At 39.5% G+C, this 137,066-nt stretch overlaps 1 protein-coding gene across 3 annotated transcripts; it reads right to left on the minus strand.

Annotated features, from left to right (window-relative positions):
* Positions 1-10,071: 10,071 nt before the first annotated feature.
* LOC137278511 (extracellular sulfatase Sulf-1-like) lies at positions 10,072-114,152 on the minus strand. Of its 3 annotated transcripts, XM_067810876.1 has the most exons (19): positions 114,060-114,127; positions 64,036-64,084; positions 51,670-52,162; positions 48,709-48,934; positions 47,515-47,610; positions 45,320-45,470; positions 44,325-44,500; positions 43,185-43,313; positions 42,792-42,857; positions 41,838-42,006; positions 41,300-41,471; positions 40,535-40,627; positions 38,079-38,233; positions 34,982-35,115; positions 34,438-34,604; positions 28,304-28,408; positions 25,252-25,394; positions 20,807-20,918; positions 10,072-16,845 (listed from the first exon to the last, which is right to left on the minus strand). In XM_067810876.1, the coding sequence occupies exons 3-19, from the start codon at positions 52,088-52,090 to the stop codon at positions 16,685-16,687; spliced, it is 2,676 nt and encodes an 891-aa protein (XP_067666977.1). In that variant the 5' UTR covers positions 52,091-52,162; positions 64,036-64,084; positions 114,060-114,127; the 3' UTR covers positions 10,072-16,684. The 3 variants fall into 3 exon arrangements, with proteins under 3 accessions (XP_067666977.1, XP_067666976.1, XP_067666978.1); XM_067810875.1 differs by lacking the exon at positions 64,036-64,084 and having other exon boundaries at positions 114,060-114,128; XM_067810877.1 differs by lacking the exons at positions 28,304-28,408; positions 64,036-64,084 and having other exon boundaries at positions 114,060-114,152.
* Between the last annotated feature and the right edge of the window lie 22,914 nt (positions 114,153-137,066).

Here is a 137,066-nt window from a genome sequence, read left to right on the forward strand (position 1 = left end):
TCTGCCCTTCAGTTTGTGGTGTTTCGGGCCTTCAGTTTGCAATGTTTCGTCCTTCAGCTTGCAGTGTTTCGGAACTTCTGTTTGCAGCTATTTGGGCCTTAGGTCTGCAGTGTTTGGAACCTTTTCTTTATATTACTTCAGTTTGCAGTGTTTCGGACAGACAGACAGACAGACGGGACGACAGATAGCATAGTAAAGCCTCACCTCACAAGCGCACAATAACAATACACTATACAAGTACAATAAAACAGTGATCCAACCTTTCTTGGGTACGAGAGACTATTGGCTAAAATTATATACACATAATATTTATGCCCATATACACAGACGTTCAGTTTGCAGCTCTGCAGTGTTTCGGACCTTCAGTTATGCAGTGTTTCGGACCTTCAGTTCTGCAGTGTGCTTCGGACCTTCAATTCTGCAGTGTTTCGGCGACTTTTCAGTTATATTTGGATCAAATCAAATATTTAGGTATGTACTTTCTGGCCTGGCAGTTTATACAAATCAGGCTTTCAATACTGTGATTATCATTATAGCCCGCCGAGTATAACAACGTGGTTCTGGAGTATCAGTGAGCCCTTTGGCTAAACAGTGGCCTAATATAAGTGCTCCTTCCTGGCCAGACTGCAGCGACTTACAGCCGCCATGATAAAGGTGAACTATGAATATCATTCCTTAAGCATTAACACAGCAGTGTACCCAATCACAGATGATCCTAAATGATCAAAGATTAGCGCCATACGCCTTCTAGGTGAGATTTTTATAAGCGATAATCCCATAATCCCGACAGGTCCAGTTGTGTCCCCGAATGTTCATGAGATTAGCTCCACCGAACAAGGTTTTTAACCCAACTTGGTGTAAGCTTACGTGGAACAGCTGCTTGCGGGGCTAGACTACCTACACAGTCTAGTCAAGTGGCGCTCTCTTATATCAGGAAAGCTAGTCTTTCAAAAGTAGCACCTTACCGATACATCAGAATACTCGACAAACGGGACCACTTACAGCAACTGACTGCAAACGACCACCACACACTTTATTAAAGAGAGTTTTCTTTCTGAAATGAAATACGTGCTTTCTTAAAATTCACTCCATAACCACTATTTTCCTATCCATGATAACAGGAGGAAAGTAATGCACCGCGATGGAATATATAACCTTTGTTTAAAAAAGAGAGATATTAAGTTGGATATTTCACTTGTTCAAATGCGTTCAATATTTGAACAAAAAACGCGTCAGTATACTTCATCCAGCTCTTTAAAAATCAAGTCTCCTTAAAATATGCAACCTGCCTAATGCAAATATACTCTCAAGATTTCTGAGTCTATCAAAAAATATTTTTTTAATCACACCCAACTTGTTTATATCCATGCAGTCGACTTCTTGCATCTGATTCGTGTTAAAAAAGCATCTGTGTATGTATTAATATAAGGTAAGAGACAGTGTGTTGTTGGACACAGTGTAGCAAACAGCCAGACTCCTGACAGTCCAGTCTAGTGGCGAATGATGTTGTTCCAGACAGAATCCTGACAGTCCAGTCTAGTGGCGTATGGTGTTGTTCCAGACAGAATCATGACAGTCCAGTCTAGTGGCGTATGGTGTTGTTCCAGACATAATCCTGAGAGTCCAGTCTAGTGGCGTATGGTGTTGTTCCAGACATAATCCTGACAGTCCAGTCTAGTGGCGTATGGTGTTGTTCCAGACAGAATCATGACAGTCCAGTCTAGTGGCGTATGGTGTTGTTCCCGACAGAATCATGATAGTCCAGTCTAGTGGCGTATGGTGTTGTTCCAGACATAATCCTGAGAGTCCAGTCTAGTGGCGTATGGTGTTGTTCCGGACATAATCCTGAGAGTCCAGTCTAGTGGCGTATGGTGTTGTTCCGGACATAATCCTGAGAGTCCAGTCTAGTGGCGTATGGTGTTGTTCCAGACAGAATCATGATAGTCCAGTCTAGTGGCGTATGGTGTTGTTCCGGACATAATCCTGACAGTCCAGTCTAGTGGCGTATGGTGTTGTTCCGGACATAATCCTGACAGTCCAGTCCAGTGGCGTATGGTGTTGTTCCAGACAGAATCCTGACAGTCCAGTCTAGTGGCGTATGGTGCTGTTCCAGACATAATCCTGACAGTCCAGTCTAGTGGCGTATGGTGCTGTTCCGGACATAATCCTGACAGTCCAGTCCAGTGGCGTATGGTGTTGTTCCAGACAGAATCCTGACAGTCTATTGTCGTACGGTGTTCCTCTAGAATCTCGCACAGTCCAGTATAATTTCGTGTCGTGCAACAAGCATCATGCACTGTCTAGTGTGCTGATGGTGTCTCGTGCTCGCATTGTCAGGGGAAATACGTGATGATTAGAGTTGCTGGTGCATGCCCCATCCCTTTGGTTCAGAAGTTTATTAAATGACCAAACTCTCGTGAAAACAGGTGAAAATGAATCATGCATATCCCTTTCTCAAAAACCTACATCCGACCCTGTTGGTTAAGTTGTTTTTAGAAATTCAAACGCAAAAGACAAGTTCATTTTCATTTGACTTGTTCGAGCATTCTAACGCCGTTATCAATCAAGTCATCATCATCATCATCATCATCATCATCATCATCATCATTATATTGTGCTTCATCCTTATTTTATTTTGGCAACAGCAACACTGATGTTTTCACGTCATCATTCTTCACTTCATTGTATTGTCATGACCGGTCATAGAGTGTACCTACTTACATCGTAGCCGATGAGGCTGTTAGATAACAGCCGTATGTTGCAGGCAGTCAAGCGAATGGAAAACCGATTGACAGAAACCCCTTCAGGCCAAGTGGCTGCGTTTAGACGATCACCTCACAAGATCGCTGATTATCTCCCTTAGTTCTAAACAGACGCCAGGTGCGTCAATCCGATTATGAAAATAACTACATATGTGTTTTTACTTGACGCTTGTCATTAATACTCTCGGTGTTACGGGTGTCTAAAACGCCATATCCACAGCGTTGCGTCTTCGTTTGTCGCCAAAATCATTTTGTCGCTGATTTACCAGAACATTGTTCCATTGAACAAGACTGAAAAGAAAAATGTTTCTTTTTTGACAGAGATCAAATAAATGTTGTAAAGAAGCAGCAATATCAAACTATTAAAAGGCAGGTGATTATTTATGTTTAATCGAACCTGACTGGACCTTAGTAAAGTTGTCACATCATATGGGTTTTTGTGGTTGTTGTTTTTGTTTGTTTGTTGTTGTTGTTGTTGTTTGTTTGGGGTTTTGGGGGGAGGGGGGGTATTTTGGGGTTTTTTTTGTTTCGTTGGTTTTTTTGCGGGGGTGGGGGTGTTTGCTGGCATTGCGCCACATCGATCGAAGTATTCAGTTCACAGGTATTCAGACGTTTTTCTCTGTACATTCGAGAGCCAAAGAACATCCCATTACATTACATCCAAATGCCGGGTGTGATTTTCCCCCAGGGTTTATCGCTACCATTTCGCAGTCGGTCTCAAGTTGTCACCTATAACATTTAAACCAGTTGCACGGACACATGTACATCTGTTAATATCCGCATGATTACATCTGCCGACAACTAACAAGATATGTTTGTAGTTTGTCGCACTGGGGCGTTATTGTACACAAGTGGCTGTCAACACAAGCGAGGTGATTACCCCATCTACATGAGCGTCCTACGGGAGGGGTGTGACATTGTGAAACACAGCACACCCTCACCAGGTCAATTAACTTAATTGTCTCTTACCTGTGCAGCAGGCGGTCTTAAGACCTTGAAGAACATTCGTAGTTGAAGATGCAAAATTATGATCATTTATGTTTGGTTTTGAGGTGGGTATTTAGTTTGTCACATATATTTCACCCGATCTACTGTGCAACAAACATTCATTTCTAAAACACAACTGGAGATTTAATCAGTATACTTGTTACATTTGAGATGTTGTAAATGATTGTAGGTTCCAGTCTCCATTATTTACAGCTGTACAGCTGTAATGGTGACGGTTACAGAGTAGGAAAGTGTAATGATTGCTGCAAATTATATATAAAAAAATAGTCGCAAATTGTGATAAAAATGTAAATTGTAGCAACTATATTGACCATATTTACACTAGTAAATGCGACATGAAACAAACAGAATTGAAATCAACTCTTTTTTTCCAGAAGAACTTTCTTAGGGTTGTGAAAACGGTTTTGTCGTTTCTGATTACAAAATCGTTTGTTGAGCACATATATCACGAAGTCATTCTCTAGTAGATGCGATACACGTATGTCCATGCCTCGAATTTAAGATGTTAGCGGAAATATGCGAGTGGTAAAATGGGGTATTTCCGTTAAGTAAGATCTTTGGCAAATTTCGACTTCTTAATTTCGGCGGACCTGACGTGTTCTGTTGAATACACAATGTATGCAATTTACATAGCGGTTCAAAACATCACCTTGTCTGTGACATTTGACTGAATAGTTTACAGCAAACATTTATTAACCCTAAAAATATCTTAAATGTTCCAAAGAATGATCTGGTGAACTCACTCACTCACTCACTCACTCACTGAGAGATACTGAATCTTGTATATTGTGACTTACATCAACATGAAAGAAAGGGAGCCATGTGTTCATGTGTTCATGTGTTCATGCATTATATCATATATCATACGTTCGCCTTGTTCATATGATTCAAAATAGCTTAAGAAAACTTATACCTTTACTAAAGACTGATGCTTAGTCTCTGAATATACATAATTTTCATAGTGACAAACAAACCCATTTGAAATTAGATGGGCCGCGGGGAGACCTACACTTGCTTCATTTAGGGCTCTAGCATTGTTGAGAGGGCTAGGCAGGGTATTCGTTTCCTTCTCCTCAGGTGGATGTTTCATGTTTTATCTTGTCCTGCACTGAATCTATAGATCGATGGTATAATGGTTAACGCGTTCTGTGGTCACACCGAAGATTTGAGTTCGATTCCCTACATTGTTGCAATCATACACATATGTTCATGCTTGGCTATGTTAACGTGTAACGATTGTATATAGTGATTACCTTTAGAATACGAGACACAAGCGTGAACCCAGGAGTAAACCTTTGTTATGGAAGGACAATGATAAAATCAGACCAGGCTCCCGTGGGCCAGACTACCTGCATAATTGCTTGCGATTGACGACAAAACATGATGGTCAATTTCAACACGCGCCGGACACGCGCCCGTTACAATAACAGTGATTTAAACTGACCAAATCGATAAGCCAAACAACCCATGGGATGTTTTCACATTGCCGCCATTTCCATGCTTTTATGTCTTACGTAAGACAATGTAACTTCGTAAGAGGTATTTGGCAATCTGTGACTTCATCACAAGTCGATCAATATCCTACCATCTAACACAGGTCTTCATCAAGACGGCTCAGGGAATGATTGTCTCGTCGAAAGTTAAGAGCATGTTTTCGTTGGAAATTAAACGAATCAGTTTGATCTTCTTATAGTTGAACGGTATTAAAAGAAATCAACTAATCGACAGATGGTCTTGCGCGGAACGCTTGTATACAGATACTGAGCGCTAAAACAACATACCTACCCGATAGCGAATACGGCATTTTTTTCTACGTGCGTTGTCACAAATACAAATTGGTTAGGGTTTTAATTCGAGTCGGATTAGCCACGAAATTAAGATACGCATCTGTCTCCATGGCGTCAGTTGATTTACCAGTGATTACAGTAATGATACCGAGTAACTCACACCATGAAATGACTTTGTTGGAAGCAATCGTAACTGTGACAACAGCAGTTTGCATACAACACAGATCATAAAACCAGTTCCAAGCATGACTTCCCTCATGGGCATTTTAAAAGTTGAGTTTATAAAGAATGATGGCAATTTTTATGGATATACAACTTATTTTAAGGCGATGTTTTGAGAGAGATTCTATGTCATTGCCAAGCAAATGATACTAGGAAAACAAATAGAGAGAATATATACATTAGTTGCTATCACAGCAGACTGAGGATGAAATATTGATCAAGTCTTTGAATGTCATTTAGAAGTGTAAATACATAAGAATGAAGATTTTATGGATATCAACTTCTTTATGAGAGAACACAACGTTTCGGAGTTAATGCTTACTCCTTCACCTGATGAAGGAGTAAGCATTAACTCCGAAACGTTGTGTTCTCTCATAAAGAAGTTGATATCCATAAAATCTTCATTCTTATGAAATATTGATATTTGGTGTAGTAATATATAATTACCAGAAATTCGCAGAAACTGACGAAGACCCAAAGAGGAATTATAGTAAATGGATGCGATTGGTTGAAGACACTTTCACCACTTTGGACTTGTACATTGATAGATATAGTAGCAGAATCACACTTGAAATTACTGATTCGGTCGAGATTCAAAAATCCTTAATCAACGACATATTTCAAATTACGTCCGTACCATCGAGCATCTTTGGGCGACTGACAAAGTTTTACGAAAGACCCTGTCAGTGTTTGATGTTTGATATGTACGAGGTTAAAATCGCCAGTATAAGTTCTCGGTATGTATAGCAATAATTTAGTTGGTATCGAGATCCGCTGACAAGCTGTACAGAAGGTTATATAATGTTTAAAACTGACTCGGAATAACAACTGTTGAAATGCAGGTGTCAGGTTACAACAGTAGAAATGGCATAACGTACTTGGCACAGGAAATGAAAATCATTATCTGTTATTTACCCATTTTTCAACCAAAAAGAAACCATACTCTGACCACCTATACAAAAACATAGGTATGCAATTTACTCCGCATTTCACACAGCGACTAGTACAGCGTTTAATGTGAGTAAAATATGTCAGCGCTTTTAGATTAATTGAGGTACATGTGCTCTTTTCGCCAAATTAGCTGTATTTTCAGCAAATTGACGGGACACAGTCACTGGCCTCTGTAGTTGTATTGTATTGCACTATAGGCAATAAGAGATGGCACCCAGTAGGGGCGTGACGTTCATTTCGCTCTCCTGCGGTGCCAACGACACTGGCTCCATCGCCCGGCGCGTGCTAGAGTTACATCACCCACGTCAGCAAACATTGACATTGTGTATCATTAATTGAGTGTTTGTAGAATTTGGGTAAATAGCACTACGGTATGAAATCTGACAGCTTCCGCTGGTCTCGGTCAGAGATAACTGAGTTACGGTGGTGTTAATGACGTTGTCGAAACGGCCGCCATGCTGGTTGATATGTACTGATGGCCGCTGACAGGTGACGAGGAAGATGCGGCTCTACGACTGCAACCTAGGGTTGATCACTTACTCGAGACCTCGTCTTACACTCCAAATGATGTACACGTGAACGTTCATATTCATTTATGGAAAAATATTCTCGGCAATCAAAATTTCATTTCGTCCACATGTGTATGTACTTATTTCCTGATGAATTTTAATCTGAGAGAATGGAAAGAAAAAAACACACACCTTTCTTTGTTCCTTAACACCTACCTAAAACTCATTTGTAAGTTAACTGGTAGTCATCTGGTAGTCAACTAGTTTCACAGTACCCGAACCGCTTTATTTTCACGGGCCCAGCTTTCGGCAATGAAGCACTGATTGAAGCAAGTCTAGACTTCCAAAGGTTATCTGGATCTCCCATCGCTGGGACTCCTTGTTAAATTAATGGAAATTATCTGTTTTAGCCTAGTTAACTGGTGACGCACATATTGTTAAACGTCATGGTTGCGGAGGTATTGCAGACTTTTTTGGTGTAAAATTATATGAATTGCTGGCTAAAAAGTGATAACAAGAGGTGTTTACCCAAAGGGTAAGCATCTGTACCCGTCGCACCTGTTTCACTCAGTCATTTGGCATAAAAGGTAATATTTAGTTTCCTAAAACTCCCCACAACAGAACACCGGGTATCCGAAAGCGCCATGGATACAATTGACTATTTAAAAAGGACACTGACACTCTTGATTCTGTTTTTGCAGAACCAAAATAAGGAGTCACAATTGGTCACAAATAGATAGCGGAGCGGATCAAGAGAAACCTCCTCAATGATATGTAAGTTAGCATTCTTTTGTATTATAGAAACACATTGCTTTAACACCCAACAGACCTGCCTTAGTCTAATCAAACAAGAGCTTCCCAAACTTCTTATGGCAGAGACGTGGAGACGGTTTACGCATTTTCCACATCATTGGAAAGACGTTTGTCCCTCTTTCGACTAGTAGCACAACTGACCATCCTTTGCATGTGTTTATGACCGATGGAGGAGGATACGCCCATCTTTTTTTGTGAACACATTGGGATTAGCATTCTCTGGAAAATATTCACTTGGAAACATTTGCAACATTTTCAGTATTGTCACAACGAAGATACACCAACATGACCTGTACATCTTGTATCCACATGAGTAGTTTGGACGTATACACATTGTTGTATAGGTACGGAAATGAGCAGCATTAACGTCTGTTTCACTGCGGTCGACGTACGTAACCGGTTCACCCTCCCTGATATATTTGAATGTGGAAGGTAGAATCAGAATCAAAACAGCAGAATCATTACGTTACAAATTGAAACGTTTCGTTATTTTCTCTGTTCTAAGCCTGCACGGTATTACCGGTATATCGCAATACGCTTTTCAAGCTATATGTCTTGCAATATTATTTCCGAGAACCGGTATATTGAGTATACATATACATTTTTTGGCGTGGGTATCTTTATGTTTCGAATTGCAATTTGATTCACAACAAATATTTCCTTCGTTAGTCAATGATACAACGGCAGAAAGTAGAATCCCTGACTATGCAACTTTATCTTGAGACTGCTGTTATCAGAACTATAAGATATATGTTTAGGAACTTGTAATGTAGAAAATAGGATCAACATGGACAAATAGTGTCACTTACTGTCAAAGACTTAAGTTCCCTGTATATCGCAATACGGGTGCCTGAACTGCAATATATCGCAATACGGGTGCCTGAACTGCAATATATCGCAATACGGGTGTCTGAACTGCAATATATCGCAATACGGGTGCCTGAATTGCAATATATCGCTATACGGGTGCCTGAACTGCAATATATCGCAATGTGGGTGCCTGATTCGCAACATATTGCAATACAATCTGTCAATATATAGCCCTACTCTATTCTCTAAGATGGAGTGAGGTTGGGTAGCCTAGTAGTTAACGCGTTCGCTTGTCACGCCTAAGATCCGGGTTCAATTCCAAACATGGATACTGTGTGTGAAGCACATTTCTAATGCTCCCATCCCCAGCCCGCCGTGATATTGTTGGAATATTGCTATATCGCTAAAACGGCGTATGCTCAACTCACTGTAAGCTACATTCTGACAGTGCTTGTCCAGAGCTTGTACAACTGCAAATTCAGCATCAGACTTTAGCATGACGTTATGTTGCATGTTGGATGTACCCAGTTCCCCAACTATAAACTGTTGCTATAAGGAATCAGCTTTTGAAAATAAACTGCCACAGTAGTTCCCGAACCCCAAAACCACTCGCACACAAACCCCACGATTTGTTCTTGCATTAGGTTGGATTGTCATTTACATTTTGATAATTCACTGGAAGATCTCAAATTGGTATTTTGCGCCATTAGTATTGTGATAAATGAAATTCAAAACGACAGTAAGTAGTACATAGAAACACTCCCTACACACGCTTCATGTGTCGTCAATCATCTTATACGTAGATATTGACAATTTTAAAGGGGTCGAACTCAGCAACAGGTAGACCATATGTTCAATAATTAAGTCTGTGACTTTGGATGAGGTTTCATCATATTCATGTGAGTGTGTCCGCTTCCTAGCATTAAGACTGTTTTCGCTTCCTGCAGTCTCCAAATTAGCAGGGAGTCATTTGCAAAGCAGCTTCTAGCAATATTCCAGCAACATCACAAGAGGGGACACCTGAAATGGGTTTCATTCACTTCCGGGTAGGATAGCCTTTTAGATACATTTCAGCTCTCCATGAAAATTGAAACTGTTGTGATTGTTTCAGCCTATTTTCAAGTACAATGGCATATCTGAATATTTCCTTCTTAAAATTGGGTGATGCATTTCAAATGATGATGGAAACCACACAACACATAATAAATGTTCAAAAAGATTTATTTCAGATATTTTCTCTTCACATGGCAAAAAAGCTTTTTGATAAAAATATCTCAGAACAGAAAAAATATATATAATCTAAAATGACATATAATATTCAGTTTACAAATAAAAACAGAACAAGTTACACATTGCTTGAGAGTTAACTCCTGTTTCAGACAAACATACTGCAAGAAGAGTTGGTCACTTAAACACCACTTATACCAAACCAAAACATAGTAGTATTTTTACTTTTACTAACATATTTTATTTCTTTAAAAGATAAGCCTTTATCAAAATTTGGATGACTGAAGAAAAAAAATGAAACACTGCAATGTTGCTTTGATAAACGATATGTTCATTTCAGAAAGACAAGATATAGTTTGGAAATCAGCAATACCAGCAGTTAGAATTGATAATATCTACCTCCAGTATATAATGTGACTGTATACTGGCAGTATCTTGTGACCTCTTACATCTATACTTAATAACATTAAGTTCATGACAAGAACCCCATACATTTTTTCATATTCGTAAATGATTACATTAACATCAGTTTTGCATCTGATCAGTCAAACACTGCCATTAATTGTAGATATTTCCATCCCAAGTTATCAGAGCAATGTCAAGCTAGTATACTAAATCATCACCGTGCTACAGGTTCTGCCATATGTTCTCCACACACAGTCACTCAATACACTACAAGTCTACAGAAATTGTTTGAATATGGAAAACTGTATAATCATACAGGGTCTACAAATACTGCCAGGGAGTACAATTCCTTACAAAAGGCCTAACATTAACATACCTCGGAGGCTAAGAGAGTACCATGGGTCACAGGGGCCTAGATGTATCTTGTACTATAAAGGCACCATTCCTCATAGACTTCCACAAGGATCATAAGTGACAGAGGGTCAAGATGTGCCATCCCAGGAGACAGGTCTCCCACAATTCTGCCTAGCATGAATAGTAGAGCAAATTTTGTATGCAGTAAGATTTTTACCCAAGGTTGAAAAGACAGACATACAGTGTAAAACCTGAGGAAATGTTGACATTTTGATTTAGAGCAAAACATATTTATTACCATGTGTTATGTCACAGATGCATCCTAAATTCCAAATACTCAACATTTAATTATCACTTCAGAAAGCTTTCTTGCTCAAGGAACTATCACATAGAAACATATTACAATAATTTACATAGAGAAAATGGACATAAATCACCAAAAACAATAGCGTCAATACAACATGATATATTCTGTTCTTGTAGTACCTAACGAAAATGATACACTTCAATTGGAAGATGCTCATTATGCATGTAATATTCTGGCACACTCTGATACCCACATGCCTAGGGGTTTCTTTCTTATCAAACAGAGTTTTCTCATCAGTCTCCTACAAAATACAATGCCAGACACTTCTCAGAAAACATTTTCTTTAAACCCAGGTTTTACAGTGAAACAGCAAGTTTAGATTAACTGTGCCTTGCAACTGTATTTAGTAATATAACTGCGTAAAGGACAATCTGAAGGGATATGTATGCAACCACGTTTAGTTTTACGCAGGTTTTAGCAATATTCCAGCAATATCACATCAGGGGACACCAGAAATGGGCTTCAAACATTATACCCATGTGGGGAATCGAACCCAGTCTTCTGCATGACGAGTGAACATTAACACTAGGCTACCCTGCCAGAGATCTCTACTTCTGTGACGCCACTAAGTAGGTGGTGTATGACAGACACGTTAAGGGTGAAACAGGATTCTAACACACCAAAAAAGGCTTTAGACAAGCCATAAATGTGCCACAATATTGACAATGTCGGTACCTACATGGCACTAGTACACATTCCTCCCAATCCATCACTGATATTCTCCTTCCTACATGACTTAATGTCTGTACCTACATGGCACTAGTACACATTCCTCCCAATCCATCACTGATATTCCCCTTTCTACATGACTTAATGTCTGTACCTACATGGCACTAGTACACATTCCTCCCAATCCATCGCTGATATTCTCCTTTCTACATGACTTTAATAAAAGTGAACTATAAAACGTAATACTAGTTATACTGAAACAAAGCCACATAGGAAAATTCAAGTATTCCTTTAATATTTTCCAGATTTCATCATCAGGTTTCAATAGTGCCATGGGAGATATGAGAATGTATACTGGACAAAATAAGTTAGGGACATATGTTAATTTTAAACTTATGAATAATGATCTATTTATTCATTGACATGTTGATGAAAGAGCAATAATAAAACCACCAATATCCCTAAAATATTTTGGCCAGTATATAAAGGAATACTGCCATGAAGAGGAATTGCCTTGTTTGTCCTGCTCAGCAAATGGACACCTTACCCACTCCTACAGACAGAGAAAATGTTCAAAATGTTATCTACAACAGATGTGACAAAGGTGTACAGACACGACACATAATATCAAAACTACCATACATGAATATACACACAGACTATCACCAGCCACAGATAGAAAAAAGACATGATGGTGATATGTAGTCCAGACAACTAGGGGTTGGACATTTTCCTCTAGCCACTTGCCAAGCCAAACGTTCACCAACGTCAGATTCTTTGTATTGCATGATTTACACAAATACATACTGTGTGAAATGTCTTGGGTCCTGGGTGCTGTTATACAAAACAATCTTAGCACTAAGGTGGCCATAACTCCCATACCTTATCATAGACTTAAGGTTGTCTTAGCACTCAGATTGTTTTGTACAACAGCACCCTGTTCTGTGAAGAATCTCAGTAGAAAGATAACCTTAATGCCCATAGTTGTATCTTGACTTTCAATAAATTAAAAGTATTTCTTTTTGCAGATGAGTAAACTGGGTAGAAAAGGTATGTCATCAGATTTTCCAATATACTAGTGATCTGAATATGTAAATCTTAAATGTTAACAAACTCCATGTACGTGGCTTTCAAAAAGCAGGATAGGATCACCATATTTCTTCCTTACATTGATAAGAATTAAGTCAAGCAATGATGTTCCATTCAGTCAGATGACCTCAGTGTATATGTATCCTAACAACATTAAAGTTAGTATCCAGCAGTAATATGCCTTCTCCGTCTGAAGATGTGGCTGGACTGAGCTCACACATCCTTCAGAAACAAAAAGACTACATATAGACCAAAAAATGACTGACATCAGCTAACTACAACAGCAGTATTGTGTTGAATACATTGTCCAGTGTTTACCGAAGAGTAGCCAGCATTAATGAGCTGATGCACTGTCCACTGGCTGGCTACACCTAGAACAAAATGAACTGTATCTGTAATCCTACTAGTCTTAGAACCCTTGGACAAAGCAACAGACAATGAACAATGCCACACACATCAAAGGCTTGTGGGAGCACACTAACTGCTTGATCACCATTCTAGAAGTTGAATCAATAATGAACTATACAACTTAATGAATAACGTATTTATTACATCCAGCAATGTTTCACGGTAGATTCTTACTGAATTATCAAGTTAAGTTACCTTGATAATGATATAAGAATCTACATAGAGATTTTAAGCTTGATAGCAGTGTAAGAATCAAAACTTCAATGCCACAAAAAGTTGTTATCCGTCTGGTTGTATGTTTCATTACGGAGCACACAAGGTTTTCTATTCAACCATCATCAGGGCTTGTTGTTAATGGGGATCATTTCCTTGATTTCGTGTACTGGCAGACTGTAAGAAATACAAACATATAAACATAGTGTTACAAGGCTGACAAAATATCTACAACATGTGCACATACATGACTTCAACAGTGCCTAACCAAAGCAGCAAAAACACTTGATGGCAGTAGAAAGTGTAAATATACAACGTAATTTATCACTGAATTGACACAGGCCTCATATATTCTACTTCCTATTTATGTTCTACCCATTATTGACATCAGTTATACATATCAGGCACGACATGACACTACAAATAAGATAAGTTGTCAGGCGATGGCTAAATGTAAGGGCAGTCAGGAGGTATATTTTCAGGTGGGACAAGTCTTTTGAAAGTCAGAAAGTAAAATTATGATTACTGTATTTTGTTCACTGAGTCTGGGAATCATTGATCCAAACACAGAGTCCCAATGTTGACTGGACTGCATGTAAATCCTCAAACCATCACTGATTCAGTCACAGAATCCGAATGTTTTTTGGATTGTGCATAAATCCTCGAAAAAAACTTCATTAAATCAGAGACATATTGGTCTCACTTTTACACAAATGCTAGACACAAGCTATACAGGTGTTTAATTATCTTAACATTACAATATTTCCCACTTTGTGCATATAAGAACATGGCAGCAACCCCTTTTCATCGTCAAATAAACATTTACAATAAAACAATTTCCAAAACTCTCTAATCAACACAGGCACAGAGATGCCAACTCCAAAGTGTTGCAAATAGCACTTTCAACATTAAAAATGGGTAGTTTGACCATAAAATTAGTAGTCAACTAAATAATCAAAATGATGATGAACTCTGAGAAAAATGATATGATATCAATGAAGAGTGAAGCTTTAATTTCACACACCTCCCACAGCAGGATTCCAAATTACTAGTATTTCATTAACATTTCTTCTTGGCGCTTCTTTTTTGCTTTCACACAACTCTTTACTTTTTCAAGTACCTGTTTAGGATAAGCCTTGCTTTTGTCACATGCAGCTTAAGCTAAGACTTGACATTTTTGTACCATTACAAAGGAAAGGACCTCAACACTCAAATTGGGTCTGAATTCAGTGTGATTCTGACTACAGTGAAGACACTTTCACTGTCACTGTTTGAATGTGGTATCGTCAGTGTACATTTCTGCACACTAAGATTCTTGTACTTGAGTTTGCCCTCCTCATCTTGTAACTGTTCTATCAGTGACCACTGAACATCGCTTCTGTCAGCAGTGGTAATTTCATCACTTAATTTGTCAACTTGAAATATTCTGAATTCTAATTCCTGGATATCTGAGCAAGACACATTGGAGTTTGTGTCAAACAGATGAGAAAACATGCTAGCAAAATACATCAGTGAATCAAAAGATGCAGTTTTCCTCAATGTAAATGTCTGCAACTTGAGCATGAAGAAGCATGTCATAAGACAATGGGAATTTCTTCATGTACTGGCAGGCAGAGCTGTAAAATCCCCTTCCACTCCTGAAAAAGGCATGTTCTTCATGCAGTTTCATCTTGTGAGACGTCATCTGTTCTTGAAGATACTGCCTGGCCTCTGAGCCTACAACAGCTTCCTCTCTTTTCCACAGATTCTTTCTTTCAGGCAAAATCAATGTCAGTTAAACTCTTTGTTTTGGAAATTATATCTGGTTTCAAAAACCTGATGCACAATTCACTAGGTAGTCCATGCAACTTCCTTCTCAAGTGATGAATGCAAAGAGCATCATTTTGTAGGAATTTGTTAAGATTGTAAAGACAATCAAAACTGAATCAAGTTTATTTCTACAAGCCCTAAAGCCAATGAAGCACATACATTGGGTTCCTATGATCAAAATGATGGAACGGTGAAACTGAAACCAGTTAAATTTGCAAGCCATAAAGGACAATGAAACACATACATTGGTTTCCTATGATCAAACTGAAAGAACGGTGAAACTGAAACCAGTTAAATCTGCAACCTGTAAAGGACAATGAAACACCTAAACCAGTCCCATATAATCGTCCAAATGAAACGGTCATTCCGTGGGAACTAAGTGTGTCAAATCGCACAGGTACTGAAATTAGCTTTGCTATAATTACATTTGTTACCTGCAATCATTCCAGTTCAAATATGCCATTAAATTTGATGAATGGAAGGTATGTGAAGTCCGAAAATGTTTTTCATCATTGAAAATACAATGTATATGTTTTCGACAATTCAGTATATATCTGAACTTAAATGAATTTTCTTCAGATTTCGTTGGATTTCTAGTGGAACTGTATTGCTGTAGTCTGAAGTTAAAATTCGTAGCGACTACAATAAATTGTAGAGGTTGGCATCTCTGCACACATGTTTAAAACAGTATTGGTTTCAACTCATTTCTCAATTTACTTCTTCAACCATGTATTTGACAACTATGCAATAACCTCCCATATATGCCTGCCAATGAATAAATCAAACAGAACACGAGCAAAACGGAATCCATGCTTGTATAGTCTGACAGCTGTGAGGGCTAATAGTACATTCAGATAAAATGATATCTTGTGTCAATATATATATACACAGTTTTCATTACAAAAATGCAAACATATCATATCACATACATGGCAGCAAATAAATTCATATGTTTTTGTTTTTTTGATTAAATTTAAATTACAGTAAAAGAATATTTTAAACTGCAAGAACGCTGCCCTTGCAGAAATGGCTAAGCTCAGGTTCCTGGGTGGGACAATGTCAATCACATGGCATGACGATGCATTGAAAGGTTTGTCTGGAGTTCATCCACAATGTAACAAGTTCACACTTTCCAGCAAATGCAGCTACTGGGATGATGGGTATTGTGAAATTGTTATTACACTCCATCATTTTTGTTTATTGGATACAAGCACCACTGCATTTGTCAACTGACATACAGACAGGAGTTCACTTGATCTTGTGCATAAGACAAAATAGCAGTTAGGCGTCCAAGTAAGCGTCTCTGCGTCTAGATGACACCTGCAGCACATCGCTCCTGATGCTGCTCCGAAGCCTCTGTCTGGTTGACTGGTCCGGCTTCTGGCTTGTTGTGTCTCCATCGCCAGAGCCCCACATCTCGTGAGCCTTCCCGTCACTACCGCCTACAATACAAACACCAAGACATACTTAACTGAACCGCGACATGGAAAAACTAACACAAGTGAAACATTAATATGTCAACATGAAAATGTTCAGTTGAAAAATACCCTGGTATCATGCATAGAATATTTACACTGACATGTTTATTTACATAAATTTGCATGTCATGGTTTTGTTCAAGGAAAACTGCACTTGAAGTTGACACCCAGGTTTAAATATATTAGATTAAAAGTTCTCTGTTAGAAGAGACGAAGCTTAGTCTATTAGTTAACAAAGTTCTATTAACACAGTAAAGGCCCTTATACTACAGGACAGATTACAACATCACATGTACAGTAGCTAGAATTTGTGTAACATGCATCCACTTGTAAACAAACAGCACATTGGTGGCACAGCTGGGGCGCACTGTAGCAGGGCATGTAGGACCAGGACACGGGGCATGAATCACAATGCTGATGCCAAGAAAGCATGAATACGGTTCAGCATGAGACAAAAGCAAATGACTACCTTTTTCAAATTTACCAGTTCAAAGCCTTTAACTCATCCAATATCTATCTACTGGCTCAGGTGACACTGCTACAAAGATGCATACATCAGGATGTATAATAGAGCCTTATGTGGCCATGTATGCCTATCACTATATATCCCTTCAACCCTATAGCTCTGCAATATACACCACTATATATCCCAACAGAAATTTTCATATCCCTGTATGATCTCTTTATCACTGCTATTGTCAGTCAACATCAATCAGTATCTCACTTCCTAGCTTGCTAATCCATCACTCTCAGTTTCTTGGTGGTAAACGTTTCAGATATAATCACGATAATACAAACAATCAGAAAGCATATGGTGTATGGAACACAACACATGATCATGATGTCCCCAGAATATAAGCATGATGCTGATGTCAATGCATATCCCTTCAGGTAAAGCAAGATGTCTTGCAACATAATCACATCAGCTCGTATCCTTCAAGATAAGCAAGAGATCAACTTGTATCCTTACAACACAGGCAATCAGCTCATATCCTTGCAAGATATGCATGATGTCGGTGTACATCCTTGCAACATAAGCGTGTCAGCTTGTGTTCTTGCAACATAAGCCAGACGTTCTTGCAACAGAAGTCTATCAGCTCGTATCCTTGCAACATAAGCATATCAGCTCATATCCTTGCAACATAAGCATATCAGCTTCTATTCTTCGAACATAAGGATATCAGCTCACATCCTTGCCACATATGCATATTAGCTTGGATCCTTTCAATAGAAGCAAATCAACTTGAATCCTTGCGACATATGCATATCAGCTTGTATTCTTGCAACATAAGCATATCAGCTCATATCCTTGCAAAAAGCATATCAGCTCAAATCCTTGCAACAAAAGCATATTATGTCGTATCCTTGTAACATATGCATATCAGCTTGGATCCTTTCAACATAAGCATATCAGCTCGTATCCTTGCAACATAAGCATATCAGCTCAAATCCTTGCAACATAAGCATATCAGCTTGGATCCTTGCAACAGAAGCATATCAGCTGGGATCCTTGCAACATAAGCATATCAGCTTGTATCCTTGCAACATAAGCATATCAGCTCATATCCTTGCAACATTAGCAATTCAAATCATATCCACGCAACATAAGCATATCAGCTCACATCCTTGCAAGGAATCTGTTTGCATCCTTGCAATATAAACAAGGAATTAGTTTGCATCCTTGCAACATAAGCAAAATGTCATTATTAACACTTAAGCACCTCACATCCTTGCAAAACAAACATATTGTGGGCTCAATGTGTAATTCATCAATTCTTATCTTAGTGAACTATGCAATGTGTCTGTTATTATGTTATTATCCATTTATAGTTTGCACATTGAGATCACAGCTCCCTGAAGCATATTTAACTAGCTAAACATGGTGCTGCCTATGACTAGAGTCACACACACACAACACAAAGCAGCCAGAACTGGGTGTCAAGGTCAAAGGAAAGCAACCAATGAAAATGGTGTATGACAATTACAACGTTTGCACACTGTAATCAGTTGTCAGTGTATTGGTGTTGCCACGATATATCCGGTTAAGTCGTTTCCGTTGATTAAAACCTGTAATGCACATAGTAACATTCATCAGTCTCTTGTCAGGGGTGATCTCTCACAAGCACATCATAGTGCACACAGTTTTTCCATGAATACCATGTGAATTGTTTGTCTGAAAATAATTCATTGTACATTTGAAAAAAAGCAACATGGCTCTGTAGCTCACCTGCAGTTTTCTGCAAACATTAGCTTATTAAGGTCGTAATGAAACAGGGAAAAGAACTGAACAGTGGTGACAGCATACAAGATCTCATCCAGCATGTGGTATTCCATGGCATATAAATTAAATGAAATTTCTGGGAGATTAGACCCTTTGAGTGAGAGTATTGTTTCATGCTGCAGGATTTACACCAGAAATGGGCTTCACACATTGTACCTATGTGTGGATACAAACCCGGGTCTTCAGCATAACAAACGAGCACTCTAACCACTAGGCTACCCCATGGCCCTATGAAAACTGACAACGTAATGGGATGAAACACATAGACAACATGCTGCTACATATGTCCATCTGAACCATGAGCACAGGTGAGCTGTAACTAACTATACTGTTACAAATGGCAAGTTATGCGGATAAAAAAAAAAATATCCCTCACTAATTGAGAGAATACATCTGGAAATTAAGACATAATATCAGAAAGGATCACAGAAAAACAATGATATATTTTGGATTAATATCTGGATATGTCAGTATTCAAAAAAGGGAACTATCCATCCAGAATTATATCCACACAAAACTGGCAGCTATGTCGGTGTGTTGTATATACAGTTTACAGGTCATAGCAGACTGCCTACTTCTGATGCTGGGTATATACAAGTTATATCAGACTGCCTACTTCTGGTATGTTGTACATACTGATTATATCAGACTGCCTACTTCTGATGTGTTGTATATATCAAACTGCCTACTTCTGGTGTGTTGTATATACAAGTTATATCAGACTGCCTACTTCTGGTGTGTTGTATATACAGTTTACAGGTCATAGCAGACTGCCTACGTCTGATGCTGGGTATATACAGGTTATATCAGACTGCCTACTTCTGGTATGTTGTACATACTGATTATATCAGACTGCCTACTTCTGATGTGTTGTATATATCAAACTGCCTACTTCTGGTGTGTTGTATATACAGTTTACAGGTCATAGTAGACTGCCTACTTCTGGTGTGTTGTACATACTGAATATATCAGACTGCCTACTTCTGATGCTGGGTATATACAGGTTATATCAGACTGCCTACTTCTGGTATGTTGTACATACTGATTATATCAGACTGCCTACTTCTGATGTGTTGTATATATCAGACTGCCTACTTCTGATGTGTTGTATATATCAGACTGCCTACTTCTGGTGTGTTGCATATACAAGTTATATCAGACTGCCTACTTCTGGTGTGTTCTATATACAGTTTACAGGTCATAGTAGACTGCCTACTTCTGGTGTGTTGTACATACTGAATATATCAGACTGCCTACTTCTGATGCTGGGTATATACAGGTTATATATGGCTGCCTACATCTGGTATGTTGTACATACAGATTATATCAGACTACCTATTTCTAATGTTGTCTATATACAGGTTATATCAGGCTGCCTACTTCAGATGTCTTGTGTATATAGGTTTTATCAGGCTACATCAGGGTGAATACGTTCTTGCTATTCGGATATGTTACATTTACATGTTACAAACCTTTATAAACTGTGACATAAATGTTATATTGGGCTGCTTTCCTTCCTAGTATTGGATGTGTAGTACATACAGATTATGTTGAGCAAAACAAAAAATGTGTATCTAAAGAGACAGGACTTTGTACATTGAATTCCACACAAGCCTTCATAGACTGCTTAAGATGGTATCTCACCTCTGCGACTGCGGCTGTCACAATTTCGACCAGAACATGATTTCAGCTGCTTCAGGTCTTCATGGAGTTGCTGCAGTACACCAAAGTTCAGTTTTGCCACAGAGTTTTCAAGCTGAAAGAATCAGAAGCTTGGTAAGCATTGTCTTGCAATTCATTAATAGTACATCAGTTTTACATCTCTGCTTGTAACATCTCTGGTCTAGCTGGGCTTACCAGAAATAGGCTTCAAACATTGTGCATGTATACTGCATGACTAATAGACACAAATAGCTATCCCAATAACAGTGCTCCTCTGTACTGGCAAACAAGGACAAGTTGAGCACTGACCAGACAACTGACCAGTACTAGCATGGATGAGTGCCGCCTACTGGAGCTTGCCACTGTGAGCGAAGAGGCCCCAGGTTGTCTGCGATTAAGTGCAGATGCTACGCCAACCTTTTGCGTGCTATGAGCAAGACATGTGCAGCTATGCACGGAATCAAGTTCATCATGCACTAGCCTACATCTGCTCTCCCTTTAACAACCCAAATGGGTTTGCTCCTTGTTACAATGGGCCGTGATGCTACTGTTTGGCTGCTGCTCTGATGCAACTGATGCTAGAGTACTTGGGTTTTTTTATTTTTAAATTTTTACTACAGCCAACAAATTTCCATTTTAACATTGATGAGTGAGCTATTTGTCTCTTTTTTTTCCACACAGAAAATTATTAAATCCAATCATCAAACAAAACATACATAGACATCTTGAATAGCATGTGTTACTTGTCATGATATATTACAATATGATCCAAACGGCTGTAAGGTACATATATCAACTAATTAGTGCACTACGGTGGGATGCAAACGGCTGTAAGGTACATATATCAACTAATTAGTGCACTATGGTGGGATGCAAATGGCTGTAAGGTACATATATCAACTAATTAGTGCACTATGGTGGGACGCAAACAGCTGTAAGGTACATATATCAACTAATTAGTGCACTATGGTGGGATGCAAACGGCTGTAAGGTACATATATCAACTAATTAGTGCACTATGGTGGGACGCAAACAGCTGTAAGGTACATATATCAACTAATTAGTGCACTATGGTGGGATGCAAACGGCTGTAAGGTACATATATCAACTAATTAGTGCACTATGGTGGGATGCAAACGGCTGTAAGGTACATATATCAACTAATTAGTGCACTATGGTGGGATGCAAATGGCTGTAAGGTACATATATCAACTAATTAGTGCACTATGGTGGGACGCAAACAGCTGTAAGGTACATATATCAACTAATTAGTGCACTATGGTGGGATGCAAACGGCTGTAAGGTACATATATCAACTAATTAGTGCACTATGGTGGGACGCAAACAGCTGTAAGGTACATATATCAACTAATTAGTGCACTATGGTGGGATGCAAACGGCTGTCAGGTACATATATCAACTAATTAGTGCACTATGGTGGGATCCAAACGGCTGTAAGGTACATTTATCAACTAATTAGTGCACTATGGTGGGATCCAAATCAGGACACCAAAGTAAAGACATCACTCCCTGCATGCTAGATTGGTCAATATTGTGATAGCAAACATATGTTCTCAGCTAGATTTTGTACTAGTTACACATAATTCATCCAAACTGAATAGGATTAGTGTGACATATGGCCATATACTATAAGTAGATTATTGTGTGATGTTGTTGTATACTGCTTAATATGGGAACGTTTAACAGTATGAGATCATATTGTTGTTTACTGTTTAATAATGGACTAGTATGTGATAACATTGGCACATACCACCTAAACGTAGACTTGTATGTGATCATATTGTTGTTTACTGTTTAATAATGGACTAGTATGTGATAACATTGGCACATACCACCTAAACGTAGACTTGTATGTGATCATATTGTTGTTTACTGTTTAATAATGGACTAGTATGTGATAACATTGGCACATACCACCTAAAAGTAGACTTGTATGTGATCATATTGTTGTTTACTGTTTAATAATGGACTAGTATGTGATAACATTGGCACATACCACCTAAACGTAGACTTGTATGTGATCATATTGTTGTTTACTGTTTAATAATGGACTAGTATGTGATAACATTGGCACACACCACCTAAACGTAGACTTGTATGTGATCATATTGTTGTTTACTGTTTAATAATGGACTAGTATGTGATAACATTGGCACATACCACCTAAACGTAGACTTGTATGTGATCATATTGTTGTTTACTGTTTAATAATGGACTAGTATGTGACAACATTGGCACATACCACCTAAACGTAGACTTGTATGTGATCATATTGTTGTTTACTGTTTAATAATGGACTAGTATGTGATAACATTGGCACATACCACCTAAACGTAGACTTGTATGTGATCATATTGTTGTTTACTGTTTAATAATGGACTAGTATGTGATAACATTGGCACATACTATCTAAAAGTAGACTTGTATGTGATCATATTGTTGTTTACTGTTTAATAATGGACTAGTATGTGACAACATTGGCACATACCACCTAAACGTAGACTTGTATGTGATCATATTGTTGTTTACTGTTTAATAATGGACTAGTATGTGATAACATTGGCACATACTATCTAAAAGTAGACTTGTATGTGATCATATTGTTGTTTACTGTTTAATAATGGACTAGTATGTGATAACATTGGCACATACCACCTAAAAGTAGACTTGTATGTGATCATATCGTTGTATACTGTTTAACAGTGGACTAGTATGTGACAACATTGGCACATACCACCTAAACATAGACTTGTATGTGATCATATTGTTGTTTACTGTTTAATAATGGACTAGTATGTGATAACATTGGCACATACCACCTAAACGTAGACTTGTATGTGATCATATTGTTGTTTACTGTTTAATAATGGACTAGTATGTGATAACATTGGCACATACCACCTAAACGTAGACTTGTATGTGATCATATTGTTGTTTACTGTTTAATAATGGACTAGTATGTGATAACATTGGCACATACCACCTAAACGTAGACTTGTATGTGATCATATTGTTGTTTACTGTTTAATAATGGACTAGTATGTGACAACATTGGCACATACTACCTAAACGTAGACTTGTATGTGATCATATTGTTGTTTACTGTTTAATAATGGACTAGTATGTGATAACATTGGCACATACCACCTAAAAGTAGAATTGTATGTGATCATATTGTTGTTTACTGTTTAATAATGGACTAGTATGTGATAACATTGGCACATACCACCTAAACGTAGACTTGTATGTGATCATATTGTTGTTTACTGTTTAATAATGGACTCGTATGTGATAACATTGGCACATACCACCTAAACGTAGACTTGTATGTGATCATATTGTTGTTTACTGTTTAATAATGGACTAGTATGTGACAACATTGGCACATACCACCTAAACGTAGACTTGTATGTGATCATATTGTTGTTTACTGTTTAATAATGGACTAGTATGTGATAACATTGGCACATACTATCTAAAAGTAGACTTGTATGTGATCATATTGTTGTTTACTGTTTAATAATGGACTAGTATGTGATAACATTGGCACATACCACCTAAACGTAGACTTGTATGTGATCATATTGTTGTTTACTGTTTAATAATGGACTAGTATGTGATAACATTGGCACATACTATCTAAAAGTAGACTTGTATGTGATCATATTGTTGTTTACTGTTTAATAATGGACTAGTATGTGACAACATTGGCACATACCACCTAAAAGTAGACTTGTATGTGATCATATCGTTGTATACTGTTTAACAGTGGACTAGTATGTGACAACATTGGCACATACCACCTAAACGTAGACTTGTATGTGATCATATTGTTGTTTACTGTTTAATAATGGACTAGTATGTGATAACATTGGCACATACCACCTAAACGTAGACTTGTATGTGATCATATTGTTGTTTACTGTTTAATAATGGACTAGTATGTGATAACATTGGCACATACCACCTAAAAGTAGACTTGTATATGATCATATCGTTGTATACTGTTTAACAGTGGTCTAGTATGTGATAACATTGGCACATACCACCTAAAAGTAGACTTGTATGTGATCATATCGTTGTACACTGTTTAACATTGGTCTAGTATGTGATAACATTGGCACATATCCCCTAAAAGTAGACTTGTATGTGATCATATCGTTGTATACTGTTTAACAGTGGACTAGTATGTGACAACATTGGCACATACCACTTAAACGTAGATTAGCATGTGATTACATTGTTGTATACTGTTTAACAGTGGACCAGTATGTGATTATATTGTTGTATACTGTTTAACAATGGACCAGTATGAGAAATCTTTCCAGATGACGCTGTTCACAATTTAAGGCAACCCAAAAGCAAATATTCCCTTGTATAATGAAAAGAGGAAAACCTCCACTCACCTGATGTGGATCCTTGTTGAAATCATAGAAACTGAAGAAGCGTGTGATGAACTCACAGTAGAGGAAGTTGTGAGTTATGTTGACAGTGCGGAGACACCAGTAGGTGTTGTTGTTGGCGTTGGGGCAAAAGCAGAAAGGACCCACTGTAACACAGACTCAACACTTGACAAAACGTCAGCAGCATCATCTACTTCATACACTGTTTACAAGTCTTCACTAAGCCATGTTAATGGGATATTCAGGATATGGTATATATCTACAACTTAATATTGTCTTCTACTACTAGTCTACATTACACCTTGAATAATGGAATGTTTAGCACGTGATATATTCAAGTACTGATTACTGATAAATCAAACCTCTCTGACAAACGAGTTGTGTTCTCTGTAAATGATTATCATGAATTAACTCTTTGTCACTTTTTATTTCTTAAATGTTAGCAAATCTGAGTTTGTACTCCAGTAGCGTGAGTGGAATTTTTAATGTGTATCAATTACTGAAACAATTTTCCTGATGCTAAAGAACAAAATTTCATGGGATTCATGCAGCTCAGCAATATTCCAGCTATAATGCATCCAGAAATATATGAACCAGACAATCCAGTGACTGGAGTTTTCAGTAATGATCCATGTCACTTGGGTATAATGACATGCCATTGACCAAATCACCAAGTGCGACCACCTGATCCATTAAATCGTCTCTGACAACCAGTTCAGTCTTTTGGGGAGCAATTCCAACTGGAATTCTCATGGGGACCTCTACCTGAAGCCAGACAACTGACATTCCGCAGGATAGCCCCAACCATGAGCCCCAACCCTAACCATTTAACAAATGACACTTAAAATAATTTGAAGTCTGATCATTGTAAGTAGAATGTACTCATAAATCTTTATAGTTTGCACTCCTAATGTCAGACCAGTCACCCGTTTCATACATTCTTAATTATACAGATTGTCATTTCTTACACAAGGCCATAATATCATATAAAATGATTAAAACACTTGCTAAATATATAAAACCTGAAAACAAAACAATTTGTTTTAGTCAACAGATTTGTCATCAATGCTTTACAGATGAAATGCGTGAAAAAAGTGAAGCTTCTAAGAAAAGATAAATGAAAACAAAAATTAAAGTGAATATGAAAAAAAGCTGTTACATAAAAGCTCACTTGAAGGACAGTGCTCATTGAAATAAAGGGTGCAAAAAAGCATTTACAAAAGATAATTAGCAGCATCCATAAAATGTGTCCTTATGTGAATGACCAAATACAGAATTTAAAAAAAAAGGAACATACTAAAGTATTTGTAAACTACACCATGGGGTTGTATGTGTTAAAGTACGTTATTATCGGGACTGAACATGTTTAGACATATCTACCTTATCTAGGCATCAGTGACATGTTAATAAACCATTCCTGTTCTTTTAAGCAGAGAGATGTAACAGTACTTAGTGCAACAGTCTTGGACACATGACCTGGTCAGACAGGTGCACAAACCATCTAAAAGCAAGTGTAACGTAACATGGAGGTAAGTGCAACATGGCCATCTGACAGAAAGTGTAACATGGCCACCTGACAGTAAGTGCAACTTGACCATCCAATGGCAAGTGCAACATATCTCATAATGGTAAATCCTACATGACAGTCTGACCTCAATTGGACATGGCCACCTGACAGTAAGTGCAACTTGACCATCCAATGGCAAGTGCAACATGACTCATAATGGTAAATCCTACATGACAGTCTGACCTCAATTGGACATGGCCACCTGACAGTAAGTGCAACTTGACCATCCAATGGCAAGTGCAACATGACTCATAATGGTAAATCCTACATGACAGTCTGACCTCAATTGGACATGGCCACCTGACAGTAAGTGCAACTTGACCATCCAGTGGCAAGTGCAACATGACTCATAATGGTAAATCCTACATGACAGTCTGACCTCAATTGGACATGGCCACCTGACAGTAAGTGCAACTTGACCATCCAATGGCAAGTGCAACATGACTCATAATGGTAAATCCTACATGACAGTCTGACCTCAATTGGACATGGCCACCTGACAGTAAGTGCAACTTGACCATCCAATGGCAAGTGCAACATGACTCATAATGGTAAATCCTACATGACAGTCTGACCTCAATTGGACATGGCCACCTGACAGTAAGTGCAACTTGACCATCCAATGGCAAGTGCAACATATCTCATAATGGTAAATCCTACATGACAGTCTGACCTCAATTGGACATGGCCACCTGACAGTAAGTGCAACTTGACCATCCAGTGGCAAGTGCAACATGACTCATAATGGTAAATCCTACATGACAGTCTGACCTCAATTGGACGTGGCCACCTGACAGTAAGAGAAACACGTCCATCTGATGGTAAGTGCAACACGGTCATCTGATGGTAAGTGCAACACAGCCACTTGACAGCAGTACGATGAGGCCATATAACTATGTGCAGCATTGCCACATGATGGTAAGTGAAACATGGACATCTGGCAGTATAATCAACAGGATCATCTGATGGTATGTGCAACATGGTCACCTGTCAGTAAGTGCAACATGGCCATCTGTAAGTAGGTATACATGGCCATCTGCTGTTAAATGCAACATGGCCATCTGATGGTACATAAAACATGGTCATCTGATGGTAAGTGCAACATGACTATCAGACAGTAAGTCAACATTTGGACAAGGTGGAAAAGCTATACATGAGGCCTGCTATGGTTTATCTGTAATCATCTTCACAGTGAAAGCATTAAAGCATTTATTTAACTGTCACATCACCGTGTGACATCTGCCACACATCTCCATCAACCAGGATACCAAGCACTTACTAACATAATCCGCTTGCATATCCACGTTTAAACTTAATAATTCATAGCATCAAACTGTGTTGACACACAATATCCTAAGTTTGCAAACATTAAACATAGGTACTAAAAAAATGAAAATAAACTCATAATGCCAAATCTCTCCAAATCTGCAATATTCTACAATATTCCAGACACATTAGTTTGAAGATATGATGTTGGCAATGTCTTACATTTCCAGAATGGTGCTGTTTTCCAATGATGAGTGTCCATCAACGTACACTCCATTCCTTCTTTTCTACAGGTTTCGTGATTAAAGCGTTTCCGATTGCGCTGAGCTATGGAGAGAATTTAATGAAGAAAGATTCTCCTTGGCTAGAATAATATTTTCATGTAAAAATGTTTTAAACAGTGCACAGGGAGGAATGTCATACATGCACAAATCAGACTTGAGGATATAAATGAAAATGAGGGTATAGAAAAATGACGCCAAGGCATTCAAGGACAGAACAATGTATCAATGAAACCTGTATCTTGATGACATGACTGAAAATGCTTACGCAATGAGAACATCCTTGACCAGAAAAGTAATCACGATGATTGTCAATCTCACACACAATATTCTAAGTACTTTCATTTGTATGTAAAACAGTAAATGATAACAAATATACGAGCAGGAAAAAGAAACTGAATTTATGCACTTTAATCTACTAGATGCTGGATCTATTCTAACTGTACCAGATTTTCTCTGAAGACTTAATCAATACTGAAGTTCAGAGTAGCTGAAATTTGAAGTAATAATGTTTCTGCTTCTATATCTCATATTCAGTAGCAGAAAACAATGTTTAGTTGATATTTCTGAATGGAATTGACACAGTGTATGAAATAAAGCCTGTCTTACAACATGAAATGATCTAGATTTCTCATGGGCAGTCTAAATTTGCAGCTAGCCAGCCTGATTGTCTGGTAAAATTCATAGATGTTCCATGTATCTGGGACAATTCACCATATTTTGATGTCTGGTTAAATCCTTTTTGGGCTGGTAACATTTTGAAGGCTGGGTTTTGGGCTTATTTCATGTACTGATACAGGAGTACTTCAACATGGGGTTTGCCATGTGCAAGAATGACTGAAGTGATAAGCTAAGTATTAATGCAAACCTCCAAGATACCATTAACTAACATGTATTGTACATATGTTATGAACAGTTACTTGTTCCCGCTTGTACATTCACAGAACAATGTGAAGATATAATGGACATGATGCATAGCAAGGCTTCATTCCTGGCATCCTAAACATGAATATATCTGCTCTAATGTGGCACTGTCATTCTATCCTAGGCAGCTAAAGCCTCTGCTGTAGGTAATGGGGAACACACCATAGCATATGCTGTCAAAAGACCTGCTGGTAAACTCATGTACTATCATTACACCTGCTAGTGTAATCATATGCTGTCATTAGACCTGCTAGTGGACTCGGCTGTTATTAGACTTGCTAGTGGACTCATAGGCTATCTTTAGAACTGGTAATGAATTTGTAGGCTGTCATTAGACCTGCTAGTGTACTCGTAGGCTGTCATTAGACATGCTAGTGGACTTGTAGGCTGTCATGAGACCTGCTAGTGTACTCGTGGGCTGTCATTAGACCTGCTAGTGGACTTGTAGGCTGTCATTAGACCTGTTTGTTGATTCATATGTATTTGGAGAATTATTGATTCTACATGTTCATTGACCAAGTAAAACGTCTTCACAAACCTGTGACATTAATAACATACAACAAACAATACCAGCTTATCAGATATCTCCATTTTCTTGATCAATGCTTGGACCCATTCACTACCCTTTTATTTGTCATGTGCAGTTTTCATTCATCTTATCTTCATTTCAGCATAGAATTTGTCTCTATCACAAAGGACAGTTGAAATTATATATATGCAGACATTTACATTTTCTTAAATGTTTTTCAAATGTCCAGAGAAATGAATCCCTTTGCAACTGCCAAAAGTAACATCCTCTACCCAAAAGACACTGAGGCAAACATATTCTTGAACTTTTCTAGCTTTACAATACTACACCCATGTCTCAAATACTCAGACGAAAAAGGGATAATCATACACGTATGCAAAAAATGTGATAACAGACATGATAATTGCCATATGAATCGTATTTCCACTTCTGCTAGACATTGTTTTTTGACGGATCAATGAAAATTACAGAGTGTACCTCCCTATAAACTAAACGCGAACACCCAGCTGTCCTCACGCCATTGTCACAGTTGGTTTGGTCTACAGATTAGTTCAACAAGACTCCACCCAAATTAGTCTGTTAGCAGTGAAAACGTACCAATGAAAAGTGAAATACATCAGTACATTTTCACTGCAAACAGACCATAACATACATGACATGAATGAAACATTTAATAACATGACTGAAACAGTTCAGATAGAAGTCCCTAACTATTCATACCAGACTGAGTAAATTTCCATGGTGATGACATAATACCTGTCTTTCACGTTGAACACCAGGTGAAAAGAATGCAAAACAAATATGTCAAGCACAGGAACTTTCCTTATAAGGGAAAACGAAAGTGGTACTTAGAACAGTCGGCATTCAGACATTTAATTCTTTATCTAATCAAAGACAAGAACTGTCAGGATGGGAATGAATATATATGAACCTCATAACAGCTTTGCAAGACTGGTCACATGAAAAATTTAAATCTAGACTAATTACAGAGTTGTCCTGAAACAATTTTCAGATTTCTGGATGAATTTGGATATTTTGTTTCAGGCAAATATCATCCTTCAGGCCAGGTTGCTGGATATCTGGAGTCTGGATTAGTGGGGTTCCACTCTAACATGTTTGAAAGGCTTTCCAAGTGTCGTATCATTCAAGTAGGTAAAGGGAGTGCACAGGTCCAGGGCACTTAAAACAGAATGGAGATACATGTGTATAGCCTATTACTTAATCAAAGATAAGAACTGTCAGGATTGGAATAAAGAAATATGAACACATGACTTGATTGATTATTGCCCTGGACATCCACCCATATACCCCAGAACCTAGTCTAAATGTGTGGACACTTGATCCCATGACCTGAACTGACAATTCGGCATTCAACTACATGCCATCTAGCAAGCATGTTCCAGTACTATAGGAAATACAGAGAGGCTGCCATGTTCCAGCAGGAAATACTCTATCATGTCAAATCCTGGAATCTACTTTTATTATTCATTCTACCAAACACTGAAACACAATGATGACTGAAAGCCAGAATGATGAAAATATAATATGGTGTTATTAACGGTGTTCGAAGTAGCTGCTTCCTCCTTGTCCCATGAATGTAAGGTGGACTAAAGACCTGTCAATCACTTTATCCAGTCTGCTTGACAACAGTTTTCTCACATTGGCTGATTTACCAGGTTAAATATTACCTCAGGAAATATGGAGCTGAGTTGCATTCTGATGAGTTGAGCTCAGTTTTCAAAAAACTACTTTCATGCAGGTGAACTACTATCCAAATTTATAATCTCTAGAATTGTAAATTAGTTGTGACAAAAACATGTCCTAAGCCTTCAAGAGCCTGGAAGACATATGTGTCCCATGAATGGCTCCAGGTTAGAAAAGAGGGATAGTTACATGAAGGAGTTATTTCGAACATTGGCTAGGAATGCACAAGGGGGATCATTTCATGACTGAGGTCACCAGGTGCAGATGCCAGGTACACATGCTACATACAAAATGAAAAATTTGAACAGATCCTTAGATACATGTTTATCAGGAGATATTAAAATAATGTCAGTTTATCAAGAATTAGTGATTATGGTACAACAATCAATATGTACAGTAAATGCTGCTTTCCTTCTGTCAGCAATATTTCATCTACATGACACTGGTCTGTAAATATTTAAATCTTTCATAGTAACTTAGACATTACTCAATGCATCTCGGTCACTGCATCTCAGTCACTGATGCTTGTGTCCGGCCACCAGCTAGATGATAGCACTAAGGTCTGTAGCTCACCTTCCTGTGTATGTCATTACAGCTAGATAAACTGGCATTGTGTGTGTGTGTGTGTGTAAGTGTGTGTGTGTGTGTGTGTGTGTGTGTGTGTGTGTGTGTGTGTGTGTGTGTGTGTGTGTGTGTGTGTCTGTCTGTCTGTCTGTCTGTCTCTGTATGTTGCAGATATATATCAATGAAAGTAGGAACCTAGAGCATGTGTCTCACTAGTGTGAATATGGCCTCTTACTTCAGTCAGCTGTTCTAAACAAGATTCTGCAAAATATACCATACTGCTTGAATGTACTGTTTATACAGGAACTGATGTATTTTTTATATAAATGTAACAATGACAAAACAACTACGGTCATGAGCACAATAAATAATGAAACATCACTCCAAAATGCAGCTGTTCATATGCACAATCTTTTAACATGCTTTTCAACAATTTGATGCATAATCCATGTGCAGTTCACCTGCGCAAGTTTAACGGCTAGGTCCTCCAAGTTAGTGGATAAATTCATCTTCTATGTGAACCACACACACACACACACACCACACAGTGTGAGTGTTTTAAGGAGTCTTAACGTTTCATGGGTAGTTCAAATTAAGTCCTGCCAAGCCAGGCATCTGAACAAACTGTGGCAATCAGTTCCTTTGGACATCAGTGAATGAGTGAGTTTAGTTTTATGCCACACAAAGCAATATTCCAGCTATATGGCGACAGTCTGTAAATAATCGAGTCTGGACCAGACAATCGAGTGATCAACAGCATGAGCATCAGTCTGGATAAGATGACGTGAACCAAATCGAGCAAATCTGACCACCTAATTCCTGTCTTTTACAAGCAGAGGCTGCTGAAGACCGATTCTAACCTGGTCTATTGGAACCCAGTCAGTGTCAGATGGAAAAAAAAGACAACTTCAGTGAAACAAATTTTCAAAATTAATTAGACTTCAGCTTCTTATTTCCCTTTCCTTTCATGGAGATATTTCAATATTCACCTCATGGCCTTGCTTCTGTTCGAAGGTGTAAATGTATGGTGGTCAACGGACAACACACAACAGATATGATGTAGTCATGACACTTTCTGTGTATGCTCTTTGTAGTTTGATTTAGTCATGCTCTTGACAAACTGGTACCAGTTATCTCTTACACACAAGAAGGCATTGCCAGGTGCTCTTTTGAAGTAACAAATTTGACATGAACTAAAATTATCATACAAGCCAATGTGTCCTATAATTTTCACTACTGAATGAATGTCATAAATCTTGTATTCCTTGACCAAGAAAGTGGTTAACACATGAATTCTTTTGAGTTCCAAAAATTGAGTATAGGACACAAGCAAGCGAAATAATTTCTGTACACAATTATTTTTGGTTTCCTTCAGAAAATGCAGAGATTTTGGCTGCCTTCCTGGAAAACCAAAACTGTTGAATGATGCCAGCAATCTTCCGTATTCTGACTTAATGTCAAAAGTAAGATTCACAATAACTGACGTCAACCAAGCCATTCACAACAAACATTACATTGGTTCATGTTAAGTGACAGCTGATCTAGTGCAGGTAATAAGGCATCAGTTAGCAGGTGTTAGTGTAATCCATGCAGGACTATGTTGTTAGCTTAGAACAATGTACTAACAAAATCAAGTCCAGACTATGACACTGACATCCTGATGAGTCAGAGGGTAATGGCACATATCATTTCTTTAGTTTCTTCAATGATCCTTATCATTGGGAAAACAGTATAGCTTGAAGTAATTATACCACACAAAACAAATCATTCATTAAGTAGTCACTATGAAACAACTTCAGCTCAAATTCCAGTATTCAGTGGATCTCAACAAAATCTAATCAAAGTCCAACATTGTTGAGCTGAAAGGATTTTCACAAATGCGTCTACACAAGCACAAAAATGACTTGATAAAGAATACTGGTACACAGGGAACCAGCTTACACTTCAAGACAATGATAAGTATGATACAATATGGCCTGACTTTGCATAATGTTCTCCCCCTAGAATGATAAAAAACGAGCCAACAAGTATGCCTTAATTGCTAGTGCAAGGCCTTCTTTAGACTTCAGAGTGAATTCATAGGATTTGTGTAGGTATTGTTTGAAAAACAGTTTTGAGAAGTGACCAAATGAATACTTTCATATGTCCTGGTTGCTGATTTACTGATCACTAAATAGTTCTTTGAAATATAAGTGATGCTCAGTTTCATTCTGTACTAACTGCTATTGAACTGTGTGGTGAATTGGAAAATGATTGCAGTCAAGTGCCTGCAGACAAAGGGAGGTTACTCTCATGCCAACACCCCCTGACTCATGAAGATGGATCATGCAGAAGTGACGTGTTCTGTAACTCACAAGTCCACTTTGGGGGTGTCTGCCAGTGGTTATTGTCATGGGTGAAGCACTTCATGTTGGGGGAGTTACAGTTCACATTCTTCTTCCTCTTCCTCTGGCGCTTTCGTTTCTTCAGCTTCTTCCAGGAACGGTCATCTTTCTGATTAAATCGTCCTGAAGTCTTGGAACTACAACAATCCAAACAAGTTGACCACAGGGAAAGATTTCACCTCCAATTGCTGCTCCTAATATAATGCTATTTGTTAATAACCCAATACGCAGCTTTTTAAAGTTTTTCTCAACAGCTTGACAGAAGACTTGCTTGACTGTATACTACAAAATCAAAAACCCTGTATAAGCACAAAATCAAATGTTTGTGGTTTTGTGTATTATTCAAAGCTGAACTCCCAAATTCCAGCCAGATGATAACTGCCTTAGCCAAATGGGCTTCACACACTGTACCCATGAGGAGAATCGAACTCTGAATACAAACATTAAGATTTTGTGGATCTTTTGTAACCTACAATCGCAATGATAGTAACAATTATATACATGAGTGGCCAACCTTGATATGACGCCATCCTCACAGTCACAGTCTTCCTCCATATTGATGGTCTCCGACAGCAGAGGGCCACTCATGTTCAGGTCAAACATATTCAGGTCATCAGGGCGCTGCTGCTTCAGGTGGCGACGGATCTCCTGAAATAGACAAGACAGTATTGGTCATTTAGTTATCTTGACCTGACTTCAGACTTCTAGGTTTACACAGGCAGTACCTTTCAAATGGCTAATCACAGCCCTCATTTCAGCATGTGACACACCTGAAACCACTTACGGAATAACAGCTTGGTAGAAAAATAATTTAGTAAAATATCACTTATCTTTGAATAATATACTAGTTCAAATTCACTTCTACTTTCCAAAGCCAGACACTGGTAAGTCTAAAGTATCATTTGTGTACGTAACCAAATTGGATAAACAAATATTTTCTGGGGGCTTATAGTTACAACTTGGTGAGAACCACAATGATCATTATAGGTTGAGGCAAGATTTTAATAAGTTTTGTGTGGGATTCATACTGCATTCATACACCAATGCACACTGCCCCACACACTCAGCCACATGTCCACAGCCACATGCACACAACCACATGCATACAGAACATAGTTACATGCACACAGCAATGCACACAGTCATGTGCATACACCAATGCACAAAGTCACATGCATACAACAATGCACAGTCACATGCACACAGCCCCATGCACACAGGCACATGCATACAACAATGCACAGTCACATGCACACAGCCCCATGCACACAGGCACATGCATACAACAATGCACAGTCACATGCACACAGCCCCATGCACACAGTCACATGCATACAACAATGCACAGTCACATGCATACAACAATGCACAGTCACATGCACACAGCCACATGCATACAACAATGCACAGTCACAAGCACACAGCACCATGCACACAGCCACATGCACACAGCCACATGGACACAGTCACATGCATACATTAGGTTCCCATAAAGGAAGTAGAGCCATCCTTTGAAGGTTCAGTTCTTCTCTACAGGTTTCTTTCATTGACAACAACACTAGAATCTATGTCCAAAGATCACACATACAGAATATAGAGCTGTATATCCCTACAAATAGTCCTCATTCTTCTTCACTACAATGCAGTATTATCACGTCACACATTCATACAGATGCAAAAAGGGACAGGCTTTTAGTCAGACACTGAAAGGATCGAGATGTCATGTTCTCCACTGTCCTCCAACACCAAATACACCATCCTCACTGATTTCTACCATGTTTTCTTCATATCTAATGCCATGCATTCAACATCAACTTTCAACATCATAGTAACAAAATCCTATTACATCCTATCGTTCCTCACGTCGTAAAGAAGTTACTTTCTATGAGTAGGAGCTTCCACTGAAAACACAGATTTTTCAATCAGGAGTGGTTCTCATGATATAAAATACCTCACTGTCAAACTAAAATAAAGTATGTTAGCCATTTCATGTCAAAATACAACAGTTGGTCAGTGTCTTTGTACCCTTGATCCCCCTCTGTAGATTAATTCTTAGCACACAGAATCACACATGATTCATCACAGTGTTACTTTGGTAAGAACTGGTGATGTTGCAATAAATTAACATGAAAATATGAGCATCCAGTTTAGTACAGTGAGAAACAGAAGGATCAAATTAATGATGCCAAGTTGATGTATGTGACTTGGAATGACTTGGTATTTGATGCGGTTGTGACATGAGAGGCATATGAACAAAGATCATAACATATCTCAGACGATGTCACAGTTCAGAATGGCTGCAGATCTCATGCATGACGACATCATCAGCCATGCATGACAAAAGCCAGCACTGCCTGCAAAGCATGACAAATTGGCAGAATGACAACCAACTAACATGGCCTGCAATGCATAACAAACAGCCATCTTGATCCGCCATACATGACAGACAGCCACCACGACATGCCATGCATGACATTCAGCCACCAGTACATGTCATGCATGACACACAGCTACCACAAGATGCCATGCATGGCAGTCACCATGACATGTCATGCATGACACAGCCACCATGACATGCCATGCATGACACAGTCACCACAAAATGCCATGCATGGCAGATAGTCACCATGACATGCCACACAGCCACCATGACATGCGATGCATGGCAGACAGCCACCATCACATGTCATGCATGACATACAGCCATCATGCCATGCCATGCATGACATACAGCCACCATGCCATGCCATGCATGACACACAGCCACCATGACATACCATGCATGACATACAGCCACCATGACATGCCATGCATGACACACAGCCATCATGACATGCCATGCATGACACACAGCCTTCATGACATGCCATGATTGACACACAGCCACCATGACATGCCATGCATGACATACAGCCATCATGACATGCCATGATTGACACACAGCCATCATGACATGCCATAATGACACACAGCCAGAAGACCTGCTCTGCAGACAAGTGGCAACATGTAGTAAGCACTGCCCCACCTGTGGGGAGATCTGCCTTCCTACCTGCAGGTGTCGGCGAATGGCCTGAAATAAACATCATGCCATTTGCATGTGAGATTATCTGCATGATCCATATTTCTTGGTATTAGAAAGAAAAGTATTCTACTTTTATGCAAGATCAGTACTGCATATCTGCCAATATAGGTAGGTTGCAAAGCTGTACTGGGCAGAGAAAGTATAAAGATTTCTTAGGCAAAGATATGTCAGGAACAGCATGCTTAGTTAACTCATCCTGTATCTCCTACCTCAACCTGATACATCTACCCTTGCTCACCTACAATGTTCCACGACTTACCCCTAGTTTTTGATACCTCACTCTGAATCTATACTACCACAACATAAAACTACCCTATCTCACCATGAATCTAACCTACATTACTCTGAACCTTCCCTTCCTCACCATTAATCTACCCCATGTCACCCTGAATCTAACCTACATTACTCTGAAACCTCACCTTTGATTTTTCTACCCTCACCCTTCAATCATCTTCTCCTACCTTTTTCCTAACTCTCTGGCTGATGTTAAGGCCCTTCTTGGCACATCCTGAGGTCCATCTCAACTCACCCTGAGATCTTCTAATGCCTTGCGGTATTCCTTGATCATCTCTTCAATCTTCTCCTTGTGGTCTTGCAATGCCCCAGGATTCTGGTACAGCTCCTGGTCACAAGATATTGTGCCATTGTCCAACATGCGGCATCGGCGGTCAAACAGTTCAAAACCTGAACATGCAAACATTTGATAAATATTGATGATAGACAAGAAAAGGGGTTTGATGATGTGCAATCAACCAAGTCGTCTGGCCTCTGAAATCAGGAAAGCTAGCTGGTGAAGAGACTACTTGATCTAGATAAATTCTCAATGATTCAAGACATTACTATGTCTCAGTACTGCTTAGCAATGATTCAAGATATCAGTAAATCAGTAAAATTTTGCAGTGTACTGTACATTGTAACAGTGCTGCAAGATATCAGTGGGCTAAAGTACAGCTTAGCAAAGACTAAAGATATCAATTTTTTTTTAACCTGAACTGTAGCAAAAGTTCAAAACATCAGTATATGCAAATAAGTTTACAGAAAGGTTCAAGGTATAAACACTTTTTCTTCACAGCAAAGTTCATTACAACTTTGAAATGATACCTTCATCTGCACAGTGTGTTAGTGTGGTCTACAGGACCCCTGACACCTTCATCTGGACAAATAGGGTGTTTATGTGGTCTAGAGGACACCTGACACCTTAATCTGGACAAATGGGGTGTTCAAGTAGTTTAGAGAACACCTAACACCTTCAGCTGGGAAAATGGGTATTCATGTGGTCTAAAGGATACCTGTAACTTGACAAATGTGGTGTTCATGTGATCTAGAGGACACCTAACACCTTCATCTGGACAAAGGGTGTTTTTGTGGTCTAGAGGACACCTGACACCTTCATCTGGGCAAATGGGGTGTTCATGTGCTCTCGAGAACACCCAAATCCTTCACCTGGGCAAATGGGGTGTTCATTGGTCTAGAGCACACCTGACACCTTCACCTGGACAAATGGGGTGTTCATTGGTCTAGAGCACACCTGACACCTTCACCTGGACAAATGGGGTGTTCATTGGTCTAGAGCACACCTGACACCTTCACCTGGACAAATGGGGTGTTCATTGGTCTAGAGCACACCTGACACCTTCACCTGGGCAAATGGGGTGTTCATTGGTCTAGAGCACACCTGACACCTTCATCTGGGCAAATGGGGTGTTCATTGGTCTAGAGCACACCTGACACCTTCATCTGGACAAATAGGGTGTTTATGTGGTCTAGAGGACACCTGACACCTTAATCTGGACAAATGGGGTGTTCAAGTAGTTTAGAGAACACCTAACACCTTCAGCTGGGAAAATGGGTATTCATGTGGTCTAAAGGATACCTGTAACTTGACAAATGTGGTGTTCATGTGATCTAGAGGACACCTAACACCTTCATCTGGACAAAGGGTGTTTTTGTGGTCTAGAGGACACCTGACACCTTCATCTGGGCAAATGGGGTGTTCATGTGCTCTCGAGAACACCCAAATCCTTCACCTGGGCAAATGGGGTGTTCATTGGTCTAGAGCACACCTGACACCTTCACCTGGACAAATGGGGTGTTCATTGGTCTAGAGCACACCTGACACCTTCACCTGGACAAATGGGGTGTTCATTGGTCTAGAGCACACCTGACACCTTCACCTGGACAAATGGGGTGTTCATTGGTCTAGAGCACACCTGACACCTTCACCTGGGCAAATGGGGTGTTCATTGGTCTAGAGCACACCTGACACCTTCATCTGGGCAAATGGGGTGTTCATTGGTCTAGAGCACACCTGACACCTTCATCTGGGCAAATGGGGTGTTCATTGGTCTAGAGCACACCTGACACCTTCACCTGGACAAATGGGGTGTTCATTGGTCTAGAGCACACCTGACACCTTCACCTGGACAAATGGGGTGTTCATTGGTCTAGAGCACACCTGACACCTTCACCTGGGCAAATGGGGTGTTCATTGGTCTAGAGCACACCTGACACCTTCATCTGGGCAAATGGGGTGTTCATTGGTCTAGAGCACACCTGACACCTTCATCTGGGCAAATGGGGTGTTCATTGGTCTAGAGCACACCTGACACCTTCATCTGGGCAAATGGGGTGTTCATTGGTCTAGAGCACACCTGACACCTTCACCTGGACAAAGGGGATGTTTGTGTGGTCTAAAGGGCACCTGACACCTTCATCTGGGCAAATGGTTTGTTTGAGTGGTTTAGAGGACACCTGGCACCTTCACAAATGGGGTGTTCATGTAGTTTAGAGGACACCTTCACCTGGACATATGGGGTGTTCATGTGGTCTAGAGAACACCTAACACTTTAGATTGGGCAAATGGGGTATTTGTGTGGCCTAAAGGATACCTTTAACTTGACAAATGTAGTGTTCATATGGTCTGGAGGACCCCTGACACCTGTATCTGAACAAAGTGAGTATTTGGATGGTCTAACAGACACCCACCTATTGTACTCTGAAGATCAACAGCTGGGGAATTGTTCATGGTATAGAAGTCAGACAGAGATCTTTTGGACCGCAGGAACTTTGGACGGTATGCTGCAATGAAAAACATTTGACAGGAAAGTACAGTATGCATCTGTATCGCATTAAATGGAAGAGTAAGATCAAAGCAGCTGATAAATATTAAACCATCAAGTTTTCTTAACACTCGTACATAACATACACTGTTGTGTAGACATTACTAAATTGCTCACTAAAAAGGAAATAGGCTCACACAAATATGCAGTCCTCGCAAGTATGTTTCCAGTTGTTCTTACCCATCAAATACATTAATTCATATAACTTCTATCTATATTTTTAAATACAATGTTTCAAATATATGCATGGCAATATGCAAACTGGCATGGGCATGTATAAAATCCAGCAAGTTGATTGAGGTTCAAGTTCAATTACCTATGAAAGGATTAGAAAGGATACATATAAAGTTAACGTTCAATGCCTGTAGATGAAACCCTGACTCAGATACCGAGGTTTTCATACTTTGGGAGAAATTGAATCCACAAACATTTTTCTCTGATGACCATGACCTTGGGCTTTTTCAGAGCTCATCATTTTTTTTCTTGAGCTCACCAAAATGATACCCCACCATCATTTGGAATAACAATCATTAATATCACAAACATTTGTGTAGAAAAACTTTGTTGCAATTAGCAGAGGCAGCCAGATTCCAACATAATCTTAGAGCAGCTTGATGCCCCTCTTACTTACGTTTATTAAGATGTGCTTTGAGGAACCTGCGCTGATTCTTTCTCTCTTGCTTCATCTTCTTCTTCCGGCCGGCACAATTACACCCGAATGCCTGGTCGCTCTGAACCTGGTTCTCACCACGACACTTGTGTTTCCGCGGAATTCCACTTGGGGTCTGTTCACAGTACCATTTCTGTAACAGCACATATTTAGATGTGATACAAATATGTTTGTTGTATGCAGCATCAGTATCCAAATAGTCTTTAGCTGTATGAACAGACAGTCATTTGTGAAACCTTGCAAGCAGAAAAGATCGCTTTAATTGCCCTTGGTCCTTCCATAACACATCGCATATTTTCAGTATCATTGTTTATCACAATGAATTCAAAGTGACCACATAGATTACAATTTTTGTTACCTGGCCAAGCAAAATCTGTATCTTTAGGATGAAAGGATGATTTGAAAGATCTGGTAGATTCTACAAATGTTTTGAAACACAAATTCATTTGAACCAGACAATATATTGCTTCACATCTTCAGCAATCGTACTCAACCTGACCTGATTGGCTTTACACGGCTGCTGGAAGTCTGGCTTAGAACAGTCTCGCAGTTTACGTAGACGGCCATTCAGATAGTAATGGTACTGTTCCTTGTCCTTCGTGTATCCGGACCAGAAGTCCTTCTTTTCCTCACGGATCAACATCGACATCTGCTTCTTTGTCACCTTCCTGGAACATCAATACCAACTACAACCAGGTCGAGTAAGTGAGTGAGTGGGTACAGTTTAGCATCACTTTTTTCAACATTCCAGCAGTATCACACTGAGGAACACCCAGCACCAAACTACAGTTATCATTGTGTATAATCCTCACAAAATTCCTTCATTTTAGACATACATTTCTGTCTGGACTGATCACACATCAATTCTTCAGATTTTCTAAATTTCCTCTTTTGGTGCCAGTATATCAAACATTCCGAACAATAAAGACTTGATACACTGACTACTGCTAGATGGCGGTGAGGATTGTGGGCGAGGGACAAAAGGTGACTTAGAGTAGGTGGATGAGGGGGCAAGAGTGTTGGAGCAGGTGGATGGTGGAAGCAACACGTGGGCTGGAGCACATGGGTGGTTGAAACAATAGGTGCGGTGGAGCAGGTGGGTGAGGGGAGCAATAGATGAGGCAGAGCAGGTGAGTGATGGAGGCAACATGTGGGGTGGAGAAGGTGAGTGAGGGGGAAATAGACTGGGGTGTAGCAGGTGAGTGGTGGGGTGGAGGAGGTGGGTGAGGGTGAAATATGTCAGGTGAAGAGGTTGGCATCCCAGTCCCAGGTTGTGTACAATTTTAAAAACACACATACTGTCCAAGCACTCGGGGCATTAATCACCATCAACACAGTACATGATGTGCTTGGAGCAGGTGCATTGCTTGGAAAAATAAATGTCCTAAAACCTATATAACAGACTGACCACTTGGTGGTGTAACATACTTCCAGTAGCGCTTGGTTTACTTACCCCCTTTCTATAAGGATGGTGTCTCTCCATGGTCTCTTCATGGGAACAAATCCTCCATTCATGTCCCTACAGAGACAAGCATAACATTTCTGACAAATTTAAAGTTCAACATGAAACAGACAAATGTAGTAAAATTATCAAGCTACAAATGGGAAAACATCTTGATTTGAAACACTTTATGAAGGTAAAGAGAGCTGTTTACACTGACACAATGTATATTTCATTGTATGATGATGAAACATGCCAATTTTAATCAACTACCATATTTAAAGGATTAATTCTAGGGGTAACATAAATGAAGAGCACAAGAAATCTTGCCTTAACAAGAGTTAAGACTACATGGGATCTGCGAAATTATTTGTGTAAGTTGGCAGTAGCAATGTTTACACCTACAGATGCTGATCTTTGGCCAGCTTGAGAAGTCGAAGCATGGACCGACCATCCATCTGCTCCGGTTGTTCGACCCCTGCCATGTCCAGGATTGTCGGGGCCAGATCCACAGTAGCTACAGGATTGTTGATCCTGAATACAGAAAACAGAATTCTCACTGCAGATCTTCTTAACCACCTTGAGATAATTGTTTCTTGTGCATGTTAGCCAACAAGTGAAACTTGTTCTAAAACATAACTGATGTAACAACGAGATAACTCGTAGTGCCAAATTCAGAGAACTGATACTACAAGCACACTTGTGGTGTCAATCAACATGTTAATGCTATGTAATCAAAATTCTATCTTATTGGCTGGTACAGTCTTGGAGAAGAGTGCATCATATTTCGCCTGGTTCACATTCCAATGTACCAACACTAATCCCTGGATTCACCTCAAAGGCTCTTGTGATCGCAAATTACCTGCCCTAAATTTTCATTGCATTCCACTAATTGAACATGGGCATACAGGAAAGGGTAAGGGAGGTAACTCATATTAGCTCAAAACCAATTTCAAAAACAGTTTTAATGGACATGAACACATTCTTTCTACCAAAAATATTTTTTCTCTTGTGCGTGTCCTCTGCTTTCAATGTCGAATTTCTCAGAATCTCTTTATAACCGATGAAATGTAGTTGATACTGCTAACCTACACCGAGGCTGACTTGCCTTCTGATAAATATGTTAGACCTGGTTGAGTAGCCAGTCACGTTAGTGAAAGGAAATCCAGGATGGCTGCTCTAAGATTACATGGGTCAAAATGGACCCATGGTTTGGAGATTTACCAAAGCTGACCTCTGGGGCTACACAGGATGGTGTTTTAAATAATGTGCTTTCCATGAATGAGAGATTTGGGTTTAATGAATTTTCTCAGCAACATAATGGTAGAGGACACCAGAAATTAACCTCACACATTGTACCCATATGGGGAATCAACCCCACGCATTTTGCATGACGAGTGAATGCTTCAGATCAATTCAAAAGCCAAAATTATGGTTACTAGTATCTGAATTTAGAGTGAAAATAGCATCATTTTCGGCTCCTAACCACTGTGCCAAAATTGTGTGTGGAATTCTGATAAGAGAGAGTCTCAGTGGACAACATACACTGTCCTTGGCGAAATACCAGGTCCTCTCATCAGCATGGGGATCCGGATGTCAAAGTCGTATGGCATGGCCTTGCCCTTGACAAGCCCATACTGTCCCAGATGGTAGCCGTGGTCAGAAGTGTAGATGATGTAGGTGTTGTCTAGCTCTCCAAGCATCTTCAGCTCATTGTAAACCTGTTGAAAATAATGAAAACCTTAAAAATTTCATCCTCAAACCATCAACAATAAAAAATGTTCCCTTCATTCGTTATGCATTACTGATGAACAGGAAAGGGACTATATAAACATCTCTTATGTACGAATGAGGTGGAGAGGTTCGAAGAGAATTGATCAGCTCTTAATTAAAAAACAGTATCAGTAGTGAACTGATTTGTCTGTATGAATTTACTGAGCATGATTTTACTCCACTTCTATCAATACTGTAACACAGTCAACACTTGACAATGCTTCATTATTCAGAAGATCTCCGTAACATGAAGTAATAATAAATGTTTCTGTGGATTTACTTTATTCAAATGACATAATGCTAAAAATAAGCATCCAGTAAAATTCCAAATATGTGTCTTTGAAATTCAGTCTGAGGAAACTTAGAAACAGTGAGTGAGTTAGTGAGTGGATTTAGTTTTATGCTGTTCTTATTAGTATTCCAGGAATATCATGGTGGGGGACACCAGACTTGGGCTTCACATATTATGCCCATGTGAGGAATGGAACCCGTGTCTTCAGCGTGACGAGCAAACGCTTCAACCACTAAGCAACCTCACCACACAGGAAGGATATAGGTCCAAGGTACTTTAATAAAAAATGATATGATACAGTCAGCGAATGAAATGGATCGTCAGTTTTTGTGACAGGATTCAGGGTTTTTCAGATAAAGTTCCTAAATGAAAATATATTACTATGAGCTTATGTTTGAAAATTTATCCTTGAAAATCAATGTTCCTAAACTGATATTTTTGTAACTTCATGTTTTCCAACGGCTACTTTGATCACCTTCTCCACAAGGTCATCAACAGACTGCAACGTCTGTAGCCGCTTCCTCTGCAGCATGTCGGTAAAGTGGCGATAGAGCGGTGTCATGGACGCTGTGTACTGCAGCAACCATTGTTTGTCAGGGTTCGGAGCAAAGTTCCAGCTTGGTGTTCTGTTAAAAACAAGACCCATATCAAATTGGCCATAAGCTCAGCATCTTGTAGGACAGATAGCATTGTACATGTCTGTGTGTGATTACCTTATCAGCTAAAGCCTGCAGCTATTCTCCCAACAAATGAATATATCTATCCAAGTCTGAGTGCACAATCTTAAGCTAAGATAGCCATACATTCTGAGCTGTTTCTGCACAGTAAATAACGATATTTACTGTAATCTATCTGTCTTTTGCACAAAACACACTAATATACCAAAACTACTGAGTCAGCTCATGATGAAGCAGACTTTTTGGCCACTCTTGGCAATATTTCAGCAGCATCACAACTTGAATTCCTTTTAGAAAGCTGTCAAATGTCACCTATGTTATATTTAGGATGAAAGCAGGAATGGGATTTACCAACTGTTCTCATGAGAGATTCAAACTTGGATCTTTGGGGGTGATACGCTTACACTTCACCCTCTAGGCTACATCTTGGTCTGTTATCAGAAAACTACTGAACCGAAACTACTACGAAAGATTCCAGGATTCTGAAGACAGGTACTAAGGCTGTATCCATGCATCCATAGTACAGGGGTTCAATAATATTTTGAAAAGCCACTTGCCACAGGGCAAGTGAATTCAAGAAAGTAACTTGTCCTGACTAATTTTCCCGCTAGCCCTGATTTATGACACAATGCATCATGTTAATGATTACTGGACTATTTATCGAAGAGTGATAATTTCACTCTCTACTATATTATTAGTGCTAACATTAATAGCTTCATTATGGGTAGATATGAAACGAAATCAATTTTATTGCAGTTTGAAACCGTAAGTGGAAATTATCTATTATTCCACAGACAAGTAAGATATCAATATTTGTTTGTCTGAAATGAAAACTGACTTGGGCGTTGGGCATTTGGATTTTTGAACCACTGATAGTATGTGTGACTATCCATAGTTTAACAAATGACATCTGTTGATAAATGTGCAGCCCAAAATACAAAATGCAGGAAGTATGTTTCACTGTTTGGGTGCTGACAGCTTCATTGAGTTTATGTTTTAACTGTTTACTTGATCAAGTTTATTAAAAAGAAATCTACGCAACTTCAATTTATTTGTACTGAGTAAAAACTATACATACATTTGGGAAATAACTTAAAATGAAAAAAGTGTTTGCCACTAATGTGGCAATGTCCCCTGCCGCTAAAGAAGATCATGATATTTATAACAAATTCACTGCTTTTTACTTTTTGGTCACACGTACACAAGATGCTTGAAATGACTGGAATCTGCATCATCATCCAATGTAGGCTGTCGACAAAATTGAAGACACTGGATATAAAAGTTCACGAGATATTGCAATAACAAGAGTTTAAAAAGTGGTGAAAAAAAGTTGCGGTGATCTTGAAAACAAGGTTAAGGTTACCAAAATCAACTGGTGTCTGTGTAATCCAACAATGTAGGGTGTTACCAAATTTGAAGACATTCTGCACAATTCATGAGATATCGCATTGTCATGGGGACCTTGAAAATAAGGTTAAGGTCACCCAAATCAACTGGTGTCTGTGTAATCCCCCAGTGTAGGTTGTCACCAAATTTGAAGACATTGCATCAGATATCGCGTTAACGAGAGTTTGGAAAGTGGTCTAAGCGTCCTAGTGAAATCGCTGCAGGGGACATCAATTCAAGGAGAAAAAAATTATTGCAACAGTATTGCATTAGTTGAGTATCGCTATTGCAATAGTTGTTTCCCCCTCAATAGTAACCACAAATGGGCAGATGCTTGGACCATTGGACTAACCCACCCCAATTTAAGCTGCCATGTGGCTTCTGGCATTCATTTGGTGATGTACTAATTTTCTGGTTTATGTACCTTCACCAGAAATAGTCTAAAGTTCTCACTATGCCTAAAAAAAGAAGCACCATAATCCACACAGTACTCCCTGTTACCAAGATGCTGCCAACAACTTGGGATAACGGGGAGTTGATCTATTAGGTGCTTGCACATAACATATTGAGTAAGAAACACATTGTAGGAAATGTGGAGAGTCTCTACCTGTGGTCTGTGTTGTTTTTGAACATGTGTTGATACTGTGGGGCAGCATCTTCAGGTCCGTGAGGGGCTGGCACACTCAACACCATCAGCACTGGCCTGCAACGTCAAAAACATTGGATACACAGGATGTACAGCAGCTGATGGGAGATGACTCTTCTGTACTTGTGTCGGTCTGGGACATTGGTTCTACATGTGCTGGAATTACTTTGTTATTGCCTGTAGATACCGAGGGGATGTTGCTTAAGGCAAGCATCACGTCCATCTGGTCTCATGTGTGCTTGCAGCAATCATCATGTGTAACTGTCTAGCCAGTGTTTAAGGCAAACATTGTGTGTAAGTGCCTTGCGTGTGCTTAAATCAACCATTGAGTTTATGTGTTGTGTGTGTGCTGAAAGGAACCATTGTGTCTAAGTGTCTCGTGTATGCTTAAGGCAACCATCAGTGTAAGTGTCTCGCCTGTGCTTAAAGCAACCATTGGTGTTAGTGTCTTGCATGTGCTCAAGGCAACCATTGGGTGTCTTTTGTGTGTGTGCAATGTGGACATTCAGGACAAGGCTGACAGGGAGATTTCACCATGGGTCTCACATATTTCAGAAAAGGGATCTGAACCCACAGCTGCTGCATACTGAGCCAGTAACCCACTGCCCCACTTCACAATTAGACAATTAGGTGACCTGAATATGTAGTGCAGACATACAGCTTTATGTTTGCACAGTTGGTAAACTGCACTCAGTGCGTGAGAACTTTTAATACTTTTTCTCTCCGATCAAAGATGATGTGCTGTAGAGTCGTTACCTGACAGCTGGCTATTTACTAGCAATATTCTCTTAAATTTGGCATTAATTCTTGTGTAAATAGAAATAATAAGAACAAACTGAAAAGTATAATATATCATTCAAGAAAGTAGCAGATACTGGATTTACAAGAGTGATAAAATGCAAATGATGAAGCGAATGAGGAAACAGATGATAAAGAGAAATAAGGAAATATTGTGACACATTATTCCATTCCTTTGGAAATGCTTCATCTGTATTGATATATATTACCTTTTCTCATATGCATTGGATAGTGGTATGCTCACAAAATGGAACATTCCCTACTTATATTGGGAATGGTACATATCTCTGCAAATGTAAACAAAATTATGCTTTATATAAACAAGTTCAGTTCCAAACAACTGCCTGAATCACTTACCTGGTTGGATAATACTGTTTGCTTTGTTTAAGGAATGTTACACTGTCATTGGCTATGAGATCTGTTAGATAATCACTGTAATAATTGTCTTGATGTTTGATTTTCCTCCCATTGAAGTTGATTGAATAATTGTAGTAGCGGGAATTCCGAATGAGTCCGACCCATTCTCTCCAGCCTGGTGGTATGTATGTTCCGTTGTACTCATTTAAATACTTTCCAAAATACCCTGAAACAGAAATCACGCTATAACTGTCAAACCCAAACATGACACAAAATTTATGCGATGATGATTTTTATGGAGAAGCATGTACAATGTGAATGACCCTGCCAAATATATGCACAAGGCAAGTAACTCATCTTGCATGTCACATACAAAATCAACTCCTCCCCATTTCCTCAAATTTTAAATTTTTAAACTATCAAACACTTTTAAGCATAAAATTGCTCCCCCTCTACAACACATCAGTACAAATTCTCTCTCTCTCTCTCGCTCGCACGCACTCACGCACGCACGCACAGAAGCTCCCCAAAACAAAATGGATGACACTCAGTCACCCTCTTCTCTAAAATCACTATTTGTATCTAGACAGTTCTAATGACTAGCAGCTTTGAAGAAATGACTTCTATTTCACAGCCAAAGCTGGATTTCAAATCACATTTTACATTAATGCCTTAAAAGTAAAGTAAAGACACAGCCTTAGAATGACTGTGAATGTCAGAGAATAGGCAGGAAATAGAAGAAACACCACCCTTACAAACAAAATAATGACTCTTTCCAATTCACCAGCCAACTAGCGTGTGGATTCCAAGAGAAGACCTGTTCTAGCATTCCATGGGACAGGAACATCGACTGAATAAACTTCTACTTCATCATTGCTCATCTCATATATTGGTTTTGTCAAATAACATGCACTGAAGTTTGCTGCATGTAATGCCAAAATGTAAATCAGATAACAAGAGTAATTGCATGGAGAGAAAAATTGTTAATCAAATTAATAGCATCTTCTAGTTATTTAAAAAAATCTACTCTTGAATCGCCATCAGCTTCCTAAGGAAACAAAAAGAACCAGGGTTCAATGACAATCTATCAATAAGACATAAAAATCAATGCAAATGTAATAACATTAGAACATTGCATTTTTAAAAGCTCCTGTTAACTAAAAGGCAATTTGTTCATTTTCCTTAAAAATTCCAGCAATATTGTAGCATTACATCATAGCCAGGGACACATGGTATGGGGAGTCAAACACTTTAAACTGTGACCAGTTGGACCATTAATGTCCCACTATCTTCTTGCCTTTCTAGCCGATAGGTCTCAAAGTGTCTGAGGACCATCAGATTCTTTAAAAGTAACTATAGATAATCTGTCATAAATGAAAGAAGAGGTTTTTAACTTTTATTACTTTATAAACAAATAATAGGTTGAAAAAAAAGTAATACTGTCTAAGAATTCTCACAGCAGTTCTATCCAAAAATTAAAGGTAGAAGCATGTCAGTTAGTGCTGTTTTACTCTCTAGTGAGTCCATCCAAATTTTAGCAGGTGGTAAATATCCAGGTCTTGACCTGGAATCCAATGGTTGACAGCATTGTCTATACCATAACCACAACATTCTTCCCTGGACACACCACTGAAACAACACTTCAAACTGGGAAATGAGCAAGCCCTGAAGTAGACTCAATAAAATGCCTTACACAATTTTCAGAAGTATTCTAGCAATATCATGGTGACAGAGGCTAGAAGAAGTTTCCCATATTGCACGCACATTGAGAACTGAACCCTTTGGCAAGCATGGTGAGTAGTCAAGGCATGGGCCATGCAATCCACTCAGTAGTGTGGTGATTCCTTATCCTGCTATGAACAGAGGTCCCAAGCACCCTCAGTTTGCAACAAGAGATAACTAAATGGATGTGGTTGGTTGATGTACTTGATGTAGCTGATATCATCAACTACAAGTGAGTGGTCTGTAAATAAACGTGTCTGGACAATCCAGTGATCAACAGCATAAGAATCGATCTCCACAAATGGGAACCAAGTTCAGGGAACAGAGTCCCCTTTTATGGAAAGCATGGGTTGCTGAAGGCCTATTCCACGCAGGACCTTCACTGGTCTCATCAACTACAACTGTGCAGACTGATGCTCAATGAAAGGATTGACTGGTCCTGACTCAGCTACTTACTTAACACTTCAAATAGCAGGAATATTGTGCAGAACAAAAAACTATAGTCCCAATATTTTGTTCAAATTACAATTGACAGGCTGTGACAAATGGTAACTGTCAAATTCACCACCAAGTGAATGTTTTATCTGTATGGACACTTATTTTTAACAGTAAACGGTCTAGTTTACCATGGCAGCATCTCAATACGTGTACAAAGTCTACATCCCCCAATTTACAGCTGGCTACTGATTGAAAAAGGAAGTCAAGCCGAGCCTGCAACAGAATGAAAGCCATTTGGTAAGGACATGTAGTCCTGTGATTAACAACAGCTGGAACTGTAGAACTCATGTACTTCAACAGGGACTACTTGGAGCAAAATATTTTTGTTCAGAGGTTGATCCCAACTTTGGTCAGGTGACAATATGCAATAAAAAACCATAAAGTATACATTTTATAGAGCCTGAAGCTCTCTGATATTGTGACTCTTGTACAATCCAGCAGGACAGGCTTCCATTACCAAACCCTTGACTGCACAAACCATACAGATTAGACGCCAATAGTGCATTCTGCTTCCAATGTAAATGGCGGCATTTCTGTTGTCTGTTGTGTATGGTTACATGGTTTGTGGATAGTGAGTATTAACCTTTGTTCTGTGACAGACAGAAAACCTGCACCAGTGCTATATCAGCATATATATCTTTTCACAAGAACAAAGGGAAAGGGGAAACATTTTTTATCGCAGTGAAGTACAAGAACAAGTTCTCCATTTTATTTTTACATAAACTTGAGAAGAGAACTCACCTGTTCGATAGCCTCTGTCATTAAGGTAGGTAGCAAACGTCCTTGTTTCATGAGTCTGTTGCCATTGTATAGAGGAACAGTTGTCATTGTTCGTATACACATTATGATTGTGTGTGTACATGCCTGTCAATATAGAACTCCGTGAAGGGCAACACATGGGTGTCGATGAAAATGAATAATTAAAAAATGCACCTTGATTTCGTATCAGCCGATTTAATTTCGGCATGACATCTAGTGATCCTAATAACAGGTCCTGATCGTCTGTAAGCACAATAACTATATTAGGCTTTTCGCTTTTGTTTCGCCGATGTCTTGGAGTCCTGTAATATGCTTTGTGTTTTTCATGAAAGCGGTTGTTGGCTTCCGCTAGTGTATAGAACACTATGAGTGTTAGTCCAAAGTTGACAAGATTTGCCCTCATGGTGATTGGTCAGTTGGTGCACTCAGCAGACGTCAAGTGATGTCTGGATATGCTGTTTTCATAGTCACAAACCTGAAACAGAACCGCAAAGTCTGTGAGGTCAGCCAATAAAATTATCACATAGCTCAAAGAATACTACCTCAAAACTTGGCCAATAAACCTGTACTTTGACAGTCTTCAGATAAATAGTCTCTCATCTCATTTAAGGCCCCCTCCATGTGGGCAAGGCAGGAAAGCTTACACCTCCTTACTTCTTTTCAATAATCAAACATCAACTATGATGCTGGTAATTGAAGAGATGAGTGGAACGACACACAGGAAAGAAGTTCCGCATTTGTCGGAACTATTTCCTTACATTCAACTAGTTTTGCTCATTAATTGCTTACTTAATTAGTTAACATGGCAGAAGTTCATAACTCAAATTCAGCACTTCCAAACCAGCCCAAACAAAACATTCATTAGCTCTACAGAATTTGAGAAATATCTGTGAAATGTTGTGTTTTTTAAGTAGGAACTTGGTGCTTTCTAAAATCAAAACCAGGGACAGTGACAGACATGCAGTTATACTTTCGATTCTATTCTCCATACAACTAAAATTTTCAAGTTGGCTTTTATTGCATGAAATTCATCATAAACTGCTCGAGTTGGAGTCAGATTTAGACTCTGGTTGTGTGGACATAATTTAAACAGGTATTCAAATATAGCATCAAAATAGTGATACTTGTTATCAAAATCAAAACTAAGATGTCAGACTAGAATTTTGGTGAATCAAAACGAATCGTTGCAGTCCTACTAGAAACAAGCACAGCAGCTCGCTAGTGAACAGACTGAATGTCAATTTCAGCTCCTGAAGTAACAGAAATATCAAACTACAAATAAGAAATACATTCAGCTCTGCAGTGGACTATCTATGAGTCAATACTAATACATTGTAAATACGTCTGAATTAAGCATATACTCATTACACACATGTCAATATATATCCAATTTTGTATTGATTAAAAAAGTGAAATGAATTATGCATCAGTAGTGAATATATGATTGGAATAAATGAAGGATCCACTTCACAGGCTTTAAACATATGGCATATATCCAAAGACATAAATACAAGTGTGATATATGATATATCATAACAAAAATTATCATTTCAGACATTTAACAACTGACAATGTCAGATCCTCCATGTTTAACATAGAAAGCATAAACATTAATCAACTGTGGCCAAATGAACAGAATAATGTAATACAATAAAAATTGGTTCATTACCCATGAACAACAAAAGGCCATTATCTGATATTTAAGAGTTCTGGGCCCGCTTGCACAGAGCAATCTTAGTTACAATCAATCTTAGGCCCCTACAATCAACTTTACAATCACCATACAATTGCCCTAATCCACATGCACAAAGACGATCTTAAGACAGCACGGATTTAAGATCGCGATCTTAGCTAAGATCGAACTCTTCAACGTTGGAGGTAGAAATTTCTTAAACTCGACTCCTGTCTACAGTTGTCTTCAAGTGCGCATAGTATGCAGCGCAAATAAAACGTGGAACTCGTTACTGCACGCAAATGACACCCCTTCCTTAATCGCACCTTGCAGATTTTTCATGAAAACAAAAACAAAACCCCCCAAAACCCCAACCCACAAATCTTTGAAGGAAATGATAACGTTGAAGAAGAAAGCGATAACGTGGAAGGTAACATGTATAATCACTCGTACCTCAGGGGTTATTCTCTAATTTTTCTACATTCTAATTTTTTATGAACTAGACATGATACTGCAACCACAGAAATATCATGTTTTATGCAAGTATTGAAATACAAACAAATACGTTAACAAATTGGGTCTTGAGTTATTGACCTAATAATCATGAAATTAAAAGATAGCACATAAATAAAATTTCCTTATGACATAATGCCTAAATGTACCATGATTTGTCAGTGGCTGTCAGTTGACCATAGTTTGGCATCTTGTAGGTGTTATTTGGAGTAAAATCCCAAATATATCCCACAAGCATTAAATTTGTAAAGATATGAAAGTGTGACATGACTGTGGGAGTGTTGTGGAAAATTCATAGCTGGGAAATATGAAAACGACACTTATTTTGCGTGTGTTGTATGTGTTGTTGAATGCTCATCCACAGTATATTAATTACTTTATGATATTTTGTTGATAATTATTTTTTCGTTTTGTTAAAAAAACGTTTTATGCAAATTTCACATACCCCAGCAAGTGTATTTTTCCCGTTTGAAGAATACTTATTTAAAATGCATAGTTTACAACTCTTGTCTCTCGTCAGATTCAATTTTTACAACTAGAAAAAACATAATTCTGCACGTTATCCAACTGTAGATTATTTCAATGATAAACTAAGACAAAATCATTAACCGAAAAGAAACACGTGGAGATCTGTTCTGTCACAACAGAACATGCATTGTATTTAGGCATGGCAGATTTTACAGCGACGGCATAATCTGCAAAGGGAAACCACTCCCATCTTGCGTAAAAACTAAAATTAGCTGCCCTTGAGTTATTGAAAAGGTCATGGCCACTGCTAATCACATGCAGACACCTTTCGTTACTATCCTTTCCTTGTTTATCAAAAAGGTATGGTGTCCATACTTTTTCCAACACTGAATCGGGTGAGAATTGTACTCAATGATATCGACTCGATAATGATGTTGTTTACTGCCTCAAATAACGGTATTTCAAACGTTAAATCGATGTTGCATTCTCCGTGTTGTTGAAGTGTCGAGGCGAATCATACAGTTTTATGCAATATAAAAGCAATCCCCAAACGCAAAGCTAATTATTTGCGTGAAACTGACAACAACTTGAACGCCATTTTGCTACTGACTACAATGATCTTAGCTCCTTACAATTGGTTCCGACCAATTATAAGTTTTGATTGTAACTAACAATGATCTTAGCCTGCAATCGCTTTGTGCAAGTGGATGGCGATTGTAGCCGAAGCCTAAGATCGCGATCTTAAGGATTTACAATAATTGTAGCTCTAAGATCGTTTTGTGCAAGTGGGCCCTGGACTCTTAATCCAATACATGTGTACTCATTAACAAAACAGCAGTTCTCTGTAGCACTGCTTCTACAACATCAGTGTGCTTAAAGGACAGCATGTAGTACAGCTGGATCATCATGGCCAGCGTGACAAGATGTGGCATGCAGAGTGTGCTCAACTGGAGTTTAACATCATGAGGCACTTATAGAGTTCTCTACAACATTACAATTCTATACTGACCTTTGTATGTATGTGAGTATGTGTGAGAGAAAGAATGTGATTGTGAAAGAAAGTGTGAGAGAAAGAGTATGTGTGAGAGAAGGTATATATGTGTGAGTGTGAGAGAGAAAGTGTCTGTGAGAGAGTGCATGATAGTGTGAGAGAGAAAGAGTTTGTGAGTGAGTGAGTGAGTGTGAGTTCAATTTACTGTAACATCAGCAACAGTTCAGACGTATTGTGATGAGAACAATTACTAGATACACATGGATATTAATGGTAAATTATGAAAACCTGTCAACAAAAGACAGTAAAACAACTAGATTATCATAGTGAGAGAAAGAGCAGGAGAGAGAGAATGTGAGCGAGTGAGAGTGAGTGAGTGAGTGAGTCTGTGCATGTGCATGTGCATGGACGTAAGCAAGTGTGTGAGAGGCAATCCAAGCTGGAAATGGTCTTCCTGAACCAGGGATTGTTGAAAGAGGCCACTAACAAGATCTGGTGGTCAGGTTTGTTGACTTAGTTGATACATGTAACAATATCCCACCTGCACAGATTGACACTAAAGATCACAAAAGATTTTCTGGTCCAGATTCCATTTTTACAGACCTCCATCATATAGCAGTAATATTGCTGACTGTCACATTTACCAACAAAGTGTTTCAACCCTCCTGTCCTATCGCTTTTCCAGCAAGTTCACAGCAGGGGATGCTGAGAGTGAGCTCCACAAGTTGTACTGGAGATATACTTTTTGATCTCTTCAGATCCTGAAAGAGATACTACACACTACATGACATCTACTCAATATTGGGTTACCAAAACCTCCACCACAAATCGCTGTCTTGATAAATCTCACCACGCTTGCACCTTTCAGAGCACGATTGTTTTGTGAGGTAGATCCCATGGGTGTTTCCCAATTTCTCTAATCTAGAGCTTTAAGTGAAAGTTCCTAATTCTGACACGTTGATGTGAGCAGCACCACATGATAGGTCCAAGAAGCTGTATACTCCAAGGGACTGGTACATACACTTGTTATAGGTTCACCATAAACCACAACCCGAGAATGTCTTACATAACATTAACATCTGCCTAGAATCACGAACAGCCTCCTAAACACATAATAAATGTACTTATTAGCATCATAGTTACTTTTTATGACAGTAAAGTGGAATCATCTGATAAATCACAGATAAACCCACACTGTTTAACATTCAGGGACCATCTCAACTCAGCAGCTACCTACAACTATGTCTGCAACAAATCAGATCGTATCTAAGGAAGGAGATCTATGCCAGCCTCCATATCACCCCCTGCAACACAACACAGAGACTCCTGACTGAAATAAAGAAACTACATTAAAATTGAAAAGGAGCCTGAGAGAGAGAAACGATTATGACACTACATAAAGTTATGGTTGGGCAGACTCAAAAGATAACACGACTAAGGGTCTGTGCATCTACAGTGTGAAAGATCTCCTTGTTCAAAGAGCCTATATTAGTTTCTCTAACAGCAGTATAAATGATCTCCTTGACCAGAGAGCCAACACTGTTTTCTCCAACCGCAGTGTCAAGTTTCTTCTTGTCCGGAGAGCCAATATTGGTGTCCACTATAGCAGTGTGAAGAATCTAACTGACCAGAGAGCCATGTTGTTTTCTCCAACAGCAGCATGAAGGATCTCTTTGACTAGAGAACCAGTACTAGTTTCCAGTACAGCATTGTGAAGGATCTCCTTGACCAGACAGCCAATACTGGTTTCTCAAGCACTAATGTGAAGGATTTCCTTGACCAGAAAGCCAATACTGGTCTCCAATACATCAGTGTGAAGGATGTCCTTGACCAGACAGTTAATACTGGTTTCCACTAAAGCAGTGTGAAGGATTTCCTCGTACAGAGAGAGTATATTGGTTTCAACTACAGCAGTGTCAAGGGTTTCCTCGTACAGAGAGCCAATATTGGTTTCCACGACAAAAGTGTGAAGGATTCCCTCATACAGAGAAGAGAGCTGGTACAGGCCACTACAACACATGTTCATCAATAACATGGATCTCTTGTCCAAGAGATCTGATTATCTTCTGAGCCAAGTTTGGGTTTGTTGCAGACTTAAGCTTCCAAGAAAATGATTCAATAATATTTCCAGTATTTTTAAATAAAACAATGAAGCAGTCCCTGTGAAAGATTCTCATTCCGAGAAACACGAGAGCTATCACCTTATTATGACATGCATGTTATAAGAACAGAATCAGTAAACTTCCATGGACATATCACTGAGTACAGACTTGGATCAACGTTAGGTTTGTTGCTGCTGGCCATGTATGGAGCCCATCTGGTGCTGCCACCAGCGCCACCATTCACTCATACCATACCACCACAAGGCTGTTAGAAAACTGCTTTATCACCACGTTAATTGCTACTTAAATATTTGTTGTGAGACAGTCGATAAATACATCAATTACATGTTTAAGTTACAACACACTCCAGCCATGGAAGAATGCGTTCAAAGATTCAAGATGAAGATCAGGTTCATGGGCCATTATGCCTGAGATTGATAACATTATTATCTATTTCGTTACCAGTCTCCAACAGGCACTTACAAACAAGAGGAATAGATAAAGAAAAGCAGTAAACGTTAGCGTTTTGTACTGAGTACACATGCACTGGAGCCACAGGAGAACATAACTTTTAAAAAAATTCACAACGGATTTCAAAGATGGACACAACATACACATGTTACAAACCTAAGATGGATAGAAAGAATATGTTCTGTGGTGACAGAAATATAGTACAGCACTGCAGTTTGAATTATCACATCTATCAGCACAAACATGAATGATTAAATATGTAAGAGTAACTCTTTGGTCTGTTAAGGGATAAATGATATCAATTCAATATTTCAAATTGTTCAGACTGATCTGGTCCAATTTTCTCCACTCAGTAATTAGGATGCTCTGAAAAGATTGGCAATGCTGCCTGACCAAGACTCAGGTTCATGGTGAATGGCTCACTTTCATAGCTGAGATTCAATAAATTGTTTGTAAACCTCCAGTATATCACCCACCAACTGATCTGATCATCCACTAACTGGTTCCATCTCACATCAACTAGTTCCATAACACCCCAAAATATGGTTTCAAACCCATCAACAGGTTCCATACCTGGACAAGTTCTTTAATCAACCAACATGTTCCATTATTAAGCAACAAGTTCCGTAACGAAACAAAAGGTTCCATACCCAACCAACAGGTCCCATACCCAACCAACAGGTCCCATACCCAACCAACAGCTTCCACGACCATCCAACAAGTTCCACAATTAACCAACAAGTTCCACACCCAACCAACAGGTTCCATACCCAGCCAACAAGTTCAATATCCAATCCATATGTTTCACAACCAACCAACAAGGTCAATAACCATGATAACCGACCAAAAAATTTCAAAATCAAACGGCAGGCTCACCTACATATCCCATACCAACATGTTGTTCAATCCAATAAAAGGCTCGATAAATAAAGTGGGTTTTGAAAGTGATCAAGCAGCTCAAAAGAATTTCAGTGGAATTTGTCAACCTGAATGTTGCAATTCTTCATTATCAAGAGAAAAGTCTCACATACCAGTCAAGAACACCACTGTACTGAATATTTGGATGTCCCAAATTATCAGATAGCGCATCAGGATATTGTACGTAATGAAATAACACTTCAAAACATATACTATACCAACAATTAAGACATTACATAGCCTTCTTACTCACAAGAGTCATCAGAAGATGACATATCCCCCTGGCCCCTACATGTTTGAAAGGACAAATAATCTGAGAGTTACTCATTGTTTTTTTAGACTAAGTTTGAAATGTTTTCATGGAATTCATGAAAATTATAAATGCCATATATCTGTAACCAGCAAAGTCACAATTTCAAGATGTCTCTCATATATCTGCCAAAATCTGTTGAAAGATATGAAATGGTTTTCGAGTTGTGCTCTGGGAACGAGGCCTATCCTTCCATTTTGAGACTATGTCTGAAACATTTCCATGGAAACCAAGAAATTAATAAATCACAAGAACCTGTAAATACCAAAAGGCACCACTTTAGGTTCAGATTGATATATCTACCAAGTTTAGCAGAAAAACATTGAACGGTTTTTGAGTTCTGCTCCAGAAACGAAGCCCATCCCTCCATTTTGAGACTATGTCTGAAACATTTCCATGGAAACCAAGAAATTAATAAATCACAAAAACCTGTAAATACCAAAAGGCACCACTTCAGCTTCTGACTGATATATCTACCAAGTTTAGCAGAAAAATATTGTGCCTAATTATTGGTATATCCCTCGGTCTCGGTCAGGAAATACCAACATTTAGGCACTCGTGTTGTAAACATAGTATGACATGGGCAGTCATATAATATCTATAATATCCTATATGTATATCAAAGTTGGATTACAGCCTACATCAGTGGAACACAACAAGCACCAAACAGAAACTGCCAAGTAATTGGTTTACGTAATTTTTAAATGCAATAAAATTTCCCCAAACATAGACATCCCCAAACCTCACAATTCTCAACAGTAAGGCAGTTGTCACTTCATTTCTCATTTCTCAATAAACAGCTGACAACAGATATTTCAGTAAAATAATGACCCCTTAAATTTCACTCTCACCCAAGATCAATGTCATTGCTCTAAGCCCACATGGATATCTCAAGAAACAATAAAGCAGATCAGAAATAGAGCAATGAAACACTATCACTTTAAAGAGAAAGGATAGATGTCTCTCCACTTCTGTTTAAAACCTTTTTCACATTAAAAAAAATCAAGAAGATCAAATGAAGCGCACCAACTAAAACCAGCATCACAAACACAAAAGAGGTCAGACTGAAATACTAATCTGATCATAAACCTGCAGAAATACGAGACAAAAACAAACAAATGGCTGATGAAATCTCAAAAGATCACTATGAGATAAAAAGAAATAAAATAGGAGATATATGTTCGCAAGTAAGGGTGAAAAGTCACAAAAAGCCAGGCTGGAAAAATAGGAGAGAATTATAACAATCTCCCTTAACCTATTCCTGAAACAGATGGGCAAACACTCGGTAAATAATCACAGAGTAATAGTAGATAAGCCTTACATTTCACAGAGAGACCAGCTCAGTCAACACACAGTGAGCTCTCTTGATAACTTGCAGAGTGATGAATGAATGAAGATCCTCACAAATAAATAAGGGTAGGGCACTGCTGTTAGAGGTGTTCTTGTGGTCTAGGAGGCTGCAGAGGGTTTGGATTACTTACCAATTGATGACATGTACATACTCCTCTGTGTACAAATAGACAGTGGTGAAGTCTGTCTGACAGACTGTGTGTTAATGTAATGAATATGACAGAATGTGTGCCGGCAACTGCTCTCTTCCTCAGTTCATGACATCTGTATTTTGGATTATGTACTCTGTTTAACCCCCCTGCTCATTTCAATGTTATTACTCTTTCAAAAGGTTTCTGAGCTTTGATGGTTAGGATTCTTGATGTTCATTTATGTTTTAGTAAGCATTGCAAAATGGCTGACTGAGGATCGCCGCGAGATAATCGTATGACTGATAACTGCAGCTTGCTGTGATGTAACTGTAGTGATAACTACTTGTTGCACTGATATAATTGTAATATTAACCGCAGGATTGTATGATGTAAATGTTATTATTAACAGCAGGCTGCTATCATAGATACAGATATACCACTAACAACTATTGGCTGCTTAGATATAAATGCAGGCTGTTTTGATGTAACTTTATTAATGGTAAGTGCAAGCAGTTGTGATAACTGATCATCAGTGTCATTATATTGCCTTTCTTAACACCCTTTCCTAAAATCTGTAGATGCTCAACTGAGGTATAGTTAAAGTTGATCAAATACCATGTTAATGTTCAGGACAAAAATCCTGCTGGTGATTTAGAGAGGTAAAAGCCTACAGCAAAGATCTAGTTAAGTGATCAAGGAGAGAAACTGAATTAGATTATAAGTAGAGAAGAATGCCTGATATACTGCATGGATAACTTTCTTAAAAATTGGAAAATGAAAATCTAATAGAAGTTTCTCAGCAATTTCATGACTGATGTCATTACTACACAAGCAAAGCTTTGAAGCAGTTATCTTGATGTTAGTTCCAGTACTCCATCTGGTTCACAAATTCATTGATTAGTTCCAAACTTTATGTTTGATACTGGTACTCAGAAACACTTGAAAAAGCAGGGAGGGAATGATTCTAAATCAAGGGAAGTCTGAGATTCAAACCTTCTGATCTTTATACTGTTCTGGAAAACATCTCAATAGAGATGCTGTGCGACCTTTGCCATCTATATTCAGCTCTATCAAGTCCAGATTTAAATAGTGATGTAAGAATATATATGTTTTTAAAATAAAACTTATTTGATCTTGTCACTATATGGCTGGAATAATGCCTACATGGCGTAAAGCCCAACTCAAACTCTACCAGTTCACCAAAAAATTGGAGCAAAAGACATTGGGCTCATCAGCTCACAAGAAAATGGAGTAAAAGATACATGGCTGACCAGCTCACAAGAAAATGGAGTAAAAGATACAAGGCTGACCAGCTCACAAGAAAATGGAGTAAAAGATACAAGGCTGACCAGCTCACAAGAAAATAGAGTAAAAGATACAAGGCTGACCAACTCACAAGAAAATAGAGTAAAAGATACAAGGCTGACCAGCTCACAAGAAAAGAGAGTAAAAGATATTATTATTATTATTATTATTATTATTATTATTATTATTAATTATTATAAGTGTTCTTGTATAGCGCACAAATCAAACTGCAAGGCAATTTCTCTAGGTGCTAGGTATTTTTTCCCTCGATCACCGGATGTCAATCTCAATAGCACATCGTATTTCAATCTCAACTCCCTGGGGAGTATACAACTCTTGCTGCCACTAGGCGCACCCAGTTTATTGTGGCTCTCTCATCCTAACGAGGTACCCATTTGACAGCTGGGTGGACTGGGACACATAGTCACAGCACTTTGTCCAAGTTTACTGCACGTTGCTGTACCCGCAACTAGGTGTATGCACGTGTTCATGTGGCCACCATCTGGTCATATACCAACAGATTCGTGGGTTCTTTTAAGTGCACAGGATTGTGTACTGTACACTAGGGGTTGTGACAACACTGAAAGAGTCTGCACACAAAGTTGACTCCAAGGTTTTTACACCCGGTCACAGGTGGGCTCGATCCCGAAACCTCAACCTCGCTGGATCACTAGCCTGGCGCCTTAGCCAGCTCGCCCACCATGCCCCATATACAAGGCTGACCAGCTCACAAGAAAATGGAGTAAAATACACAACGCTTCCATACATTCTACCAACACAAAATATTCAAACTACCTACTCTTAAAATTCATCATGAGATACAAATAAGTGAAAATACACATTATTTCAGAATGTTGTTTCTGTGGTGTAAGGTTCTGAAAACAATCAATTTGAAAGGAAAGGGAATTAAATAAGAAGTTTCTTACATCTGAATATCTACTACAAGACATAAACAAGTTTCCTGATGCTGTAGGACTGAGCATTAATCAAAGGGACAGTCCTCCAAAGGTGCAGGTGGCCTTGTTCTGCTCAATTCAAGTTCTAATCAGTCTAACTCTTGATTGTTTCATTTCAACAGATTTGTGGAATGAAGTCATCAGAAACAGCTTTCACCTCTATACTGCACCAAGGAAAACAGATATGTAGACCATCTTCCCCATATAAAGGATGAGGCAAGGATGTGGACACTCCACTGCACTGATAAAATACAATAGCGGAGATGACCAGACAAGGAATGGACACTCTCTGCTGCAGCAAGATATCCAGACCAGGATGTGAGGATGAAGACTTCATTTTCATCAAGGAATTTTGACAAACATGATGACAGACTTACTCTTTAACTAAACAATACATCACTAGTACCAAAATAACAGCCTACAAGAAGATCTATATACAGATGAATGAGCTACGTTTTACGCCACCTTTAGCAATATTCCAGCAATATCATGGTAGGGGACACCAGAAATGGGCCTTCGCACATTGTACCCATGTGGGGGAATCAAACCCAGGTCCTAGGTATGATAACCAAATGCTGTAACAACTAGACTACCCTAGCATCCCTAAATACAGATGAGCTGGAACAATACAGAAGAGTATACATGTATTCTCTTTCATGGATGTCCAAGAGCGATCACCCTACATCTTCCCCACCAACATCAACACAGCTATGTCAAGAGATGATGGGAACACAGCTAAAGTGAATGTGTTTTGAACATTCATGATGGTGCTAACACCACATAGATTCTACATGGCCCTATAATGAGGACCATACACTAAACTATAACCAAGGCTGTATCAGTGCTAGTCAGTGTTCAGGCAGTTTGAAAATATATTGCCATACCATTTCTGAAGTATATATTAATCACTTCCACAGTGTGGGAATGCAAGATTAACTCTGAAAGAAGCTTCTGGAAAGTCTGAAACACACCTTCTTGGCAAAGCTCAGCACTTGCTGACTATGTAATCTGTAGCTGCATGTTAAAAAACCCCAAATGTTTGATAAACTTGGAACTGTGAAAAGTTAATTAATCCAAATTTCCTATGAGACAGGGCAGTAAAGTTAGACACAAAAAGAGCTCCAAACTTGTTTATGCTGCGTTCACAGCCTTCTTAGTTACCTGATCCAAGTCTCCCTGTTCCACACCGCTAGACACACCTGTCAATCACCTGTCAATCAAACGCAGAAAGTTGCAACTGGGACCTGTCATTAGCGCTCTACATTATTTATGTTGCAACATTCAATTAGCAATGTCAGGCCATCAGCAACTATGTTTAGCATTTAACCAGCACACCTTTTTCAAAGTGGTAAAGAAATTAGGAGTTAATATGCTTAATTCTAATTAGCCTTGTGACCTCAAATAAACAATATTAGTTTAAGGGAAATTATTACAATTAATTATAGCGAGAGAGAAGAGTGGTACAGCCCTTACTCAGCATGCTCTCAACCATCTACGTTCTCAGTTAGGCAAGAAGAAAAACAAATATGTTTTACATAACGGTAGCTTAAAGTCCAAACTTTGCCTTAAAGCGTTTCCCTTTTCCAAGACTGTAAATCTTGTTAAAATGACTTGAAAAATTCAAATTATGAAATTGTCTTTTCATTTTGCCAACAAACTGATAAGATATTACAGACACACACAAAATGTTCTAAGGAAAGACAGTAAATTACTTGCATTATGGCTTCAAAGAAGATAATTACAAAGAAGGCTTAAGTGTTGGCAAGGAATACTAACTGGCAATCTGTTACCCAGACTCCCAATTTTGGTTGAAACATATTTTTATTTATGAAAATGAATTGGGATTGGTGTACAAGCATTACTGTTGATTTTTACACAGCATATAATACTACATGAGAAAGAAGATGCAACATCACCAATACTGACTACTGGATAAATACAACATTCCTAAATATATATAAGTATATATACTTTACATCAAACACAACTATTCTCTAAGTAGTCATCATTATTTGTGAGTTACAGTTGTGTGTGTCTCACAAGCCATTGTAGAAATCAGTTTGAAGTTCTTCTAAGCAAAATGGTGAACTATTGTATTCTTTATGTTTTGCAAACTGGAATTCAAATCTGAATATTTTTTAAAACTTCCTGAGTGTGGGAAGGATGGTGAATATATTTTACTTATATTTCAATATGAATTGTGATGTGTGTTACGTGATGTATGACTAGCTATATAGTGATGTATTACACTGAGATCATCACTTGAAGCACCTTTTATGCTGATATGAGTTTTTGGATTTTTTTCCAAGTAAACACTAAACTCATGAGACTCATGAAGGTCCCGGGGTAGAATAGGCCTTCAGCAACCCAGGTTTGCCATAAAAGGCGACTATGCTTGTTGTAAGAGGAGATTAACGGAATCGGGTGGTCAGACTCGCTGACTTGGTAGACACATGTCATTGGTTCCTGATTGCACAGATCGATGTTCATGTTGTTGACTGCTGGATAGTCTGGTTCAGGCACGATTATTTACAGACCGCCTCCATTTAGCTGCAATATTGCTGAGTGTGGCGTAAAACTAAACTCATTCACTCACTAAACTCAGGAAAACAACATATTGTTTACAATACTCTGAGACACCTTCTCAGGAATTTCTAGTGGAAGCTGGTGCTGTGATATTGTTATTGCCATAAAACCAGGATACATCAGCTATCATTTTGATTTGACACAGGGTACATGGGAAACAAGTGTCCTACAGTCGCAGCCCCCATGTTGTGGGGTAAACTTTCAGTTGAACTGAAAATTGCAAAATCAAGGGAAACACACCAGAAAAAAAATTTAACCACACCAGACAATATTTTGGCTATGAATCCTCAACCCCACCATAATTGTCAACTTAGATCACTGTTTTTTAGCATTGTGTAATCTTTCTGTAAATCGCCACTGAGCAGGCAATAACCCAAGCATTAGGTGCTATAGTCAAATCAATCTCATTCATTCAAACGTGAAGTGATTGAGAGTGGTTATATCAGCAGCACTGGTGGCCATTGGTCTTACTTTCAGAAAGTAGTCAATACCTGGCTCATTATCAACTTTCCTCAAATACTATTCTCATAAGTCAGATAACCCGCTACAGTTAAAAGTGACCTTAAACAAAATTTCAGTCACTCAAAACAAACAAAATGGTATGACTGCACACATGATTTCACTCCTGGTTTGTCAATGTCCCACAATGCCTGCTACAACATGTCAATATCGTAATTAGCTTCACATTATAAACATTTATTTCATCCTGCAAACAAGACTTCATGAAAGATGCAATTTTAATGTGATCCCAACACTGTGGGAGTCCATCTGCCCACTGATGATGACTATGCTCACTACCACCCAGAGCTTGGGCTATACAGCCCTCAACAAGCATAATGAACTGGAGTTTGTTACTTGGGTGTACTTCCTGGGAGAGTTTACAGAGCTCTGAGAGCTTCCTCCTGATGCCAGGGTGTACACTGACACTCCTCATCTGTACAACAGGAGTTGGCCTGCCAGTCCTCATTGAACCAACACTGAATCACTCAGACTTGGTTTGACAAGCCTCTAGATCTACATATTAGTCTCTTCTGACTTTCACTTTCATTCTGCAATTTTATTAGGCCAGACCTAGAAAATCTAAAGGCAAGAGGGAAAAAAAATAATGAAAAAAATCACCAGTCAATGCAAAAACCCTCATGAGTTCCATATTAACTCTTCTGGTTTAGGATGTTATTTTTAAGCAGGGAAAATTATATTTTTACTTTTTACTTATTCTTGAAATAATATGATCAGTGGATCTGTAAAACATGTCTTGTGGAAATATATGTTTTATAAACTTAGATAATCTGGGACTAATATTGCAAAATGTTATTCTAGTAGAGTAGTACTAAGACTGCTAGAGCAAGGTTTTATTCACAGCCTTAGCCCTTCTTAATCCTATCAATGCTATCGTCGAACCCATTCGACAGGAGTGCAGGATAATGACATCTCCAAATAAAACTTGCAATAATTATTCAACGAGTCGGATTTACGTGTCATATGAATTATGTATGGAATGTACTAATTCTCACCTTTTTAAATATGTAATGTTCAATACGTTTATATACCTTAAAACGAAACGCCCGCGAATTAAAAATGAGATCGCCAAATTTCTCGGCACGCAGTCGAAAATAACGGCCATTGTTGACTTCCAGCGCACCACGCCGTGTGGTACCCAGTCTAATATTTTCTTCATAATGAAATATTTTTTCAGTTGTCCCTTCTTTAGTGACGCACTGAGTGTTTGAAATCACCCACCCTCTTATTAGCGCCTTATGCTGAAATTAATTCAGCAGGCTAAAGGTTAAAGACCTAGATGAACCTTTTTCTATTTGATATGAAGGTATCTTATTCAAAAACAAATAATGACAAATATATAATGTTCAAATGGAGTCAAGAATTATGCTTAATTTCAGAGCCAAAGCAAAGCATGCATGACTTGTTGGATAATCAGAGAATATCAAACTATACCCCGTGTAACACCATATTTATGAAATTGTGAAACTTTTCACTCATTAGATACCAATCACAATTCACAAGTTTCATAAATATGGTGTTACACAGGACATAATTTAGCATTTTGTTTATTACTCACCCAGCATTACCAAAACTATATCGAGCAAAGTACTTCTTACCTAAGAATTCAATGTGTGTGGTGACACTCTGTTTTGCGCGAGTGAATCAAGGTCTAATACCATTGTGACAGAGGTAACAGCATTGTGCATCATAACTGTAACACTTTTAGATGTCATACATATGGCATCACATGATGTTATTACACAATGTGTAATAACTTTGTAAAATTATCAAACAGTGTTATCTTCAACAGATGTATTATACTAAATACTACATCATTTAGGGTCTGAGAGACTGATTATATAAGAACTTACTCAAGAAAAGCCAACATGATGAAAGGTACGGTGTCCTGGCAATTAGCAAGTTCAGATAGGTCAACTGTAATAAGAATGTGAGTGTTCTATAGAAAGAAAACAATCCACTGTTCATTTCATATCAAACATTCTAAGATGCTTTTTTAAAAGATCCAATTGCGCAGATCAATGCTCATGTTGCTGATCACTGGATTCTCTGGTCCTGACTCGAATATTTACAGACTGCCGACACACAGCTGGAATATTGCTTAGTGTGGCGTAAAACTAAACTCACTCACTCACTCATTTTAAAAGATCAAAGGTACTGACAGTGCAGGCGATAAGTACTTTTTTGGCACGACGTCACACTGTATTGACGTCTGCTCCCTAGTCATCAAACACACCCATCATGATGCAACCCGTTTCTTAGTTTGCAGTTTCTTCACTCGGCTAACATCACTGGTGGAAACATTGCCTTGTTGTTTTTCAACAAATATAAAACATCCCAGTTCCACTCACAATTAAATAATGTTTATATTCTCACAATCCATCTGTGAATTATCATGTGACTAGTCAGTTTCAACTGGATGTTCTGATCTAAACTTGGACATGGAATGCAACATTCATATGGTTTACGTTAATCATATATGTCATTAAACTACATGTGTCACTATAGGTAGATATACTATTATCTAGAGCCTTGTCCATGTAGACTAAAACATAGCATGCCTACTTTGTCTAGTACCAAGATCACCATGGGTTCACATTACATCAGCACATGGTCAAATGCAACGATTTGTTGCTAGCATATAAAATTATGTTAACTTTGATACCGCATAAACAGATTCAGAAGTGTATGATTTAAACATCTAAATCTCGAGCAATTACCAAAGTTAACTTGCCAGTGGGTGGTTAGAAAAGCCACATTTTTCACAGGAAATAGAGATTTTCACCAGTTAATGACTACATGTATCTACTGACCTGTGCTGGAGATTCTTGTGGCCACCTTATGCTTTCAGATGATACTGTGGGATAAAACTGCACTCATCAGCTGACAAATGTCATCATAGACTCACATCAACTCCATTTATCCACAAATCCACTTCATGCACAAGAAAAACCCCACATTTTGTGGAGGCGCCACCAAGAAGACCTCTCCCTTTCAACCTGCATACAAGATGTCTCTGAAGAAGAGGACACCTTCAGCTCAGTGTCTGTGTCCAGCTGTCAATCAGGATTACTCTCAAGACTCTGAAGCTGATATTCCACTCAACTTAACCAAGAAATTCTATTAGAACCTAACCAGTGCACAAATAGAGTAATTAATTTATCCCTGACTCTTGATGCCAGCACATCATGAAGCCTGTACATGTCATGCTGTCCATGCTTAGCAACTGGAGGTCACTGAACCCATCTTGTCATGCCTAGGTCAAGGAGCAGAGGATATAAAGAGATTGCCTCTTGATACAGAGATTATTGCAACTATAAACAGGCTGCCAGTGCTGGGTCAGCTTCCTCTCACAGGCAACACCGCATGATGAATGAACAATACAATATGACTTGTTCCAGAACGATCCAGCTGGCTGTCATGGACTTCAACCATAGGTTGTTCAAGGGTTGTATGTATGTGAGTGAAGGAGTTCTAAACTGGTAAGAGCATCTATACCAGCACCCCTAACACAGCCAGGGAAACCAAGACACGGCTTAATAACATTGTATAAAAGGTACCCATGCAGTGAACTGAATATAGGATTTCTTCTCCAAGGGCCAACCCAAGACACCCATGAAGGTCCTGGGGTAGAATAGGCCTTCAGCAACCCAGGCTGTATACACTATTCAACAGAGTGAGTGAGTAAGTTGAGTTTTATCCCACTTTTAACAATATTCCAGCAACATCACAGCAGGGGTCACCAGAAATGGGACTCACACATTGTACCCACTTGGAGAATCAAACCCATATCTTTGATGTGATTAGTGAACGCTTTAACCACTAGCCTACCTCACTACCCCCACTCAAAATACTTTAAGGACAATGAAATTCTTTCTCATTATTACAGTCACTACTATTACTATTAGTCACAGTTTCTGACAGAGTAGCTATAGTAACATTAGAGAGCAATGTATTATACCCATAAGGTGACCATTAGAAAAGTTTAAGTACCAAATAGTCCAGGGGTGGATATCGCCAGAAATGTGTTACTCCTACAATGGAATTCTGAAGGGTTAACACTGCATTGGACACTATCAATGGAGTTTTATCACTCTGTCAGGTTGACATGTGAAGAAAGGTGGAAAAGTTCCAGGCCTTGTCGAAACCCATTAACACTATCATTCAAACTGGGATTCAAACTCAAAATCTAAGGTTTTCAGGTCTGTCCAGATAATTGTGGTTACCAAGACAGCTTGGCCACCCATACCCGCCTGAAGGAACAATTCTTTTGCACCAAATTTCATTATATTACATAAACATGGAGACTTTAAATGCTCAAGGAGCATTATTAAAGGCAAGACGAACAATCCATATCATCTGTGTATGACAATATGTATCACAAAATGATTGGGAGAATCCTACTACCTTGTTCCCTGTTGAGATCATTCATAAAGATGGATATGAAGAGGACCTTATCACCACTGTAATGGTGGACCTGACACAGAGTGAGGTGGTTTACCTCTTCCAAACACACACAAGGTTAATTGTGAAAAAAACTGATTAACAATACTGGAACTCTTAACTGAGTGAGTTTAGTTTTACGCTGCTCTCATCAATATTTCAGCCATAGGGCAGCAGTCTATAAAGAATCCAGTCTAGTGATCAACAGTGCGAGGATCAATCTGTGTCAATGGCAACCGATGACATATGTCAACCAAGTCAGCAAGCCTAACCACCCTATCCTGTCAGTCCCCCTTACAACAAACTTTGGTTACTGTAGGCCAATATTCTAAAACACACCTTAACGGGTACCCTTTCGAAAAAGCAACCTCAGTACTTGGAGTTTGTTATAGATGCTTATTGTACAGCACTCGATACAAGACCCATGGTAATATTCTATAAAGTTGCCTTGTAGTCGGTGTTACAATCTGAACGCTGAGATCATTTGGAAGAGGGCCTAGAAGGAGGTGGTTGGTGAGGAGGGCATGCTGGGAGAAAAAGGCAGCAGCTGTCCATGAGCACCAGGCACCAGCTAGAACTTGGATATACATCAGTCGCACTTGAGTTGCACTTGAACTGACTGGCAACCTGCTCCTTCATCCCAATCCCTCAGACCAAGCTATCCATCCCATCGCCATTGTCAATCAGAGAACATACAGTGACACATTGTGAAGGTAAATGATCTGGTACCCTTCAAATATTGATGAACAAACTCCAAACAATATCCTGTCTAAAGCCTCAATGGTACATTTCAGGAGACGCATTCTTAAAGTACTCTCCCAGAAAATGGACAGAATGTGGATTAGCACTGTCTGGACAATGAAGGTTGCATCCTACCCTGTGGTGAACAAAGAACACGGTTGGGGACAATAAAGTAGAATCCCAAATGAGATTGTTCTTAACTACACTCATACCAACTTGATGACTTTAAATCTCATGTTTCATGTTTAGGAGAACCCTCACTTGCTGCAACACTCACCCTTCCCTTCTTTGATGTATTCGAGTTGTGGACTTTGTCACTTGTGAAAGGATAGTACTGAGTGCATTATGGTGAGAAACCTCATCCCAGGAGACCTGTTTTTCAAGTTGCAATATAGCTTAGGAAAAAGTGAAAAACAAAATGCCCAGTTTTACAGGTCATGTTGCCAAGCAATCCTTGCCTTTTTATTACTGTATAACATGTACACTCAGTTTATTACTGTATAACATACATACTGTTTATTACTGTTTAACATACATACTCAGTATATGACTGTTTATCAGTATAATACTGTACAACATGCATCCTCAGTATATTACTGTATCACATACATATTCAGTATATCACTGTATCACATACATACTCAGTATATGACTGTTTAACATACATACACGTAACTCAGTATATTACTGTTTAACATACATACTCAGTATATGACTGTTTATCAGTATAATACTGTACAACATGCATCCTCAGTATATTACTGTATCACATACATATTCAGTATATCACTGTATCACATACATACTCAGTATATGACTGTTTAACATACATACACGTAACTCAGTATATTACTGTTTAACATACATACTCAGTATAATACTGTATCACATACATACTCAGTATATTACTGTATCACATACATACTCAGTATATTACTGTATCACATACATGCTCAGCATATGACTGTTTAACATACATACTCAGTATATTACTGTATCACATACATACTCAGTATATTACTGTATCACATACATACTCAGTATATTACTGTATCACATACATGCTCAGCATATGACTGTTTAACATACATACTCAGTATATTACTGTATCACATACATACTCAGTATATGACTGTTTAACATACATACTCAGTATATTACTGTATCATATATATACTCAGTTTATTACTGTACAACATGCATCCTCAGTTTCCTGGGATCTGCATTGTTCCTAGGTACGAAACTGATAACATGCCTGTCTTTTTAAACAAATCATTCAAATAATTCCTTGCTCACAGTGGACTATCTTGATACATGACAGTTATAATGGATGGTGTCTCATGAAGGCATCACTGCAGAAACATATCTCCATTGTTTGATGACATCTGTGACACAATGACAGGGTATGACTTCTGAACATGCTTACTTTCTGATCTTATCCACATTCTAAGCAAATCTACCTTTTCAGTTGGGTCTACCTTCCAAAAATATCTACCTTCTGAACAGATATAAAGATATTGTGAAAATCTATGTATTTTCTAAACAGGTCCTTTCTGTCAAGTTAACATTCAGACCTAGCGTCTGTTATTCCATCCTTTTCTCCATAAAGCACATGCATGACACTGACTCCATAGCCAAGTCATGTTTCACAGAGTTACATCGTCAACACACACCTACTTTCAGGGTGACTGGTCTGCCTATGTTATGTAAGCTCTGAAGTATGGGAATGACTGGGTCATATTCGGCATGTTTGTAAACACAGTCATCACTGACATTTGTTGTGAGAGCTCCGAGTCCAAACCCTACACACATAAAACACGACTACTTGCACAACAGTCTACATTTTTAATGAAGCAAGTCACAGTTGGTAATGTCAACCTGTGGGAGAAAGTTTCATCCTCAAATGCAGCAAGTGAAGCGTGAACTTAGATAAGTCACGGATGGCTACTCACGCTAATAGCCCAAGTTATTATCACAAGACATTAATGCCTTCCATGCTGGGAGAAAATAACCCTGCTGGTACTAATCAGCTTCATTAGTGCAATACATTCCACAAGGCTCTCCATCAGCAGTCAGTGGTATGAAGCCAAGCCATTTCCATCTTGCAAGTTTCTATTTCTTCCTTTCTTCCCAAACATTCAACCAGTCTGTTTTTACAGCAAAATGTGGGGGGATATTTATCACTTACATATTTTCATACCCCATAAGACAAGAATGGTACATTACGATACTATTCCGCCCCTCCCTACAAGAAACACACACTCTTCTCTGTTGGACAAAGAACATTGACAGCAGCAGTGTGGGAGATAATTATCACATGCTATTTTCCCATGACATATCCTATACATATATTCATGTGGAGTGTTGTGACAAGGACAGCAGTTCATTAACTCACGTCATAGTGAGTAGACATTCATCATGGTTTCTAACTAATGTAGTGTCAGTATGACAGTGGTGCAATGATATACTGCTTTCCTACTACAAGTTCTATGTGCACTCTCCCCCCACCCCCACCCCCCCGAACACAAACATTTTTCCACAAAACATATTATGACTACTAACATTTTTCCACAAAAAATATTATGACTACTTTCATTTAGAACTTAGTTCTTGTAATGTAATTTGTAATCATGTTATTAGTTTTATGTATGAGGTACGTTTAGGTTTATGAGGGTAAATGAGTCCATTGCTTGATACAGACATGAGATGATTCACTTGAGTAGGTGATTGAAACATGGATTTGTTAGGTTGCCAGGGAAAGATCTTGAGTAGAGGATAATAAGACATTAAAACTGTCATGGCTGATTATATTTTGTCCTTTTCAGTTATCAGCATGGCTGTTGAGGTATGTTGATTCGCTTTAGCTGAGATGGAGGTGTTGGTGACATGGATGAACCGGGTCAATGATACTTGTGTGACGTGGGTAAGGGAGTGCACGGCTGGGTATGAGCATGGATGAATGAAACATAGGTTATATTAGCGATTACACTTTCTCCATGAAATACAGATTCTAGTACTTCTGCTGGGTTGAGTCCCATATAGGATTTGAACCCAAGAGTCAGGCACCTAATCGCCAACACAAAGTCAGCTGCCTAACCTATCCAGCCATAACGCCTTCCACAAGGAAGTGTAATCCCAAATATTGTGTAATCATGGGTGAATGGATTGGTGATTGGTGATTTGTGATTGGTGATAACGCATGGATGAGTGTATGGACATGTGGGTAAGTTGTGTGTGCTGGGGGTGGGGGTGGTGGTGGGGGTGACTAAGATGGAAAGAGCGCTTGTGAGGATAGTTACGTGAGGAATCGTGTGAAGGCCTGAGAGGGTTGGTATATCTTGAATTGTGTTGGGCCGCTGATCAGGAATTATGACTGGTGGGGTGAACATGAAACAGTATTTAATGTGATTAAAATGATGACATTCTGTAACTTCAGACATCACATCTTGAAGAGGATCATCAGTCCTTGACATATATCACCTGTCTGCAGTTGCCACAAACACTGATACACCTTTAAGTTGTATGTATTCAGTACACTAAGCAGACATGTTAATTAAAATACACTGCATTTTTTCACTGGCTGGCAGAATCCTAGACAGAGAATATTTTCAACTCTTGTCACTTTTGACAGGCCCTGTGACATCACATCCACCTTCCTCACACTTCATGTGATGTTATCACAGTGATGCACAACAACAAACAGGATACATACACCAGTCCCATTGTCATGTACTGAATGAACTCCATCGACAGACATCAGCATATCTGCATGAGTGTTATGTGTCAGTACAGACGCCACATTGTGAAGGGAAGGGGCATATAAGAAGTGACATAATTAAACGGTCTGAAACTCATCATCATTCTCCTCTGCTCGACTGTTACTAAGGGTTGTTATACCATTTTTTGCAATTTAACAGCATGAGTGAGTGAGTGACTGAGCGAGCGGTTTTATTTTAGTCAGGGCACTGCTTATACGTAAATGAGCCAGTGGGTCACAGATCAATGGTAGAAAGCATGAGCGATGATCCAAGTCATCAGAGATCGACCACACCCAATTAACTGAGGCCTGCATTGTGAGCACCTGATCCTAATTAGTTCCTTGTTGCGACTTTGGGTACCTCTATGACCCATTCAGTCCCCGAATCCCTTTGGCCACATCAGAATGACATAAGATGAAGGATTTCCCCATGGGTCAAGAGGGGGTGAAACAGTGATTATTGAGTTTATTTTGAACTAATCCTCAAGGTTTAGATCAAGATATACCCTGAGAAGCACAAAGCTCAGAAGGAATCACAAGTAATTGACTTGTTATAACGACCAGGATATTATTTTGACCTACACAGATCCAAGTCAGGAAGACCCCGGCTTGTGTGTTGGAAAACTTGCAGGAAAAGGAAGGTCCTGTAAAGTAATAATACAGCACTGTGCACAAAAACATAAGGTTAAATAATTGTTTGGATTAAAGGAAAATTATATTCCTTTTAAAGAATTTGGTACCACAAATGTTACTGTGTCCCTTGGGATGCAATGTATATTTTTCAGCATCTATTACATACATGCATGTACACCTGACCATCAGTAGATGAAAACCTGACCAATTCAAGTTTTGACCCCTGAACAAAGAATATAATAGTTCAGATCTTTAAAGAAACACAAAACTTCACTTACAAGTTTAAATGAAAATTGTGGTAATTTTGATACAGGACAGGCATGGGCAATGTCTGATCTAAAACACGGTGGGGGCAGTGTCTGATCTAAAACACGGTGGGGGCAGTGTCTGATCTAAAACACGGTGGGGGCAGTGTCTGATCTAAAACATGGTGGGGGCAGTGTCTGATCTAAAACATGGTGGGGGCAGTGTCTGATCTAAAACATGGTGGGGGCAGTGTCTGATCTAAAACATGGTGGGGGCAGTGTCTGATCTAAAACATGGTGGGGGCAGTGTCTGATCTAAAACATGGTGGGGGCAGTGTCTGATCTAAAACACGGTGGGGGCAGTGTCTGATCTAAAACACGGTGGGGGCAATGTCTGATCTAAAACACGGTGGGGGCAATGTCTGATCTAAAACACGGTGGGGGCAATGTCTGATCTAAAACATGGTGGGGGCAGTGTCTGATCTAAAACACGGTGGGGGCAGTGTCTGATCTAAAACATGGTGGGGGCAGTGTCTGATCTAAAACACGGTGGGGGCAATGTCTGATCTAAAACACGGTGGGGGCAGTGTCTGATCTAAAACATGGTGGGGGCAGTGTCTGATCTAAAACACGGTGGGGGCAATGTCTGATCTAAAACACGGTGGGGGCAATGTCTGATCTAAAACATGGTGGGGGCAGTGTCTGATCTAAAACACGGTGGGGGCAATGTCTGATCTAAAACACGGTGGGGGCAGTGTCTGATCTAAAACACGGTGGGGGCAATGTCTGATCTAAAACACGGTGGGGGCAATGTCTGATCTAAAACACGGTGGGGGCAGTGTCTGATCTAAAACACGGTGGGGGCAATGTCTGATCTAAAACACGGTGGGGGCAGTGTCTGATCTAAAACACGGTGGGGGCAATGTCTGATCTAAAACACGGTGGGGGCAATGTCTGATCTAAAACACGGTGGGGGCAATGTCTGATCTAAAACACGGTGGGGGCAATGTCTGATCTAAAACACGGTGGGGGCAATGTCTGATCTAAAACACGGTGGGGGCAGTGTCTGATCTTAGACAAAGTATGTCAGTGTCTGATCTAGAATAAGCTGGAAGCAGTGTCTGATCTAGTACAAGGAGGGGGCATTGTCTGATCTAGGACAAGGTGGGGACAGTGTCTGATCTAAGACAAGGTGGGGTCAGTGTCTGAGGTAGTACAAGGTGGGGACAGTGTCTGATCTATGACAAGATGGGGTCAGTGTTTGATCTAGTACAAGGTAGGGGCAATGTCTGATGTAGGACAGTGTCTGGCAAATCACATGGTAGAGGTAGTGTTACACAGAATCTGAAATTGACATGGCCAAGGCAACATCACACATTTGACATGAGGAACTGTCTGACATATTAATTGTCTTAATTCAAGTGACAACCTCTTTTTCATAACTGGGTCATGTCCTATATGTGTGCCATATGAAGCTGTAGATCCATCTTATGATAAATCACTAACAACCATCATACATAATATACAAAACAAAATGTCACCTTTTTTATACAGTTTTCTCATCAATCAAACCAATACTCACTCCCAAAAGTCATGTTCCTGTGGTTCCAGGATTGGGAACTTGGAGGCAGCCCTGTGAAACAGGAATACCACCTGGACAGGCCTAGGAAGTTGTTCGCTTTCTTTTTCTACACTGACTTAGTTTTTTCCCCTTGCAATCTGTTCTGCTGTTGCTACAAAGTGACAGGTGACATTTACCACTTAACCCCTACATCTGGGGGCTGTCTCAAAACATGTAACACCAATACAGCCAACAAGCAAGTAGTTTGTCAATGGCTTCTCTGATACACACAGCATTAGTTTACAGGTAACTAGTATATCTGGTTACATATAATACACAAGAGCAGTTGTTATGCATTTCTGATTCCATGCTCACTTTTAGAAAAATGACTGAAAATGATGCATATGTCACACCTGTGAGTGAATGAGTTTAGTTTGAGACTGCACTCAGCAATATTCTAGCTATATGACTGCAGTCCATAAGTAATTTAGTCTTGAAATGAAAAGCTAGTGATCAGCAGTATGAGCATCTATCTGATCCATTGGGTGATGACATGTTTCAACCAAGTCAACAAGCTTCACCATCTGATTTTGTTAGCCGCCTCTTCCGATAAGCATGAGCTACTGAAGGTCAATCCTAAGTCGGATCTTCACACTGATGTTGACAACCTTGAGACAGATGTTTAACTTTCTGTACTATTCACAAAGTACACTTTTCCTGCTAAGTTACATGTGTCGTCAGGATAAGATGAAGCATGCAGCATTTTTAACCTCTGCATGCATACAAAGCCGACTGATGTTGAACTATGCAAAATACTCACTTTGGTTACTTTAAACAACTGCTTTTTAAGACCGTTTTCAACATAAGAGCTCTTCATCAGAGACTAAAACATCAGCATCAACAGCTGACATTAACAACTATCTTCATCAAATGTTTTCCAGATCTGATTAACAGAACCTCATACAACAGACTTCAATAGCTGATTCAACAACTGTCTTCCACAACTGACAGAACCTCTAACAACAGGCTTCAACACCCGATTCAACAACTCTCTTCCACAACTGACAGAACCTAAAACAGGCTTCAACACCTGATTCAACAACTCTCTTCCACAACTGACAGAACCTAAAACAACAGGCTTCAACACCTGATTCAACAACTCTCTTCCACAACTGACAGAACCTCCAACAACAGGCTTCAACACCTGATTCAACAACTGTCTTCAAAACCCTTGAAAATCTGCTTTCATCTGCCTAACCACTGCATTCCACAAAAGGACACCCTGGATTACCCGACAATATAAGACTTGACAAAACATGGTGGAAGTATTTCCAACACAATATAAGCTGATAGGCTGGGTTATCAATGAATCCTGTAGAACCAACCTAGTGTCATTAGGTCATCTTATTTGGATGAAAGCAAGACAGATGATGACTGGGGAAGAAGTCATGGAAAAAATACTGGATAAATACACATTATAAAACATCCTGTTCTCCGCTTATTTACTTTGTTTTTACTCTATTTACTAAATACTATTTCACTTTCATCTTCAGTGACAAAAACATCCTGTTCTCCAGTTATTTGGAAAATCTAATTTCAAAACTGTTATAAAACATCCTGGTCTCCATTTACTTTGTGTATGCTGTATTCTATAAATGCTACTTCACATTCATCTTCAAGTAATAAAATCATCCTGTTCTCCAGTTATTTGCAAAAACTATTTCGCCTTAAACTTAATCAAAATAAAATACGCTCAGAGAAATGATTGAATTCATTGATAATGCAGATGAAGGTGTCATGATCTGTTCATTTAGACATGTATTATACTTGAGTAATACATTAGATTTATAAGTTAGGTTCATATGTGGTCCAGAGAAATGTATGCAGTGATGCTGATGATAATACTGTTATGGTTACATATTATCAATGCCAATTCTTTTTGAGTTTATGACATTTTTCCTGACTCTTTCACTATGAATTTCTTGTCTTACAATAGAATAGAAGCATGGCTTCCTCCATGACACCTTTAATATTTTACTGTGTCTGGAATGTGTGCTAAAAGCAGTACTTGCTTCAATACTCTTTCAATCAGAAAAGTGAACAGTTTAGTGACGCTTTGCTGAATAAAGAACCCAGTAAGCACTTGTACTGCAATGAACTGACGACAATCACCTAAGCAACAATAAAGAACTAAATCAGATCATGCACTGATCTAGCAACAATCATCTATCCAGAGAGAAAATCAAATTTTGCTTAATCTTATTTGCCAACTTCACGAGATGTAAAATTAGCTAGTTCGTGCAGAATCTTGCATCGACAGAAGCACACAGCCCAATAAAAGTCTCATCTCTCATGCAGAGGTAATTATCTTATTTGACAGACAGGAATATTGAGGGTAACTAGATCAACCAAACAGGACATTCTATCTGGTCAATTTCTAACTCCTTCTCTGTATTTACTGTAATAATATCCTCATTACTATAAGCTGTAAATCTTTTAATGTCAAAATTGTTCTGTGTTTCCTGGAACAACAATCTCATGGTTCAGCTCACCCTGACTCCAGATAATATTATCCGACATTGGAGCGCAGTAAATAGAAGATAGTTATGTGGAATGCATGTTTAACCCATTGACTGTCATTGAGGAATCCCCGGGTAAAGGTTGATACTAGTCCACATGGCACGTCAGAAAGCGGGTTAACTCTGTACCTGCTGAAGGTGGTGTGTTCACCTGAGTGAACAGCCAACGATCTCTGGCCCAGCTAACCCCATCAGAACAAAGGTTTTTGTTTCAGAAATAGGAAACCTCCCTAAAGAGGGTTTACCTTACAGAATAGTTATTGGTATCATTTTCTCATGTATTGAAAAGGCTCTGTTTAATCTAAAGTTGAACCGTTAGTTATCCCTCATAAATGAAAAGATGAAATATATGATAGTGTTAGTGCTGTGCCTCTAAAAGTCAAGAAGACATTAATTCTTGTACTATGATTTTTAAGAACAAGCGAATTATACTAGGTAAGGTGTTGACAAAAGAACTTCTTTGAGGAGACAGCAATAATACTCCAGATGTGGGTACTGATATCTCAGGACGTCTGCTACATGGATTACTGTAGCTATATTGGGGAGACTGAAGTGTCATCACACCTGGATGTTTACTGCCAGAGTGTGGCAAAAAGTGGAGTCATCTGATAGGTGACAACCTTACCTTGTCAGCTGGCAGGTATGGCTAACATCATGGGTCATGTGGACAAGGCATCTGACTTTGATCATGATTCAGATCCCAGCATGGATCTCTACACTGGCACCAGGTGTGGGGTTATAGATATTGACTAATGACTGGTATAGTTGTAGGAATGGGCTAGCTGACCAAGGTTCCTTGGTTCCAAGAATACCACAAAAAGTGAGTCATCCCATCACACACTGCATGGATGTTGTCTTGGTCTTCATAAGCTGGCACAGTTCCTGCATTACCTTTCCTGTTAAGATGACTCCTTCATCAGAATGTATTCTTTGGAGGACCATAATGGATGCTAAGTTATTGTTTCCCTGACATGTTCTTGGTTAGGTAAACTTGGGTGTAGTGAGTAAAATGATCAATCACAACCAAGACATGTTCTGTTCCCTCTTTGGATGGCTCTAAGGAAAGAGAGTCCATGCACACCAGTTCAAGAGGCTCTGTAAGTGAGCTTTTTTCTTTCACAAACAGCAATCACAATTCTGTAGATGTATCTCTACATCATATGTTATCCCTAGTCATTGAATCTGTCTCACAGAATCTATAATGTCCGACCTATTGAAGTGTGACCAACATTGTCATGGAAACTCAGTGCTGCAGTTCTTACTTGAGAAGGCAGAACTCATTAGAAGGCATCTGACTTTGAATCAGAAGGTTCGTGGTTTGAATCCCAAAGAACTTGGACATTCTATGGCCACTACGTCAGTCAGATGGCACTATTATCAATCCAGGATGATTGTAGTCACATAAGCCACACTGTAAGTTTCACACCTTGGCTATTTTCCCATACTGGTTATACTAGTGTTATCACCTATGCAATATTCTAGCCATATCAGTCTGACTAATGGTAGATTCATGGATTAAGCCATATTGGGCACACACTAGTTTTCACACCTTGGCTATTTTCCCATATTGGTCAGGCTAGTGTTATCGACCATGTAACATTTTAGTCATATCAGTACAACCAATGATATAGCCATTGATTAATACAGTCATATTGGACACAATGAACTGCCTTCAAAACTGGATTCAGACATCAGGAAATATTGCAGTATCCAACCAAAAGCTGACACACAACCTTTTTATCAAATTCTAATTCAAATGCATCAAGTAACAGTAATTTGTCTGGCTACAGCTGAGATCTCTGCTGCTGAAATCCATTGTGTTTATGAGCTCCCCCATTAGTACCAGCTATTCATATATATATGTGACACTGAAGACCTTCTGTCCCCTGGTGCCCACATCAGGCCAGGAAGGGTTAACTAATCAGTCAAATACAATACACCCTTTTTGTATAAATATATTATCCTATACCTGACAGTATCACCCCAGTCATCAGATAGATTAACCATCGTAAATTTCTTTCTTTCACGTGGAAATATCCAATTCCACCTATCCCTGTGTCCTGATCTCTATCTGGCAGTATATCTATGGCTTCTAAATCAAGTCTACACTCTTGCTCCAAAGGGATGATACTCATATCTGTCCTTTGTGACAATCCTGAATAAATATGAAGATATTTAGTTTCAGGGATATGATGTTAATATCCTGCCCCTGTGACAATGAAATATATACATTGTCAGACTTGGTGTCTCACCATAGTAGGGTCGGACCAATGAATTACACAGACGGATTTGGAAGTTGAATAGTTCTGACCAGATGATTCATATTTTGTATACAAAAACTTGCTTACAGGGCTGGGGCTATAAGTCTTATAAATCTTGATCTGTAAGTTACATATTGTCTTTTCATCACAGGCTATCAAGGCCTAACATGATCTCACAGTCACCTTACAGCTAGGGGTTAGTTGCTAAACCCATCCTTCAACCTATCCCTGATCTTGTGAAGGTTTTTAGGACAGACCCAGCTCTGTTTTATGTCACTGAAGTCATAACATAACATCCTCAACACGTGCTTACCACATGGAGTTGGGGCACATATACTGAAACACATTTTCCAAGCAGTTGACAGTGAGGTAGTGGGGCTTGTTGTACAGTCACACAGTGCAAAGGCACTTGGCATTCTACACACAAACAGACAATAGACACCAAGAAAACAGGCCTTCTACAGACACAGACAATAGATGCTCTACATAAACAATAGGCACTCAGCATTCTACAAACAGACAATAAACATATAAACAATAGGCACTCAGCATTCTACAAACATACAATAGACAGACAATAGGCACTCTGCAGACACACAGACAATAGGCACTCTGCAGACACACAGACAATAGGCACTCTGCAGACACATGGACAATTTATGCCCCACAGACACACAGACAATTTATGCCCCACAGACACACAGACAATAGACACATAGCAATGGGGTGCTCTCTCCAGTCAAGCATGAACAGCCCACATTACTTATTGTATGAGGCCTCTTCTTGTCCACAGTGCTAAACAGCAACAGCACACATTAACCACTCCAGTAAGACATCCTACTCTCCATAATGCTAACTTGCCAACAGCGCACATTATTCATTATGTGAGACATCTACCTCTCCACAGTGAAGTGATAAGCGCCAACAGCACACATTACTGTGTGAGACATCTACCTCTCCACAGTGAAGTGATAAGCGCCAACAGCACACATTACTGTGTGAGACATCTACCTCTCCACAGTGAAGTGATAAGCGCCAACAGCACACATTACTGTGTGAGACATCTACCTCTCCACAGTGAAGTGATAAGCGCCAACAGCACACATTACTGTGTGAGACATCTACCTCTCCACAGTGAAGTGATAAGCGCCAACAGCACACATTACTGTGTGAGACATCTACCTCTCCACAGTGAAGTGATAAGCGCCAACAGCACACATTACTGTGTGAGACATCTACCTCTCCACAGTGAAGTGATAAGCGCCAACAGCACACATTACTGTGTGAGACATCTACCTCTCCACAGTGAAGTGATAAGTGCCAACAGCACACATTACTGTGTGAGACATCTACCTCTCCACAGTGAAGTGATAAGTGCCAACAGCACACATTAGTGTATGAGACATCTACCTCTCCACAGTGAAGTGATAAGCGCCAACAGCACACATTACTGTGTGAGACATCTACCTCTCCACAGTGAAGTGATAAGTGCCAACAGCACACATTAGTGTATGAGACATCTACCTCTCCACAGTGAAGTGATAAGTGCCAACAGCACACATTACTGTGTGAGACATCTACCTCTCCACAGTGAAGTGATAAGCGCCAACAGCACACATTACTGTGTGAGACATCTACCTCTCCACAGTGAAGTGATAAGCGCCAACAGCACACATTATTCATTATGTGAGACATCTACCTCTCCACAGTGAAGTGATAAGCGCCAACAGCACACATTACTGTGTGAGACATCTACCTCTCCACAGTGAAGTGATAAGTGCCAACAGCACACATTACTGTGTGAGACATCTACCTCTCCACAGTGAAGTGATAAGCGCCAACAGCACACATTAGTGTGTGAGACATCTACCTCTCCACAGTGAAGTGATAAGTGCCAACAGCACACATTAGTGTGTGAGACATCTACCTCTCCACAGTGAAGTGATAAGCGCCAACAGCACACATTAGTGTGTGAGACATCTACCTCTCCACAGTGAAGTGATAAGTGCCAACAGCACACATTAGTGTGTGAGACATCTACCTCTCCACAGTGAAGTGATAAGCGCCAACAGCACACATTAGTGTATGAGACATCTACCTCTCCACAGTGAAGTGATAAGTGCCAACAGCACACATTAGTGTATGAGACATCTACCTCTCCACAGTGAAGTGATAAGTGCCAACAGCACACATTAGTGTATGAGACATCTACCTCTCCACAGTGAAGTGATAAGCGCCAACAGCACACATTACTGTGTGAGACATCTACCTCTCCACAGTGAAGTGATAAGTGCCAACAGCACACATTAGTGTGTGAGACATCTACCTCTCCACAGTGAAGTGATAAGCGCCAACAGCACACATTAGTGTATGAGACATCTACCTCTCCACAGTGAAGTGATAAGCGCCAACAGCACACATTACTGTGTGAGACATCTACCTCTCCACAGTGAAGTGATAAGTGCCAACAGCACACATTAGTGTGTGAGACATCTACCTCTCCACAGTGAAGTGATAAGCGCCAACAGCACACATTACTGTGTGAGACATCTACCTCTCCAAAGTGAAGTGATAAGCGCCAACAGCACACATTACTGTGTGAGACATCTACCTCTCCACAGTGAAGTGATAAGTGCCAACAGCACACATTAGTGTGTGAGACATCTACCTCTCCACAGTGAAGTGATAAGTGCCAACAGCACACATTAGTGTGTGAGACATCTACCTCTCCACAGTGAAGTGATAAGCGCCAACAGCACACATTACTGTGTGAGACATCTACCTCTCCACAGCGCTAAGTAGAAGTGACACACATTCCCCGTTATGTCAGACCTCTTCATCTCTGAACTCACATGTCACACAAAATCCCAAATCATGTGTCTTGAAAAGAATACTCTTGGTTCAAATTACCCCTGCAGCTGATAAACTAATAACAGTTGTCATGCATGTAGTTTTTATGATGGCACTTTAACACAACTGCGGTACATTCAACTGCTTTTAAAGCTGTCATAGGTGGTCATTAAAGATTACTTTCAAGACGACATTTATTACCCAGAAATAACATAAACACATTTTCACAATAAAGCTGTGTTCTGTAACAAAAAGGAAGTCAGATAAAGGGCTAATATAGCATCATGCTTGAGCATGGCCATATAGAGGATCTGTGCATATTGAGGTATATATCAAAAACGTCTTATAATTAACAAACACACACTACACACATCACACATTTACTGCCATTGTTATTCTGACAAACCCTGAAATACTGCTGAAAGGATGTTACAGAACATCTGATTTTAACAACTGAATATAAGTAACTTTACACAAGTAATGAAGTTACTCAGGGAACAGAATGTAATATTCAAATAATGGCTACAGATTTTAGCAATATTCCTACAACATCCAGTAAAGGCTCCATCGATTGTCTCCTTCCAGGAAACTGATCTCTGATACACTGCCTCCTGAGTAAGTGAGTCAGTTTAGTTTTATGCCACACTCAGCAATATCCCAGCTATATGGTGGCTGTTTGTAAATAATCCAGTCTGGACCAGACAAACCAGTGATCAGCAGCAAGAACATGCAATTGGGATGCGACGACATGTGTTTAACAAGTCAGTGAGTCTGACAACCCGATCCTGTTTGCACTGATGGGTTTCTGAAGATCAATTCTAACATGCATCTTCGCAGGTTCCACTGCCCATGGAAGACATGGAAGTACACAGTGAAGATGTATTAGTAAAAATAACTAACATGTTCTTGATAACTGATGAAGGTAGTCAGTTCACATCGTTAAGGTGTTCAAGGGGTAAGTGGGTGAGTTTGGCTTTACATCGCTTTTAGCAATATTCCAACAATATCACCACAAGGGACACCAGAAATGGGCTTCACACATTGTACCACTGTGGGGAATCAAACCCAGGTCTTTGGTGTGGCGAGTGAATGCTTCAACCACCAGACTTGCCGACTGTCTGTATTCCAGGAAAACTATATGATTATTGTAAATGTATTTGTGACAAGTGAAGATGATGATAAGGGCTGAGACCATATGTTTTCACCCAAGATCTGTAAAGTCCACCTTTGATCTACTTACAGATGAAACACAAACGTACTGAAACAGTCACATTTAAAGTGAGTGATCTCAAACTTATCTCACTGTCCTGGATAAGCCAGATTGTGCATCCAAGAAAACTAGAGTCAGGGAAAGTGCAAACATCTTTTCTCAATCATAACCTAAGCTATCAAATTTATCCAGAAAAATACAACACTGATATCAAAATCTCAAAGCAACACTTTCCTTCAGGAAGCTAGAGTTTCACAGACACATCACTGTTACATAGCAAAGTTTATACATGAAAATTACAACCAGCAACTGTCTGGAGCACTGCCTGTCCTCATCCCACATCTGTAGTGCAATACAAGGAGCAAGGGAGGGCGTGTGTGCATTTGTGTGAGTGAGTGTGCATGCATGTCTTACGCTGCTGCTAGTTTCTAGCAGCAATGCAGCAATATCATAGCAGTGGAACATTTTGTATACTACTGATGACCTCGTCTGAACATGCTGTACTATACTCTGTATTCACTGAGTCTTGGAGATAATTTGTGCATCAAATACAAACGGTTTCTCCATCAGGGCAAACACTTTTGATCTATATTCAAAACTGTGATGAGAAAAATATTTGAAACGAAATCCAGTGTCATGATTGTCACTTGGTTTCCAACTTTCCTAAAATAGCAAAAGCTTGTCAGAATTCCATAAAGGAAATTAGCATAAAGGGAATTAGTATTTTATGACCAAAGCCTAAAAAACGGTATGTTAAATGTGTTGAAAGAATGAACAAACCCTCCTTATTTGTCTCGAACATATGAAAAAAATAATGCTAAAGAAAATGCGTCTGTTCCACGTTCACAGATGTAAAACATAAGATTTGAAAGAAATGGGAAATGTTTCAACTACTGTTTCCCTAACAACAAGCTTTAACCTTGACTTTGGACGTCCTATCATATGTTCCTACTGACAAGTTCATTGTATGTCAAGCAACAGATGGGCACAGCGTTCACCTCAACAACCATGCAGGTGCCATCAACCTTCTCCATTTCAAAGACACATGTATTAAAATATCTGTAGACATTCCCAGATTCAATTTCATGAAATGGAAATAATACCAGATGTATTCTAAGGAAACACAAATATTACTTGGTCATATTCTAGAGAAATATGTCCACAATTTGGCTTTGAGATAATAGGTAAAGTGACAATTATGAAAAGTGGGTGATTATTGCCAAAATTACATGGGAACAAACAAATTTTGTGAAAGAACCTCAGAATGGGCTGGGAAAGCATGCAAACCTTACATGTCACAACATAGCTCACCTGTTAAGATACAAGATGATTTGGTACCTGTAAATGTCTTAGAGCACTGAATCAAGACTACCCTTAATGGCCCCATGAGGTACTGATTGATCTCACCATAAAACTGTCCACAAATGTTTAAGTCTACTTCTGGCACTACAGAGGCAGCAGTCAAAATTATTTTCTTCAGCCTATGTAGACAAACTGTGAGATTATCATGTTGGTCATCTTGGTGACAGAATGGAGACAATACATGTCTGCTTAAGGAGAGGTAAAGAACATGTCAGAAATGAGCTACCTCTAAATTTACAATTGTCTTGGCCTGGTCTAATACTGTTGTTGTCAAATGGACATAATGTAGATGAATGAATACTGCATGTTGTGCTGCATCTACAGTGGTAAGGTAGGTGAGCTTCAGAACCTGTTAGACAACTCTGTGTACCCTGTATTGATATCAAAACAAAGCTGGCATTGTTGCCAATACTACAATGGATTTGTCAGAGACAAAAACAATTTTCCATAACACATGGAAATGTCAAGAATGTTTTGACTTGTTTGTTTGTTTAAAAAGTGTTGTGAATTGAGTCACACTGACCATGGCTGAAGCACCATTCCCTGTAGGTCAGTGGAGCATACACAACAATGGAAGCATTGCCACCGCAACCCTATACTGTTGATATGCTTAGACGGCTAGCTCAACACAAATGCCACGGCACCTTGCTGAACATTGTTGTGAGTCCTTGTCTCTAGAATCTGCTGTTTAGATCCAGAGATTATGGGTGCTATCTAGCTAATGTGACACAATGCATTACTGAGCTGACTACTCCTTTCGCCATGTTGTCGGATCATTAACCAGCCAAGCTCAGAACCATGTTTGAATTGGATTTCATCAAATCTAATAATTGGGTTTAAGAAAATCAATTTATATTTCAAGCAGAAGTTTTGAAGCATGTTTTGTGCATTTCAATCCTGAAGGAATTTAGATGTCTGGCAAAATATTTTCAAGAAATATTCAAGGAATGTACTTGCACGGAACCATTTTTGGTTCACAATGGAAGTCAGGGTTTCTTCATTATTACAATCTGGAGCTTCCTGAACTGATAGATAGTTTTCACAAAGCATGTTTAGGTGGAAGACGAAAGAAGAAAATAAAGAAACCTACAAAAGACTGCAGTGGCAATGGCAATGGTATTGAAATGATATTTCGAACAACTAGTTATATCTGGATAATAATAACACCAACAAGTCATGGTCTGGGTGTAACAGACCAGTCTTGGTGTGTGTGTACACAGACTTCTCACTTCTCATTGTTTTATGTTCATTTCCAGTGTAAACACTGAGAGTTTCACATCCTTTCTACATCCTCAAGGACAGACTAGTTCCAGGTCTAGTCTCTCACAGGCTTTGATATTATTTTCCCTGCAGCCTAGCCCTCACTGCAGTCATAAAACTCCAAGTGGAACAAGTCTAGATTTCCTAAGGTTCTAGTCTGTTTCGGGCATTTGCTTGTTACAGTCAAAATTATATATATTCCGAGACTAAGCATTAGTCTAGTTCAACGTCCCACGAGCTGTGAAACTGCAGTTTGATACATGGGATGGATTCTCTTCAAGATCCATTCCAGCAACCCCATGCTGTGATGACAGCTTGTTGCACCCTGTTTGGTTACCACGTCTAACGAAATGTACAAGTTCATGGTGAGAAGAAATGAATATTGTGTTTTGTTATTTGTTTTTCAGCCACATCCAATCAAAATCAGACCATTAACTGTCTCTGTAGTTCACGTGACTTCACCTGAGAAGTCAAACAGTTGTAAAGATGAATAAACTACCAGACAGACATTTCAACAGAACTGACATAACTACACCATGTTCATGAATAACATGGTGATATATGTTGATGAACAAAAATCAGTTAGTAAGGACTGTAGGCACTACTGGCATCCAAGTGGTACGTCAATCCCAAATGTTGAGCCTGTGCCAAATATCAGAATACACAGCAGACTATACCATGTGCTACTGGGGATACCACATACAGGGTTAACACTGGTTACACTGCATTGACCGCCTTGGTGGTGTACTGGTTAGTGTGTCCAACTGTAGAGTGGAAGGTTGGGGTTCAATTCAAAACTGTGTCATACACAAAGATTTTAAAAAATGGTTCTTGTTGGTCCTTGTCTGGTGCTCGGCATTAATGGTTACAGCAAGGACTGGTAAGAGTAGGCTCGTAGTCAACATGGGTCTGGGGTATACATGCTTACCTGCGTCATGGTATCTCCATCAGCCGGCACTATAAAAGCAGCTTATGCACTACATATGATTTGTAAAATTATTGTAATGTACATCATGTGTGTATTTGTTTTTCTATATGTTTGTAACTACTGTGTTCATGTTTGGAGTTTATGTAATACTGATACTGTTTCTCCATGGAATGCTAGGCAATAAAAAACCTTTCTTATCTAGGCTAATACAAGGAGCCACGCACACACACACATGCACATCATCGTATGAGTGAAATATTCTAAAGTACTTTAGTAAACCTCACCTCACCTCACCTCAACTCAACTGCACTGATGTTTTACCTGGATTTGATATGTCAATGACAGGTACTTAACAAATGCTACTGTCAACACTGATATCAAAATACCTAGTGCAGCAACAGTTATCACGTATATCTCATCATTAAGATAACATCAACCAAGGTTTATATCTTCTTCATCCTGACAATTTCACTGGACAAGAGTGATTGTAAAAAGAATGGTCAAAATTGGAGGCATTGTGAAAAAGATGTGATAAACTACACAGCTGAAGCATGTACTGTGTAGCTGTTATGGCAAACACATTGGAAATGAGTGTCACATCTCATGAACTTTTTTCCTAGGGCTTTCATAGGTCACTGCAGCTGATAATGGACAAACAGGCAACAACACAACCTCACTGGACAGATGAGATTCAAATCCAAGATGGCCACTTGCCAGCCATAATTAATTTCCCATTCTGATAGTGTGCACAAAACCTGAATTTCTCACAACCAGGATTTTCAGCACTATCATTTCAACCAGTAGCTCCTCTGATGTTACATAATTGCGATGGAACTCCGAGCTAACTGATGGTAAAGAGACATGTGAAAATTACCATCAATGTTATGCCAATGTTAAATAGCAACTGAATCTTCATCATGTTTACATTTCAGTCCTAAAATTTCAGTTGTTTTTTTTTAATTTTGATTTTTAAAAAAAAACCACACAAGTGCAGGCGACAGGACGACAGGTGCAGGTGGCATATTAAAGAAAGAAGTAAGAAATAACCATTGATGCCCAAACATTGTGAACAGCTTGGTCCTATTCCACAAACTGATCTCTGTGCTAGGACAGTCGTCCAAGTTAAAGTACTGGAGCTAGGATGATCAAAGTTTTTAAATCTCTTTGTGGAATGTAGTCACATCCAAACAAACAAACATAAGTCAAATAGGTCTTAAATTAGGGGTCTGTGAAAATCCTGGTGTAGAACTGGGCTTCAGCACTTCAGCTGATCACAGGATTGTCTGGTCCAGACTTAATTATTTGAATAAAGCTGCCATACAGATGTAAATTTGCTCAGTGCAGTGTAAAACTAAACTCACACACACGCCTAAATAAGGACCTCTCTCAGACTAGATAACTAACTGGATTATCTACTTCTGTATTCAATCACAATGCACCTGCAAACATTATTATAATTAGTAGTTAATGATGGTTTCGTATTCATTACAGCAAAATTGGAATTAGTATCATAATCAACACAAAATCCGAAAAAATCCTGATACTGAGAATCTTTACATTGACAAGTTCAAGAACAGATATTCAAGTACATAATGTGCTGATCCAGACAGACATGAATTGAATATTTACTAGCATAGCTAGCTCCAAAACCTCAAATCTTGTGTAGCTCACCTTACGGCTAATTGAGGAAAATTTACATTTTGTATTCCTTTGATTAAATTCCACATTCAATCTGTTGAGAAGCAAGGAATTAGGATGTAGAAATATATGCCCCTAATGTCATACTGGATTAGCTGCCAAATGTAACTGACAAGTGTTTATGTGAAGTAGGAGCCATTTCTTACTTCATCTAATTCAACCCTAATTGCAACATTCAATTTCAAACTGAAACTTACACCAGCTGTCTAATACTCATCAAATTCTAATTTTCATGGCATATCAAAGACTGCTAAAAGGAATGACTTCTCCTTTGCTATTATTTACAACCATTAAATTATTCCTGCTATCAAGAAATAATTCTACCCTAATTTACACCTGCTCTAAATCATTACAAAAAAATCTGACTTATCAGCTTTATTAAAATAAATCAAAGGACTGAACTGGCAATGGTGGGATATTTTTGGACAAGTCTCAAAGTCCACATCACAATAGCAATCCTAGGATTTAGATGCAGTAGATCAAATCAAAGGATTGAAGAAAATTGATGAAACTTGTTTCTTTGATAAGAATATTGACTAAGATTCTCCCAACACCAACTAGCTGGAATTATCAGAATTCCCCTCATTTCAGGGTCTTTGTAACCCCTTTTACACTGCTGTTAGATCAGACAGCCAAACAAAGACCAAGTCCTTAAACAAATAATCTTGTTAGCAATAAACATACCAATAAAAACTTATATTTGTAACATATTGTGCTGTGAACATGAACTGGATGTGTTGTAAGAAGATGCTGTCAAAAATGTTTCTCTTGAGGAAGCCGTGAACAACCCCTGAGTAATCAAAGTTGCAGTTATACAGCCCTAAAATTGATTGTAGCTCCATGAGGATCATTAAAATCTCATTAAAAGGGCTGTTTGAGTTGAATGTTGGCTGTATTTCAATCAGCTTCCAAAATCCATGAAAAGAACAATTTTCTCCTTGAAGACGTCAGCCCAAGCAAACTTGACTGCACACAATACCCAAGCAGGGAACAACAGTCATGTGGCAGGACATTCAAGAATGTTTACACTCATAAAGTCTGCAGTATTCAGTGTGAAAGACTACCCCCGGGACAGACATACGATGGGCTTGAAGGCAGATGAATTGGCTGAATGTTATAATAGCTCAAACCCATTTGGCAAACTCAGAAGAGGTCCAAGTATCACTGCATACAAGAAATACTTTTCGGTTTTTAAAAGTCCAACTAAGCTACACATTATACTCCATAACAGATGGTGGGGGCCTTCAGGGGTGTCAAGAAGCCATAGCAGAACATTGTTAAACGTTCCCTGTGGTTAGTATTTCAGACATATCTTGAAAACAAACAGATCCAATACCAGTCTAAACCATCTAGATTTAGATCCAAACACCAAGATATGGGCCTAGATTTTGGAGTGAGTTGAGTTTTACGCCGCACTCAGCAACATTTCAGTTATATGGCGGCGGTCTGTAAATAAACAGCATGAGCAGCGATCTGCGCAACTGGGAACTGATGACATGTGTCAACCAAATCAGCCTGACCACCCAATCCCGTTAAGTCGCCTCTTACGACAAGCATGGTCACCTTTTATGACATGCATGGGTTGGTGAAGCCTAGATTTTCGAAGCTCTCTTAGGGTTAAGATAGTCGTAAGTTACTGTTAATGTGTGGCACTTACTGCAATCTCAGCGATAGGAGAGCTTCGAAAGTCTAGGCCCTGCAATATATTCTATTATGTTGATGCAAGTCTGCAACTGTTGCCAAGTATATATCACTGTTACACCTGCAATCAACTGATAAAGAACCAGGTATGAACAGATGTTGCCAACTTCTCTTGGCTCTTTATTACTATGTCTTTTAAAGATCTTAAGACATTAATCACAGTAATCAAACAATTCATCTTTAGCAAAATACTTTCACTTCAGAGAAAAGATGTCTGTTCGTGTTTGTGGTAGTTGCTTCATACCCATTTCTGGCAATGTTTAGATGACACAATTTACATAAAACTGGCCCTTACATGTTTCACGCTGGTTGATCAAAGTTAAAAGCTATTTTCCTCTCTCGAGCTGTAACTAGCAAGGAGAAAACTATAATGCCAGTCTGGGCCAGTTCTTTCTCATACAGGCAGGAATAGAACAAGAACACAATCCTATATGCCATGTGCTAGAAATAGTCAAGACCCATCATCCATGGTAGGTCATAATCCAAATGTTTAATTTATGTAGCTGTTGGGAGCAAGGACTGTACTGTGAACATAATTTTTACCAGTATTCTTGAAGTTTCCAACCAGGAATTAATGGGCACCGAAACTTAGTGACCATGTGGAGGTATGAACCAATATGAACGGTGAGGTGAGGTGAGGTGAGGTGAGGTGAGGTGAGGTGAGGTGAGGTGGTGAGGTGAGGTGAGGTGAGGTGGTGAGGCGAGGCGAGGCGAGGCGAGGTGTTGCACTTAAGAACATTTCACTCATATGACGACATGCAAGCATGTGTAAGTGTGACTGACTGCCTGTACAAGCCCAGAATTAAGCTGGTTTTATAGTGCCAAGATACCATGCCACAGTAAAGCATGATCAATCTACTGAGACACATTATACTGACTCCGAGCCAACCATTCCTTGTACCCATCGATGCCAAGTGCCAGGAAGTGACCAACAAGTGCCTTATTTTGGTATGATATGGTTCCTGCTCTCTCCGGTGGCAGTATGAGGGATTGTATTGACTGATAAAACTTAACACCATAAACAAAATCATATCAATACAAATAAACTATAGTCACGAACTAAATAGTTTTTGTAAGCATGTTACCAGCTTTTGGAACTGACATGAACTGATGATCCACTAAGAACACCAGGAACATAAAAGCCTCCAAAATCAATTCTCTAATGCAGAGGGAGTGGAACTTAGGCTGACTTGGCAATATTTCAGCCATAATCACTGCTGAAAACACACAAACTGGGCTTAACACCTCAAGACCTCCATCAAATGACAAAGTGGAAATGGACATAAGATGGACAATGAATATTTGACAGAAATTAGCCCAGAAATCTACATTTGAGGATGATGAAGCCCCAAGATACCCAGACACGACAATCTATATGTGTGAAATGCCCTGATAGTTTTTCCATGATGTCTCTGTAGCCTCATACTACCTGATGGGGCACTAGGTCAGTGTTTCCTGTAGGTACAAAAGGAAGGGGGTGGAGAGGGGGAGAGGGAACTCCTAAATGTGATAACAATCAAATAAACTACTGGCGTGAAAAGCAATAAATAGGTTTGACAGCAATTGGATAACTCAGTCAAGGCTGGCATACAGGGGCGTTTCATGTAGAAGACACCTTTAATGGGGGCTATGTCTGGAGCTCTGAGTGTCCACTCCCTAGGCTTGACAGATCTGAAGTGTGTAATTCAGGTGCACCATGTATCCTACCTCTACACACATACCTGTAGGATTATAGTTATGTGCAAGCATAACATACACTTGGTTCACTGAGAGTTACATTCAGGTGTAACAAGTGATCTACTTCACGACACATACCTGTTGTGTTAGGAGTTACATGCAACTGTAACAAGTGTTAGTGACACACATCTGGTTTATTAAATGTTTCATACAGGTGTAACAAGTGTTAGTGACACACATCTGGTTTATTAAATGTTTCATACAGGTGTAACAAGTGTTAGTGACACACATCTGGTTTATTAAATGTTTCATACAGGTGTAACAAGTGTTAGTGACACACACCTGGTTTATTAAATGTTTCATACAGGTGTAACAAGTGTTAGTGACACACATCTGGTTTATCAAATGTTTCATATAGGTGTAACAAGTGTTAGTGACACACATCTGGTTTATTAAATGTTTCATACAGGTGAAACAAGTGTTAGTGACACACATCTGGTTTATTAAATGTTTCATACAGGTGTAACAAGTGTTAGTGACACACATCTGGTTTATTAAATGTTTCATACAGGTGTAACAAGTGTTAGTGACACACATCTGGTTTATTAAATGTTTCATACAGGTGTAACAAGTGTTAGTGACACACATCTGGTTTATTAAATGTTTCATACAGGTGTAACAAGTGTTAGTGACACACACCTGGTTTATTAAATGTTTCATACAGGTGTAACAAGTGTTAGTTACATACATCTGGTTTATTAAATGTTTCATACAGGTGTAACAAATGTTAGTGACACACATCTGGTTCACTAAATGTTTCGTACAGGTGAAACAAGTGTTAGTGACACACATCTGGTTTATTAAATGTTTCATACAGGTGTAACAAGTGTTAGTGACACACATCTGGTTCACTAAATGTTTCATATAGGTGTAACAAGTGTTAGTAACACACATCTGGTTTATTAAATGTTTCATACAGGCGTAACAAGTGTTAGTTACACACATCTGGTTTATTAAATGTTTCACATAGGTGTAACAAGTGTTTGTGACACACATCTGGTTCACTAAATGTTTCATTTTGGTGTAACAAGTGTTAGTAACACACACCTGGTTCATTAAATGTTTCATACAGGTGTAACAAGTGTTCTAACTAGCTACACACCTTGTTCATTAAGAGTTTCATACAAGTGTAACAGGTCTTGTACCTGCCTACATATATCTAGACCATTAAGAATTTCATACAGGTATAACAGGCGTTCTACCTGGCTACATATCTGATAAGTTGGACTGGGTGTCTTAATCCAGGTGTAACATTCAGGGACCGAACATATCTGGCATGAACAAATCCCATTTCAAAGTTCTGATATTCCATATCTGAGAAGATTTACATTAGAACTCAAATTTCAAAAGAGGGTACTTTAACATATAAACATGAACTGATAGCGATCTCAAGGAACGTTGCACCTTTCAAGATCTTAATCACATGTCTGTGTTTTTCTTGTACCAATTGTCCTCCTTCGAAAGACCTTTTTATCACATATCTATTTTCTTGCCTTTCAACTGCATGGCATGTATACACGTCTACCTCAAACAACAGGGCAAACAAGCAGGGTTTTAACACCTCTTAATACAGTTCTGCTCTTTCTCAGGATCACACAGTAAGTTCATCACATTCACACAACATCCTGACTTATCAGCAGAAGAAATCCATCTCACACTGCATACTACATGCCTTTGTCTGGCCTCCACAGTCGGCATGCCCCTCACCAGCCACCCACTGCATGTGCAGTGCAGGTTGTCTCTGTGATCAGTACAGCGCCAAAAAGGGGGGTGAAACTGAAGATGGTGGTGTCCCCCCATTGTGCACACTCTCTGATGGATCCTACAGAACGAGGTGACCCAGTCTCAGGATACTGGCTCAAGGCTGGTGCCACAAAGACCTCAACCATCATTGCAGTTATTGTTTGTCATCAAGGCTTACATTTTAGTTCATAAGAAGTGAAACAAAAATGACGAAATTATTGCTGAAAGGGCTTTGATTATGACTGTAGTAAAATTTGATTTGCCTTGTGTTTTTATTTAACACAAAAAATCTGGCATTGAATTCCACATTTCTCCGACTAGGACAGAGGAGAAAACATGAACACTGTGAAAACACACAGCTTGTAACGGAATACTCGACAACCTAGGAACATAGACGCATAGAAAATGTAAAACATATAGGTTAATGTGTTCAGAGTGCATACAAGGTCTTAAGGCTGAAGCACTTATTGGATGTGTAGAGTAGAACATATTCATGTGGTTCAGATCAACAACTGAGAGAGAGAGGAAGGATGGTGTTATGTCGCTCTTAACAATATTCAAACAATGTCATGACGGGGGACACCAGAAATCAACTTCACACACTGCCTCCATGTGGGGAATCAAACCCTGGTCACTGGTGTGATGAGCAAACGCTTTAACCACAAGGCTAAGCCACCAACCCTCCTACTAACAAACCAAATTTATTGTACACCACCAACAGTTTCATCAAGCAGACAATATATGTCTAACCCCATTTTTCACCTATGTTTTCTCAGAGACATAAATGAAAAACAATAAATCAAATATTATCCAAAATGCTTTTAAAACTAAAGAAGAGAATACTGGAAAAATTTCCATTCAGTATGAGGCTATCCATTTGGTTGACGACAATAAAACAGCAGGATTGCAATAACATATCACAAAGTACGACAAGATATCACACACACACACACATCTGACCAAAACCAGTTTTGCAAAATGACAGAATATGATAACTGATCAACTTTTCATCAGATAACGAAATAACTGAACATGAGAAGATATCACATTTCTGCAGGCCAAAGCCATGATGACTACATAACAAAATACTTTTAACTGGTCTTAAGCTTGCGGCTCTGGCTTGCTGATGTGGTTGACACGTCATCAGTTCAAAATTGTGCAAATCAATGCTCATGCTGTAGATCACTGGATTGTCTGGTCCAGACTTCAGTATCTACAGGCCGCCTCCATATAGCTGGAATATTGCTGAGTGCAGTATTAAACAACAAACCCAAACATAACAGAATACAGCAACATATCAGCTCAGATTTGACAAAAAGTAGGAAGACACAGCTACACAGAATGTAGCAACCCAAACATTATCATTCATCCTTCCATGTCCTAAAAACCAAAAGCAATAAAAAACGTAACTCAATCAGCAAACTGCTGCATCAGTGAAATTCTTCCCAGCTAAGTGCAGTTACACCAGAGAATCACACTTGAAAGGCAGCTGGTCAAAACCCTATGTAACTTCAAGTCACAAGAAGGTCAAAGTTTGCACAAGGTGCCGACTTAGCAGCTCCTCAGTATAAGGTCAGTGAGGGTCAGCAGCTGTTGACAGGCTGGTGACATACGCAAGCCTACATTGGGTGGCTGGATGCCCTTGTCCACCTATATGACTGTGCTCTACAGGCAGGCAAACACAACCCCTGTCAGGTAGGCATGACCTGCCTCTCAAACCCTGATAGACACAATAGCTGCAATACTGCAGGAGACAAGTATATTCACATTGCGGTTTTCAAGCAGTAACATACATTGAAAGTGTGTTTGAAGACTGGTGTGTGCAAACACTGCTGCATACCTTGTATTGTAACAGTAAACACAAGCATGGGTGACCTACAACCTGTGTCATATTGGGCATTCACATCTCATCAATATATTCACAGGTAGTTTTAAGAAGTTGGTCCTTTCACCTCGTCTATGATTGTGACAAGTGGGTGTAGATTAACTACCAGCAAGATCATATTCTTGACAAAAAAAATTGTTGTTTGCATATGTCTCTGATGAAGAGTCTCAGAGGCACTGAAGCTCACCTGTATATGGAGTCAACATTGTGGAATGTTAACAGATAAACACTTGATATGACCATGATTATTAAACAGGAATTGAGGAAAATGTTCCATTACTGAAAAGAGTAAATGAGTTTAGTTTTATGTCACTTTTCACAATATTTCAGCCATATCACAGCAGTGGACGCATTTAAGATATAGGCTTCACACACTATATCCAAGCTGGACCTTTGCCTTAACCACTTGGCTACCCTATCACAGCTGCTAAAAGGGGAAATATGCCAAAACTACACTTCTTTGATCTGGTAATTTCAGAAACTATGAAGGTTAAAGAACCAACATGTCAATGAAACATTCAAGAGCACTGTAAAACTATAATATATAAAAAAGGACAATATATGTTCAGCATCACCATTAATTACAGGTGTTTCAATTTCCATTACACCTGCAGGTTTCAGTTTTCAGAATACCCCTTATGACTTAGTGTTGACCATACAAAGTTTTTTCAAGATGACTGACTTAGCAGCCATAATAATGTCAACTGGATTCGAACTTGTGGAACAGTTTTCAGGTTCATCACCAGCATGCGTGTCAGCTGATTTCTCCTGTGGTTTCATCAGACGAGAATGTTTCTGGATCTAAGATGTGCACTTATTTATCAAGTACCCCTACTAAGCATAGATATACCTCTTTCACAGTTTGAATAGTAACAACAGTATTGTGTATAAAGCATGCCAGCTCCCTGTGTAGTCAAGGGGCCAAGATGAAAACCAGGACAAAAATAAAAATCTGAAACAATACAAAAAAAAACATGCATGTTGCACATTGAGACCCACCTCTAACAGCACATGTACCAACTTTGATCTTAAGAAATCCATTCTAGATTTCCAAACATAGCTGCCATGGTAACCATAACGCAATCAGATTTGAATCTCTCAATCACACTTTTAGTTTTATTGGTGTAGTGTTTATTTAGTGCCTACAAAAATAACAACCATTGGGCCTGTAATCATACATTATTCATCAGCTATATTCAACGGACGTTTGCTAAACTTCCATTCTGTCCTTGAAATATAGCACTTTTTTCAGTTTACTATTTGTTCAAATCTAATTTATTTTGGACCCAAGGAAATAACTTGGATAACTTATAGACTAACTTTGTGCACAAGTGTGAGGCAAAATACTGCCTTAGGTGGATTTAGATAAATTTCCAAAGACAACTTTGAAACAACTTTGGACAAATATAGCTCCAAAGATGTTTTAGAGCTGATTAAGAATCAGCAGCATGGGTGACAAATGAAAGGAACATTTGTTAGTCCTTGTCCAGGTATATGCCCAACACATGTGACGCTCACCAATACCGGTCATCTTTAACAATGTTAGAAAAACCACAGAGCTTCAGGTTGCTGGAGATGAGCATTACTGTGCTCCTCTGTTGCCAAGCATGACATGATTCACTGAGCAAACGAACCCTGGAGAACAGAGCTAACGTAACAATTACACACCTGCCAAAAAAATGTCTTCCAGTGTCAACAGAGGGGAACCCCCTGTCCCGAGGGCATTGACTGATACTGACTAAGGAGAGACTTTACAGTGTGTACCCTTTCCCTACAAACCAACACTGCTGTCTGCCAGAAGGGGCACCATCTCGAGGCCCTGTCAAGGAGCTTGTGTACCTCCTGTTGTAGTCTGCATCTTTAAACTAAATTCACGTTTATTTCCGACGCATGTGTTGCAGCGCTAAGCGTCTGTATCTGCCATGGGAGTTCTGCTTTAGTGTTCACTTCCTTGCAGGGAGAACCCCTACAGGTCCTACTTCATCTTGTCACTGTGACACACCACTTGGTGTGGTTCAATCAGGACTGCTGTGTTTGTCACAGTCAGCTGCGTTTGTCACAGTCAGCAGCGTTTGTCACAGTCAGCAGCGTTTGTCAGTCAGCAGCGTTTGTCACAGTCAGCTGCGTTTGTCACAGTCAGCTGCGTTTGTCACAGTCAGCTGCGTTTGTCACAGTCAGCGTTTGTCACAGTCAGCTGCGTTTGTCACAGTCAGCAGCGTTTGTCACAGTCAGCTGCGTTTGTCACAGTCAGCAGCGTTTGTCACAGTCAGCTGCGTTTGTCACAGTCAGCTGCGTTTGTCACAGTCAGCAGCGTTTGTCACAGTCAGCTGCGTTTGTCAGTCAGCAGCGTTTGTCACAGTCAGCAGCGTTTGTCACAGTCAGCAGCGTTTGTCACAGTCAGCAGATGTGTCATCATACCCATACATCATACTCATATCGCCATCAGTCACACAGGAATGACACCAAGTATTGTCAAAGGACAGATGTTAGACACCAGGTGCTATGACAAGAGTCACACAAAGATTCATCACAGATGCATGTCTGACCCCTGTGCTTGACAGGAGTCACACAAGGTGTCATCACAGATACATGCCAAACACCTAGTGCTATTACAGGAGTCATAAGGATTCATCAAAGACACATGTCAGACGAGTTCTATGACGAGTCACACAAGAAGACAGACAAATACCAAATACTTGGTGCTATGATAGGTAAAGCACAAGGAGTCATCACAGAAACATCCATGACACCTGGTGCTATGACAGGAGTCACACAATGAGTAATCACAGCCACATGTCTGATACCTGATATTTGACAGGAGTCACACAAGGAGTCATCAGACGCAAGCCAAACACCAGGAGTTATGACAGGTGCCACACAAAGAGTCAGTAGATATGTGCATGACACCTGGTGCTATGACGTCACAAAAGGTGTTACAGACACATGCATTGCACCTGGTGCTATGACAGATGTCACACAGAGCCATCACAGATGCATGCCAGACACCTGTTTATATGACAAGGGTTAGACAAGACGAGTTGCTCAACACCTGGTGCAATGATCGTCACACAAGGAGCTATCACAAACACAAGTCTGACACCTGGTGCTATGACAGGAGTCGCACAAGGAGCAATCTGACACATATCCTACAGTTTGTTTACAAAATGTCAGAGTAGACCTATGTGGTTACATCCTGTGTGATGGACAATTGTCTTAAGATTGTAGGGCCCTGGTTTACTGTAAGAGATGCCTTGACTCAGGCACAGGACTACAGGACTGATTGTGTGTCTCCACACCCTGAGAATATGGATCATTGTCCAGGTAGTTTTCAACTACAGTTTTGACAGTTCATATATGTGGTTCTCCTCTGTGTGTTATATGTAATTATATAGTCCATTAACAGACACACTGTACAACGTTTTCTTAACACCTTATGGTGTGTGCACTATTCTCCCCTGGCATAGTCTACTCACAGCAACAATGTCCAACAGTTGCTCTGCTTGTTGCAATTTCTCATGAATGAGAAACTCTCAAGCATAGATAGTGCACATCCTCCTTTGATGCCTGTTTTTCCAGAAAGTTATTAATGTTTGCTCATAGAGGTTTCACATGACTACCAAGGCAGGTCCTGCCTAATCCTTTAATCTTGTGCTTGTTGTCAGACAGCGTGTCGCGTCTCCCGGTGTCCATCTTCACTGGGTATAGTAACATTTGCTGGCAATATACTGAAATGTAACTGGAGTATTTCATAACAACAAAGCCCCAGGATGATTCCTGTGTGTTCTGCAAAGTGACTGTTTCCTTTAAATATGTGAGCATGGACAAGACAAACCAGTGTTTTATTTTAAGAAAGATGGACTCTGTTGGGTACAATGACACAGGATGAACCAGGTCTCACAACCTGCTCCATAAACATCCCTCCTTCAACCAGAAGTTGCTGGGGACCTAATCCAATTCAGAAACACAGCAGGTGCCAGAAGTAAATCAACTATGGTTATCAAGTTGCAACACTTTCTTCCATAACTGCCAAGGAGAAATGGAGGCGGCCACATGTCTGCTTGACATAAACTTAGCAAAAATATTTCAGTTTACATTAAAAAAAATCTGTCATTGACTGTGATTAGAAAAAAAAACAATGATAATAAGGATAGCACAGTTATATATGTCCCTCTTTGGGACTACATAACATTTAGGATAAGCACTCAGTGTCAGTCTTTGTCACACAAGGATGATAAATTGACTGACTGATGGATACATCAATGCAATATATTCACACATGCCGCAACAAACAACAAAAACACCTCTAGATAAAACAATTACCCTTTAAACCATTAAACATACACAGGTCAAAAGTCAAACATGAAGATCAGAATAACAAATGATGTTTAGAAACGCTTGCCTCACAGTCCCTGAACCACAACATTTTCCCTACGGTCTAACCCTCCCTGCAATGTAGTCCGTATCACAGTCCCTGAACCACATCATTTTCCCTACTGCCTAGTCAACCCTGAAATGCTCAAGCTTCAAATGAAGAAAGTCTAGATTCCTCAGATGTTCCTATCTCCATAGGGCTCCTTTTCCATTTACACAGGTTTATGAGTAGTCTCTCTCACAGTCCCTGAACCACATTATTTTGCCTAATGCCAAGCCTTCTCTGCAGTGTTAAGGCCTTAAATGAAGCAAGTCTAGATTTCCTCAGGTTCTGAATCTCTGGTCTCCATGGGTCTCCATTTCAATTAAAATGTGTTTGTTAGTTACCATCAAAATTATACATATTCAGAGACTGAGCCACAGTCTAGTTTATGAGCTGCTATCAAAATCACATATATTCACTGATTGTGCATTAGTCTAAAACAAAGCTTGTCATTATTGGTGATTAAGGGAACTGAGTGGTCAAATCACAAAACATACAAACAACAAATAGATATAACTTTCTACACTGCCATAGCCAATGACAAGAAAAGGGTTACCTAATGGACAGTTCCAAAATACTTCTTATTTCCACAAATGTCATATCAGCTACCTCACAAAATTTTCAGTTTGCGTGCATGTTTTGGATAGGACTGTACACAAATCAATTTGTGTGAAACATTTTCCGGTTTGAGACAGTAATTGATATTTTAATAACTTCCCTGTTTCAGAAATGAGTAAATTACAGTGAATTAGCTTCAATGAGGAGTTCAAACTGACAAGAGACAGGAAGCACCTGCACAGGGGAAGAGTCCGTCTAAAGGTTCATAGACCCACAATTCAACATGTCATTCCCCTTAGGCACAGCCTGACTCAAAACTATACCACAGTTCAACAAATTAACTCTATCACATAAAGTACAGGCCTGTGTCTGCCCAAATATGGCTCAGCACTGCACAGGTGACATTCATCAATGCCATGAAATAATTACATTAGTCAAATATTAAAGGTCTCATCTTTAGTGACTTTATCTTTGGCACTTTTACATTCTAGTTTGGCAAAGGTGTTTGCCATTTGCAATATATCTAAATTAATTTGGACCCTACAGGGTGAAACTAGTTCTTAAAACGTTCTTCGTCATAGAACATTCAACATGCTGAGAGGAAAGACAAGGTTAATAAAAACATTATCCAGAATGTGTCCAAATAATGTTCATTTTTTGTTAAAAACATCCAGTGAGTTAACGTTGTCAGATTGTGGAAGTGTATTCTGAAAGATATAATTTGTTTTGGTACAACTTCATTTGTACCAGGCAATCCAGTGTTTGAAGACAAACTTTGAAAAGAATCTACACCAATGTGAGTCACCAGAGTCTCATGCCAAATAGACTGCAAGAGAAGAAGGTGTTCTGAATTTTTAACTTGGAAATAAGTTCCAGAAATCAAATCCTCCTCCATATTAAAATGGAATATATGTTAAAACACTCTTTTGTAACCAGAAACCTTTTCCTTACAAAATCCACCTCAAAATAATTCATGAGACCCATCTACTTCAGAGCTTGGTTAAAGGGATAAAAGATACATAACTTTTGACATCCATCACTGATCATCCTGAATTTCATGAATTAATCAAGCTAGAAAAACATCATAAAACAGACAATCACAGTAAACTCAAGTTGTTAAATGTTAAAACCAGTAACTAGTGTGTGTACATCAGGGTGGCAAGAGACCATCACGACATAAAAGGTTGTTACCATACAGTGTAATTACTTAAGCATCACTCAGGAGATGAGGCACTCAAAAGCTGTCCCATTTTCCAAGAGTATAGTTCACTTTTTTTCTTTCTTTTTTTTTTTTTTTTTTTTCTATATCCACATTGACCGCTAGAGTAACTAGCCATGCTGTGCGGTGGAGTAGCCTAGCAGATAAGGCATCACTCTGAAGATTCAGGTTAGATTCCCTAATGCTTAATCCCTGAATATATATCATTTTGATTGCAACAAATAAACCCATTTAAATTGAAAAGGAGCCCAAGAGTGTTGGAAGATTCCTGAACCTGTGGAAATCTAGACTTACTTCACTAAAGATTTAGCACTGCAAGGAGCTCTTGGCTATAGAAAATTTATATGGTATGGATGAGGCTAATATTTCACTTTCTGTATTGCATACTCAGGTTAACAAACCCTGTTCATCAACAATACCTATCACAAACTATTGTGGCTAAAACTACACCCATGTTCTTAGTTAATGCAAAAATTATTTTTTTATAAGAAACATATATTGATATTTCTAAAATTTAATCAAAACAAGTAAAATTTATTGGTTTGGTGAATTATCTACATCCAATCAAGATGTTACACACTTTGTAATTGACTGTTAATATATCTAATACATGCATCATGATACTTCCAGTTTTATACACATTCACTTACACTGAAAGCAAAAATTATTTGAGCAATTGCTTTTGCTGAGAGTAAGGATGGATACCAGTACCCCGGTATAGCTATTTATGGGGAGAAAATGGCTTAGGGATTTACCAGGGCCTCTCTTTTTGTGAGTCTTTGGGACTCAGTCATGCTTGTGCCTGTCCCAGGCACGATACTGGCAGTCCAAGTGTGACCCCTGCACCGGCAACAAATAGAATATCAAGTATCTGTGAAGCCTTAAGCCAACCATGGACGGGATTTTGCCTGTTTGAAACACAACTTAGTAATTGAATGAAGAAAATCGGATATGGACAGAAAAATAAAAGTGCCTGCTATCGTGGCTACAAAGGAATCGGTTTAATGATTCAAACAGACATAGCTTTGTGTTCCTGTGAGATCTGTAGCTCAAATTCTTGGCATCCATTTTCATTCTTAAACATGTAATATTTGGCATCAAGTAAAATTGGCCAACCTATAGTGAACTGACCAGTCAGGCAATCTGTCCTCTTACAATGACCACTGGGACATTGGATATTTGACATGAACATCTCAAGATGGTGGTAGAATGCTTAGGGTAAAAACAAAATATTAAAACACTTGGTGTTCAGAAGTATTTCTAAAATTGTGTTTCATGTTTACATTTCAGTTTCTATTGCACTGATGCAATAAACATGTGCATTAGATTTGTATTCATCAAAGGTTTTCAATCAAATCTATAAGCATATATATTCAAATATGCCAATGCACTTAATGATTTATTCATCCAGAGCTCAAGCGCCCCCCATTATTTTAATGGAACAAATTGGAAAAAATCCGTAGCTGTAATGTTTTGATCAATTACAGCCCACCTTGAATAAATCCCTTTGAAATGTCCCAAAATTGAGTCTGCTAAATACGCAAGCTCCCTCTGCACAAGTCATGCATCTGCAGATGGTTCACTATTTTAATACATGAAATTTATAATGTTACTTCATTAATTAAAAATTTTCTCATGTACAAATGAAATTGAACAGACTTCTCAAGGGCTTCTCTCGTAATCTATATTACGCCAGTGTCCTACGTTTACATCAGTATCATTTGTATTCAGCCAATGAGAAGCTCCTTGACATACTCGAGCATTGTTGTAAGTGTGAAAACACTGCACACTGTGCATGAGACTGAGACATTACAAGAGATAGTAAATAATTAATGGCTGGTGGTGATCATCATTTTAAGGTGGGGGTTCTCCGATTTCGTTTGGAGGGGGTTTGCAATTTTGCACAAAAACATACTTTAAAAGTATGCTTCAAAAATATGGAAAAGGTAATGGGGCTATTGATTTTGAACATGACAAGCAGAAGGGTGGGCGTGGGCTTACATAATATGTACTGGTACATACATTTTTGGGGTGGGGGTGGGGGTGTCACCCACATTATAAGTGCTTCGCCACTAAAATCATCACCCCTCCAGCCATAAATTATGCCAAGTTGTTCACTGGTCACCAGGGGCACATGCCTTGATGTACCCTCAATGTTTGTTGACCAGTATGTTCACGGTGCATGAAGACCAAACAAAGTACATAAACCAATGTACCTTGAGGGAGCAATGAACAAAGCATTTGTCTTACCAAACACCTAAATGTTAATTTTGAAATGCTTAAAGCAAGGGTATTGGCTCATAATAAGGAGTACCAGAGTCACACAACATCCCAAACACTACTAACACGAAGTACCATAGGAATTCCCATAGCTGGGCATTTCCAGCTCATAACATAGAAAACGATACTCGCTTGTATGCATGGGTATACTGAGTGGCTCAGTCAATCAAAAAACATATGTGAGGTAATATAAAATCTGATATGAAACTAATCTATTTGTGAAGGCTGTTGCCAAGGTGATCGCACTTAATTACTCAAATAAACAGTTTAATATGTTCATTGCAGTGAAGGATTTCATAAACATGCTCTATTCAAACAACATGTCCAAAGGCTTTTGAGTTGTAACTGAAACTGTCAGCTGTAATGACCAATTTCTGGACATGAACACTTCTTTGTCAAAAAACATGTAGAACACACTTTCGGAGGATTTTGAGATCTCTGCAGTATTTCACTTTTCAAAAGTCACAGATGGACGAAAGATTATTCATAACAAAAGATCACGATGGCAATGGTGGCTCCAGACAATCTGAATCTACCATGATCTCTTAATCTTTGAAGATCTCATACCCTTCTCATGGCAAAGAACACAAAAAGACAGATGAAATGCATTGCACCATGAAGACTGCAAACTTTTGGCTAGCAGACAAAATTTACAAAAAAATAATTTTCAGAACAAGAGTTTGTTTTAACAAAATGTAAACAATTTCTCTTTGTATTTTATATCTTGCACCCATGCTTGCCATATAAGGTGACTGTGCTTGTCATAAGAGGCGACTAACAGGATCGGGTGGTGAGGCTCGCTGAGTTGGTTGACACGCCATCGGTTCCCAATTGCACAGATCGATGCTCATGTTGTTGATCACTGGATTGTCTGGTCCAGACTCGATTATTTACAGACCGCCGCCATATAGGTGGAATATTGCTGAGTGCGGCATAAAACTAAACTAAACTAAACTAAACTAAACTAAACGCACTCACTCACTCACTCGACTACTATTACTTGAGCTAACCCCAACCATGCATAATAAATTGAAAAACAATGTCTTTCCACAGTAGGTGTGTACTTGCATGTGAAGTCTGGAACTTAGTCAATCTGTCCACAGCTTTCTCAAAAACACAGATGTCTGCCTCTTGCTGTGGAACACTTTCTAACAAATGTCATGCATTTCAGGATTTAAACAGAAATAAAGCTGAACAGCGAAAAAAAATTAGAATTTTAAGAGCCACTAGACCAGGTGTGCCATGTTATAAGCTGGTCTTCAAAATAGGAACAATAGCACTTTCTTTTTAATTACCCACAATTCCAAAAGACTTTTCAGAAACCTGGCCACCACAGAATGACTTTTACCATTAAATTATTTCCATTATAATAGATATCATAGTCACAATACTGGTTTTAAATAATCAGGTTTCTGATTCACTTATAACATTTTCACATATTTAACATATTTACAGTCTGATCACCTTGATAGGTACACAGAATATCCCATGAAGCGTTTCAGGGATATTTTAAATCAGCAAATGAGACACAGTTACAGTCAGCCTGTTATAACACATATCAAGAGCTAAATAAATCGTATCAAAAATGCTGTTACCTGTATTTGATAAGTTGTTGCATTCCATGTTTAAGTTTGTGTTTCAACATATGCAGGTGGTTTTAAATACATGACTGATATCGAGATTTAGATTACTTTTCCAAACAAAACAGAATAAATTTTTTCCACATAAATTCACAAGTTGCAGAAAGGAATATCTATGGTCACACACCTTATTTATCTGGACTTGCACAGAGTCCAGCTTTTGGCTCCAAGAATGTCTACAAAAATTCCAAAACTGGACTACAAGCTTTCGCAGTCAGTGTTATGTTAAGCCATGACTTCATAAACTTGCCATGTATTTCTTAGAAAACCAAACCAATATCAAGCAGAAAATCTTAAATGGAATATTATAATAATTCTAAATTTTCAAAATGAAAATATTTTTATAACAATCCTAGTTCTCAACATGAAAACAATTAGTCCAAATTTGCCTGCACTTCATCTGGGAAACTAGATTTGTATTTCTGACATACAAATTGTCCAACTCACTTAAAATGTTAACAGGAGAGTAGCATCTCACCCACACAAGTCCTGGTATCAAATAGAACAAGAATGGCAAAGTCTAGGCAAAACCTTAGAACTTAAATCCGTCTTATCAACCTGTGTTGACGTATCTTGTAGGAGAGGGCAAATGAGCCATCTCTGTTCAACAGACGTTTTTTTAGACATCTATAAAAGTTAGAGGTACACCAAGGGGGATCCAATAAAAGATTACATCTAACAAAAAATAAACCAAATAATCCAATATGTCACAACAGTATTGTACATTTGAGAGGTAGATATAGAGTCAACTAGCACAAGGTGATATACAACATAGCCACCTCCCCAACGTAATATAATATATCACAGTGTTATCAGTGTGTAGTGACAGCAGTGTTATACTCAGGGCACTGTGACAGGCAGGTGATGCTACACACAGACTAGTGTCGCAAACATTGTATTGTTTTTTCTTCACTGATGTGACAGATGAGATAGCATCAGCAGACTTGGGGCATATCTGTGTTGGCCCAATGGGTATCAAATGGGTAACAATCCCACATCTGAAGAATAACACTTCAGCTATCTTTTCATTCAATACAATGTTTTGCAACAAAAGCTCGTTACTTCAGAAAGTAAGTGATGAATTTCAACTTCTTTATTCTCTCCACACGTCTTGGTACAGGCACTTGAGACTAAAAGATCAAACTTTAAAACAACCTGTATACTTGGTAAAGGCACCTGTAGTGAAATGTATGGTGAAAGAATTGCATTGTCCACTGTCCCTGTTGATACAACACCTCATAAAATGCCATTTACGGTATCAACATTTCCTGTCTTTATCATCACGTCAGTTGTGTCTTACCTACAGTAGGTTAGGCAGGGTTTTACACCTACTTTGTTAAAACCATTGTTTTGTGATGTATTGTAATTTACATTATTTATTTATGTTACTGCAATTTGTTAGTAAATGCATAGCATATTTTTCACTGTTCAATTCAGTCATAACAACCTCCAGTATACTTACCAAATAATTATACTTGTAATTTATTCACTGTAGCATACAGTAATAAACATGAATTGAGAGAAAAATCAAATGTCATTGTTTGCATATCAGATCGATTTCATTGAACTGAATTCTGAGGTTAACTCATAAAACTGCATGAAGCTTGACTCACATGATAATATTTTGAGTCTTACAAAATTGTTGCCTCGAATACGCAGGAATGAGGCATCATGTAAATCCCTGGTTAGGTGGTGGGTTGAGAATAGTCAGTAGGCTGCTAAAAGGTATACCAAAGATTGACATGCCTGTTTAAGATGCTGCGTCAAAGTTAAGAGGGATAATGTTAGTTACGAGATTAAAATGACCCGTCAGATAGCGAGAAAGAGACATGAGAGTTAACTCAAACAGCAAAAGGACGATAACAGCCCTGACAGCATGAGAGGCAGCAGTGGCTCAAGAGACAAGCATTCACTATAAATCATCAACAGATTACAGTCTGCATGTCAGGTATCAAACGGTGAAATATGAATTAATAGCCAGCATACAGAGGCAATCGCAGCTGCTGAGACAAGTATTACAGTGTAGAACAATGAACAGACCAACACACTGGTGCTTTATGCCAAGGTGTGGTATCTTTGAGAAGTAATGGCAATGAAGTCACGGACAGGGTCATGTCAGGAGCTATATCAATCTCTGTACTAACCGCATTTCATGTTGCTTGCAAATCAACGGCCAGCTCTGGCAACTGAACATTAGTTGAAGTTAAGCCTATGGCAGGGTTCAACAAATGGAGGTGTTTTCCGCAGATAACAAGGTCAGACCTTCAGCACTTTTGCTATACTGCTACAACCCGAATATTTAAGTATCTGTCACTTTGTTATCCCTCTAGGGGGTAAAAGACTCAGCTGAATTGCCAATGGTGGAGTGTTTGTAGACAAACGCTTAGTCCCTGAATATATACTGAACAGCAAAAGAAATGTAAGTCTTGTTTTTGTCAAGTTTTAAAGTAGAAAGCATAAACATAAACAGTTATTTTTATGAGATTTCAATTTTTTCAAAGCTTGCATTTCTTTGGTTGTCAGTATATATAATTTTGATAGTAACAAATAAACCCATTTAAATTAAAAAGGAGCCCCAGTGAGTTGGGAGTTTGCTTCATTAGCGACTAGCATTGCAGGGAATGATTGGTAAACTAAGATGATATCTTTCAGATGAAACCGCCAAAACTCTCACTCTAGCAATAGTCATATCTCGCCCTGACTATGCTAATTCACTTTTGTATGGGATAACAGCTTCCCTGATTCGTCGACTGCAGGTTATACCAAACAAAGCGGCCAGGATAATGATAACTCCTTGTCCTCGAAGAGACCACATCACCGAATGATTAAGAGAACTGCATTGGCTACCTGTTGCTAGATGAATAAAATTCAAGGTGCTCACCATCATCTACAAGTGCCTGAAGACTAACACCACTCCAGCTTACCTGTCACCTCTTCTGAACAGCCACAGACCAACAAGTACTCTTAGATCACGAGATAAAGATCTACTTATCACCAGACCATCTAGGACCAAATATGGGGACCGCTGCTTTGAATGTGCAGCTCGCATGCTATGGAATAACCTTCCTATGTTGCTAAAATGAGCTCCAAGTCTACAAACTTTTAGAAAACATCTAAAGACACATCTATTTGAAATAGACTGAACTGCACAAGCGCCTGTGAGCAGCCTAGCTGGAACTCGGCGCTGTAGAAGTAGATTATTATTACTATTAATGTTAGGCATTAGTAAAAAAAATGTGGTTGAGGAACTGTGAGTCAGGTGCCTTGTAACACCATTGTTCAGTCTGTTGTCTTAAGACAGCAGTATGCAAAATTTATGCTGGTCCTGTGGTCCTTGTCCAGCAAAAACAAGTCAGGACCACTAAATTATCAGTTTGCAGTCATCCTGTGACTTTTGTATTCATAGTACATCTATGAATGTTATTTTTAGGCCCGTGAAGTACAGACAGGTCATATGTGGTTGAAAAATTTCGAGAGATTTTTTCCTTGAGACTTATGACGAGTATCACTCTAAAAGTATAAGCTACACTAATTACAATGTATCACTTTTACTTGTTACAGTAAGTGTATTTCCTAGCAGCAGTCCCAGGCCCCATTTCACAAGGCTCTTGTAAGCCTAAAATCTTGTAACTTGTCTCATGGGGAAAAGAATCCAGTTCCTACCATTTCTGGAACACAGCACCACCTCCTTCTACCACTACTCACTCGACTCTGCAATTAGATAGGTGGGGCAAGTGGGATGGGGACGGGTGGTGGGTAGGAATCAAGGTCTTCTTTATAACCAAATTACTAGTCTACATTTAATGGCCCCTGTGTAGCTCCTTGACTCACAGACTGATTCTTCATACACAGAAAGGGCGGTGGGGTAGCCTAGTAGTTAAAGTGTTCGCTCAACAGATCAAAGACCTGGGTTCAATTCCGCACATGGGTATCATCTACTGTGATACTGATGGAATATTGCAAAAAGCGGTGGAAAACTAAACTCACTAACTCATACACAGAAAAGTTGGTTATGATAATTGAAACAATTAAATGTTTGGGACATATCTCACTGAAAACATTTAAAAAATTACTTTGTTCATGTTTAATGGCAGTAGACAAGTGTGTTTGTGGCTGTAGAAATTAGGTTTGATCACTTGCTGCACCCTCTGAGAGAACGATTCTTCATAAACTAAACAGTTCATTATGATTAACAGATGTGCAGGAAAAATCACACAGGAAATGTTGACTCAAAAATTATGTTCTCCTTGATCAACTGCAAATACCAAAATAGTATACCAGGATTAAACTTCAACTTTGTGCATTTATTACATCCAGCCCCAGCCTTCAAAGCTACTACTACTCAAACAGTTTACAATTATTAGTGGTTAACTACGCATAGGGAAATCAGAGTGTTTAAATTTAGTCTTCCTACATATAAATCAGATATGTGTGACTAAAATACTAGAGAAAAAGCAAATGTAACAAATATTAAGCTTCTAACGTTCACACTGACTTATTTTGGGATGAAGGTATTTCCTAATTCAACAAAAACACATTCTCTCTTCAGTCAATAAAAGTAAAAAATGTTTCCTTTGGACGCAGGATGATGTACTGGGTGTAGATATTACCCCAAATATATGTGAGAGGTTGACTGCTACAAGCCTGGCCTGCCCGATCTGCGGCTCTGTCTGTCTGCAGAGGCTTTGTATATTGACTGTGTAAACATTCCACCACGCAATTACCTCCCGTGTATTGAGCACACTTGAATCATAATACACACATCATTGTACATCACTCCAGAAATCTCTCACAGTAAAACAATAAACACCATGTTGACTTAGATGATAAACTCCAGTCTTAAACCGAACTTGACCGCTTTGAAGTTTATTTAAAAACTGTTGTCAAACTTTAGAATAATAGTATTTCAATTAATGGCGATAAATGGTGACATGTTTTAAAACAAACAAATCTGTCTTGGTAATTAAGAAATAACTTTCGTCAGTTCTCGAATTTTATGTCATAATGAACAGCGTAAGTATTGATTAAGTTTAAGGGTTCGCCTTTACTGAAACGGCTTAAATTTGAAATTGTTCCTAAGAGCGTTAAAACAAGTGGGATCTAAAGAACTTTCCATGTTTAAGTACAGTCTCCGCCTTCGAGATTATTATTCAACTTTATTTGAGACGATCACTGTTGAAACGAGAAGAGCGTGCGTGGGGTTTTGTGACTGTATCCAAGTTGTTGGGCCTGTCAGTGTCACATGTAGTCGGCGGTTCACCGTAGTTACATGTCAGTCGATACTGATTTTGCTGACTACACAGTCGACATGACAAGTGGCTATATCTAACAAATTAGCAGTCGGACATGGAATAAAGACAGAAAGAGTCACGTACCTTTATCGGACCTAGTAAATCCGTTCTCTACGAGCCACTCAACTCGCAGTGTCTCGGTAGACCAACCCGAGCGGAAATTATTGACGTATTTATAACAGGACTTTCTATTGGTTCACCGGCAATGAAAGGCAACCTCTGATTGGATATATGCATATTGACTTAGCAAACTCCCCCCACCCCTTCATAAAGAGAATCTTGTGGTTTTGAAATAGGTTAAGGCGAAGACAAAGTAAACTTTTACCATGATCGTCGCGGGGACAGTACAATGAGATTCAACCAGGATGTGAGGTATGAGGGTTTAGTTAAAGATAACTATATTGTTCGAACTAAAATAAAAACCAAAGAAATTTTAAAACTTGTTTTTGCACCCAAATGTCCCCAAAGGACAATCAAATTAAATATAGTTATTAATTATTACTATTACTGCTAATTGTTATTATCAGATATTGAATATAATCTGTTTGACTGGCATTCTATAGAGACTGGCATTCTATAGAAGCTGACGAATAATATGAAAGGTAATATTTTATGTCGTACAACTTCTTCATTAGATCATGGTGGGACATTTCGGTATAGGTTCGTATACCGTTGTCTAGCAAGGGTGAAGTACAACAGCACAGAAGACACTTTTATACATTAACTTAGCGTCACACCAGCACCTGCAAAATATGACCTCACGTATTAAGTGATGAGAGAATGCTTCAAGCAGTTGGCCACTCCACTACCCTTTACCCACGGCGATGCAGTGTAATATATCATTAAACAACATGGGGTATTCGATTTATGAGATTGATGAAAGGTAAATGATGAAGCCAAGGAGGAAACAGATGAAGAAGAGAAATTAAGGGAAAATGTGACAATCTGTCCCATTCCTTTGGAAATGTTTCATCTGTATGGATACACATTGCTTTAGACTAACAGCTAGTCTCTGAAAAAACGTTCATAGTGAAAAAAACATAATATAATGAAATGGAGCCCTGAGACTTTCATTTTCAGAAGCTATGGAAATCTAGACTTGCCACATTTTCTAGACTTGCGTGGGCTTTCTTGGATATATATACTTCAGGGTCTGTACGACAGACTAACATTGCTTTTTCTCATGTGCATTGGCATTGGCTAGTGGTATGCTCGCAAAATGGAATATCCATGCATTTTATCGGTATATATCTCCCACGCGTACATTTGTGTTGTTATTAGGTGGGTATGATCATCTGTTTTCAAAGTAAAGCAATTATCCAAGTTGTACATCACTGTAACCCACCATACATGTCATTATTTTACAGTGAAAAACTAGTTTGACGGCATTTTCAGAATTATTTCATCGATATTACGGAATACCACACCAAAAATCACATTCTATTATCAACTGCATCACATATCCATTTCTTAATTACTTTCATACTCACTATAAAGAAATTAAAATAAAATGGATCATCGAGGATGATTAAAAGAAGGTGTCCCGTGCTATACTCGTCTGCTGATTCCATGTCGGAACTTGATACTAACCACTTCACTGTACCCTCTGATTATCGCGATGTTTTCTTCATTTTTAACGCTCGCAAATATGTAATGGCACTCGTGTGAGGGTAGCCTTGGAATGGTTGAGCCTAGACCAGACAAACCATGTTAATTGAAGGGTCCCACGTAGTCGACTTACGATGACACACAATAGACTGCCTGCCAGCCTGAGGGACCTGATCTTTGCGGTTGCGTAGCGGTGGGGTAACCCTGGGTAAGCGTTCCATCGTCACGGTGAAAATTGAAATTCGATCCCTCGTGTTGCGGAGAGCCCATTTCTGGTTTCCTCCGCCGCGATATTGCTGAAATACTGCTGGGTGTGGCGTAAAATCATACTCACTCACTCGCTTCTTACTACACGCCTGTGGGGTGCTTGGAGCAGTTTTAACCCAGAAGGCACACACGCATTACAACAGTGTTGCCATTCATATACAGCTGTCAGAATAATTACACAGGGACCCATTCTTTCATTTACATAAAACGGGTTATGAAGAGCTGAAGGAGTGTGGATGTGACGTTCGATTTTGCCACTCATATTAAAGTTCTTTGACTTTCATGCACTGGTTGAAGTGTTGCTAGTGATGCATGTTTGGAAGTGCTTTTTTCGTTATAAAAATGTACATGTCGCGTGTTCCTATTAAATGCGCGACTACCACATTTTGAAATGTTCCCCTGTGGAGCATTGATTGGGGGATTTATTTAATTTGTTCAATATTTTTTTAAACTCTGCCGCGTGCAAATTTCCGGGTTGGAATTAGCTATTGATCAAACTGTAGGATAGCAACGGCGTGTTACATTTATTTTTCTTTCCTTACACTTTTCATATTCGTCTTACTAGTTATCACAATTGAACTGAAAGTAATCTCTCGAGCCAATTCAATCTGAAAACACACCACAAACTTGTCCTCTGGTCTCTGTGAAGGGGTGCTCCCGACGTGCCCGTTGTTTTGACAAAATTAATAAATATTTACAAACACCATCAAAATAGCACGTTACAGCCTTTGAAAGACGGAACGCAACTCCCAGTCCCCCCGGTTCGTGCATTATCTCGCAGTTTGACGTGCCTGAAATAAGCGATAATCAACGGCAGGTAGCAACACACAAATGACAGAAACCAGCGACCCGCTCACTGCAGTCCGAGCAGACACGACGGTGCTTTACCCTGTGGACAACCTCACTATCTGTCTAGTCTGCAGAACGATAAACCTGTCTACTGTCTACTTGGTCTGATTGTATAAGGGTCGTCTTGGATCACTCTACTCCTTCGACTGGTCCTTTACGTGTAACTCCTTTCAGGGGCTTTCCTTGATAACAGCGTTGGAACATATACAGAAACGCCACTCTCTACAATAAAGGTGTTCATCGACATATTGCTGCAGTGGAGTAGTCTGGCGTAGCGCTCGTTTGCACGAGGGATCGATTCCCCACACGGGTACGATATGTGAAGTTCATTTCTGGTGTCGCCCGCCGTGATATTGCTGGAATATTGCTGAAAGCGGCGTAAAATTATACCCAGTTACTCCGCCGTGGGAACTTACTGGTCCCACGTGAAGCTGGAAGCAAGGGGTTTGGGTTTGACTGGATTTCACTTCTGTCACCGACTGTGGGCTTGAAGTAGGAGAAAGCCCGACGTGAGGCAGATACTAGACGTGAGTGACTGAGTGAGTTTAGTTTCATGCCGTCCAACAATATGACGGCGGGGAACATCAGAAATGGCCTTCACACATCGTTCCCATGTTGGTAATCGATGGGCGTTTACAAGGAGACGATTAGGGTTAGAACTGGTATCAGCAAACCCATGCTTGTCGAAGGAGACGACTAACGGGATCGGGCGGCCAGGCTCGCTCAATTGGTTGTCACATGTCATCGTATCACAGTTGTGTAGACTGATGCTCACGATGTTGATCACGGGCTTGTCACGTCAACAGTCTATAACAGGGAATCGTTATCGACCCGAAGAATAATGACAGTAACCAACATGACAGGGAACCGTAACTACCACGATGGAGATCTGTAACCAACACGGTGGAGAACTGTAACCAACACGACGGAGAACTGTAACCAACACTATGGAGGACTGTAACCAAAACAATGAAAAGCGGTAACCAACATGATGGAGAACTGTAACCAATGCGTTGGAGAACTGTAACCAGCACGATGGAGAACTGTAAGTAACATGATGGAGAGATGTAACCAACACAAAGGAGAACTGTAAACAACACGATTCAGAACTGTAACCAACACGACTGAGAACTGTAACCAACACAATATAGAACTGTAGCCAACACGATGGAGAACTTTAGCCAACACAACGGAGAACTATGGCAAACACGATGGAGAACTTTGCTGGTAAACACATATAAGATGATCCAAGACCTGACAAATGACCCCAATTTGCATACTTGGGAATGCCCACAGAACGATCCACTTAAAACAAGAGGGAGACAGGTTGTCTGATAAATATCGAGAAGTTCATTTTCCCCGTGCGTTTCACGCATGAATTGTTATAGCACATTCGATTTGGGAACAGGTACAATCCCAACGAATTGAATCAACACAATATACTGAGCAAATATGTTTAGGACCAACGATCCATTTCACGAAGCAAATGATATTTTCCTACGGTTTTTTAACAAAATTGTTGAATATCTAAAATGCTTGTCAATGCCCCAATCATCTATTTGTCTTCGTCTTAACTAAAGGTTAGCGTGGAATATCAGTATCTTATGCCTGAAATTGCAGTCTTATCATTCGAAGGAATATGCGGTGTTGATTTCATGTCACGAATGCATGTATTGCACGTGCATAATCGTCAAGCTACCTGTAGCAGCCAAGTGTACTCGCCCAATTCGTTGTACCGCCTCTCTTGTCACAAATGCGTTTAGTGCGCAGGATCATCTAATATGTGTCTAGCAGTAATCCATACGATGGAGAAATGTAACCAACACGATTGAGAACTGTAATCAGCACGATGAAGAACTGTAATCAACATGGTGGAGAACTGCAACCAACACTGTGGAGAACTGTAACCAGCTGGACACAGAACTGTATCGAACACACCAGGGAACTTAACCAACATGGCTGAGCAATATAAATAGAACGGGAAAGAATTGTAACCAGTTTGTCAAGGGATCCGTAACAGCATAAAACCAACATGACATGAATTGAAACCAGTTCAAATGAGAACTGTAACCAACACGACAGAAAACCGAAACAACAAGAGACTTGCTTGGTAAGGTATCAAGTCAGTCGGCGACTTATAACGAAAAACATTCAGATTAGTTTGTTTGGTTGTTGTTTAACGCAGGACTCAGCAATAGTCCAGTTATATGGTGACGGTCTGTAGATAATCCACTGTGAGCCAGACAATCCAGTGATCATCAGTATGAGCATCGATCTACGAGATATCTCGACTTGGTAGGTAGGTCAAAAGATATGACAGGAAAATCAGCATGGCATCCAAAGACCAGATTTGCTGCAAGTATATATTCAGTGTAATCGACATGAAGAGATTTCTCACATTAGGTAAAAGAACAATGCATTTCGTTTCGTATGACAAATGGTAGATACACGATAACCGTGTTAGTTGAATGAAGTATCAGACAAGACGAAGGCATTATGGAACATAAAGGCGCTTCCAGTGATAACACAGGTTCCTTGCTATTTCACTAGTTCAAACTGCCTCCATGACAGAAACCGCCCTAGATCAGCGACTTTCTGCAGTGACTGCTTCTGCAAGAACTGCTTCTGCAAGAACTGAGTACGATTTAATTGCTCTTGTCTACTTCAATCACACAGGTACAGTCGCGACAATACTGAGAGAAGAGTACATAAAAGGTGACTTTTATTGTTCTCAATGTTGACTGAGGATGAATTTGTACTATGATGGCGGGGTGTGAGACTGCGAGAACCTGACCGTGTTATATGTATTCAAGACCATGTGCAATGTGTGTTCAAGACCATGTGTTACGTGTGTTCCAGACCTTGTGCTACGTAAGTTCAAGACCATGCGCTACATGTGCTCTAGACTATGTGCAATGAGTATTCAAGGCCATGTGCTACAGCTGTTCCAGGCCATGTGCTACGTGTGTTCCAGACTGTTTAATGAGTGTTCCAGAGCACATGCTACGTGTGCTCCAGACTATGGGTAATGAGTGTTCTTGACCACGTGCTACCTGTGCTCCATACGATGTTCCCTGAGTGTTGATGATGTGTTATGCATGTTCTGGACTATGTGTTACTTGTGTTCCAGACCATGTGCTGTATAGGTTTTAAACCATGTGTAATAATTGTTCCAGAGCAGTTGGAATGTGTGTTCTAGAGAATGTGTTATGAGTGCTTTAGACCGTGTGCTGTATGTGTTCCAGACAATATGTAGTGTCCTTTGTAGACTGTGTGTAATGCGTGTACTAGATATCGTGATATGCGTGTTCTTGACTATGTGTAATGAGTGTTCTAGACAAAGTGTAATGTGTGTTTTAGACCATGTGCTACGTGTACTCTAGACCAATAGCTATATGCGTTATAGACCAGTTGCAATGTGTATTCTATACAATGTGTTATGTGTGTCCTAGACAATGTGTAATATGTGTCCTAGACAATGTGTAATGTGTGTCCTAAATGTATAATGTATGTCCTAGACAATGTGTGATATATGTTCTAGACTATGTGTTGTGTGTCAGCCGAGTGTGTTGTGCACTATGTGTTACTTGAGTGTTTTGCCTATAGAGATTACCAGCATGGCATGTTGTCCTGCTAATGAAACGCACTTCCGTGTGACAAGTTAGGAGAAAGAACATGTAAGGAGTTGATTTACACCTCTGAGTCAGCGTAACCCACCGGGGAGGGGGGAGGCGTGATGACAGCCTGACCCCACATGTGTTTGTCTTCAGAATTCCACGTTGTACAAAATGTCGTCACGTGTATAGAGACTGGAAGAGCCAAAAGGTTAATCAAAATAAGTAGATTTATGCAAGCACATGTTTATCAGATGTTGGAGAACTGTGAGAAACCTTACGCTGCACATTGCCTCCATTCGTCCACCCGATACTCTTTCTGGACCAGGAGTACGCGGTGTGAGTGTTGTTTTACGTGCTCTTAACAGTATCCCAACATCATCATGACCAGTGACATCAGAAAAGAGTCTAACATGTTGTATCCAATTCTGGATATATCCAGGGTATACGTCCCGATAAATCTCCACTATACCCTGGTTGCATCTACGGTTTGGCCCGATGAATTATTACCTCCCTTAAGTGGCTTTTTATCCAATCACGTGTCTACGAGGGAAGTTGAGCGTGCCGATTACAACTCACTGACGCTTTTCAAATTATCTAACCGATAAAACTTATAAAACTTGGCAACACAAATGATACAGAGGTAGTCTGAAAAAGGTAGAAGGAGTTCTTACATAGATTGTAAAAGTTTCAGTCTAGTCAGATCGTTTGTATGATTTCCCCCAAATCTGAGTCGCTTTGCCAACAAACCTTCGCAGCTGCAACCGCTAGCTTTGGTGACACTGTCAAGTTCAGTTGTAACGGCTCAGCTGATTGCCTTCTGTGAGGATGTGGAGCCAGCAAAGGGGGCTAATACAACTATCGGACCGCAGATGTATCCATCGTATATACAGATTTATCGGAACGTACGTCCTGGAGATACCCAGGATTGTTGTATCCATGTGGGCAACTAAATCTGTGACTCGACCTGACGAGAGACCTTGAACAGCTTCCAACGGTAGTGGAAACTCTATTAACTATGTATGCTTTGATATATCTGGGATACTGTGATCGGAATATCAATGCTTCAACATGTAGTTCTGTTTCAGTGTAACAGCAGAAAGCCGAAAGCCCTGTCTCCCCTAGTCATGTAGCAATATTCTCCAAAATTGTTATACAATCTTACAACTGCCAGAAAATAATTCATCGAAATATATTGGAATCGGAGTCGATCTTCTCAGAAGGAAGGTCCTCATCTGATCGAGTCTTGCGAGTTGGTTCGGTTAGAAGAATTTCCTTCATCGAGACAGACGGGACAGGGTCGGTATGGAGATAGTGTCCTTCACCGTGACACATGGGTCGGAATCGGCCTCCTAAGAAGGTCCTTAAACTAGATAATATTGAAAGAGGTTGTCGTGTCAGGAGGACCTCTAGACTAGGCGCTTCGAGAGCGTCGGTGTTCGAAGAATGTATTTATAGAGAGACTTGGTACAGAATCGGTCCTACCGAAAGGTCCTTCATATAAAACATTGGGAAAGAGTTTGCCCTCTGAATAGGTCCTTATCTAGACACGTGGGGAAGAGTCGGCTGTACCAGAAGGACCTTCATTTCAACATCTGGGACAGAGTCGGCCCTCTCAGAGGATCCTTATCTGAACACTTGGAGAAGAGTCTGTCAGACAGGAATATCCTTAATCTAAACACTTGAGAATAGGTTGATCTAACCAAACGTTTCTGCATCTTAACACTTAGAATTGGTTCTCTACGGAGTACTTTCATCAAACACTCGAGACTCGGACGTTCCAGATTGGTCTTTATTTGAACACGCTTGGTCGGATGGGCCGTCTAGTTGAGTCCTTCAACTGGCCACACTGATCTGTGTTTAAACACTTGGGAAAGGTTTGGTCATCCGCATAGGTTTATAGGGAGGCGTTGGTCTCTAAGATGTTTCTTCATATGGACAGTTCGGGCAGAATCGGTCCTGTAAGAAGATATCTTCATCTCATAATCACTATGGTTTAGACCAGGTGCTTGTTTTATTGAAGACTACTGGTACTGACATCTTGCAATGAACTTGCTGACATCAGGAAAAAAAATGAATAAAAATAATCATGGAAACATACATAGTTAACATGGCTGATGACAACTGCCTAATCGAAGACGAATCGAAAGTCAAAGAACACTCCAAATAGGATATAACGCCCATATGCCTGCGCGACTTGAAAACGCCGTAGAACACGCAATCTCTGCAGGAATAAAATTCCCACCGCCCTGCAATGCATTTGGCTGCCAGATCCTAAGTGTATATCAATAATAGCAAAATGAATACCATGTAGTAAAGGCTGCACTGGCTATGGGAGGGACCTAAGTGAGTTGCACCACTCTGCAGTTAGTGCCCCATGTCAAATCTAATACTGTTTTAGTGACAATGTACATCGGGAAACGTTTGAGGGAGTGTGTGTACAAGCTATGCTGGTTTAGCAATCTGTTTCACTGACAGATTCAATCTTATTCTGCTAACTGTTAGAGCAGTTCACTGAACCACGCATAATGTTATTGCCTCGGATGCGCTGAATCGTTTATTTAGCCCAGTGGTTTTAATCTTCAAAGCACAGGAGTGACTCAGGCACACTAACGTTGATTATCAAACTGGGTTTGGCTTGATAATTATGTCAGCTAATTGTAGACGAAGTTCTGGCTGCGGTCATTGCACCTTCAATGTCGTAAAAATTGTAACAGATATTTTATCTATTTGATCTTCAAACGTGAAATTATTGTCCAAATCAGACTGAGGTAAAACTTGTATAATAGAATAGACGATTTATGTCCGCAATTGAAAAGAACACGTATGAGTTATCTTTGAAGATTCAAGTAGGAAATAGCTGATCGGCAATATGAACTGAGCCAGATTCCACCCAACAAATACAGTTGTTACATTAATTGCACATTTTTCTATGCCCTAGAGCAACGCCTAGACTCTGCAAATATATTATTATGAGGAAACAAATTACTCCATTTATACTGGAAAGAACCCCCCTAGAATAACGCTAAGGTTCTGCAAATATATTATTATGAACAATTACTCCATTTATATTGGAAAGACCCCCTCATTGTTATTGGAGATTTAGAACCTGAGGAAGGTCTACACTAACTTCACTGAGTGCTTTTGTATCACAGTAAATGCTGGCGTAAGGGAAATAATTTGTTTTAGGAACTGTGAGACTACCGGGCCCTATTCAGTTAGTGATCGTTCGGCGATAGACCTATCTGCTTTACCCGTGGGCGACTTCATTGCTGTAAAGGGCGCTGATTTGCAGGAGGCACTATATTGCACTCCCAACACCATACATCCCCTGGTCTGTATGTGTCTGTAACTGTGTTTATTAAGGAATGTTTACATCTGAGTACATCCTTTCGTTGCTCGATCTGTTTGATTCTGTGAGGATATATACCTTTGGTTTTGCCCCTTACAATTTTAAGAGTTGCATCGTCAGTTTCGCGCCGTGTCTGCCGTCCCTGGGGTGTAAGGTGCTTGGTGTCGTAAGGCGCACACGTGTTGATATAACTGTCGTAGTGGGAGTGTACGTGGGTATACGTATGCTGTATAGGATCTGTATTTCACTTGGCCACTGTATTTCAGCTCGGCCCAGTTTTCCATAGGCCCTAATATTCATCAGCTGAGGTACTTGGATTCCTTTGGCTCTATGTTTTGCCTGAGTCCTCTATTCTAGATTTGCTTATAATTTCACTTACGTTTCTCCCTAAATCATCCTCCTACATCCCTAGGTAGTTTCGTTCCCTATAGTCTTTATTCAAAAGGAGTCATTCATTTCACTGAGGCTCTTCATTTGCCTAGACCATGGTCTTTCATTACACTTCGCCATTTTGGTTCCCCGGGTCCTTCATTTGAAATAAGCCCTTTAGCCTGGCCATTCACTTCCTTAGGACCTTGTGTTACTTCTCATATGTTTATTTCCAATGGGTTCTTCATTTGACTTATGCATTAGTATTTTGGCTGGATCCTTCATATAACACACTGATCGAAGAACCTAAAAACTCTTGAACCATTGTGCAACAAAGTAAAGTCTACCAGCTTCCACGAATATGTCTGCGAACTCCAGAATTAGTAGGAGCTGGAATAATCGCCCGAACTCATCTTTCATAAGAATCCTTGTGACCTTAGCTTAACTAAGAGCGTCCGTGCATCTTGTATTCACCCAACAGAACCTGTATATCTCTCGTGCCCTATATTGCCACGCAACTTATTTATTTAGACCCATATATAACATAGATCTCTATTACCCCAGCAGACCAACGTTCTTGCCCCAGAATATTTGTTTCCTGAGGCTAATTATAGGGGAATGGTGATTAATTTCTTATTATGAAGGAGTTGGGTTTAAGATTAATGTCCGGTATTTCTTTTTCCCGATCTCAAATCAAAGCGGGAAAGACGGATATCCGGTGAATCTTTGTGAATGACGTAATTTCATGTAATTATGGTGTTGAGTACATCGTATTCCATTCTAAACGCAATCTATTATACTCAACTGCCAAAAACACACAATGATTCTTAATCAAACGAAGTTCACTTCCTAGCGACGTGCAACAGCGCCAAGATGTTGCCGTGTAATTGTCACTGAAAATAGCATCTTGAACAACATTGCTACCGTGTATCCTCTTCTAGCTGTCTTTATGAACAGGTAAGTTTGACTTGTTCAACACCACGTGAGTGATGGACTCGATAGCAGAAGGTGTTATTTCGAGCATGACACTGACAGAGGAGGGGAATGGCAGTAATACCCTGACTAACTAGATGGGGGGCGGGGATCCCTCCCACACACTGCTCGTGTATGGTCGCTGTGGGGTCGGGGTCTGGTATTAACAGAGGTGATTATTTTCGAGATTTGCCGGACGCTTCGAGAGGAGGTGATTCTGCACTCGTGTCATTTCACAGAGTATGTAACCGGGGTGTTCGCGTGAACGCCCCATGTGGTCTGTAGGTACGGGTACTGAGCACCCTATCAAATGTATTACGGTAAGTACGGTTACTGAGCACCCTATCAAATGCATTACTGTAAGTACGGGTACTGAGCACCCTATCAAATGTATTACTGTAAGTACGGGTACTGAGCACCCTTCCCAACGTGTTACTGTCAATACAGGTACTGACCATTCTACTTCTGTATGTTATTAAAATTTCGGACACATTACTATGTGTTTTCCCACGATCAATTACGTGATTGTTTTCTTTGGCGATGTGTGTATGGTCTATCAATGATTAATTACTTTATACTTTAGGTATCAATATGCTATCAATGTATTTAGGTTAAAAAGTAACATCCTGACTATACAGATTCAGTGTACGTTTGAACAGTGTTGTCAACGTGTACTTGAAACGTCAAAGTTACTTGTGCAGCCTAAATGGTTGCTATAGAAGGAAACTAAAACTGGTCATCAGTTCAACGTCGGTCACAAGAACCAGTCAACCGAAAGCCACTGGACATCGACAATGGGACAGGGGTTGTCTCAAAAGCTTCAAATCACCGTTTCAGTTAGGAGTTTCAGACTTGCGTTAGCTGCACGTCATTAGTTGACCTGTGGTAGTTGCACGTCAGCAGTTTATTTGCGGTAGCTGCACGGCACTTGCTGACCTGTGATAGTTGCACGGTAGTAGTTGACCTGTGGCAGTTGCATGGCAGTAGCTGACCTGTGGTAGTTGAACGGCAGTAGTTGGCCTGTGGTAGTTGCACGGCAGTAGTTGACCCGTGGTAGTTGAATGGCAGTAGTTGACCTGTGGTAGTTGCACGGCAGTAGTTGACCTGTGGTAGTTGCACGGCAGTAGCTGACCCGCGGTAGTTGGACGTCAGCAATTATTATACAGAACTGAAAACTCGCCGTCCGAGTCCGGTTACTGAAAGTTTCGTTTCACATAAAAATCGTCCGACAAAACGGAGTTCAGCTGCATATTCCATGATGTTCACTGTATTCTGAATACCAGTGTCTCGGTGAGACAGGCTGTTGGTTCAATGTAACACTGATTATACATGTTTTCTTATGAAAAGAGTGTCCCACCCATTAAATCTATAAATGACATTTTCCTTTGTTGATACGACCCCTCAACCTGGAACCAAACGGGGCGACACGGACGTTTGTAGCGTTCATTCTTCAGAACCTGAAGCTTTGTGGTTACTCTTTCAAACGCCGTAGACCCAGAAAGCCCATCACAATACAAATGGATGGTCAGAGCTAAAGAATATATATTGCTTTTACGAACAACGAACATAGAGGGAGCCGGCGGTGGTCACTCAACTGGTCACTCTACCAACCATGTTCCCACTGCCCTGTACGTTTTCTCGCATTAACTGTATTGAAACCAGTTGATAAAAGCACGACGGGAGACTTTCACGACATGAATACATGTCTGTGACAGTTGACAGCTGGGCAGAGAGACGCACCCGAGCTGTGAGCATGTCAGTACTAACCCCTGTCATTTCATCCGTGTCCCATTACTAAAACAACGCAGACATCTCGTTCGTCCTGTTCACGCTATTCAAAATGCAAAATGCAGAAGAAAACAGCTTCCATGCATGGCACTTCAGGTGCACGTGTGAAAGGTGTATTTTCGCACATGAGCAAGACCAGCTCGTACTATTGTACCTAGGTTATTTCCTAGTAAGTATTTTTGTATTTACACAGACCGATGTTTTAAAATACCGTTTGCTTTTTGGTGACACATGCGACAGCACCTCCACAGCAGTAACAAAGATACGATGATTTGTCATCATCCCTTTGACCAGGGTGTTTCCGGAGTAGTGTTCCGGGATACCATAAAATTGTTTGTGAACAATTTCAGAACACTACGGTGAACGATTTCATGTCTGGGCACCTAAATCGTTCACCAACGGTTTGATGGTGTCTGTCTTTCGGGGATGAAAGCTCGAACACGGCACAACACTAAGCATTTAAATTTGGCACAAAGATAGTTCCATAATTACTCTTAATGTTGGTGTAGTTTGGTTTTCGTTTATACAGCAATGACACCTTAAATTTTCATATGTTTACGGAAACGTAGACGAAGCTAGACATTGTTGTACAGGCTCGTGAGCTTGTATTATGGGGGAATGGAAAGATATTTGGTGGTACGCATATGTGTCGTCTTCATACAGCATAAATTGTGGGGACAACGTGGCCTGTGCAAATATAAATAAATAAAATTGGCAATTTTCCTACACCTAAAAACAAAACCTCTTGACTTCTCGCGTGATAAGCGTTCACTTCCTACTATGAAATATTTCCTGCCGTTCACTCCAAAAGCCTTACTCAGTCACGTGGTTCCCCCATATTTTTACAACGTACAAACCTGTTCATGATGTCCCCCGAGATATTACTAAACCCATAAACACCCACTCACTATCATGAAACTATGCCGTCAAACTATATTCGTCGAATACCTTCAGCAGGCTTACAAAACAACTAAAACAAACCACTGACTGCTGGAGGAGCGCATGGCTGGAAACCTTGAGGAAAAACGAAACGTGAACTATATAAAACAGATATAGTTTTGTAACCACGCAAATCAATCATGGATGCTATTATGTAAACAAAACAATATCTGATGTGGGATCAGCAACACCTCGTTGGAACAGCATGTTTTAATGATCGCGCCAGGGAACTGATACATGAAGATGTTTGTACATCTGAAGACGGCAGATTCTCTCCCACGTGTTGCTTGCTGCAGGCGCCGGAGGACACCCTGTTGTGTCTGGCCCAAACTCACCCTCAACCAACACAGCGGAGATATTCGGATTTTGACATAGTTTGTCAGCTAGGATATGCATTTACAGCTGTTGTTTCGTTAAAAAAGTCAAGTTTAAAAGCTTTGACATTTATCTCTCCAACAAGGAAATGCGAGGGCGTGTCAACTGACATTGTTCCTAACATTTAGCATTGTGATGTTACTGTAATGGTGTGTAGCCTTTAACCCGTGGATCCCAGTTCAGAGGGGATCTTGCAAAATACCAACTGTTATCAGGGTAGAGTGAGTGAGCTGTAATTCTTTGAACGTTTCAGTGCATGGGTAAGGGATGATATAAAAGCAGCCGTGACCCACACCGTAGATATTACAGCTTTATTGACGCCCACGAGAAAGCTGCCTCTCAGTGGCATCTACAAGACTTATAATACTAGGCTACTCCTTAAGCCTACACTTCACACTGCTCCGCAGCATCAGTACGTAAAACTACTCGGTATCACAAGTCCGTAACATATTTTTCAACCAAGCAATGGGACACGTACATCTCTGTAACACTACTCTGCAACACTACTCCTCGACACAGCCCAGCAATACAGCTCTAGAGCACCACTCCGGACTACTCTGTGATGCCACTTCGTTACATTTCCGCACCATCTCATGGACCTACAACACCATTCCGCAGCTCCTCTCCACCCCATCTTCCCTGTCTACAACACCTCTCCACAATCCCTTGCTTCTACAGACAGGCAGATCAGAATACCATCAACGCATATTCACATCCCAGATCAGAACACGTCCGGCTGCCCGCAAGGGAACATAGATGCTGATTACTAAATTGCGATACTGGGGAAATTGAGAGGCTACTCATTGCAAGATGAGGATGCTCTGCTTAATAGAATTTTCTCAGCGATGCTTCCTCGGGGTTAATCGTCTGTCGGAGAAGCAGGGAAAGGTTCTAAACAGACCTTTGATACAGTCTGAAGCGGTGTGTAGGCTTCCGAGTTAAGGTTCGAGTGAGAGGATCTGCAGGCAGTTAGTATTTCATTAGCCATTTCATAACAAAACAAGAGAGAGAGTTTCTTTATTTATTATACTCTCGTGATGAATCGATCACAATTGTTCTGGGAGATTGCAGGAGAACATCGCTACACTAACGCTCGATGGGACACGGAGGATCTAGGGGTCGATAACTCTGTGCTGAATCCCTAAGGTGGGCCAGAATTCGTTTATCGCGGGTGCAGATCCCAGTAATAATGATTCCGCTTCTCCGCACTACACCCATGTGGCTTGGTTTCAGTCTCGATGACACGTCCTACACCTTCTTCCCTGTCGCACGGTCTTATAACAACAACAACAACAAAAAAACAAACAAAAAAACCCAACCCAAAACACTAGGTGCACCAAGCTCACATTGAGCTGACTGACGGAATTAAAAGAGAGCATATATATTCATATTCGATAGTTAATAAATTATAACGAAAAAGAAATGGTTATTCGATGGAGATCACTCTGCCAATTCTATCAGCAGAGTAAGCCTCGCAGTGGATTCCAATTGCTGACCAACACCAGCTTTCGACAAATCCAGTTTTATTCTAACAATGTACCATTTGTTCACATGGGCTTGTTACACTAAAACTGCCATCAATGGTAACTACGATTGCGTTAGTAACAGTATATATCTTGATGGCAAGTCCCTGCATATCTCTTACCAACATTTATACTTCGTATAACGTTTTATTTACGAATTATATGTTTGTAATAATGCAGAAAGATTATCCCAGTCAGGAAATTACTTCTGTTTGAGCTGAAATCGTGATTCTACCATGACTTCTGTAAATAGTGGATTGTGATTGGTTGTTTATTCAGAGGAGGCAATTATATCTTTTCGAATGACTGTTTTCTTCATTGTTACAGTGCCTTTTAAAGGGGTGATCATGTAAAATACTAGAAAATACATACCGGCAAGGTTAACCTTAAGAAGAGGGCTCGTATGTGACTTTCTCAAACTAATTCCGGTCATTTTGTCTGCACTATCAGACATTGTGATTATGTGCTGTCTAGGTCAGGAATTCTCGCAAAAACTCACGCTCCAACGTGACTACCGCACAACCTCAGACGCTCTTCACATAAGCCGTACCGACGAACAAACAATGTTTGTAGCAACTTACCGGGGTTGTATCAAGAGTGTTCGATTTAATGAATATCGGGTTACAGAGAAAAGTAACTTAATGTTAGGTGTTGAAAGTACGTATTCCGCTTCTGTTAGATTAGATACGGGACCTGTTTGTGTGTGAATTAATTGCTTCAGTAGCACTTAAGAGGTTGGAGATTGAAGGATAATAGGACTTCGGCTATAACAAATCATTTTTTCTCAAACAGTGTGTACTTTCAAACCTTTTTGATAAGCCAAACACGTAGAATTACTTTTACTCTAATTGTAGAAGTGGTTTATTACATTTGGCGTCTCGAGTAAAGCTATTGATTGAATGAGGTTAGTTGTTGTTGGTAGCCATGTTTACTGTTGGACAAATCTTAGCTGCTTAGCTGCCCTACGCCCATCAAGCTAATTCCCAACAGTGCAATACATAAGACCACACAGAATAGTAGCGTCTGCTTTATGTCGCTTCCGGCCGGACCTCAGATTACTTTGTCGACAGGTTATTATGAAAGTAATACATGTAATGGTATCTCGCCGATCTGCACATCTTAAACTGATTCTGTGTCATTTAAAGGGGATGTTACCAGACAGTGATCCATTAGCATACCAGCTCATCTGCTACAGTCACGTTCAGTCTGACAGGACCCGTGAAGGTCCCGGGGTAGAATAGGCCTTCAGCAACCCATGCTTGCCATAAAAGGTGACTATGCTTGTCGTAAGAGGCGACTAACGGGATCGGGTGGTCAGACTAGCTGACTTGGTTGACACATGTCATCGGTTCCCCATTGCGCAGATCGATGCTCATGTTGTTGATCACTGGATTGTCTGGTCCAGACTCGATTATTTACAGACCGTCGCCATATAGCTGGAATATTGCGAAAAGTGCGACGTAAAACTCAACTCACTCACTCACTTCAGTCTGACAGCATAGCTCACCTGTACAATCACTGTCAGCGTGACAGCATGGCTCACCTACTACAATCACGTTCAGTGTGACAGCACAACTCACCCGTACAATCACGTTCAGTCTGACAACATAGCTCGCCTGCTACAATCACATTCAGCGTGACACAACAGAGCTCACCTGCTACAATCACGTTCAGTGTGACAGCACAACTCACCCGTACAATCACGTTCAGTCTGACAACATAGCTCGCCTGCTACAATCACATTCAGCGTGACACAACAGAGCTCACCTGCTACAATCACGTTCAGTCTGACATTGTAGCTCACCTGCTACAATCACGTTCAGCGTGATAGCATAGCTCATCTAGCAAAATCGCGTTCAGGGTGACAGCATAGCCCATCTGCTACAATCACATTCAGTGAGACAGCATAGCTCACAGAGTACTATCACGTTCAGTGTGATACATTAATCATGTCAGAATGTCAGTGTGGGACGACAGCACGTCCCTGCAGACACGCAACACATATCTGCAACCAGTGGGGTTGTTTTGAGACCCCTCTGGTTTTATCTCCAAAACAAACTGCATGACCAGAAAATATAGATATTTATCGGCTTTTCATATTTATGAAATAGTTGCATGCTTGAAACATTTGACAGTAAAATATGTTCAATCACGAAATAACGCAGCTCCTTTTGAACGACTCGACCAGAACTTTCAACAACTTAACAGAGGCGACTTATGTTATAGGCAAATATACTCTTATATCTCCTTACGAATATTTAATCATTAAGTGTTGCTTCAGTAAAACACGTGTTTCACAACACCCACCATTCACGTACTCTTGAAGTGCAAGAACGCTCACCATGAAAATCAGAATTCCAGGCAGGAATCTGCACTTTCTATCATATCTGGATTCACCAAGGAAAAACCTCTCGAGGACCATTGACATTCCAGCTGGTCGTTCTAGCGTCTTAAAGCATGACTTGATGGTCGTTCCCCTTGGTGCTGAAGAGAGATTTCACCTCTGCTGACCTGAAATATGTTTTACTGGTTCCAGTTTTTGTCTGGTAAATATTCCTACATGGGGGACGGGGGACGCTAGTTGGGTAATACCCTCATCGCCTGCGGGTTAGAGTTCCAGTCTCGGTGTTTGTCTGTCTCACAGTCCCTGAACACATTACGTATTGTCCCCATCGCCTAGCCCTTCCTGAAATAATAAAGCTCTAAATGAAGGAAGGCTAGATTTCTTCAGGTTCTGAATTTCCCATGTAACTGGCGCTTCTTTTCAGTCTTGATGTTACAATCAGAATTATATATATATTCAGAGACTAAACATTAGTCTATTCTCAGTGTGTGTGGATGATGCTCATCTCTAAGAATAGCCGTAACGATATAATTTTCGTCTATTTTACTTATGCAACTGAATGAGTTACAAAATAATGCTTTTAGCAATACTTGAGCAAAGTAATGGCGGGATATATCAGCAAAGATTTTCGCGCTTCAGCTGTGTGAGAGATTGAGTTGGTTTTAGGCCGCTTTTAGCAATGTTCCAGCAATAGAGAGGGAGAGTGAAAGGAGACAGAGGGAGGAGAGGGGTGTGGGGTGTTGGGGGTTGGGGGGTGTGGGGTGTTGGGGGTTGGGGGGTGGTGGTGTGAGGGGGGAATGGTGGTGTTGGAGAGCAACCACAATGCAATGTTAAAGAATGGGAGTTAAGGTTAACCTTAGTAACCGTGAAATGAGGCCCTGGCCTCGAAGGTGGGTTAGACCACAAATATGACTGAAATTCAACAGGCCACTTCACAAGTCCGGAGGTATTCTGTCATGGTGTAGATGTCGTGGTGTAGATGTCGTGGTGTAGATGTCGTGGTGTAGATGTCGTGGTGTAGATGTCGTGGTGTTGATGTCGTGGTGTAGATGTCGTGGTGTAGATGTCGTGGTGTAGATGTCGTGGTGTAGATGTCGTGGTGTTGACCTATCAATAATTTGGTGACATACTACGAGACATACCTTTGTTTACAGTAGCAGGAACGTATTTCCGATTCAGTGATAATGAAACACAACAGGGTAAGTAAAATACACAGACTAACTTGTAGTCTCTGAAATGAAAGCATTTTTATAGAGGAAGTTGTTAACTTAATTTAACGTAAGAGGTAAATACTTGTGAAAAAACACGTTGTAAATTCATTTTCATTTTCCCAAACACTCCCATGACACCAGTTGAGCACTGAACTGTCAAGGTTTAGTTTTGGTACATATATACATGCTGTACAGTTACAAGATCTGCTTCCGAACAGACAGATGGATGGACGGTTTCCATCATAGCGCATCTCATAAACACCATTGTGGGACATAAAGTTATCATAAAAAGGGTCCAATGGATTCTCTTCATGTGGTAAAAGTAGTGAGCGAGTGCGTTTAGTTTTACGCCGCACTCAGCAATATTCCTGCTATATGGTGGCAGTCTGTAAATAATCGAGTCTGTGCCAGACAATCCTGTGATCAACAACATGAGCATCGATCTGCGCTATTGGGAACCGATGACATGTCAACCAAGTCAGCGAGCCTGACCACCCAATCCCGTTAGTTGCCACTTCCGACAAGCTGAGCCGCCTTTTATGGCAAACATTGGTTGCTGAAGGCCTATTCTACCCCGAGACCTTCACGGGTCGGTAATGTAGAAGCGAGAATTCAATGTCCTCGAGAAAAAACAGTCATCTATATATTGTCTACAGGGTGTCCTTTTCACGACACAACTTGAACAAAATACTAAACAGGAATGGGAAATAAACGCGGTTACATAAACTCGAAAAGGAGCCAGGTACAGAGCGTCGCTATCTTCGTACCAAATAACCTGGAATTTACAGTTGATTTATGCATAGAGATAAAAATGACAATGTATTGGGATTAGAATTTACCATTAGCTCTAGTAAATGTATACAGGCCAGGCAATCCTGACGTCTATGATGATATTGACACGCTTCTGCAGTCTTTACAAACAGACAAGCTCTCCCTGGGGACTTCAATATCACTCAAGTTTACCTTAAAGATACTTTTAGTTATAAAATGGTAACAACCCGAAAGCCCGGAAAAGGTTGTTCGTACTGAAAGAGGAGTTCGATTTAGTTGATCCATGGAGAAGGTTCAGTCCAACTGTAAAACGTCTCACATGGCGACAGCCAACACCGATAAAACAGAGTAGTCTAGATCACTTTCATATAACCTCACATAACCTGCTTCCTTCTGTTGTTAAAGGTGAAAGTGAACCAAATTTCAAATCTGACCATTCACCAATTTCTTCCATGATTAAACTAGCAAATCTTACATGTGTTAAAGGGTTTTGGAAATTCAATAACTCACTTCTCGGAGATCCTGATTATGTTAATCTTGTTACATATGTGATAGAACAAACTGTAGACCAGTATAATGTAGATAACAGTGGTCAGGTTGATTCTCAATTAAATAACAAGATGCTATGGGAAATGTTGATGCTAATGACACGCTGAAATACTATCGCATACTCATGTGCCAAAAGGAAAGAAAGTGAAAAAGAAGAAAGGGATTTGAAGGATGATTTAAATAAAAAATACTGTGGAACTTGATGCTGCTCCTGACAATGAAAGTAAACGTGACCTTGCACACGAAATCGATTAAATAAAAGAGAAACTAGAAGAAATAAACCTTATAAAAACGGAGGGAATGATAATAAGATCTAGAGCAACATGGGGAGAAAGTGGCGAAAAGCCTTCTAAATATTTCGTAAATCTTGAAGCAAGGTCTATCTGCGTATTGAGACCAAGAATGTAAATGTTACTACCCAACAGGAAACGGAAAACGAATTGAAGCCATTTTACGAAAAGTTATACTGTAAACATGACGTATCGGACGTCGATCTGCATAGTCGTTTAGATGATTGTGACATTCCTAAACTATCAGACAAAATTGCAAAAACCCTTGAAGGGGCGCTCACAGAAAATGAAGTTCTTTCAGCTGTTAAATCCCTTAAAAATGAGAGAGAAGTCCACCACCTAATAGATTCACAGCAGAATTCATGAAATTCTTTTGGATAGACTTGGGTAAATATCTTTAAAGTTGCTTGAATGAATCATGTAGACAAGGTAAGATACCAATATCACTAAGAGGTTTGATTACATGTATACCAAAAGTAAATAAACTTCAACAATATATCAAAAACTGGAGACCAATATCGTTGCTTTCCATTTTCTACAAAATTGGTTCTTTGGCAATCTCATAAAGGGTAAAAACCGTTATCGACAGCATCATAAACGAAGATGAAAAGGATTTATGACGGGGAGATATATAGGTGAAATTACAAGACTTGTCTATGATTTGATACAGTATACAGATAGTTATCGGATACCAGAACTGTTATTGCTTATATATTTTGAAAAAGGCATTCGATACTGTAGACCGGAAATTCCTACATAAAACACTTGACTTCTTTAACTTCGGAAGTTCTGTTCGAAATTGGGTTTAAACCTTTTATAATGACATTGAAACTTGCACACCTGTAAACGGATTAAACTTTCGTCGACAGGGTGGCCCTCTTTCCCCATACCTGTTCATATTATGTATGGAGATTCTGGGTAATATGATCAGAAACAATTCAAACATCCAGAGCATTAAGACTGATAACATCGATTATCTCTTGGCACAAATTGCTGATGATACCACATGTATGCTTGATGGCACTGAGCGTTGTCTTATTGCTGTTATGCAAACATTAGAACAATTTGCACGCTTTTCTGGACTGAAAGTAAATATTAGTATTGATAAACCTAGGATTTTGTGGTTGGGATCAAAGAAACGTTTCAGAATGAAATTGTGCTAAAGTGGAAACTAGATTGGGATCAAGATTCCTTTACACTGATGGGTACCAATTTTAGTTTAGACTTAGGTGATATGATCAAAATGAATTATGATGAAAAGCTTTTAAAATGCCAAGCCTTGATGAATCTCACACCGTTCAGTAGAAACACTGGGTTAAAATAACTTAATCACCTTTTTTCTTCAAATCCAAATCCGCCTGAAAATGTCATTAATGACTTTCAAACTAAATGTTTGAGATTCATTTGAAAAAATAAACCCGATAAGTTAAAGCGAAATCAGGTAATATGTTGCACAACCAATAGAGGTTTCAAAGTACCCAACATAAAAGAGATAATCCAAGCACAAAACTTGTCAGTACTTAGGATTTAATATAAGAAACCAATACCATGGACCAAACTTATTGATATGAATCTACCAAAAATTTAACAATAGTTTAGAACTCAATTGTCATCATTTGATAAAAAGAAATTATTTCAAATATAAAAAAAATCCCCTTTACATAGGCTTTGTCTCATCCTGATTTGATTTTATAACAAATAGTAAACCACAAGCTTACATCGATATTCTCAGTCACATTATCTGGCATAACTGCAATATCACCATTAACGAAAACCGCATCCACTACTCACACTGTAACTCGAACGGAATCCATTTTATAAATGATTTCTTGGATGAAAACGGGCGTTTTCTTAACTTCATCGAACTTAAAAACAAATATGATCCTACAACACTCACTCTTTATTATGGTTTGATTCATACGACGAAAACATATATGAAGTCATTTGGAAATTTAGGAATAAATAATAAGGTTGAATTATCAACCTTCCCTCTTAATCTAAGACATAATTGCACAGACAAAGGAACAAAGTATTATTACTCAATACTTATTGGAACATGAATTGCAGTGCAACATCCCTATCGAAACATGGTCCAAATATAACACGAAACCTTTTCGATGCACCACACATTCAAGCATTCAGTGGTTAGAGGAGCAAATCCTACACCATATCCTACCAACTAATATCCGTCTATAAAGTATAGGTTTCACTGTGTCAGACAGGTGTGACTTTTGTCCCTACAAAACACATACATTGCAGCATTGATTTTG

Source organism: Haliotis asinina, chromosome 3, assembly GCF_037392515.1.
Source record: "Haliotis asinina isolate JCU_RB_2024 chromosome 3, JCU_Hal_asi_v2, whole genome shotgun sequence".
NCBI classification, from domain to species: domain Eukaryota; kingdom Metazoa; phylum Mollusca; class Gastropoda; order Lepetellida; family Haliotidae; genus Haliotis; species Haliotis asinina.

Coding starts and splice junctions, on each gene's coding strand:
- LOC137278511 (XM_067810875.1), bottom strand. CDS start 52,090: ATGAGGGCAAATCTTGTCAACTTTGGACTAACACTCATAGTGTTCTAT. Junction 44,501..45,319: donor TTGATGACCTTGTGGAGAAG/GTGATCAAAGTA, acceptor TATTTTCAACAG/GTTTACAATGAGCTGAAGAT. Junction 42,858..43,184: donor CTGGCCAAAGATCAGCATCT/GTAGGTGTAAAC, acceptor TTGTCTCTGTAG/GGACATGAATGGAGGATTTG.